This window comes from Patiria miniata, unplaced genomic scaffold, assembly GCF_015706575.1.
Source record: "Patiria miniata isolate m_02_andy unplaced genomic scaffold, ASM1570657v1 HiC_scaffold_6, whole genome shotgun sequence".
Lineage (NCBI taxonomy): Eukaryota > Metazoa > Echinodermata > Asteroidea > Valvatida > Asterinidae > Patiria > Patiria miniata.
In genome coordinates, this window is record NW_024037073.1 from 21037054 (window position 1) to 21181232 (window position 144179).

The window sequence follows — 144179 nt, forward strand, 5'->3', positions numbered from 1 at the left end:
AAAAAAAAGGGTCTCCCGCTTCCTTTTTTTTCAAAAAGCAGGACCCTAAGCATATTCTTTTTCGGAAATATTCCCACATCTGGCTATCACTTGTCATCCTGTGTACAAACTACAATGAGACTGGTCTGAAAATTTCTAAGTGTTTTCTCAGTAAATACCGCAATAAATTCCCTGCTAAATTTGACATACTTTCTGATGGCTGATAGTTCGCTGAAGGAAAACATTATTGATGGCCAGATATGGGAATCTTTCCGAAAAAGTCCTACTAGCACTAGCCATTCTGTTTTTTTTTTCAATATTGTGAAGTGTCCGGAAACTGGGCGATTTCACATTTTGCTTTTTGTTTAAAAAAGTCTTACGACGAGGTGTCCAACTTAAAAATATAAATAATTTTCCAGAATATCTTGGGTACCTACCACATGAATAGCCATATTCAACAACTCCTTTGCCTTGAATAATCACATAAATAAATTCTGGGGGAAAATATCAAGGGAGTGTTCAGCGTAAACAGCGCCCTCCAGAAAAAAAGAAGAAAAAATGTGGGTTTAAAGGGTTTTCCAAAATTCGATTCATTCCCAGTGCGGCTTGTTCTATTAAACCAATTTGAAGAAGAAGAATCATGTAATTTCCACACAGCTACTCAGAAAGCGTGGGGTGTCAAATAAGAAAAGACAAATAGGTATTATTGGGCTTCCGTTACGGGAGACGCAGGCATCTCGTTAAAAAAAGAAGGATGCCATTCAATGATGAAGCTGCGAACCTGCGACGAAGGCCGAGGTTTCGAAACAGCTTGCATGTGAGGGACACATGAGGGCAGCATTCAACAACATAAACACGCGACTCTTGACACATGCTTGAAAATCTGGCGCTACCCGTATTCTTCCGAGTGGCTGAAAACTTTCTTATTACGTCAGTATCAGTACTACAAGTTTGTTTTGATTAAAGGTAACATTAATTTGGTTGTTTTAATAGCTATTGGTGAAATCTGCATTATTTTATTTAGTGAAACGTCGTGCAGAAGTAGCCGTCATGGCCGCACTCCCGTAGACGCACTGGCACTGCGTTTACAACGCTATTGATAATAGCGTTGTATCATCATTGTATCTAATTCGTCATGTGTGTTCGTGAAGAGTTTGAGATGCTGGAAAAAAGTCCATACTGGGGTACCACTCATATTCCTTAATATGACCTGAAAAGTACCAAACATTGCCAAAAGTTGTAAATCTGATGAAGAAACACTGTTTTAAGGAGAGCAAAAATTCTTTGATAATACGTGTTCTGTCATGGCCCATCGTGCCCATAGACTTTGAGAACATATATATAGGGGTATTTCTGAAATCAGAAGGCTTCTCTCCGTCAGAGAAGCCTTCTGATTTCAGAAGTAATATAGGGGTAATCCTTATCTTTAGGACACTTCTATTTTTTACGAGTTCTGTTCAAAACTGACTTTTGCAGATGACTGTCCATTACCAAAGTGACTTTTGCAGGCTAAAGCAGCATTTTTCCCTCCAATAAACTCATGTTTGAAATTTTGAAACACTTTCAAAGAAAATGTGACTTTCCTACCGTTTTTTGCAGTCAGACGTGAGTACTCCTAGGCACTAATTAAGTACAAAAACGTCCATCAAAATGCAGACATTTCCCACAGAACCGCTGCACAGTTTGCCCCTATACTCCGTACTATACCTCATGACATACTCACGTAATATGCGCAGAACAAACATCTCTGGATTTTGTCGTTTTTTGGCTAAACCTGACACCTGAAACGTGCACGCATATGATCCAGCGATGATTTTCGGTTGCAAAAGAAATGATAGTATGCGCATGCGTACAAGTGCAAGTACCGTACCCCCTGCGGCACGCTCCGAGCGAACCGAAAAATCATCGCTGGATCATATGCGTGCACGTTTCAAGTGTCAGGTTGGCTCAGTGCGGAAAGGGCATATTTTTCATCATTTTAGCCAAAAAAACGACAAAATCCAGCGATGTTTGTTCTGCGTATATTACGTGAGTATTTCATGAGGTATAGTACAGAGTTTAGGGGCAAACTGTGCAGTGGTTCTGTGGGAAATGTCTGCATTTTGATGGACGTTTTTGTACTTAATTAGTGTTTTGTGCTGCAAACAATTTTGCGGGGTTCTTCATCTACGTGGAGCCTCATAGTTCTAGGAGTAAAACGTGAGATGTGCCCATTGTATTTCTCACAACACGAGTGAAAGCCCAACACAATGAAAGCCCAATGCTGATTGGCTGCTAAAAAGAAAATAAGTAAAATTTTTTTTTTATCAGCCAATCAGCAGTGAGCTTTTACCTTGCATCTAGCTTTCACATTTGCCATCTTGGTTTTTGAGTCTGTTTTCTGGTTGTCGTTGTCTTTTAGTTCTACCCCTTAATTTCCCTCATAAATCAAAGCCCTGCCCTCTTTCCACAAAATTAAAGTTTTGATAATAAAGAAGGTGTCATTACCACCTGTTTAGATGTGTCAAGAAATATCAGAATGTCACTTTTTAGTGTCATTTAGTCGGCTGTTTTGATGAGTCTTTCAAATATAGGAATGGGTCCTAAATGTAAGGATTACCCACATAGGTATGTCATAGATAAAGGGCAGTGTTTTTAATATGAAGAAAATTTTGGGGTAAAATGACGACGACAACGACAAAACGCAACACGAAAATAAAGATGGCGATCACCGCGCGATGGACCATGTGTATAATGAGCACACAAGTCGCGCTGCACGACACCAACTGGCCTGTAAACCGCTAGGACAATCGTAATTTCTACCCCAAGAAACTGTTCAAAAATTGCCCAAAATGTGTCAAAACATTGAGAGAAGTCTGTTTAAGTTGACAATGTCATTTTTTAGAAATAAAAAACATTCTTGATTCTAATTTGATAAAAACAAAACAGGGGCCCTACACTACACGATTGCCCTAATTTTTCCCTTCAGTGACCTATCAGCCATCAGAAAGTGTTAATAGGCCTGTGTCCTAAAAAGTCAGATTTAGCAGGGAAATGTTGAAGTAGGCCTGTATTTGAAATTGAGAAAACACAGACATTTTCAGACCAGTCTCATACGGTTTGTGCTCAGGGTGAAAAGCGATGGCCAGATACGGGAATCTTTCCAACCCCAGCTCCAATGCTCATCGGGAATTCAGCATGATATGAGCTGGTGGTAGTCCAAGTAACTTATCGCTTTTTCAACATTCAGACATGGTCTAACAAGTAGGTCACCAGACCATGTCCGAATGTTAAAAGGGCGATAAGTTGGGTTCAAGTTACTCGGACTAAAGCTGGAGGCACACATCTGATTTTTGTCCAGCAGCCAAAATATGGCAGAGGCTGTAAAAAATGGCCTCGGAAAAGCCATTGAAATCATTTTTTTCTTCTTTTTCTTTCTTCATAATTTTAGTTTAATAAAGCTAGTTTGAGTAACTCCAGCTCCAATGCTCATCAGGAATTCGATATATAGCGCTAAAACTGTGTTGTGCAGACACAGGAATATATGGGAACATGGGAATCTTATGCTTTCAAGGTTTTGCCACCTCAAGAGACCTTTATATTTTAATACTTATATTATTTTTCATTTCTGTCATGAAGAGGAAATTCATGTGTTTGAAATTGATACTAGATTCTAAGAGGCCCTAAAACGGGACTCTCTGTATAGGTCTGTATCACAAAAATGGTCCCTTTCCCCTCTATTAATCCCAACCCAGATTGTGATACAGATACAGAGAGCCCTGTTTTTCAGGGCATCTTAGAATCTACAACATACTTATAGCTCCATGCAGCTCTATATGTCGAATTCCTGATGAGCATTGGAGCTGGAGTTACTCAAGCTAGTACAAAGCATTGTTCTGTTTCAAGTCGACCATTTGCTTCGTAAATGATTGCTGCATGGCGTGAAGTAAGTTTGATCTCATCTGGGTTTGGATAATAGGGGAAAAGGTAAAGTTTAGTAAAGGCCAAATTTCATGGCCTCCGCCATTTTCCAACTGCTGGACAAAAACTAGATGTGCCTCCAGCTCTACATGTCAAATTCGTGATGAGCATTGGAGCTGGAGTTTCTCATCTCCATCTTGTATGGCAAGTTTTCAATACCTTAATTTTTGGGTCTCTCATAGACAGTATTGAGAGTCCCAAATTTTTGGACTAGAGTTTCTCAAGCTAGAGCTGGGGGAACAACTATTGGAAAGAGTTCCATACCTGGACATCACTTGACACCCGGTGCACAAACCCTATGAGACTGGTCTGATAAATTTGAAGTGTATTCTCAGTAAAAACTTCAATATTTGTCCTGCTAAATTCGACTTTTAAACTTGTTATCCCTTTCTGATGGCTGATAGGTCACTGTGGGGAAATATTAGTGATGTCCATGCAATATGTATGGAATTCTTCCCCAACTATTTTTTCCCCAGCAGTCAGAAAATGACGGAGGCCATGAAAAATTGCCTCAACTGAAATTGTATTTTTCCCCCATTATCCAAACCTAATTGAGATTAAACTCACCCAATACAATGCAGAACTCATCACAGAGCAAAGGATCGGCTTGAAACAGAACTACACCGATTAAAAGATGGGGGGGAAATGATGATTTTGGTGGTTTTTCAGATAGACCGTCGCGTCGCAGCCATGTTGTGGCGACATTTACAGCTCACATCTGAAACTGGTATGGTAACCACATATACATATGGTAACCACATATACACAATATGGTTACCATACTATTTTCAGGTGCGTGTTGTGATTTCAAATTTCGACCCCTCCCCCTAGATATCCCACTGGTCATGGCTTTCAAATAGTATACAACTGCTTTATGTGCAGTTTCTTTATATTTCCAGTGTTTTTGGTCCAAGGTAATAACACCAAAATGGATGAGAAGCAGGGAGCAACTTTTGATGATGTCCCAACTGGGGAGGTAACGTCAACCACAGTTACGGAGGGTGATGTTGTCAAGATGCCAACAGATGTGGCCATCACTATGGATGCTATTCCCAATGAAGATAAGGACGACAAATCCAAAGGTGACTTGTTATTCTTTTACTTGGTGAAGACGTTTGCCCCTTTGCCAGGTCAGCTAAGTGTAATCTCATTCATGTGATTTTGTCCATTCTTGCTGATTGGAGAACTTAATACTTTATTCCAGTGGAAGTCACTTTGCTGCAAAACAGTTTCATTGTTTCCAGGTTGTTTTTTTTAAATTGGGGGATCGAGGGTTCAATTTCATAAAAAATTGTCATTGTTGAACTGTCCAACTTGTTAATTTCTGATGAATGAATGCAAAGTTTACAAAGCCATTCATATCTTAAAACATTAATTCTTAGTTGATTAATATAAAGCCCATTGAGAAAAGGTGAAAAAAAATATTACGAGGCATCAACAAAGTATCAAGTATCAGAAAACCTTACCAGCTCAAGTACCAGACTGGTGATAGTACAAATCATTGTTTGTGTTTGGTAGTGTTTAATTACGCACAAAAAGAAAAGTTTACAAGTAATGAGTGATTCAGAGTGAAATGGGAGGAATATTATCGCAAGGTAAAATCTGGACTTTTCCATTTCACGAGGCAAAGCCAAGTGAAATGGGAAAGTCCAGATTTTACCAAGCGATAATATTTCTCCCATTTCGCAATTTAAAGCCATTCATTATTTGTTTTATAAACTGACTTATATATCCTTGTCATTTGATATATTTTAATTTTTATTTCAATACAAAATTGGTGAAAACTGTATTTCTCTCTTCCAAACCACTCCTTCATGAAAATGTTTGAACTCAACTCTGTAGCGCTGGCTCTTTGGAGCAATACGCGCCGCGCGCAATGCTCAACGCACAACGTACCAGCATACATTTGCACACAAATACAGCTTCATGGAACAAGAATGATCCTTCGCTCGTACCCCCCGCACTGCAAACAGGACGCTGGGATACTCTGATGAGCTTCACAGAATCTTGTGAAGGAAATGGCCTATGACCTATGTATGAAGCATCTGGCTGCAGCTGTTCAAGACCGCAGTTAGACAATGTGGCAAATGCTATCCGAAAATTCTCATAGAACTGCTCATATTCCATACCGGATGTGATTTCTGTTTCATTGCGGACCATGTGGACAAAATTTTGAGCGTCGCATAATGCAATCCGACCGTTCGTGATTCGAAACGGAGCCTGAGCGAGTGATGGGAATTGTAAATTTACAACACATAAGTTTTACAGAATTTCCTACATTATTACGCTTTTCAACGGGAAAAAAATATCTCTAAACTGGAATAAAAGAGTAATGAATCAGTCTTAACGGCCGTTTCAAACCTTGCAGAGTCATGACCTTGATGATGCGCAGGTCACTGGTCACGCAAAATCCAACCAATCAGAGCGTGAATTCATCAGAGTATCCCAGCGTCCTGTTTGCAGGGCGGGGGGTACGAGCGAAGAATGATCCTAACTGTGGAATAGTATTTCCCATTCCCCATTTTAAAGCCTGGAGCATCGTAACCCTTCATCAACTAAAAACCTCAAAATCTGTTTCAAACGCACTTAAGTATCTGCAGTGGAAAATGTAGGGTTATACATGTACAAATGTAGATGTTTGTGCCAATTCATGTAGATTTTCACACAGACAAAGTTTAAAAACAAACTTGCTCATTTAAACGCACACAAAAACCTCATTCAAGTAACAGATAACATGTACATAAGTGTGCAGTTTTGTAATCCATTTGCCTAGACGATCATTTTCAAGTATTTCTGAACCAAGAATGTTAGATTTTCTGTGATCTGGCAGATGCAAGATAGGCGCAGATACAAGTGGCGCTTTCAGCTAAATGCATGTTCCTGTGCCTCTTCCCATTTCACATGATTTGGTTTTCCTTGCTTTATAGTCAGATCTGTAATTGGCACTGCAATGGCTGAAAAGTTTGGAATGAATTTGTGATAGTAATTCCCATAAAGGCCCATAAGTGATCTAACTTCCTTTTTCATTCGTTGACGAGATGCATTCAGGATTTTTGTGATCTTTTCCGGCTGTGGCTTTACAACACCGTTTCCTACAATGTGCCCAGAAAATCAAGGGAATCATATCCGGCCATACATTTCATTGGTTTAGCAGTCAAATTTGCCTTGCGCTAGCAGTTCAACACATCTTGAATTGTTTCGATGTGTTGCTCCCAAGTATCCATGTATATCGGAATATCATCAATGAAATTCACGACATGCTGTATGTTTTCCAGCAATTTTCTCATCATGTGTGCATTCACTGTTCCGAAAGGTAACACAGTGAATCGGTACAAACCCTGGGAGGTAATGAATGTAGTCTTATCTTTGTCTGCGTCGGCAATCAGTATTTGCCAGCACCGTTTTGTGAGGTCTAATTTCGTGAAAAATTTTGCGGTGCATACTTGTGCCATGAGGTTTTCTGGATTTGGGATTGGTTTGGGATAAAAAATGGTGACTATTTAGTTTCCGAAAATCTACGCAAAACTGATTTGTGCCGTCTTTCTTTCGCACTAAACGATGGGTGAGACGTACTTCCACTCCAATTTTTTGACAACACCAAGTTTGATCATGGTATCGATTTCCTTCTTGATTACATCTTGAGTTGAAAACGGTACTGGATACGCTTTGGAGTAGATTGGGTCATCCGTGGTGAGTTTGACATTATACTCAATGAGATCTGTGCAACCTGGAAGATCGGTTAAGATGTCGGCGTTTTCTCTGAGCGTTTCTGTCAGTTGCTGTTTTTGTACTTCTGTGCGAGTCTCACAGAAGCACATCTTGCCAAGTTTCAGTTTGTGTTATCAGTAGTAGTTTTACCTCCATTCCTTCTTCCATCTCGTCATCGATTACGCTGTGGCTAACGTGGGTGAGACTTGCCGCGGCATGGATGATTTCTGGTCTGTTTTCGGTTTCTGATCGAACTATGTACCTTTTGAGGAGATTTGTGTGAAATGTACGCGGCTTACCGTTCATCTCGATACAGTAGTCATGTTGTGCAACTTTCTGTAATACAGCAAACGGCTCTTTCCATTGCATGAGTAATTTGTTCACGTCAGTTGGCAGGAGAACTAATACTCGGTCACCGGTATCAAACTTTCGATCTCGAGTACGTGCGTCGTAGTATTTCTTATAGCTAGTACTGGACTTGCAAGTTCTTCTCGAGCTAGTTTGCAAGTAGACTCTAGCCGTTCACGCAAGTCAATGACCATGGGCGTCGCCAGGATTTTTTCTAGAGGGGGGCAAAAAAATTTTTTGCCAAAAAGTGCTTGTATTTCTCAACACATTCTCGATTTATCAGTTTTAGAGGGGGGCAGGGACATTTTGCCCCCCACCCCAACTCATTAAATTTACACCACTTTGTCTTCGCGCCTCTTTTTTTTTTTTTTTTTTTTTTTTCTTCCTTTTTTTTTTTTTTTTTTTTTTTTTTTTTTTTTTTGCTTTTCCAGGGGGGGGGGGGGCAAGTGCCCCCCCTTGCCCCCCCCCTCGCGACGCCCATGTCAATGACATATCGGTAAGTTATCTTGACCTCTTCATCTCATTCTTCTCCAGTCCACAACTCTCTGAGGATAGTAAGAGGACCTCGTACTGAACAACCGTACATGAGCTAAAAGGGAGAGTACCCTGTGCTCTCTTGCGGAGATTCTCGATACGCGAACAACAGCGCAGGGATATATACCAATCCCAATCACACGATTTCTCACTGCACAAGCGCCTTAACGTTCGTTTCAGTGTACCGTTGAATTTCTCAAGTCCATTACAGATTGGATGGTAGGGTGTAGTTTGCAGTTGTTTCATTGACATAAGTCTGCCTATTTCTTTCATTAGATCCGAGGTGAATTGTGTACACCCATGTCTGATAGTATGTCATTCAGAACACCCATTCGAGTGAAGATTTTAAACAACGCTTCTGCTACGCGTTCTGTTTCAATCCTAGGTAGGGCTACGGCTTCTGGAAAGCGCGTTGCATAGTCGACCAGAGTCAGAATGTATCTATTGCCTCGTTCCGTGATGGCGTGAATTGGTCCTATCAAGTCTACGGCTACTCGTCTAAACGGCGTATCAATTAAAGGTATTCTACCTAGAGTAACCTTGCCGACACGACCTTTCGTGACCATTCTTTGGCATATGTCTCAGGAAACGCAGTATCTTCGGATGTCGCCTTGCACGCCTGGCCAAAAGAAATGTGCAAGTACGCGGTCTGTTGTTTTCTTGATACCGAGATGCCCTGCCATGGTGGAATTGTGTGCATGCTTCAATACCTTCAAGTGCATTTTCTTTGGGAGTACCAACTGTGTGATTACACGATAGTTTTCTGTCGACGGTGAAGCGAATTCATGGTAGAGTAATCCGTCCGAGACGAAATACCTAGTTTCGTTATCCTTAACCGTTCGTCGGCTTTGACCTGTTTTCGCGAGGGTCAATAGCTTTTCCAACAACGGATTTTCATGTTGCGCTTTAATTATTTCCGTACGAGATTCGGAGAGATTTTGCACTTCGGGAACTTTAAGATGACGCAAGTTCGTGACTTTCTTTAGCTTTTGCGCTCTTGTCTCAACTGCAGCTGTTTTCTCGTCGCAAGGGCTTTGGCATTTCTTTTCCGGTGTGTCATTTCGTTTACCTGACCAACTGGGATCTGGATCACGCGGGTCTCTAACACCTGTTATGTTTCCCTATAAGATCGTACAAGGGATTTGGCATACACAATGCATTCACGGTTCCTACAAAATACAGCGAATCTATTTCAATACGCGCAACTGAAACATTCCGTGTTCCGTCTAGAAGAACACACTTTTGTTTTGTTCTAACATTTGTTCCTTCTTAACTAAACTCTGTTTGAAGACAACCGTACTACATCCGCTATCATGCAGAACCTTAACCGTCTTGTTGCCTACATACCCGTCACTTACTGGAATTTGATCACCAATTGTACACGCGACACTAATCATGGGGACTTCATGCCCACAAGACAGTTTCAAATTTTCTGCTATTTGACCTGCATATTCGCATAGCGATGACTTTTTGGTTATGCACCCAGCAACTTCTTGTATCTTGCCCTGTTTCTTCGTCGGTTTGTTCTGTTACTTCCAGACTTGCAGATTGAGCTAGATAGCCCTATGAACAAGAACAATACAAGCACTATCAAACTAATCCAAGCGCAAGTGCGTTTGTGAGGGGAGATTCCAGAAATACCTAACTTATGCAAAAACAGCTTGGTTCCATGTGACTTAGTGCGCATTACATAATCGCCAACATGACATGACAATCTGTCTATAGGCATCGCAATTTGGGCTTCTCAATGCACGCTGCCTAGCAAGGGCTTCCATAAACCACCTTGAACATCTATCCTGTATAACCACACACCTGAGACTACCGGCTTTTCTCAATTTGTTTTTTCATTTCCCAGACGAGTCCCCATTTGTCACATTCCCTGGTTTGCTCCTCCCCAAGAAATATAACCCTCAGTAGTCTGGTACACCGTCACACAAAATAAATCGTCAATTCACTCAAATATATTGACAATTTATTTTGTGTGATGGTGTACTGGACTTCTGAGGGTCATATTTCTTGGGGAGGGGCAAACCAGGGAATGTGACACTGATAGTTGGTTGCAATCTGTTCTGGGCCTGCACATTACTGATGACACAGGAAGTATTGACAATTCCCTACTTTAAAGTAAAATACGTTTCTATTCTTGATAATATGCTGTGAACATTTCTCGTTACCAGTAAGGTGTTTCACGGTAATATACGCCAATATACACTGTTTACTCAGTGTGTTAAGGGCCTGTCACATTATATGCGATCTCATAGGAGACCTTACGGTGACCAAAAATATATTTCATAAATTTAACAATCGCAGCGAGGACGCAAGAAAATGACAACTTTCTGTATCAAAGAAGCTCAAGCTACGCTCATACTGTGCTCTTCCCACGCTTACGATGCGCTCAACTCGCTCTCTATGCGCCCCTGTCAAGCTCAATTACTCGATCTAGTCGCTGTCTCTGCGCTCACACTACGCTCTGCTCGCTGTTGATACGTCCTAGTAGCTCGCGTCGCTCCTTATTCGACCAAAATACGCTCATGTGACGTCACTTGCACTGTATAAATACCACGACAAAAGGGTCAATACACAGTCCAGTTTCAAAATTATTCTACAAGTTCATCGCAGTCGAGTTACTTTCTCATGGAGACTACATCGACTGTCTTGCGCCTAGGCTGCCTCAATGCCACTTCAGTGTCACACGATTCACGCTCGCACAGCGTCCGAATTGCGTTATTGCGGCGCCCTGGCCAGAGCGCAGAGGTGTTGCGATTGTTTTGGGCATGTTCAAAGACTTTGGCATTCATCGGAGACCATTAAGACCCTCTGGCGCCCATCTGGCGACCTATGTAGTTGTCCCTGCGATCGAGTAGTTGTTTTTGCGCCCCAGCTATTTTTCAAGGACGCAGTAAGAGCGCACATAAGATCGCAGACAGTGTGACAGGGGCTTTACCTCCCGAGAGAAAGTTACCTCATACACGAACATCAATGCGTTGTGTACCGTGTGTGCAAGCACTGAGAAAAAGGAACATTGTTCTTGACAGCTTTCCAGTGACTGCTGACTCGCTGTGTGTTGTGCATGCCCTTGGCTTGGTGGCTTGCTGCTGCTTGGCCTGGCAGCATGGTGCTCTTGGTCATTTTCTGCCTGCATGTGGAATCACATGAAGCTCAATCTGCTTCCCTGGCTGCAATGGTTGGCTGGGATTCCGTCTTGGGAAGCAACGACAGCACAGTTTGAGGAATGAGAAAGCCTTGACTACAGCTGCACGACAGTCAGCGTTAGTCAGCACTGTAGACGAGGGAATTAATTGAGCTATTGATATAAGTCTGAAGATTTTCTGCAAGTTCTAGATATTCAATAGCTTGGGCAGGCAAAGTATAAGTTGTTCCCAGAGTATAAATAATTGCAGCTGAAACGTTCAGTGAGTTCAGAATGAAAAAAAAATGGCAGTATTGATGATAACCATACAGAGGACCTTGCCTGCTCGCTTGGGACAATTTGGCAACTGTGCTGATTGCTTGCACACTTTAACTACTACAAAGATGTACAAAGCAAGAGTGGCTACTTAACAGGTAGTGTTGGTAACAAAATTAATCCAAAAAATGATGTCTTTAAAGACAGTCTCTGGCAACAATATCGGAATCACACCAACAGTAATTGTTGGCACCCAGAGTCCTGCTGATATCTTTGCTGCTCGAGATTTAGAGGCTTTTTCCTTGAATGTCAGAGGATTGCGCACTGCAGAGAATCTCTCAGCTGCTATGATCACTACAAAATAACTAGAAACAGCAACAAATATGTATTTGACACTCTGGAATGCTTTGTACACTTCGGATGAACACAATACAAATATACATTGAGTCATAAGGAAGAGCAAGTCAGCCACAGCCAGATTGGATAAGTAGATGTTGACGATTGTACGCATTGACTTCACTCGAATGACTGTGAAGAGAAAGACCAAGTTTAAGAGGCGGCTGATTGGTGCTTTGATTTCAGTACTTAACCATAGTATTTGTTAATTTCTTTTGTGAGTCTTGATAAAGTTCTCATGGTGCTTTTCAACTTCATCGATCTCCATATCCAACATTTTATTTAGATGTAGCAAAGAGTTTTCTGTCCTATTTCAAGATCACTCCAGTTTTATACTAACAGCGAATATAAGACCTGGAGCAATGTGTAGTTGAAACAAAAAGCTTCTGCATTTTTTCCCCTTAGTGTTTTTTTATCTCTAAGATTTGTAAGGATTCGTTCTTTGTTCCTTGTTTTGAATGCATACTAAACCAAAGTAGACAATAGAGTTTCACAGTTGACTTTGGCATGGATGTGCTTCAGAATAACTTTTTATTTTCTCTTCAAGACTTTTTTACATGTACATTGTGTAATCCGTCGTTAAGGTTTTGCTCATATCTAGGTTACTTAAAAAAAGTGAAATGGCACTCTGCACTTTTTACAGAGTTGTACAGCTCATAAAAGATCATCTGTAACTGAATAAAATTAGATGCAGATCAAAAAATGACACAAAATCTTTCAGGTTGTTCACTACGTTTTGCTTACAACATATTTATTTATAACTCGCATATAGAAACTTGACACAAGCTTTAGATTTGGACTTTGGATAATCAAGAAAGACATTTAAAATGCAGATACAAATAGTCACTGCATCAACAAAGATTTGAAACCATGGAATTCCTACACTCTCTTGCTTGAAATTGAAAGTGTACTTTGAATTCTGCTATCAAATGTTATACTCAGAAAGTACCCATGAACTTTTCTTTTTGTTGTTGGCCCAAACTGATGACCAGCTTTGCAAACAGATTGGCTCCCGTCCATACATTAGTGATACTGATTGTGGGGGGGGGGGACCAACCTACCCAGCAAGAACAGAAATAATGTTTGGCAGCCAATAATTTGGAATTGTAAAGTAATAATTCAATAACTAAACATGAGCTTGTTTTGTGTTTGGTGTTTCATTCAAAAGTGAATAACTTTTGTATTGCTTGAAAAATAGCAGATTGGTAAAGAAATCTGTTTTTCGGGATGAAACTCGAATATAGCACGGAACTTAAAGTAAATTCAGTACCTCATCTGGCATTTGTTGAGCAAAACTGTTATGTGGACAGTTTTCCTTGTTTTTTTTCCTAGAAGGTACAGCATTAAAGGTTGCATGTCTGTGTAGAGTGTGTGTGCGATTCACAGTTTCAGATGATTCTTATTTTATCTGATAAACTGTCTAAGTTGAACACATTACCCTCATTGTTTCAAGCTTAAACTTTAATTTGCACATGCACTACCAGAACTATGAACTGTAGTTATGAGATTGGTTGTATGTAGAAAGATGACAAGTTCCACACACAATCCATTACCCTTTGGAGATACGGCGGACACAATACGAGGGCACTATTTGGTCTGGGTCTACTCTTTTGCATAACCTACCCCAATATACCCAAATCAAATAACACCCTTGTATTGTGTCTGCCATATCGCAAAAGGCTTAGAAGTTGAGCTATTCACTTTTTCCAAAATTTGTTAAGACTCTGAAATACTGAATATGTGCTTTTCACATCTTTTCCCAATCTACAGGTTAAACAACACGGTGACTCCACTGTGGAACCAGCCGTATGAGAACCAGCTATCCACCAAACAGACCAACACCAGGGAGTTTCTGAGGAATTTATCCAAGATGCTGCAACGGAACATTGGGGAGATGTCTCCCTGGCTGAAGCAACAAAGGTGAGCTACTCACCAAAGACACGGGATGGTTGTGGGCTAGAATGGAAATGTGATCTTCGTTGACAAAAAACTGTTTCCAGACACAGTTTTCTGGCAAGTGGACTTACATGTACAGCTGCCCTGAAATTTTGTTAAAAGTCCAGAAAATGATGCCTCATTTTTCTTGAGAACATATGAATTTCTTAGCGCAACCTAAGCGACAGGCTTCCGCTGCATTTTGTGCAAAGCGGAAATCCTCCAAAAAACCTCAAAAAACGCACAATTTTGAACCCTCGATGCTTTTAAGTTCGTTCTTTCGGCAAATTGCAAGTTCATTATTCCTCTTTTTAATGATATGTTTAGATTATTTTTTAATTACTTTAAAGATCCGTCATTTTTCAAGTACAAACAGTCGGTATCTCCAATTTTACAATGCAAAAACGATGTTCACGAAAAATCGTGTCACACAACGCGGCTCATATGAACTCACAACTCTGGACGCCCTCTACCGATTTCTTTCGTTCGAGCTAAAAAATAAACAGCATGAGTTTGTCCAAAGCTGATGTAAAAATGAAGTTGATTGGCCAATGTTAAAGCCCGTCCATTTCAGCCTAAAGTTTTTGCGCTAATCAGAAGCGTTGTTTGAAACTGCATTGGAACGTGTACGATCAACAGATGATAATCGACCTACTCCCATCGTTGTGCTGCCAACTTGCTGTTTCTCTCCGGTAAGTTCTCCCCTTTACAATTCCTCAGGGACTCTAAAAGCTATATGATATTCAGGCTTACAGTATAAAGATTCTCTGCATCTAAAAAAATATGAAGATACTTTATCAGAAGACATTGTAACTGTGATGTAAAAGTTGGCTTCTTATGCGATGGAAGCAGCTTTCTTGGCACGCCATGCGTGGCTTGAGCAAGGCACGCTGTGATTTCTGGCCAAGTCTACTTTTGTTTAGGTGTGATTAGACAGTGTTTGTACGTGGGTGAACAATGGTGTGCACTAATTGCACACGTTTTATTGACTAAATATTATTAAATGTAGATATTTCTGTAATGTTTGGCAGCCTACTTGAACTTGGTTGGAGGTATCAACTCAAAAAGGAACGCAATTTACTGTTTAGAAAAGGAAAAAATAAAATATAAATGTTTTTTAATTCCTTTCTTTCCTTATTAGAATCCGATGGAATTAAGGACGAAGAAAAAGATAGACTATTGTGCCCTTGACAGAGGTGAGCCCATCAAAGCTGTGGCGGAGAAGACGTGGCCAACAGCAAAAGCTGTGGTGATTTGAGACAATAGACCGCCCAATCAGAGGAAGTCAGAGCTGCCATATCTTTAGCCACATTTATCTCATTGCCAGAGCTTACTTTTGCCACCAAATTCGAACTATTTTATGTTGAAAAATTATGTATGAATATATATGTACGTATGTTAGTTGTTCCTGATAGCCATTGTAATTGTATTGTGTATTTTGATGTTTTATATTGCATGTTATAATTGTCTTTTATCCATACGCCTTGTTTGATGTGTATGAAATAAAATAAAACAGGAATACATGCAGATAATTTTTTTTTAGTAATAAATGAAGTCACCATATCAGTACTTGTGTCGCCAATTGTTTATGTTCAACAACCACTTCCTCTTATGCAGCCTACTCCCCCACCCCTGCTTTGAAAGTGGGATATTCCATCAGCTCATTGCCCTTCTTCATGGATGAACGAACACCTCACAGACCTTGTATGAGATAAGGGCACACGTAACTCTATGACCCCGTTCCCACTTGATCCACCAATTGGGGGATCTGATCCACCTTTTGCCAAATTGCCGGATCAGATCCCCCAATTGGTGGATCAGATCCGGCAATTGTGTGTAGTGGGAACGCTAACCGTTATAAGGTGGATCAGGATCAGATCCACCTTTTCTGATCCACCTCTGGACCAGGATACAGATCCCCCAATTGGTGAATCAGATCCGGCAATTGCCGGATCACGATCAGATAGGAACGCAAAAGGTGGATCTGATCCGGCAATTTGACCTGTTAACATCCGCCCGGTGCACGAGTGGCGCGAAAATGTTGCGGTCTCATGAACGAAGAAACACGTTTTCAGGCGTGTAGCTCATGTGAACATTTCCAGCGTTTACAACATGCACAATAAACAACCGCTGAACTACGGGCTAGCACCGCGCATGCAGAAGCGCACGTGGTATCCTAAAACTACACTATAGGCCTTATTTTTGTTGCGTGTTCGTCCATTACTAAACCTTTTTCATTCCTGAAATTTTACTTATTTTTCCATCCATAAATGACTCTGAGTCCGCACTCACCAAAATACTTCACTTTGGCACAGAATCATTGAAAAGCTTACGAGTATGCGATGAGAATAGTGCCGATAACGCGGTACGTACGGAGGTGACTAATCTGAAGTATTGATTATAGAAAATTGGAAAATGATGTCGTAGTACATCATGTGACCGTTTCTAACCAATGAGAAGCTTCAGAACCAGGGAATCCCTTATCGATGCATTGGTTTCTGCCGTGATATCACACGTGAGCGGCTCTGTTGGATTTCACCTTTTAATTTATGCACGCACGGATCCTCTACGGATCCGTGATTTATGTTGGTGAATTCGTGTAATTTTTGTCCGTGAATTCTGATAGTGTTGTTTGAAAACTGACCCATCCTGGCCTAGCATGCAACCATGCAACAATGGCACTCCCACAGAGCGCGCGTAATTCCGAACTCAGTGACCTTTCGGACCCAACATTTCCGTACGAAAAGGTGGATCAAGCATAAGTGGGAACGCGACTTGCGGTTTCGTTGCGGTAAGATAACGATCACACCAAAATGCCGGATCTTGATCCACCTTTTTCCAAATCAAGTGGGAACGCGGTGTATGGGCAGATGCACAGCATTTGTTGAAGCTTCTTAAGTGTCGAAATTGGCTTTGAGGAATTCATATGCAATTAAAACTCAGCAAAGGTTTAACCAACTTCTGAAATAAACTTCCTTTCCACACACAAAAGTCCCAAAGATTAAGGGAAGGGGGGGGTTGGTAAAAAAATGTTTACAAACAAAGAGCAAAAAATGAACACAAAACCAAAACTTCACAATTCATAAGCTGCTCTAGTGAGACTCGCACCAACAATCTCCTGCTTCCTAGTGCAGATGTCTTAACTACTTGACCATCAGGCTTGCTGGGGTTGGCTGGCTGGTTCCAATCTGATATAGCAGGTGCCACAATCAATGAGTTTAATTAATTGTTTACTTAGGGGAGTTGTGAATGTGAATACCTGGTTTTGCCCTTCACCAATGTAAATTTGAATGCACTGTATATTCAGTGCTGTCCGAGAGCTTACGAGCAAAGGTTCTGCCAGCTTGCTTGGGTGGGATATGAACCCATGACCTCCTGCTTACTAGTGCAGACATCTTAACCACTCAATAACAGAGCTTGCAAAGGTTAGTGGGCCAGTTTGAATCTTGTGCATATATTGCTTTGGTTATCACAAGAAATTCACAAGCCTGTTGGAGTGGGATTCGAACCCACACCCTCATGTTTAATAGTGCACTCTTCATTTGATTGACAGGAACAGCCACAGTGGGATGGCATGTGAGTTGGAGCCAATTAAGCCATCGGTGAGTAAGCTAGGTGACAAATATTTGTTGATAAAAATATAGATTTTATTTCAATTTATTTGTAGTATTGTTAATGATTCTATGAATTTCAATCTGAATGATAGTTCACTTTGGCACATAGTGTTAGCTTAGCTTGACTGGTGTGATCTTTAAACTCGGGTAGATAGATAGAGACACCTTACTTGTACTAAATTAATATTTCAACCTGGATTTCTTGTTAGATAAACTATACAGCATGTGAATCTTTTGTGGGGTAAATATTCCTGACATTAGAGATGTCTGATTTGTACCTTTAATTTTCATTGTTTGTTTGCACACTCACAGCCAGTATTGGAGAGTTATCGCAACAAGTATGAGTTTACCATCGGCAAGAGTGTAGATGGCATCGGTGAGTGAAACTGGCATTTATTTTTATTTATCCAATCTCTTCATTTTTTGTGTGTATCCGCTCCGTTCACAAGTACGCCTTTGCCTGGATATAAAGTGTGCACACTGGTACATAGTGTGCCTGTTATGAACACCGCAACAGAAAGCTCAAGGATTTTTTTTCAGTTATCCCCCTAATTTCTTGTCAGATCTTCATGAAACTTGGCCCTGGATAAATTGTGCAAACGTTTCAGTTTCATGTCTTATTATTTTCATTGACAGATAACACTGTTGGTTTCCGGCTTGGCGCTTACAAAGGTAAGTATTTCCTCTGAAGTTTCCTTTTTGCAAAAGACGTAGATCAGCTTTTATGTTTGATTGGATCGGCTGTCGAGGGGCATGGCCTATTGGTAGCTAATGCTGATCAATTCCAACCAATCAGAATGCAGCACACAGAAAGATTGACAGGTGTACATATTGTGCATTGTCTAATATGTCTGTCAGGAATTAATTATTGAAAAGAAAGAAACAAGCCACAAAAGCTTAAACCCTTGTCATCCCCCTTGCTAACCAATATGTTGGCTTACTTTTGTGGCACTTTCAACATTGACCAGCAAGCTCTTTTACTCAATAGGGATTTTTCAACAATTACATTTGTACAAGCAAGAATTACATTTAAATAAAAAAATTCAGGAAAATCACTGTTTATTTAAATGTTGCTAGTGTACACCTTTATTTATTTTATCACTGATCTTGCTTTTACACGCAAATTTGTTTGTCCTGTAAAAAGTATGTGACTTTTAGAAACATGGTTTGCCCTGCAATTTTTTTTCTTCAAATATTACTGGGTATCAGAACTTAGACGTCAGAGATCAAACACCGATTTGGTGATAGTACATTTCTGTATTATTTGTGTTTAGAGTTTTAAATTACACAAGGAAATAGCAGCTTTAATGAACATATAAAAAGCAGCAATTCCTCGGATACTGTGCAAATTAAGATACATCTTGTACGATGCTAATTTTACAACGAGATTCATATTTTACAGCATTGATTTTTCATTTACCCAAATTTGAAGTACCCTTGAGTCCATCTAAGAGAAATATTAGAATATTGCTTTGCATTTAAACATCATACAGACATGGAGCTCATAATGTAATACAACAGACTAGTGGTGCTACACAGATTATGTACAATTATAGAGCATGCAAGTCTCGCCAGTTCACATTCACTTTTCATGTGAACATCTTGGTACCAAACACTGACTAGTCTAGCCACAGACTCCCGTGTTTGAATTCACCCAGTGAACGGAAGTGGAGGTCAACATTTTTTCAATTTACTATAGTAATCAACTTGCAATATTTTTTGAATGTGTTGTAAATTGGAATGATTTTTTCTTGTTCAGAACCCATTCTTTGCCCTTGACTGGATAAACCTAGTAAAATCACCTAGGTTTTTGAGGTCAACTTGCACGCTCAATTGACAGAAGTGGAGTACAAAATGCTGACTCTAACTATCAACTACATTTTGTCCAGCTCATAGCTGTGAAGACACCTTTGATCCACCAGACTTAAATCCCATACTGTACATCTAAAGCCTACAATGGTCTCATATATTATATATTGGTGCTCTGCAGCAAAAAGTCTATACAATGCATTTCTCCTTGCTAAAGGATTTTTGAAGAAACTTCGAACAAAAAACAGCACTTTATTTGGTCTTCAAATATAATTATCCACATTGTGCAACATGTATGCACAAAGATTGGTATACATTTGGAATCAGATGCTCCTAATGCATAACTTGCAACTTTGTTGATCTGTTACTTAGGCTGTGTCTGAAACGGGCTTCTAGAGCTATGGCTACGGCTATTGTCAGATTGTTCCCATGTAATTGTAATGGGTTAAGACCTAGACAATATAGCTCCAGCCATATCCATTTTTTTAATCTGTTCATTTGTACATCAGGTCTTGACCCACAAGATAACCATTCCACCAGCACCTCTGACGGACCGGTGACTGGCGCTTCCATAACGGATCCTTATCACTATCTGACGCAACAGCCCTTCACCTCAGAGATCTTCAAGATTGAGATCCAAAACCTCCCAAGACATTTTGGATTTGCGGTGAGTTTGCTCCCATACTTACAACCCTCGATAATGATAATCAGGTGCAAATCCAGGAACATTTGCTCCAAGAAATATGGGAGCGCGGGAAATTTGGATTATAGATGCTCTGTGGTGCAATCTGAGGTGATTCCTGGCCTTTTATAGTCTTTATAAATATAGTCTTTACAAAAATTATATGATGACGTTGAAGAACTCATTTTAAAGCAAGGAAATGTTTTGGACTCCTTGAAAAGTATAATTTGTACTTAAAAGTGCACTTAAAAAATGATGACCAATGGTGAGTTCCAATGGCTCTCCAGCTTGCTGTGTCATACAGCCAGTACACAATGTTTGCAGGCTGATGTTTAATATCAGCGCCGGTATATTTGTAAGGAGGTTGCCCTCCTCCTTCCCTCCTTCTCGCTCTTCTCCCCCTCTTCTTGTCCTTTTTTTTCTTTTTTTTGTTGACTCAATTTGATGGCAGCACGTGCCCCCGCAGACCACCCCTGGATCCGCGCCTAAATTATCATACAGTTTGCGCTATATCGAGAGTTCCTATTGCCAACAATGGTCGGAATTTCTCAAGGTCTTTTAATGGCATTAAGAAATTAAAGGGCCCGTGAAATGAAATATTGAAATATATAAGCCTCCTGTATTTATCAATGTAACAACTACATGTACTTATTTTTTTTCTTTTTTTCAAGTGCACTTTTTACAATGTCCAAACAATTTCACTTTATAGCTTTGGGATTTTCTGTGTAATTGATGAACCTAAATTTCTCTGCATTGTACAAGTACACATAGCAGTTTCTACATTAAAGTATCACATTGAATTCAAGTTCAAGAGCAACTGCACAGTGCTCCACTTACATGGACGGCTTGCACTCATCAGTTACCAGAAAACATTGTTCTTGACAACTTTCCAAAGATTGACTCCCTTCTGGTTCTGGATGTGCATACTGCTGCCCTTGTGCTGATGGCTCAGTGCCAGTCAGCCGGCCAGGACATTGTTCCTGAGTACTTGCAAGTGACTGCTGGCTCTCTGCTGGTTCTGGATGCACACACTGTTCCCCTTACATGGATGGCTTGCAGTCAGTCAGACTAGAGCATTGTTCCTGATGAAAACTTGCAAGCGCTGGGGTCCCTGCTGGTTCTGCATGTACCTCAACATGCACTTGAACATGCTGCTGACTGTGCATGGATGCCTTGCTGCTGCTTTGCCTGGAACATTGTTCTTGACAACCGTCCAGTGACTGCTGACTCGCTGTGTGTTGTGCGTGCCCTTGGTTTGGTGGCTTGCTGCTGCTTGGCCTGGCAGCACGGTGCTCTTGGTCATTTTCCGCCTGTGGAAGCACACGAAGCTCAATCTGCTTCCCTGGCTGCGATGGTCGGCTGGGATTCCGTCTTGGGCAGCAACGACAGCACAGTTTCAGGAATGAGAAAGCCTTGACTACGGCTTCACGAAAGTCAGTGTTTGTGGCACTGTAGACTAAGGAATTAATTGAGCTATTGATCAGTTGCAAAATTATAATGCATGTAGCCAGAATATATACTTTCTCTGCAAGTTCCAGATAGGCAACAATCTGAGAAGTTGAAGTATACTTTGATGCCATTACAAGTACATGTATTGTCATTATTGCAGCTGCAGTGTACAGTGAGTTCAGAATGAAGAAAACAGCAGTGTTGATGATAACCATGCAGAGGACCTTGCCTGCTCGCTTGGGACGGTTCGGAAACAGGGCTGATTGCTTGCGCACTTTCAGTACTACATAGATGTACAAAGCAAGAGTTGCTATCAAAGAGGCAAGGTTGATAATGGAAAGAATCCCAAGGTTGACGTTAGTGGAGACAGCGTCTGTTAATGGTAAGAAAATCAGAATCACACCAACAATAATTGTTGGCACCCAGAGTCCTGCTGATATCTTTGCTGCTCGAGATTTAGAGGCTTTTTCTTTGAACGTTATAGGATTGTACACTGCAGAGAATCTCTCAGCTGCTATGGTAACCACAAAGAAATTAGAAGTAGCAAGGAAAGTGTATCGGACACTTGCTATTGCTGTGACCAATAATTTGTACTCTATAGGTGAAAACAGTGCGAATAAGAAGTCAGTCGTAAGGTAGAGCGAGTCAGCCACAGCCAGATTGGATAAGTAGATGTTGATGATTGAACGCATGGACTTCACTCGAATGACTGTGAAGAGAAAGACAAAGTTCAAGAAGAGGCCGATTGGTGCAATGATTTCAGCACTTAACCATGTTATTTGATTAGCTCTTTCACTGCTCATGTAAAAGTTCTCACGATGCTTTTCAACTTCAGTGTTCCACCCAGTTGATGGAGTGGAGCTGTTTTGGTAGCCATCACCCATAGTTCATGCACAATGTAGCATTGAGTTCCGTGAGCTACATTTTATTCAATGCAGCAAAGAATGTTCTTCTCTATTTCAAGATCACTCCAGATTTATACTCACAGGGATTGTAAGACCTTGAGCAAAGTGTAATTGAAACAGAAAGTTTCTTGTTCTTTTCTCTCTTTTTCCCCCCAACATTTCTGTCGGATTTTAATGCATGTGACTATCTTGTGGTATCAGTTCCTGTAACCAAAGCAGATGCATGTAAGTCAGTTTCACTACTTGCACTGACATGAAATCTGAGAATTAAATTTGTTTCAGTTTTAACGATTGGCTCCAGATTAAACATGCATATTGTGTGCATGTAATTGGTTTTTTTATGCAAGTCGTTCCTTCACAAGGCATAAATGCCACTCAATGTGAGGGCTACGGCACAAGAAGAAAAGACAGGAGAAAAAAAGAGGATGATAGAAAATGAAGACAATTAAGTTTAGTGTGTACGAGAGATGCATGTTCACATTGTGTTTATACAGGGTGATTAAAAAAAAAGTGACCCGCACTCAAGATTTTTTTTTTTACTTAAGCAATCAAATTAGATACACCGAAGAAATATGTCTGAAAAGAGCATGTTCTTCCACTCATCTGAAAAAAACCCAATCACTAAATTTGATCATGCCATCCAAAGTTATGCATGTTTTACTAAAAAGAACCCATTAGTGTAGCTGTCCAAGGAATGCGATAATCTTGAAAGCTAAATGAGCTAAGTGAGAATTACAGATTACACACAAGTATTCAAATACAAATGAGATTTTAATAATTGAAATCAAGAGAAATTGTTACTATGTTGTGTGTTTTGAATATGAGAAACAAGTCAACTCTCTTTTTTCTTCAAAATATCGATGGTGATTTTTGTATATTTTCCTTTGCAAGTTCTCGTTCATTCATGGAGGTGGGAAAACGATGGATGTTTCATTGTCCTCAATGGGTACATGTTTTATCAGTTCGCAGCACGGTAATTGCTAAGTGGTGGACAGCCAAGTTTTGTGATCATTTAGAAATGGACATGAATTGGGAATAGAGTATGCAATTTAAGTGAAATTTTCACAGTTAATAGTCAATAAGATGTACTTTAGGCCAAAAAAAAAATAAGTCGGTCTCTGGTCAGCGCGCGCGTCGATTTTTTTTTTTCCAAAATGTTCCGCGGTAGCTCCAACAGCGCCCTCTATTTCCGCACCTCAATTTTTTTTTACCACAGAGCACCAAGGAATGGGAAATTGCACCAAGGCAAATGATCGAAAGCACCAAGGCAAATTATGGAGGACACGAATGTACATGAGGACACCAAAAAAGCAAAATAGTACCTACCTTGTCTGTACAATCCAAGCTTGAAGAAAAAAAAAAAAAAGCCAAAAAAAAAAAAAAATCCGCGTGGCCGCGTCAATTCCGGAACTTTGGTCTGACCAGAGACCGAATTTTTTTTTTTGGCCTTATCCGTGTTAATTTTTAACATAGAACAAGCTAAATATTTTTAATATTTTTTTTTCAAATTCGGTCACTTTCTTTTGGACTCATCCTGTAGTTGGTTCAACCAGTCACATGGGAATAAACTTGATGAATACATCCTGAAAATGGCTTCGGGGATAATGACAGTATATGGATGTGATTGGACGGAGGAGTTGGTAGTTGGTAGTTGGTTTCAATTTGGTCATGTTACTGATGACGGAAAGTAACATTCATTCAAAACATCTTTAAAGCACTAATTTTACTATGTACAAAGGTAGATGTAGACAACAGCAAAAAAGAGGAGATTTTCTTTTCTATCAATCCTTGCTGTCTTTTTTCCCAAAATGAATTGTGTTCTTCCCTTGGATGTTGATTTATTTACCCATACAACAATTCTGTACTTCCCTTCTGTTTGATATTCAATCTGATAAGGAATGAAGTCAAATGGAAGTTTTTATTCACAAATCACGATTTGATTTCTGTTCATCAGTTGCCTTTTTTTTCCTTTCCTGGGCGAATGTTGGTTGTCATTTGATAAGAGGTTTTTTTTTCACTTGCTGGGGTTGTTGTCATCTGAAATCAGTCTCTGCCTTGCCTGACAATCACATTGATGTTGTCATATTCTCAGTTTGTTGATGGAACAATTTCTTTGCAAGACAATTTGCAAGAGCTAACTACCAGGTCTAACTACGTGGTGGCATGATTTAGTAAAGGTTTGCGGTACCACTATGTAGAAGGAAGATATGTGGCTCTGAATACTATGTAAATGTTTCAATGCTAATCATAATTGTATTGGTTATATTTCAGTGATAGATATGAAGTGTTTGAGGACCTACGTGGATCTGTTTGGGCCTACAATGACGCCCATTCAGGATTCGGGATTACCCATCGAGCACTGAAAAAGATAGGAGAGACCAAGGCCAGTTTCTTTGGTGAAATTATCCAGTCAGGTAAGACAAACATCTGTGAAGACTCATTTGCATTGGTCCGCATCTCCATTCTGTGTGAATGATTGTGAAATTTGAAAATATGAAACAGAAAGAAGGAATCGACTTCAGTACAATTGGTTTTCATCCATTTAATTATTGCTATTCTTTTTTATTTATGTACTTTTTGTTGCCCTGGCCGAAGTATTTTACAAACACTGTACACTCGAGTGTAGTCCGAGGGCTTGCTTGGAACAAAAACACAAGCTTTCTACGGGTTGGACACAAACCCACAATCTTCTGCTTCCTAGTGCAGATGCATTAACCACTCGACCACTGAGCCTGCTGTGGCAAGCTGGCGGTTTGGAGTCTGATGTAGCAGCGCTTAACCCAACTTTGTTTGTGTAGGAGGTCATTAGTTTGAGTCCCACCTAAGCCTTCGGACAACACTAAGTGCACAGTGTTAACAAAATATGTCGGCGAAGGGCAAACAAAAATCCAATATAAAAAAGATAATTTACATCTCGTAATTTTTTTTTTCCTGCCCAGGTTCCCATCCAGATGATCCTTGATAAGACAGCAGACGGTACAGGCATCGACTCCAACACCCTAGCCTTACAGATGAAGGCCCATCCTGAGCTGAGGGACAAGCTTCATGTCGTCACCTCATGGGGGCCTTTGCCTGTCTACCCTGGGGTGGTCAACTCAGAATGACCTGGTAGGTACAGTGGACTCTGTGACCAAGTACCAGTGTTGTAGTCAGGTCACCAACATCGAGTCCGAGTCCGAGTCTCCAATCATAGTTCATGCCATATACTGTTTAAGAGAAAACCCACGGAGAAGTATTGCCCAGAAAAAACAAAAAAGAAAGATTAATCGCAACAAATCCAAAGAGTGGTCGGGTTGTGCCCGACCACTCAAAAATCTGATTTAAATCAAATAAATCTGATTTTTTTTATTTTATTTTTTTGAAATCACAAAAATCACCAACCTGTTGGTTTAAATTTGTTTATGTTACTGATTATGGAAAGTAGAATTCACATTGTTCATGTATGCGGATCTTTGTATGGTAAATAACAACAAAAAGACAATTTTCATTTTAAAAAGTCAGTGCTGCCTGTCCTCAACAACGTTTTCTTCAGCTGATGAATTTTTCAAATGCTATGTTTTATTTTAAGGGAAAAGTACTTGTACTTGTTTTGCCAGTTTAGTCATCTGTATGCAACCCTCTGAAAAAAAGTTCTTTTTGGTTGTATTTGCACACTATGAGACCCGCCTGCTGAGTAGACTGGTTCCTGGTCATTGTATATTCTGATAGGGGTGCCTTGGAAACAGTCAACCACATGAGAACTGAATAAAAGTCAGGCTGCATTTGTTCCTTCATTTTCATTTTTGTGTCCCCACTCACAGCCAGTATTATACGCAACAAGTGTGAGTTTACCATGGGCAAGAGTGTAGATGGCATCGATAAGTTAAACTGACATTCATTTTTATTTATATCCAATCTGTTCATGTTTGTTCTGCATCCTTTGGATTGGATGGTTTCTGGGCAACTCTGAAGTGTCGTTGGTGGGATGTGAACCCCAACCCCCTGCTTATAGAAACTCTCTCATTCAGGGTCAGATTGAGACCAACTGTCCCTTGACCTACTGGCAAACTGGGTCTCACGGCATAAACACCAGGGTCCCCTCCCATGTTTTGACCAGGGCGGTGGGGGATGGGCAATGGCATCATCATGTGTTAGGGGACAAGGCTGCTCATTGAATCCTGCCAATATGACTTTACAAAGAAGTTGAATTAGTTCTGAGAGAAGCAAAGAGTAACCCTAGGCACTCTTAAATGAAAGTCAAATTTGACATCAAAGCGTTTCTTTTCTTGTTTTTTTTTTTTAAAGATAGAGCACACCTATCCACCATTTGTGTTCAAGGCACTGCATCATTAAGTAAAAAGTGCACATTGCCTGGAATGGACAAAACATTTTCACACAATGTGCCTGTTATGAACACCGCAACAGAAAGTTTCAGGAATTTTTTTCTCAGTAATTCCCCTAATTTCTTGTCGGGTCTTCATGAAACTTGGCCCTGGATAAATTGTGCAAACGTTTCAGTTTCATGTCGTATTATTTTCATTGACAGATAACACTGTTTGTTTCTGGCTTGGCTCTTACAAAGGTAAGTATTCCCTCTGAAGTTTCCTTTTTGCAAAAGACGTAGATCAGCTTTCATGTTTGATTGGATCAGCTGTCGAGGGGCGTGGCCTATTAGTAGCTAATGCTGATCAATTCCAACCAATCAGAATGCAACACACAGAAAGATTGACAGGTGTACATATTGTGCATTGTCTAATATGTCTGTCAGGAATTAATTATTGAAAAGAAAGAAACAAGCCACAAAAGACTTAAACCCTTGTCATCCCCTTTGCTGACCAAAAAGAGCTCAAACACCGATTTCTGTATTATTTGTGTTTAGAGTTTTAAATTACACAAGGAAATCGCAGCTTTGATGAACATATAAAAAGCAGCAATTCCTCGGATACTGTGCAAATTAAGATACATCTTGTATGATGCTAACTTTACAACGACATTCATATTTTACAGCATTGATTTTTTCAATTTCCCAAATTCGAAGTACCCTTGAGTCCATCTAAAAGAAATATTAAAATATTGCTTTGCATTTAAACATCATACAGACATGGAGCTCATAATGTAATACAACAGACTAGTGGTGCTACACAGATTATGTACAATTATAGAGCATGCAAGTCTCGCCAGTTCACATTCACTTTTCATGTGAACATCTTGGTACCAAACACTGACTAGTCTAGCCACAGACTCCCGTGTTTGAATTCACCCACTTCACCCAATGAACGGAAGTGGAGGTCAACATTTTTCAATTTACTATAGTAATCAACTTGCATCCTAAGACTTAAAATGCAGAGGTGGATTTCATAAAATCAAAAACTGAAATATGTTTCAAAGGCACCTAAAAAATTACATATTTACAGTGGAAAAACGTCGGGTGTATCATATATGTAAGTGCCAATATGTGTATATTTTCACACTGAAAAAGTAATAAAAAAAATTGTTCTTTTAAACATACACGAAAAGCTCATTAAAGTAACAATTAAAGCTATAGTCCATCATTGGCAGCCGTCCGAAAAGTAACTGGCGTAATTACTGTTGAAAAACAAACTTGGTTGAAAGATAGTAAGGGAACTAAACTCCCTGTGAAATTATTCTTTCTGGGAAGCTGTCATTTTGAAGTAATCAACGAAAGAAGGCATTTCCAAGGGTGATTCTTAAGAAGCACCGTTGGAAAATTTAAATTAGTAGTTCGTTTTGTTATTCAGCGCAGCGCGCACAAGTATTGGAACGACGCACACGCGCGCGGTTGTTATAATTCGTCGGATCAGTGCGCGACGCCGCGTATAGCTGCAATTCAAAACATGATTCAGTAACTTTTGATTTGAAATTGAGATCTTTGAATGCTGGTTTTCTCGGAATGTACAGCTGAAGCTTAGCTGAAACTTCATCAGGTTAGTTGCTCAGTATCCTTCATTAGATTTTGAACACTTTTGTTGCTTCAAACGAACAAAATGCACTAATTACAAATGATGGACTATAGCTTTAACATAGGCCCTAGTGGGATTTGTAATTTTTGAACCACTTGCATACATACATTGAATGAGTTCCAGCTGTTCGCTTCACTGATAGTTGGTTGCAATCTGCTATGGGCCTGCACATTACTGATGTCATGGCAGGTTCAGGTATTGGCAATCTGCTTTTACTAAAATACATTTGAACTCCAGCATCTTATGCTGTCAATATTTCTTGACATCAAATCTCCTTGGCATTTCAGTGAAGTAAATGTATGAACAAGCCTTAAATCTGCTCTACAGTTTAAACACTACACAGCTCCCCCTACGTGGATGGCTTGCACTCATCAGTTACCAGAAAACATTGTTCTTGACAACTTTCCAACGATTGACTCCCTTCTGGTTCAGGATGTGCATACTGCTGCCCTTGTGCTGATGGCTCGGTGCCAGTCAGCCCGGGACATTGTTCCCGAGTACTTGCAAGTGACTGCTGGCTCTCTGCTGGTTCTGGATGTACACACTGTTCCCCTTGCATGGATGGCTTGCAGTCCGTCAGACTAGAGCATTGTTCCTGATGAGAACTTGCAAGTGCTGGGGTCCCTGTTGGTTCTACATGTACCTCAACATGCACTTGAACATGCTGCTGACTGTGCATGGATGCCTTGCTGCTGCTTTGCCTGGAACATTGTTCTTGACAGCTGTCCAGTGACTGCTGACTCTCTGTGTGTTGTGCATGCCCTTGGCTTGGTGGCTTGCTGCTGCTTGGCCTGGCAGCACGGTGCTCTTGGTCATTTTCTGCCTGTGGTATCACACGAAGCTCAATATGCTTCCCTGGCTGTGACGGTTGGCTGGGATTCCGTCTTGGGCAACAACGGCAGCACAGTTTCAGGAATGAGAAAGCCTTGACTACAGCATCACGATAGTCAGTGTTTGTGGCATTGTAGACAAGGGAATTGATCGAGCTATTGATAAGTTGCAGAATGTCTTCAGATATAATCAGAGCTTGTAGTTTTTCTGCAAGTTCTAGATATTCAACCTCTTGGGCCGGTCTAGTATAACTGTTACGTACGATTCTAATAATTGCACTTGCAATTTCTAGTGAGTTCAAAACGAAGAACACAGCAGTATTTATGATTATCAAACGGAGGACCTTGCCTGCTCGCTTGGGACGCTTTGGCAGCAGGGCTGATTGCTTGTGGACTTTCACTACTATGTAGATGTACAAAGCAAGAGTTGCTATTAAACAGACAATGTTGATAAGGTGAGCAATCCAAAAGATTATTTCATAGAAGACGGTGTCTGTTATTGGTAAGAATATGAGAATCACAGCAACGATAATTGTTGGAACCCAGAGTCCTGCTGATATCTTTGCTGCTCGAGATTTAGAGGCTTTTTCTTTGTGTATCAGAGGATTGCGCACTGCACAGAATCTCTCAGCTGCTATGGTAACCACAAAGAAATAAGAAACCGTTATTAACATATAACGAACGCCCCGGGCTGCGACTTGCAAGGAGTCTATTGGCTGAATAAACAGTGCATATAGTAAGTCACTTGAAAGGAAGAGTGAGTCAGCCACAGCCAGATTGGATAAGTAGATGTTGATGTTTGTACGCATGGACTTCACTCGAATGACTGTGAAGAGAAAGACTATGTTGAGTAGGATGCCGATTGGTGCAATGATTTCAATACTCAACCATTTTATTTGAAGAAGTCCATGTTTAGTCTCGTGAAAGTTGACACGAAGCTTGTCAATGTCACTTTCCCTCCCAGTTGATGGAGTGGAGCTGTTTTGATAGTCATCACCCATAGTTCATTTACAGTGTTGTATTGATCGTCATGCCGAACATTTTGTGCACTATTGGAAGATCACTCCTGTTTTGCCTTTTAACTGAAAATTTACACTGTACATTTCTTATGAAAAATTTTCATAATTGTTTGCATTTGTAATCTTTTTTTGGTTTTGTTTTTACAGCAGTGTTACAAAAATAATCAACACAGTTTCATAATTGACATTGGCATGATAGTTGCCATTTTTGTATAAGTTGTGTATACATTCTTTTAGTTTAGTGTCTTTCCCTCCCATACATTGCATACACATGTGCGCCTTGTTCTCCAACCCAAACTATCCCGAAACCACAAAATCCCAGCCCCTGAATAAAATTGTACTTTGATGGATTCAGAATTTTAGAACACATGTGTTTCTGTAGCTTTAGATGAACAGATAATGTGATATTAGTTTAGTCTTGTTGGGATTTTGGAGAATTGATAAAGCTTCCTTAGAGTTAAAGAGTTAAATCTTTGATTAACCCTAACCTTTCCCAAATCCTTCAAAATGTTGTTTGCAAAATAAAGGATTTTGCAGGATTGTGGCTGTGCGGCAAAAAAATGTGTGGCTGTTTTTTACGGATGCACTGTGTCAATGACTTATGGGCCAGACCTTGTGTTGTTTATATGCTCAGCCATTCATAAATTTAGGCCTACCGGTAGATTATACTTGAAATCCTCCACACTGCTCCAGGATGTCCCTTGCCCTGTCTCAACATATTGGCAGTGATTGCTGGAGGATTTTGCAGGATTGTGGCAGTGGTTACCCCATTCTAGAAATAATTGATAATTTTGCAGGATTACGTTTCCCGTTTTCTAAAATCAAAATTCTGTTTTCTTAACATTGAAATGTCCATGTTTCTTGGGTTTCTTGAAAAACAGAAACCACGATCACAAACAACACTTGAAGTTTCGCTCTAGATGTCAACGCACGCACGCGGCTGAGGGGGAATACAGAAAATCATGTATAATACATGTACATACACGTCCATGGAATACAATGGAATGTCATTCTGTGATGCATAATTCGTGACGGACGGCTTGTCTGTGCACCGATTCGGAACCACTGTGCACGCAGTGAGAGCCGAAAAGGTCGTTTAGTAGTTTTGATGCGATGATGTGGTATTCTTGGTTTCAAGATGTTCTTTGCGGTATCCAGCATTTGAATCGCATGATACTGTGTGTGCGCATGTTGCACGGACCGCACTGCGAAAAGCGTCGTGGAAATAAGTTATGTACATCCAGTCGAGTGTGAAAAGATGGTAAACTGAAACTGTGTTGTAAATCAATCTGTTCAGCAAAATGTTGCAAATATTGCAACAGTATTTGCTCTGAATCGAACACGATACAGTTTAGGGCAATTTCAGCATTATGTAATGTTCATGGCAGGGATTTACAAAGCTCAGTGATTTAACCTAAAAGCTTATTTTTTGAAACTCACACATCCATGATCTACATGTTGTTATGGTGCAGGCAAGGGCGGATCCAGAACAGACATTTTTTTTGGAGGGGGGGGGGGGCCCAAAAAGAATTCCTCAAAAAAGTTGGTCCCAAAAATTTTTGAATTTGATCTGTGTTAATCTTTTTGAGGAAAAGATGATGGTGTACACAGTACCTGCCTTTATTGCGACGTCACATTAAAAAAAAAAATGGGTTCGTTTTTTGGGGGAGGGGCCATCCGCCCTTGGGTCCGGTGATTACAAAGTTTCAAGAAAGGAATCATCAATTAGATATCATGGTTAATAACTGGCTCTGTCTTGGAGGTTACACTTCCTTTCATAATGCTAGAATTGCAGATGTGTGTATTTCTTTTCATTCCGACAAGACTCACAAGGGAGCTGTAATCTATTTGGAGCTGTACTAAATCTTCACAAATGTCCAATGTACCGTAGCTTGCTTACATGTAATTCATCTGTTCTTGATAAAATGGAGGGGAAAGGTTATATTTTCGAACTTCCCAGCAAAAAGGGAATCTATTACTTTTTTCTTTCATTTGATGATGATTGTTGCAAAGACTGTACCATGGGTTTACTACATAGAGTTGGAATTTGGAGTGTTCAGGAAACTTGCCATCACATATAACCAGCAAGATAGGGATGAATGAGACATGAAAGAAAAACTGGCGCCAGAAAATTCTAGTCAGGAGTGAGTGACATGGGAGCTTGTTAAAGAGTGAAAGTTGAGTGGGCTGATGTAATGAAACACAAATAAGAGCACAGGGAAACTTGATACAAGTGTTAGTTTTGGTGTTTAGATAATCAAGAAAGAAATATAAAATACAGATATAAATAGTCACTGCATCAACATAGCATTGAAACCACACTCTCCTCCTTGAAATGGAAAGTGTACTTAGACTTCTGTTTTCAATTGTTATATTTAGAAAGCATCCGTGAACTTTTCTTCTTGGTTTGGGGACAAACTGATCCACTTTGCTAGCAGGCTGGTTCCTGGTCCATGCATTACCGATACTGATTGTGGGGCAGGAACCAGGCAGCCTCGCGAGAACAGAAATAACTTCTGGCAGCCAATAATTTGAAATTGTAATCTAAAGTAATAATTCAATAACTAAACATTGGCTGTTTGTTTTTTGTTTGAAAGCGAATAATTGTTATATTGCTAGAAAAACAGCAATTCAGAAAAGAGTATACAGTGTTTATACATCGGCGAAGGACAAAACCTAATATTGATTTACATCACCCCAACATAAAATTCCATCTTATATGAATAGTTAGATGCGGTACTCACTGCTACTCATAAGAGTCGAACCAGCCAACCGATCCCGCAAGCTCGGTGTTTGAGTGCTGACACGTCTGCACTAGAAAGCAGGAGTCCCACCCGAGTGATTTTTTTCCAACTTTCACTTGGGAGGTAACACACCGAGTATACAGTGTTTACATGTGAGTGAAGGGCAAAACCAAATACTATATTAGAAAAGAAATCTCATTTTTGGGCTGAAACTCGGAAAAAGCACAGGGAACACAACTTTAAATCCTCCCCCCCCCCCCCAACACAAACATTCCATCTTACAAATATTTACCGGTATCTCCTTTCCTGTTACATTCAGTGCTTGCAATGGATTAATTGATGGAAATCCAATTGTTTGTTTCATCTCTCAGCTGCCAAGAAGATAAGGAGGAGGCATTGAAAGTACTCAACGGACACAAATGGAAGGGACAAGTGCTCAAAGCCAAGGTATTCAATATTTTGTGGTTTAACTATTGTCACAAGCTTCTGTTGGCACTTGTCACTGGATTTAAATGAATGAGAACTGCCTCAGCATTGGCTACCTGTGCAAGGGGTCTCGTGGCTGCTATTGCTGTGGTTACAGGTTCATTTTCCCGCACTGACTCTTTTCCGCAGCTCGCCAAGCCAGTTGAGGACCTGTACACTAAGAGCCTCGCTCTGAAGAGAAGCCAAGAGGAATCTGATGGAAACACCCAAGAAGCTAAGAGGAGGAAGGAGGAGGACAGCTTACCAGTAGAAGAGAGGTGAAGACATTGAGATAGAATGCAGGGTTGGGCTGGATTCGAACCACCATCCATTAGAAAAGTACTAATGTGATTTCCTTCACTGTAGTAGATTTTTTGAGTAGTTCAAGTAGTTCATGATCATCACAAGAAAACCATTCTTACATCCAGAGATTACTATTTTAAGAGCCCAACCGGTCAGTTCCATAGCTCATTTGACATTGTGAACATGAAATATGTTGAGTGGAATAGTTACGTGGTCAGTTTTCTCATCCTTGTCATTTATTCTCCTTGAATGGAGAGCATCAAAGCTTCCATGTCTGTGTAGAGTTTGTGATTCACACTGTAAATGACTCTTATTTTATCTGATAAACTTTTCAAGTTGAACACATTTCCCTCAGTGTTTCAAGCCTAACATTTACTTTACACATGCACCACCAGAACTACCAACTGAAGTTATGAGAATGGTTGTATGTAGAAAGATCACAAGTTCCACTCACTATCCATTACCCATAATGAGATATGGCGGACACAATACGAGGGTGATATTTGGTTTGGGTGAGTCTTTTGTATTGACCCCAAATTTACCCAAATCAAATGGCGCCCTTCGATTGTGTCTGCCATCTCTCAAAAAAGGGTAATAGCAGTTGAAGCGTTCACAATTGTGAAATTCTTAAGACTCTGAAATACTGAGTGTGCTTTTTGCTCTTCTCCCAATCTGCAGGTTAAACAACATGGTGACTCCACTGTGGAACCAGCCGTATGAGGACCAGCTATCCACCAAACAGACCGAGACCAGGGAGTTTCTGAGGAATTTATCCAAGATGCTGCAACGGAACATTGGGGAGATGCCTCCCTGGCTGAAGCAACAAAGGTGAGCTACTCACCAAGAACACAGGATGGTTGTGGGCCAGAATGGAAATGTGGTCTTCCTTGACAAGTAACTGTTTCGAAACACAGTTTTATGGCGAGCTGCCCTGAAAACTTGTTAAAACCCCAGAAAATGTAGCCCATTTATTTTGAGAATCAGTTAAGGTTTTATCAAATTTTATGAAATAAGCTCCCTTCTCCACACACACAAGTCTTGTAGAATAAAAAAAACACACACAAAACAAAGGAAAAAGCTCACCAAAAAAAGTTTACAAAAGCTGCTTGAGTGAGACTTGCACCAACAACCTCCTGCTTACTAGTGCAGATGTCTTAATTACTTGACCACCAAGCTTGCTGGGGCTGACTGGCTGGTTCCAATCTGATATAGCAGGTACCACAACCAGTGAGTTTAATGGATTGTTTACGTAGGGGAGTTGTGAATGTTAATATCTGGTTTGCCCTTCACCAATGTCCTTTTGAAAGCTTGCTTGGGTGGGATGTGAACCCATGACCTCCTGCTTTACTAGTGCAGATATTGCAACGACTCGACAACAGAGCTTGCCAAGGTTGGTCAGCCAGTTTGAATCTCGTAGGTATATAGCTGTGGGTACCATAAGAAAACAGTCACAAGCTTGCTTGGCAGGGACTCGAACCCACGCCCTCATGTTTAATAGTGCACTCTTCATTTGATTGACAGGAAGAACCACAGTGGGATGGCATGTGAGTTGGAGCCAATTAAGCCATCGGTGAGTGGACATAAAGTGTGCACACATGTACATAATGTGCCTGTTATGAGCACCGCAACAGAAAGTTTCAGGATTTTTTTCCAGTTATTCCCCTAATTTCTTGTCAGGTCTTCATGAAACTTGGCCCTGGATGAACTGTGCAAAAGTTTCAGTTTCATGTCTTATTATTTTTATTGACAGATAACACTGTTGGTTTCCGGCTTGGCGCTTACAAAAGTAAGTACATGTATTTCCTCTTTTGAGAGCAAACCCTGTTGGAGCCATGTACATAGCTATTAAATACTGACACTAAATGTCAACAAACGTGTGCACTAATCATAGCATGCAGGCGCGGCACTACGCGTATATCCCCATCCCTGTGAAATGAATACACGCGGGGCACGGGCCAATCAAGCGTCGGCGTGGTTGTTTGAATTGCAAACCCTGAGTTCTGTGTTATATTGTGCAGTTGAGTGGGAAAACTGCACTCCAGGTTCAGTAAACCCACCAGGGAATCCCCCCATTTTCAGGCGAGTTTAGGGGTTTGCTCTTTTGAAATCACTGTTAATACAAAATTTAAAGTCTAATTGATGTTTTCATGGCAGTCTTAATGCTAGCTGAACTTACATGATTGCAGAAAAAAAGGCTTTCGTTTGGACCCCTTTTTTTCTCCACTTGTTGCTGGCTTTCGTTCAGTGAAAGAGGCCTTCGTTTTTGTTTATTTCGCGAAAATAACTATGTCGCATTTAAAATATTAGACGTAGATGCTAAGGATATATAGATTTTAACCTAGGTAAAGGTAAAGGTAAAGGTGTTATAGCTGTTACTGGCCGTAGGGGCAGTGGGATGTTAGAGGTCCACAGAAGCGGAACCCAAACCACCAAAAATATATTTCATATTTAAAAATATATGTAGCACAAAACGTAATACAGGCTGGAAAGCCAATTAGACAAAAAAAATTAATGAAATTGCTCAATATCACCATTTAAACACAATGACTCTAAAACCTGTTTCGTCAAAAAAAAAATCCACTGTTTTTTAAAAGACTTTTTTTTTAAGACGGACTTTGTTGAATGTTTTTAACTTTTAAGCTGAGGTTTTATTGCTGGTGATGTTTGAAGACAATTGTGACGATTCCTGAAATCGCATTTTTTGGACGAAAGAGGTTTTGTGGTCATGTGTTTAAATGTTGATAGTCTTTGAATGGATTGAGCTATTTTAGTAATTTGTTTCATCTAAAAGTACCTTATGAAATTGGCTTTCCAGTCATTATTATGTTTGGTGCTACATATTTTTTTTAATTTGAAATTTAATTTTGGGGGTTTGGGTTCTGCTTTTTTTTACTCAGCCTGTAGTTCATGATCAGCACAAGAAAACCGTTCTTACATCCAAGATTACTATTTTATGAACCAAACTTGTCAGTTTCAAAGGCCAGTTGACATTGTGAACATGAAATTTGTTGAGTGAAACTGTTACGTGGTCAGTTTACTCTTCCTTGGTATTTGTTTTCCTTGACGGGACAGCATCAAAGCTTGCATGTCTGTGTAGAGTAAGTTGACCACATTTCTCTTGGTGTTTCAAGTCTAAAATTTACATTGTGCATGCACCACTAAAACTACGAACTGAAGTTAAGAGAATGGTTTAATGTATGAAGACAGATCACAAGTTACTCACACAATCCATTACCCTTTATGAGATATGGCGGACATGATACAAGGCGCTATTTGGTTTAGTTCAAGATATTTGAATTTACCCCAAATTTACCCCAATCAAATGTCGCCTTCCGATTGTGTCCGCCATATCTCAAAAAGGGTAATAGCAGTTGAAGCATTCATGATTATGAAAATTCTTAAGACTCTGAAATACTGAGTGTGCTTTTCGCTCTTCTCCCAATCTGCAGGTTAAACAACACGGTCCCTCCACTGTGGAACCAGCCATATGAGGACCAGCTATCCACCAAACAGACTGACACCAGGGAATTTCTGAGGAATTTATCCAAGATGCTGCAACGGAACATTGGGGAGATGTCTCCCTGGCTGAAGCAACAAAGGTGAGCTACTCACCAAAAACATGGGATGGTTGTGGGCCAGAATGGAAATGTAATCTCCCGTGACAAAATTTTTCCAGCCCTAGTTCTCTGGCCAGTGGACTTACATGTACAGCTGCCCTGAATATTGATAAAGCCCCAGAAGATGTTTCCTCTTTTTCTTGAGAATCAGTTAAAACTCACCAAAGTTTTACCCAATTTTCTGAAATGAGCTGTCTTCCCTACACACAAAAGTCACAAAATTAAAAAAAGAGGAAAACCCAAACACAGAGCCAATCAATTCACAGCTGCTTGAGTGGGACTTGCACCGGCTACCGATGAGAGTTGAGGTGAACCCCAACCCCCTGCTTAGAGAGACTCTCTCATTCAGGGGCAGATTGAGACCAACTGTCCCTGGACTTAATGGCAAACTGGAGAAATACTGCTCGTTGAAACCTGTCAACATGACTTTGCAAAGAAAATACAGAGATGAAACTTTTCTGATTTTAATCGGAAAACCAACTTTTTGATTTTTCCAACGAAATTTCTGATTTTTTTTTTACAGTGTTTCCCACAAAATTTGATTTTGTAAGGATTTTTCTCACAAAATGTCATTTTATTTCAATCATAATTTCGAAGAAAAGTCGATGAAAAGTCGATGGAAATGTCACGTTAAAGTCATCGCGAACGTAGTTTTAATCTCTTTCATCAGTCGTTATTGGAGTGTTTCAACGGTAGAAACACAGGGCATAACACTGATCGGAGCCTTCTCCGGCTGGACAAAAGGTTAAACATTGACAGCTAGGCGACATGGACAAATCACTGTGTCGCACGTGCGTGCGAATATGCAATGGTACTAGCATACGTACGTACCGCACCGTACCGTCCGCTAGCACATGGCCGGTCGGGAACGGGTTGCCTTGTGAACGATCCAGTGGATAAAATCATCATGTGCGATTTTCGGAGGTTTCAAATTTAGTTATACTCTGTTCCTTGCTCTATGGTTATACAAAGTGCAATGCTTTAAAAGTCGTGATGATTATCTCGAGAATAGCGAAGAGAGCATTAGCGAAACACTTCACTGGCATTTGTTAGAAGAGAAAGACGATAATGCCTGATTTTTCCCCATGTATGAATGCAAGTGGAGCAGTGGAGTTAAGTGGTTGAATGGACATGATTGAAGCACCATGAACGGTGCCCTTGTCTTTCGGACTTTCCCTAGACTTTCTCAAGTAAGAAGTGAACTTCTTTATTGATGACTCCATTACTCTAACTGTAATTCGGGCATTTTATGCAATGAAAACACTGACCATTTTTTTCATCGTAAAATTTTGTTTGAATCAAAAATAAAGCAGGAGTAGGTGTCCAGAAATTGGGCATGAAGTGTATTGCACATGCATGTACATGTGTGTAATGCAACGTGGCCCAGATTTCGGACACGTATTTTTCTTCGGCATATTTTCTGATTTTTTGGCCAAATGCCAGTTTCATCTCTGAAAATAAAGTAGTTCTGAGAGAAGCAAAGAGCAACCCTAGGCACTCTTAAATGAAAGTAAAATTTGACATCAAAGCGTTTCTTTTCTTGTTTTTTTTTTAAGGATAGAGCACACCTATCCACCAGTATTGGTGTTCAAGGCACTGCATCATTAAGTTAAAAGTGCACATTGCCTGGAATGGACAAATAGTGTGAACACATGTAGATGTGAATGTGATGTGCTTTGAATGAACACCGCAACAGAAAGTTGCAGGATTTTTCTCAGTTATTCCCCTAATTTCTTGTCGGGTCTTCATGAAACTTGGCTCTGGATAAATTGTGCAAACGTTTCAGTTTCATGTCTTATTATTTTCATTGACAGATAACACTGCTGGTTTCCGGCTTCGTGCTTACAAAGGTAAGTATTTCCTCTGAAGTTTCCTTTTTGCAAAAGACGTAGATCAGCTTTTATGTTTGATTGGATTGGCTGTCGAAGGGCGTGGCCTATTAGTAGCTAATACCGATCAATTCCAACCAATCAGAATGCAACACACAGAATTGACAGGTGTACATATTGTGCATTGTCTAATTTGTCTGTCAGGAATTAATTATTGAAAAGAAGGAAACAAGCCACAAAAGACTTAAACCCTTGTCATCCCCTTTGCTGACCAATATGTTGGCTTACTTTTGTGGCATGAATATTGAGGGTATATGTTTGTACTTTCAACATTGACCAGCAAGCTCTTTTACTCAGTAGGGATTTTTCAACAATTACATTTGTACAAGCAAGAATTAGGTTTTAAATAAAAAAATTCAGGAATATCACTGTTTGTTTAAATGTTGCTAGTGTACACTTTTATTTATTTTATCACTGATCATGCTTTTACACGCACATTTGTTTGTCGTATAAAAAGTATGTGACTTTTAGAAACTTGGTTTGCCCTGCAATTTTTTTTTCAAGTATTACTAGGTATCAGAAAGACGTAAGAGCTCAAACACCGATTTGGTGATAGTACATTTCTGTATTATTTGTGTTTAGAGTTTTAAATTACACAAGGAAATAGCAGCTTTAATGAACATATAAAAAGCAGCAATTCCTCGGATACTGTGCAAATTAAGATACATCTTGTATGATGCGAACTTTACAACGACATTCATATTTTACAGCATTGATTTTTCAATTTCCAAAATTCGAAGTACCCTTGAGTCCATCTAAAAGAAATATTAGAATATTGCTTTGCATTTAAACATCATACAGACATGGAGCTCATAATGTAATACAACAGACTAGTGGTGCTACACAGATTATGTACAATTATAGAGCATGCAAGTCTCGCCAGTTCGCATTCACTTTTCATGTGAACATCTTGGTACCAAACACTGACTAGTCTAGCCACAGACTCCTGTCTTTGAATTCACCCAATGAACGGAAGTGGAGGTCAACATTTTTTCAATTTACTATAGTAATCAACTTGCAATTTTTTTTTGAATGTGTTGTAAATTGAAATGATTTTTTTCTTGTTCAGAACCCATTCTTTGCCCTTGACTGGATAAACCTAGTAAAATCACCTAGGTTTTTGAGGTCAACTTGCACGCTCTATTGACAGAAGTGGAGTCCAAATTGCTGACTTTAACTATCAACTACATTTTTTCCAGCTAGTAGCTGTGAAGACACCTTTGATCCACCAGACTTAAATCCCATACTGTACATCTAAAGCCTACAATGGTCTCGTATATTATATATTTGTGCTCTGCAGACAAACATCTATTCAATTGGACTTCTCCTTGCTAAAAATAGCATTCAAGAAAGTTTGAACAAACATTCTGCACTTTATTTGGTCTTCAAAAAGTATTTTCAGCGTATATGCACAAAGATTTGTGTAATGTATTTGGAATCAGATGCTCCTAATGCATAACTTGGAACTTTGTTGATCTGTTACTTAGGCTGTGTCTGAAACGGGCTTCTAGAGCTATGGCTACGGCTATTGTCAGATTGTTCCCATGTAATTGTTTTGGGTGAAGACCTAGACAATATAGCTCTAGCCATATCAATTTTTTTTAATCTGTTCATTTGTGCATCAGGTCTTGACCCACAAGAGAACCATTCCACCAGCACCTCTGACGTACCAGTGACTGGCGCTGCCATAACAGATCCTTATCACTATCTGACGCAACAGCACTTCACCTCAGAGATCTTCAAGATTGAGATCCAAAACCTCCCAAGACATTTTGGATTTGCGGTGAGTTTGCTCCCTAAATATTGAACCCTCAATAACAATAACCATACAGTTTGTGCCTTTTTAGGAGTATGTATGTTTTGTGCTCCATGCTTGGGATTTGTCAAGGTCTGTTAATAACAGAATCAAAAGGCTGTAAAATGAATTTCACTAAAACATGAAATATCCTAGCCCTGTGTTTGTTTGACCACATTTAATGCACACTTTTTTGCAATGCACCTAAATGAACCTAAAATTAATTGCTTTGTTCATGTGTAAAAGTTTGTACATTTTAGTATTTCATTGGCTGCATGCTATGTGCTAATGAATGCAACAGTCACATCAAACTTGATCAAAACACTTTTGTTAACATTATTTTCCCCTCAAACAGCATTGACACTGAAGTTCCAGCTCATGACATCACTGTATTTCTCATGAACATGCATCTTGGCACCATCATAAAAATATGTAAAAGCCTGAAACATCCAAAGACTTGGAATACAGAGGTGCATTTCCTAAAATAAAAACCTCCAAATCTGTTTCAAAAGCACTTAAGAAAAAAAAAATCTTTATTTACAGTGAACTTTCAGGGTTATCCATATGTTAGTACCAATACATGTACATTTTCACACTGAAAAAAGTAACAGACTTGCTCATTTAAAGGAAGGGTAGATCATTTGTCATTTGTGCATTTTTTTTTCATTTGAATCAACAAAAGTGCTCAAAATCTAAAAACGGGTGCTTAACAACTAACACAATGAAGTTTACGCTCTGTGAATGCAGTATATTCCAAAACTATATTCAATGATCGCAGGTTCAATTCAAAACTTGCTGAGTCATGTTTTATATTGCGTCCGAATTCAGCTTCAGGGACACATTCTCATTCAGTCAATTGCAGCTACGTGATGTCATGCACTGAACTGACATATAATAGCAACCTAGTGTGCGTGTGCGTCATGTCAACGCTTGTGCGCACATATTCATGGATTCACCGAATTTACAAACCAACTACGTGAACTAACATGATGCATCGTTGGAAATAACTTTCTTTCATTGTTTTCTTCAAAATGACAAGCATGCCAGAAAGAATGATTTCACAGGGAGTTTAGTGCCATCAAAATTAAAAGCCTTTTAACAATAATTTTGTCAGTTACTTTTTGGATAGCTGCAAATGATCTACTCTACCTTTAAACACGAACACAAATTTGATTCAGATAACAGTTAAACTATTTGGGATTTGTTAATTTCTGAACCATTTACATAGATACATTGCATGAATACCAGCTGTTCCCTTCACTGATAGTTGGTTGCAATCTGCTCTGGGCAGGCCTGCACATTTCTGATGTCATGGTGCGTACATGAATTGGCAATTCGCTGAAGTAAAACACGTTTCAACTCCAGCATAATATGCTGTTAGTGTTTCTCGATGTCAAATCTACTTGGCATTCCAATGAAGAAGATGTATGAAACAGCCTTAAATCTGCTCTACAGTTTAAACACGACAGCAAGTTCAAAAGCACATTGACTCTGCACATTGCTGCCCTTAAATGGATAGCTTGCACTCATCAGGTACCAGGGAACATCGTTCTTGACAACTTTCCAACGATTGACTCCCTTCTGGTTCTGGATGTACACACTGTTCCCCTTGCATGGATGGCTTGCAGTCAGTCAGACTAGAGCATTGTTCCTGATGAGAACTTGCAAGCGCTGGGGTCCCTGCTGGTTCTGCATGTACCTGAACATGCACTTGAACATGCTGCTGACTGTGCATGGATGCCTTGCTGCTGCTTTGCCTGGAACATTGTTCTTGACAGCTGTCCAGTGACTGCTGACTCACTGTGTGTTGTGCATGCCCTTGTCTTGATGGCTTGCTGCTGCTTGGCCTGGCAGCACGGTGCTCTTGGTCATTTTCCGCCTGTGGAAGCACATGAAGCTCAATCTGCTTCCCTGGCTGCGATGGTCGGCTGGGATTCCGTCTTGGGCAGCAACGACAGCACAGTTTCAAAAACGAGAAAGCCTTGACTACAGCTTCACGAAAGTCAGTGTTTGTGGCACTGTAGACTAGGGAATTGATTGAGCTATTGATCAGTTGCAAAATATCAATGCATGTAGTCAGAATATATACTATCTCTCCAAGTTCCAGATTGGCAACAATCTGAGAAGTTGAAGTATACTTTGATGCCACTACACCTCCATGTATTATCATAATTGCAGCTGCAGTGTACAGTGAGTTCAGAATGAAGAAAACAGCAGTGTTGATGATAACCATGCAGAGGACCTTACCTGCTCTCTTGGGACGGTTCGGCAACAGGGCTGATTGCTTGCGTACTTTCAGTACTACATAGATGTACAAAGCAAGAGTTGCTATCAAAGAGGCAATGCTGATAATGGAATGAATCCCAAAGTAGACTTTAATGGAGACAGTGTATGTTAATGGTAAGAAAATCAGAATCACACCAACAATAATTGTTGGCACCCAGAGTCCTGCTGATATCTTTGCTGCTCGAGATTTAGAGGCTTTTTCCTTGAATGTCAGAGGATTTCGTACTGCAGAGAATCTCTCAGCTGCTATGGTAACCACAAAGAAATAAGAAGTAGCGGTAAACGTGCATTGGACACTTGATATTGCTTTGTAGACCAATAAGTTTAACTCCATAGGTGAAAACAATGCAACTATGAAGTAAGTCATAAGGTAGAGGGAGTCAGCCACAGCCAGATTGGATAAGTAAATGTTGATGATTGTACGCATGGACTTCACTCGAACGACTGTGAAGAGAAAGACAAAGTTTAAGCAGAGGCCGATTGGTGCAATGATTTCAGCACTTAACCATAATATTCGAAAAGTTCTTTGTTCACTTATGTAAAAGTTCTCAATATCCTTTTCAACTTCAGTTTTCCACCCAGTTGATGGAGTGGAGCTGTTTTGGTAGCCATCACCCATAGTTCATGCACAATAGCATTGAGCTCCGTGAGCTACATTATATTCAGATGCAGCAAAGAATGTTCTTTTCAAGATCACTCCAGATTTATACTTACAAGGATTGTAAGACCTTGAGCAAAGTGCAATTGAAACAGAAAGTTTCTTGTTCTTTTCTCTTTTTTCCCCCAACATTTCTGTCCGATTTTAATGCATGTGACTATCTTGTGGTATCAGTTCCTGTAACCAAAGCAGATGCATGTAAGTCAGTTTCACTACTTGAACTGACATGAAATCTGAGAATTGAATTTGTTTTTGTTTTGATAATTTGCCCCAGATTTAACATGCATATTGTGTACATGTAATTGTTTTTTTTTATGCAAGTCGTCCCTTCACAAGGCATAAATGCCACTCAATGTAAGGGCTACCGTACAAGAAAAGAAAAGACAGAAAAAAAAGAGGATGATAGAAAATAAGACAATTAAGTTTAGTGCGTGAGAGATGCATGTTCACATTGTGTTTATACAGGGTGAGTTAAAAAGAAAGTGACCTGCACTCAAGATTTTTAAAAGCAATCAAATTAGATACACCAAAGAAGTATGTCTTAAAAGAGCATGTTCTTCCACTCATCTGAAAAAAACCCAATCACTAACATTGATCCATGTCATCCAAAGTTATGCATGTTTTACTAAAAAGAACCCATTTGTGTAGCTGTCCAAGGAATGGGATAATATTGCAAGCTAAATGAGCTAAGTGAGAATTACAGATTACACACAAGCATTCAAATACAAATGAAACTTTAATAATTGAAATCAAGACAGTTTTTACTATCAGGTTGTGTGTTTTGAATATGAGAAACAAGACAACTCTTTTTTTCTTCGAAATACTGATAATGATTTTTGTATATTTTCCTTTGTAAGTTCTCGTTCATTCATGGAGGTGGGAAAACGATGGATGTTTCATTGTCCTCAATGGGTACATGTATTATCAGTTCACAGCACGGTAATTGATAAGTGGTGGACAGCCAAGTTTTTTATAGAAATAGACATGAATTGGGAATAGAGTATGCAATTTAAGTGAAATTTTCACAGTTAATAGTCAATAAGATGTACTTTATTCGTGTTTTTTTTTATTAACATAGAATGAGCCAAATATTTTAAACATTTCTTTCAAATTCGGTCACTTTCTTTTTTACTCATCCTGTAGTTGGTTCAACCGGTAATGTGGGAATAAACTTGATGAATACATCCTGAAAATGGCTTTGGGGATAATGACAGTATATTGATGTGATTGGATGGAGGAGCAGGTAGTTGGTAGTTGGTTTAAATTTGGTCTTGCTACTGATGACGGAAAGTAACATTCACTCAAAAGTCAAAACAACTTTAAGCACTAATTTTACTTTGTACAAAAGGTATATAGATGTAGACAACAGCAAAAAAGAGGAGATTTTCTTTTCTATCAATTCTTGCTGTCGTTTTTCCCAAAATGAATTGTGTTCTTCCCTTGGATGTTGATTTATTTACCCATACAACAATTCTGTACTTCCCTTCTGTTTGATATTCAATTTGATCTGATTAGGAATGAAGTCAAATGGATGTTTTTATTCACAAATCATAATTTGATTTCTGTTCATCTGTTGCTTTTTTTTCTTTCCTGGGCGAATGTTGGTTGTCATCAGATCGGAGTTTTTTTTCACTTTCTGGGGTTGTTGTCATTTGAAATCAGTCTCTGCCTTGCCTGACAATCAACCAACTGTTGGCTTGTGACAGATTTCACAGGGTAAAGTCTCAAGAAAGCATAAAATTAAAGAGTAATGTTATAAACAACCGGCAGTATTTTACAGCTCTACATTTAGGAGCAATTTTGTATTTTTAGGGGGTGTGCAAATACGAGTAGTAAAGGAACCAGGTACCCTATTGAAAAAAATAAACAGGTTCCTGGGTAGCCATTAAAGAAACCCAATGCCAAACATGCCAAAATTCAAATCTCGGAAGTTGCTGTTGAGATTGTTTACTACAACTGCATCGGCACATCAGTACAGCAACACCGCGTTCCCACTTGAATTGGAAAAAGGTGGATCAAGATCCGGCATTTTGGTGTGATCGTTATCTTACCGCAACGAAACCGCAAGTCACGTTCCCACGTATGCTTGATCCACCTTTTCGAACGGAAATGTAGAGTTCAAAATGTCACTGAGTTCGGAATTATGTGCCATCAGTGGGAGTGCCAGTGTTACATGCTAGGATGGGTCAGTTTTCAAACAGCGCTATCAGAATTCACCTACAAAAATTGCGCGAATTCCCCGACACAAATCACGGATCGGTAGGATCCTTGCGTTCATAGATTAATTGGTGAAATTGAACAGCGCCGCTCATTGTGTGACATCACGGCAAAAACCAATGCATTGATAAGGGATTCCCTGGTTCTGAAGCTTCTCATTGTTAAAAATGGTCACATGATGTAGTACGACATCATTTTCCAATTTTCTGTAATTAGTACTACAGATTTGTCACCTCCGAAAGTACCGTGTTATCATCGCATACTCGTAAGCTTTTCTTTGATTCTGTGCCAAAGTGACGTGGTTTGGTGAGTGCGGACTAAGAGGTATTTATGGATGAAAAAATAAGTAAAATTTCATGAATAAAAAAGGTTTATAAATGGATGGATATGCAACGAAAATTGGCTGCATGCATCACACAGTGCTAGCTGGTAGTTCGGCGGTTGTTTATTGTGCATGTTGTGTACGTTGGAAATATTTTCACATGAGCTTCACGCCTGAAAATGTGTTTCTTCGTTCATGACATAAGACCACAACATTTTCATGCCACGCGTGCACCGGGCGGATGTTAACAGGTCAAGTTGCCGGATCAGATCCACCTTTTGCATTCCCATCTGATTGTGATCCTCCAATTGCCGGATCTGATCCACCAATTGGGGGATTTGTATCCTGGTCCAGAGGTGGATCAAAAAGGTGGATCTTATCCTGATCCACTTTATGAGCTCCGTGCGCTACCAAAATAGGGCACCCTTTTACCTAGCAACGACGTCCCAAGGGCGGGACATATCGCTGGTTGACGCGCACCGTTCCTTGTGTGTTACGCGCGTACACCAGGGGATTTGTTCTATGTACACGCAGTGGTCCCGCTTTGCAGCAAATGAATTGCAGTCAGGCAAGATGGCATCGGTCGGTCACCCCCAACTGAACTTCCTTCGCCGGTGAGGGGGTACTTGTGAACGGAGCGGATAACGGTCAGCGTTCCCACTACACACAATTGCCGGATCTGATCCACCAATTGGGGATCTGATCCGGCAATTTGGCAAAAGGTGGATCAGATCCCCCAATTGGTTGGTGGATCAAGTGGGACCGGGGTCCAAGATACATGTACAGCGAGCTTTATAGCTTTACGGTTTTGTAAACTGCAGTTTAGTAACTAAGTAATTCTTGTAACTAAGTAATTTGTAAAGTTGGTTGTGGCCGGGTACTACTCCTAGAACTATGAGGCTTCACGTAGTGGAGCCTCATAGGTTCAGAACCCCGCAAAATTGTTGTCAGCACAAAACACTAATTAAGTACAAAAACGTCCATCCCAACGAAGCCGTTTCCCACAGAACCGCTGCGCAGTTTGCCCCTAAACTCCGTACAATACCTCATGACATACTCACGCTATGTGCACCCAACAAACATCGGTGGATTCTGTCGGTTTTTTGCAAAAATGATGGAAAATATGCCCTTTCCGCACTGAGCCAACCTAACACTTGAAATTTGCACGCGCGCAGAATGATCGCAGTCATTTTCGTACTATTTTCGTACGTACTCGCACTTGTACGCATGCGCATACTATCGTTCCGCTCCTACACCATACCCCCCGCGGCGCTCTCCGAGCGATCGAACCCGAAAATGACTGCGATCATTCTGCGCGCGTGCAAATTTCAAGTGTCAGGTTTCATAGTTCTAGGAGTAGCCGGGTACCTGATCCCATAATAATCTAGAACCGGTTCCTGACATCGACGGTCGGGTACTCAGGTACCCGGTTCCAATGCACAGCCCTAGTATATTTTGCATTTTTTTGGTTTCCTGATTGAGCTTATCCTGTCAGGGGTAATAAATGGGTTTTGTATTAATAAGGAAAAAATACAAATTTGAAAATTCTGAAATACATGAATATAGGCCTACAGGGTAAGGCAAAAAAACAGTGACCAAATTTGAAAATATTCACTATCAATATTTCTGGAAAAAAAAGAGTGGACTTGTTCTTCTTTTTCATAACACAAAATCTAATAGTATCAATAATGCTTCAATCTTTATTTCAATTATTAAAATGTCATTTGTTTTTGAATGCTTGTGTGTAATCTGTAATTCTCACTAAGCTCAATAGCCACATGTACCGCTACCAATGGCATTCCATGGACAGCTATAAATATGGCTTCTTTTTAGTAAAACATGCATTTAACTTCAGATGGCATGGATCAATTTCAGTAATTCTTTTTTTTCAAATGAGTGTATGAATGCATGTGCTCGTTTAAGACGTACATTGGTGTATCAAATTTGTTGCTTTTTAAGAAAATGTTTTGAATCCAGGTCACTTTCTTTTTGACTCGCCCTGTACAACACTATTAAATTAATATCATCCCAACCCAAAATATCATCTTATAAATAGTTGGGTTACAGTACCTGCTGCTAGGTCAGATTCAAAGCAGCCAGCTAAACCCCGGCAAGCTGTGTGGTCGAGTGGCAAGCTGTGTGCACTAGTAAGCAGGTGGTCGTGGACTCGAGTCTCAACCGAGTATAGAATATGAATTTTTCTCTCACAAGCACTGGCAAAAACCCAACACTGAAAATATTGCAAATTGGTGACTAAATAATAGTAAACATTTCATCCTCAACTTCAATGCAGTCGATCTTGACATTGAAAACTTGGAAGATAAAAACAATGGTAGTCCGTGACTAGACTTAGCCAGTGCTTGTAACCAAAATGTTCCATAAAAAAGTGACTGTGAACTGGCAAGTCTTGCATGCTCAATTGTATGGTTTTTTTTGTTTTAAAGCAACTGAAGAAGATGTTGACTGGTCTGCAACTGAAACCCAAGAAAGTCGAGGCAGTCAACAAGGCAACCTATGCTTTTGTGACATTCAGGTAAAGAATGCAAACTTTCTATTAATTTTTGTTTATCAAGGTCAGTTATTGCTTGTAAAATAAAGTAGACATCTACATCCTGTTGAGTATCCATATTTGGAAAGATGCTAAACTGAAACTGAGTTGTAAATTAATTGGTTAAAGCCAGAGTCCTTCATTTGCAGCTATCAAAAAAGTAACTGGAGTAATTATTGTTGAAAAACTTACTTGGTTGAAAGATAGTAAGGGAACTAAACTCCCTGTGAAATTATTCTTTTTGGCAAGCTGTCATTTTGAAGAAATCAACAAAAGAAGGCCTTTCCAACGGTGTTTCTGTAGGAAATTCAAAATCGGATCAGTGCGCGACATCGCGTAGCTGCAATCGGCTCAGTGAGAACGTGTCTCGGACGCTGAATTTAGGCCCAATTCAAAACATGATTCAGCAACATTTGATTTGAAATCGAGATCCTACAATGTTGTTTTTCTCGAAATATACAGCTAAAGCTGTGCTAAAAATTCATCAGGTTAGTTGTCCAGCACCCTTCTTCAGATCTTGAGTACTTTTGTTGCTTTAAACGAACAAAATGCACAAATTACAAATGATGGATTATACCTTTAAGTAAAATGCAGCAAATTTTGCAACAAATTTGCTCTGAGTCAAATTTGATACAGTTTAGGGCAATTTCAGCATTATGTAATGTTCATGGCAGGGATTTGAAAAGCTCAGTACCTAAAACCTTTTCTTTTTCTTTTTTTTTAATCTAATACACATCCATGATCTAGTTATAGTCCAGGAGATTACAAACTAGGAGTTTTGGATCAAGAAAAAATCATTAATTAGATATCACGGTTAACTGGCTCTGTCTTGGATGTTACACTTCCTTTCATAATGCTAGAATTGAACTTGTGTGTATTTCTTTTTGTTCTGACAAGAGTCACAAGGGAGCTGTAATCTATTTTGAGCTGTACTAAATCTTCACAAATGTACAATGTAGCTTAATTCTTCTGTTCTTGACAAAATGGAGGGGAAAAGGTTTTGTTTTTGAACTCCCCAGCAAAAAGTGAATCTCTTACTTTTTCTTTCATTTAATGATGATTATTGCAAAGACTGTACCATGGGTTTACTACACAGAGTTGGAAATTGGAGTGTTCAGGAGATTTGTCAGCTCACATAACCAGCAAGATAGGGATGAATATTTGAGACATGAAAGAAAAACTGGCGCCAGAAAATTCTAGTCGGGAGTGGTGACATAGGAGCTTGTTAAAGAGTGAAAGTTGAGTGTGCTGACGTAATGAAACACAAATAAGAGCACAGGGAAACTTGATACAAGTTTTAGTTTTGGTGTTTGGATAATCAAGAAAGAAATTTAAAATATAGATATAAATAGTCACTACATAAACATAGCATTGAAACCACACTCTCCTCCTTGAAATGGAAAGTGTACTTAGACTTCTGTTTTCAATTGTTATACTTAGAAAGCATCCATGAACTTTTCTTCTTGGTTTGGGGACAAACTGATCCACTTTGCTAGCAGACTGGTTCCTCGTCCAAGCACTATCGATACTGATTGTGGGGCAGGAACCAGGCAACCCCTTGAGAACAGAAATATCTTCTGGCAGCCAATAATTTGAAATTGTTAAGTAAATAATTCAATAACTAAGCATTGGCTGATTGGTTTTTGGTTCAAAAATGAATAACTGTTGTATTGCTAGAAAAAAAAGCAATTCAGAAATGAATATACAGTGTTTATACATCGGCAAAGGGCAAAGCCTAATATTGATTTACATCACCCCAACACAAAATTCCATCTTATGAATAGTTAGATGCGGTACTCGCTGCTATGTACAATGTACATCAGATTCAAACCAGCCAACCAATCCCGCAAGCTCGGTGCTTTGGGTGGTGAGACGTCTGCACTAGAAAGCAGGAGGCCTCCGGTTAAAGTCCAACCCAAGTGATTTTTTCCGACTCTCACTTGGGAGGTAACACACTGAGTATAAAGTGTTTATATGTCAGTGAAGGGCAAAACCAAATATTAATTTAGAAAAGAAATCTAATTTTGGGATGAATCTCGAAACTAGCGAAGGGAACAGAACTTTAAATCCCCCCCCCCCCCAACACAAACATTCCATCTTACAAATATTCATCTCCTTTCCTGTTACATTCAGTGCTTGCGATGGATTAACTGATGGAAATCCAATTGTTTGTTTCATCCCTCAGCTGCCAAGAAGATAAGGAGGAGGCATTGAAAGTACTCAACGGACACAAATGGAAAGGACAAGTGCTCAAAGCCAAGGTATACACTATGAGTCATTATTGTGGTTTTATTCAGTGTTGTAGTCGAGGCCACCACCTCCGAGGCCAAGGCCACCACCTCCAAGGCTGAGGCCAGCTATTAAAACACGTAATAAAATATAAATCACTAAAACAAGGCTAAGATTTTGTTGGATTTTTAACATCTGTTTAGTTGAATTCACTGGGTTTTGGAGTGCCTGGCTTACAAAATTTACAGCTTGCAATGTGTTTCTTCTTGCCATGATCTTCACATTCTTCATAACCATTGCGTCCAAATCGGATGATCCGAGTATACATGGTCATTTTCATAAACTGAGTGATATCATGCACGCATGTGGAAAGCTGAAGTGCAGGATAGGCAATGCTTTGCATACGTTGCGCGAGCACGCATGAATGTGAAGAACGGGTGGGTTCCCTGTCCCATTATCGCTTTGGCTACTGCACTTGTGACGTTCACTCATTCAGGGACGTACGTCGGACGAGTGTAGCTTGAAATTTCCAGCGTTACTGCATAATGACGTCATTCGTATGACATGGAGAGATTCGCCTGTAGCACTGGAACGAAGCCCCTGATTTAGACAGCGGTTTTTGTTATTTTTGCAGATGTTTTCAATTTCCGTTCAAATTACAAATAAAAAGTCCCCTATGTGACTGTAGATTTATCCTTTCATGTATTGCAGCAGAGGATCCATGCAAAATGCGAAAAGAATCAAGTCGAACAAGATAGAAAGGGATATTTTCGGTGCAACTTCCAGTCGTGTACAAAACAATCCTCAGTTCATTAATGTACACACGTACGTTAGGGACAAAATTCGCATCTGAGGATCACTCCCAACAGCCAATCACAGGGCCGTATCATATTATTAATGCGGAGTAGAACAGCCAACAGCCCTTGGTCTACAGACGTACTGTGTATGCCGAATGAAATACTGATCCGGCGGCAGTTACATGTACTACTCAGCATAAATAATCGAGGTGCCTTGTGAATGGCTGTTCTGATCTTAGGATGCAATTTTGTGCCCATGTAGCATGAATTTATGTTTTTTTGAAATACGGACTCATTGGTGGTATTGCGCATGCTCATGCATAGATAATTGGGAACGGGACCGGTCACGTGAGAGGGTTTAACCAATAAAAGGGGAAAAGAGTCCGATTTTCATACAAGTCCGATTTTCATATGACACCCGCATATACGGCCATAGCGCAGCCTAGGCGAAAATGCTATGTACATGAGTACGTTCAATGCAACCATTACCAGTGTTCATTCATGCGTACATTGTATGCTTTCGTTTCACAGAAACCACTTCGGCAAAATCTCTAAGGTTTGATATGGTAAAAAATTAAAATTAGTTGAAATAGAAAACCCATCAAAATGGGCGGCCTCGAGCCGACCTCGACCGATTCGCCAAGGCCAGAAGGCTCCAAGGCCAAGGCCATGCACTCCAAGGCCAAGGCCGAGGCCATGCATTCCGAGGCCAAGGCCATGAAAATCGACCTCGAGGCTGGCCTCGAGGCCGAATCTGGCCTTGAGACCTCCAACACTGGTTTTATTATTGACACCAGGTTTTGTTGGCACTTGTCATTGACTTTAAATGAATAAGAACTGCCGTAGCATTGGTTATCAGTGCAAGGGGTCTTGTGGCTGCTATTGCTTGGTTGGGCTGGATTCGAACCACCATCCATTAACAATAGAACTCTGGTTCTCAACCAACTGAAATCATCACAACACACTTCTTTTATGCAAGGGTAGAAACAAATGGCTCATTTTATGGAATTCATGAATTCTGTTCAGTCCATTTTTTTGACGATTTTGTCGGCTATAGACCGCTTGCAGATGCGTTCGATAATTGACACGCGAAAGGCGGGCGATGCCATGTTGTGGGACAAGCGTATATCTATCCATGCACATTTTGTCCCACAACATGGCGGCGCGCACCTTCGCGTGTCAATTATCGAAAGTGTCTGCAAGCGGTCTATAGGAAGGTAGACCCCAGCCTACTACCATTTATCAAAGAATGTGATTGCCTTCACTGTGGTAGATTTTTTGAGGAAGGGAAAGGAAATGTGTTACCTCAAGTACAGGGCAAGTCAAAAAAAAGTGGAACCCAAACCCCAAAAAATATATTTCATATTTAAAAATATATGTAGCACCAAACATAATTATGACTGGAAAGCCAATTTCATAAACTACTTTTAGACGAATTTTTTTTATAAAATTGCTCAATTCGTGTAAAGAATATCACCATTTAAACACAATGACCCTAAAACCTGTTTTGTCAAAAACAAACCAGTTTATTGTGTATTCTGATTGATAAAATCCACTGTTTTTTAAAAGACTGGCCTGAAAAGGACTTTGTTGAATACTTTTAACTTTTAAGCTGAAGTATTATCGCTGTTGATATTTAAAGACAATTGTGACGATTCCTGAAATTGCATTTTTAGACGAAAGAGGTTTTATGGCCATTGTGTTTAAATGGTGATAGTCTTTGAACGGATTGTGCAATTTCAGTCATTTTTCATCTAAAAGTACGCTATGAAATTGGCTTTCCAGTCATTATAATGTTTGATGCTACATATATTTTTTTTTAATGTGAAATCTAATTATGGGGGTTTGGGTTCTGCTTTGTTTTACTCATCCTGTAGTTCATGATCATCACAAGAAACCATTCTGACATCCAGAGATTACTATTTTAAGAGCCCAACCGGTCAGTTCCATAGCCCATTTGAAATTGTGAACATGAAATTTGTTGAGTGAAACAGTTACATGGTCAGTTTTTTCTTCCTTGTCATTTATTCTCCTTGATGGGACAGCATCCAAGCTTCCATGTCTGTGTAGAGTTTGTGATTCACGTTTTAAATGACACTTATTTTATCTGATAAACTATTCAAGTTGAACACATTTCCCTCAGTGTTTGAAGCCTAAAATTTACTTTACACACGCACCACCAGAACTACCAACTGAAGTTATGAGAATGGTTGTATGTAGAAAGATCACAAGTTCCACTGACTATCCATTACCCATTATGAGATATGGCGGACACAATACGAGGGTGATATTTGGTTTGGATGAGTCTTTTGTATTGACCTCAAATATACCCCAATCAAATGGCGCCCTCCGATTGTGTCCGCCATATCTCAAAAAAGGGTAATAGCAGTTGAAGCGTTCACAATTATGAAATTCTTCAGACTCTGAAATACTGAGTGTGCTTTTCCCTCTTCTCCCAATCTGCAGGTTAAACAACACGGTAACTCCACTGTGGAACCAGCCATATGAGGACCAGCTATCCACCAAACAGACCAACACCAGGGAGTTTCTGAGGAATTTATCCAAGATGCTGCAACGAAACATTGGGGAGATGTCTCCCTGGCTGAAGCAACAAAGGTGAGCTACTCACCAAAGACACGGGATGGTTGTGGGCCAGAATGGAAATGTGACCTTCGTTGACAAAAAACTGTTTCCAGACACAGTTTTCTGGCAAGTGGACTTACATGTACAACTGCCCTGAACATTTGTTAAAGCCCCAGAACATGTTTCCTCTTTTTCTTGAGAATCAGTTAAAACTCACCAAAGTTTTACCCAATTTTCTGAAATGAGCTGTCTTCCCTACACACAAAAGTCACAAAATTAAAAAAAGAGGAAAACCCAAACACAGAGCCATTCAATTCACAGCTGCTTGAGTGGGACTCGCACCGGCTACCAATGAGAGTTGAGGTGAACCCCAACCCCCTGCTTAGAGAGACTCTCTCATTCAGGGGCAGATTGAGACCAACTGTCCCTGGACTTAATGGCAAACTGGAAAAATACTGCTCGTTGAAACCTGTCAACATGACTTTGCAAAGAAAATACAGAGATGAAACTTTTCCGATTTTAATCGGAAAACCAACTTTTTGAGTTTTCCAACGAAATTTTTCGATTTTTTTTTTACAGTGTTTCCCACAAAATTTGATTTTGTAAGGATTTTTCTCACAAAATGTCATTTTATTTCAATCATAATTTCGAAGAAAAGTCGATGGAAATGTCACGTTAAAATCATCGCGAACGTAGTTTTAATCTCTTTCACCAGTCGTTATTGGAGTGTTTCAACGGTAGAAACACAGGGCATAACACTGATCGGAGCCTTCTCCGGCTGGACAAAAGGTTAAACATTGACAGCTAGGCGACATGGACAAATCACTGTGTCGCACGTGCGTGCGAATATGCAATGGTACTAGCATACGTATGTACCGCACCATACCGTCCGCTAGCACATGGCCGGTCGGGAACGGGTTGCCTTGTGAACGATCCAGTGGATAAAATCATCATGTGCGATTTTCGGAGGTTTCAAATTTAGTTATACTCTGTTCCTTGCTCTATGGTTATACAAAGTGCAATGTTTTAAAAGTCGTGATGATTATCTCGAGAATAGCGAAGAGAGCATTAGCGAAACACTTCACTGGCATTTGTTAGAAGAGAAAGACGATAATGCCTGATTTTTCCCCATGTATGAATGCAAGTGGAGCAGTGGAGTTAAGTGGTTGAACGGACATGATTGAAGCACCTTGAACGGTGCCCTTGTCTTTCGGACTTTCCCTAGACCTTCTGAAGTAAGAAGTGAACTTCTTTATTGATGACTCCATTACCCTAACTGTAATTCGGGCATTTTATGCAATGAAAACACTGACCATTTTTTTCATCGTAAAATTTTGTTTGAATCAAAAATAAAGCAGGAGTAGGTGTCCGGAAATTGGGCATGAAGTGTATTGTACATGCATGTACATGTGTGTAATGCAACGTGGCCCAGATTTCGGACACGTATTTTTCTTTGGCATATTTTCTGATTTTTTGGCCAAATGCCAGTTTCATCTCTGAAAATAAAGTAGTTCTGAGAGAAGCAAAGAGCAACCCTAGGCACTCTTAAATGAAAGTAAAATTTGACATCAAAGCGTTTCTTTTCTTGTTTTTTTTTTAAGGATAGAGCACACCTATCCACCAGTATTGGTGTTCAAGGCACTGCATCATTAAATTAAAAGTGCACATTGCCTGGAATGGACAAATAGTGTGAACACATGTAGATGTGAATGTGATGTGCTTTGAATGAACACCGCAACAGAAAGTTGCAGGATTTTTCTCAGTTATTCCCCTAATTTCTTGTCGGGTATTCATGAAACTTGGCTCTGGATAAATTGTGCAAACGTTTCAGTTTCATGTCTTATTATTTTCATTGACAGATAACACTGCTGGTTTCCGGCTTCGTGCTTACAAAGGTAAGTATTTCCTCTGAAGTTTCCTTTTTGCAAAAGACGTAGATCAGCTTTCATGTTTGATTGGATCGGCTGTCGAGGGGTGTGGCCTATTAGTAGCTACTGCTGATCAATTCCAACCAATCAGAATGCAACACACAGAAAGATTGACAGGTGTACATATTGTGCATTGTCCAATTTGTCTGTCAGGAATTAATTATTGAAAAGAAAGAAACAAGCCACAAAAGACTTAAACCCTTGTCATCCCATTTGCTGACCAATATGTTGGCTTACTTTTGTGGCATGAATATTGAGGGTATATGTTTGTACTTTCAACATTGACCAGCAAGCTCTTTTACTCAATAGTGATTTTTCAACAATTACATTTGTACAAGCAAGAATTAGGTTTTAAATAAAAAAATTCAGGAATATCACTGTTTGTTTAAATGTTGCTAGTGTACACTTTTATTTATTTTATCACTGATCATGCTTTTACACGCACATTTGTTTGTCGTATAAAAAGTATGTGACTTTTAGAAACTTGGTTTGCCCTGCAATTTTTTTTTCAAGTATTACTAGGTATCAGAAAGACGTAAGAGCTCAAACACCGATTTGGTGATAGTACATTTCTGTATTATTTGTGTTTAGAGTTTTAAATTACACAAGGAAATAGCAGCTTTAATGAACATATAAAAAGCAGCAATTCCTCGGATACTGTGCAAATTAAGATACATCTTGTATGATGCGAACTTTACAACGACATTCATATTTTACAGCATTGATTTTTCAATTTCCAAAATTCGAAGTACCCTTGAGTCCATCTAAAAGAAATATTAGAATATTGCTTTGCATTTAAACATCATACAGACATGGAGCTCATAATGTAATACAACAGACTAGTGGTGCTACACAGATTATGTACAATTATAGAGCATGCAAGTCTCGCCAGTTCACATTCACTTTTCATGTGAACATCTTGGTACCAAACACTGACTAGTCTAGCCACAGACTCCTGTCTTTGAATTCACCCAATGAACGGAAGTGGAGGTCAACATTTTTTCAATTTACTATAGTAATCAACTTGCAATATTTTTTGAACGTGTTGTAAATTGGAATGATTTTTTTCTTGTTCAGAACCCATTCTTTGCCCTTGACTGGATAAACCTAGTAAAATCACCTAGGTTTTTGAGGTCAACTTGCACGCTCTATTGACAGAAGTGGAGTCCAAATTGCTGACTTTAACTATCAACTACATTTTTTCCAGCTAGTAGCTGTGAAGACACCTTTGATCCACCAGACTTAAATCCCATACTGTACATCTAGAGCCTACAATGGTCTCGTATATTATATATTTGTGCTCTGCAGACAAACATCTATTCAATTGGACTTCTCCTTGCTAAAAAAAGCATTCAAGAAAGTTTGAACAAACATTCTGCACTTTATTTGGTCTTCAAAAAGTATTTTCCACGTATATGCACAAAGATTTGTGTAATGTATTTGGAATCAGATGCTCCTAATGCATAACTTGGACATTTGTTGATCTGTTACTTAGGCTGTGTCTGAAACGGGCTTCTAGAGCTATGGCTACGGCTATTGTCAGATTGTTCCCATGTAATTGTTTTGGGTGAAGACCTAGACAATATAGCTCTAGCCATAGCAATTTTTTTTAATCTGTTCATTTGTGCATCAGGTCTTGACCCACAAGATAACCATTCCACCAGCACCTCTGACGTAACGGTGACTGGCACTGCCATAACAGATCCTTATCACTATCTGACGCAACAGCACTTCACGTCAGAGATCTTCAAGATTGAGATCCAAAACCTCCCAAGACACTTTGGATTTGCGGTGAGTTTGCTCCCTAAATATTGAACCCTCAATAACAATAACCATACAGTTTGTGCCTTTTTAGGAGTATGTATGTATTGTGCTCCATGCTTGGGATTTGTCAAGGTCTGTTAATAACAGAATCAAAAGGCTGTAAAATGAATTTCACTAAAACATGAAATATCCTAGCCCTGTGTTTGTTTGACCACATTTAATGCACACTTTTTTGCAATGCACCTAAATGAACCTAAAATTAATTGCTTTGTTCATGTGTAAAAGTTTGTACATTTAAGTATTTCATTGGCTGCATGCTATGTGCTAATGAATGCAACAGTCACATCAAACTTGATCAAAACACTTTTGTTAACATTATTTTCCCCTCAAACAGCAGTGAGACTGAAGTTCCAGCTCATGACATCACTGTATTTCTCATGAACATGCATCTTGGCACCATCATAAAAAGATGTAAAAGCCTGAAACATCCAAAGACTTGGAATACAGAGGTGCATTTCCTAAAATAAAAACCTCCAAATCTGTTTCAAAAGCACTTAAGAAAAAAAAATCTTTATTTACAGTGAACTTTCAGGGTTATCCATATGTTAGTACCAATACAAGTACATTTTCACACTGCAAAAAGTAACAGACTTGCTCATTTAAAGGAAGGGTAGATCATTTGTCATTTGTGCATTTTTTTTCTTCATTTGAAGCAACAAAAGTGCTCAAAATCTAAAAACGGGTGCTTAACAACTAAACACAATGAAGTTTAAGCTCTGTGAATGCAGTATATTCCAAAACTATACTCTAGGATCTCAGGTTCAATTCAAAAGTTGCTGAGTCATGTTTTATATTGCGTCCCAATTCAGCTTCAGGGACACATTCTCATTCTGTCAATTGCAGCCACGCGATGTCATGCACTGAACTGACGTATAATAGAAACCTAGTGTGCGTGTGCGTCGTGTCAACGCTTGTGCGCACATATTCATGGATTCACCAAATTTACAAACCAACTACGTGAACTAACTTGATGCATCGTTGGAAATAGCTTTCTTTCATTGTTTCCTTCAATATGACAGCATGCCAGAAAGAATGATTTTACAGGAAGTTTAGTACCATTAAAACCAAAAGCCTTTCAACAATAATTTTGTCAGTTACTTTTTGGATAGCTGCAAATGATCTACTCTACCTTTAAACACAAACAAAAATTTGAATCAGATAACAATTAAATTATTTGGGATTTGTTAATTTCTGAACCATTTACATACATACATTGCATGAATACCAGCTGTTCTCTTTACTGATAGTTGGTTGCAATCTGCTCTGGGCGGGTCTGCACATTTCTGATGTCATGGTGCGTACATGTATTGGCAATTCGCTGAAGTAAAACACATTTCAACTCCAGCATAATGTGCTGTGAATGTTTCTCGATGTCAAATGTACTTGGCATTCCAATGAAGAAGATGTATGAAACGGCCTTAAATCTGCTCTACAGTTAAAACACGGCAGCAAGTTCAAAAGCACATTGACTCTGCACATTGCTGCCCTTACATGGATAGCTTGCACTCATCAGGTACCAGGGAACATTTTTCCTGACAGCTTTCCAAAGATTGACTCCCTTCTGGTTCTGGATGTACATGCTTCTCCCCTTGTGCTGATGGCTCGGTGCCAGTCAGCCCAGGACATTGTTCCTGAGTACTTGCAAGTGACTGCTGGTTCTCTGCTGGTTTTGGATGTACACACTGTTCCCCTTGCATGGATGGGTTGCAGTCAGTCAGACTAGAGCATCGTTCCTGATGAGAACTTGCAAGCGCTGGGGTCCCTGCTGGTTCTGCATGTACCTCAACATGCACTTGAACATGCTGCTGACTGTGCATGGATGCCTTGCTGCTGCTTTGCCTGGAACATTGTTCTTGACAGCTGTCCAGTGACTGCTGACTTGCTGTGTGTTGTGCATGCCTTTGGCTTGGTGGCTTGCTGCTGCTTGGCCTGGCAGCACAGTGCTCTTGGTCATTTTTTGCCTGTGGAATCACACAAAGCTCAATCTGCTTCCCTGGCTGCGATGGTCGGCTGGGATTCCGTCTTGGGCAACAACGACAGCACAGTTTCAGGAATAAGAAAGCCTTGACTACAGCTTCACGATAGTCAACGTTTGTGGCACTGTAGACCAGGGAATTAATTGAGCTATTGATCAGTTGCAAAATTGCAATGCATGTAGCCAGAATATGTATTGTCTCTCCAAGTTCCAGATTGGCAACAATCTGAGCAGGTGAAGTGTACTTTGATACAAGTGCATGTATTGTCATAATTGCAGCTGCAATGTTCAGTGAGTTCAGAATGAAGAAAACAGCAGTGTTGATGATAACCATACAGAGGACCTTGCCTGCTCGCTTGGGACGGTTCGGCAACAGGGCTGATTGCTTGCGTACTTTCAATACTACATAGATGTACAAAGCAAGAGTTGCTATCAAAGAGGCAATGCAGATAATGGAAAGAATCCCAAGGTAGACTTTAATGGAGACAGCCTCTGTTAATGGTAAGAAAATCAGAATCACACCAACAATAATTGTTGGCACCCAGAGTCCTGCTGATATCTTTGCTGCTCGAGATTTAGAGGCTTTTTCCTTGAATGTCAGAGGATTTCGTACTGCAGAGAATCTCTCAGCTGCTATGGTAACCACAAAGAAATTAGAAGTAGCGAGGAACGTGTGTCGGACACTTAACATTGCATTGTTGACCAATAATTTGTACTCTATAGGTGAAAACAATGCAAATATGAAGTGAGTCATAAGGTAGAGGGAGTCAGCCACAGCCAGATTGGATAAGTAGATGTTGATGATTGTACGCATGGACTTCACTCGAATGACTGTGAAGAGAAAGACAAAGTTTAAGCAGAGGCCAATTGGTGCAATGATTTCAGTACTTAACCATGTTATTTGATTAGCTCTTTCACTAATCATGTAAAAGTTCTCAAGTTGCTTTTCAACTTCAGTGTTCCACCCAGTTGATGGAGTGGGGCTGTTTTGGTAGCCATCACCCATAGTTCATGCACAATGTAGGATTGAGCTCCGTGAGCTACATTCTATTCAGATGCAGCAAAGAATGTTCTTTTCTATTTCAAGATCACTCCAGATTTATACTTACAGGGATTGTAAGACCTTGAGCAAAGTGTAATTGAAACAGAAAGTTTCTTGGTTTTTTTTCTCTCTTTTTCCCCCAACACTTGTGTCCGATTTTAATGCATGTGACTATCTTGTGGTATCAGTTCCTGTAACCAAAGCAGATGCATGTAAGTCAGTTTCACTACTTGCACTGACATGAAATCTGAGAATTGAATTTGTTTCACTTTTAATAATTTGCTCCAGATTAAACATGCATATTGTGTACATGTAATTGTTTTTTTTATGCAAGTCGTCCCTTCACAAGGCATAAATGCCACTCAATGTGAGGGCTACAAGAAGAAAAGACAGAAAAAAAGAGGATGATAGAAAATGAAGACAATTAAGTTTAGTGTGTGAGAGATGCATGTTCACATTGTGTTTACACAGGGTGAGTTAAAAAGAAAGTGACCTGCACTCAAGATTGATTTTTCTTAACAAGCAATCAAATTAGATTCACCGAAAAAAGTATGTCTTAAAGGAGCATGTTCTTCCACTCATCTGAAAAAACACAATCACTAACATTGATCCATGCCATCCAAAGTTATGCATGTTTTACTAAAAAGAACCCATTTGTGTTGCTTTCCAAGGAATGCGATAATATTGCAAGCTAAATGAGCTAAGTGAGAATTTCAGATTACACACAAGCATTCAAATAGAAATGAAATTGTAATGATTGAAATCAAGACAATTTTTACTATCAGGTTGTGTGTTTTCAATATGAGAAACAAGTCAACTCTCTTTTTCTTTGAAATATTGATGGTGATTTTTGTATTTTTATATATCACGGAGGTGGGAAAACGATGGATGTTTTATTGTCCTCAGTGGGTACATGTATTATCAGTTCACAGCACGGTAATCGATAAGTGGTGGACAGCCAAGTTTTGTGATCATTTTATAGAAATGGACATGAATTGGGAATAGAGTATGCAATTTAAGTGAAATTTTCACAGTTAATAGTCAATAAGATGTACTTTATCCGTGTTTTTTTTTAACATAGAACAAGCCAAATATTTTTAATTTGTTTTTCTTCAAATTTGGTCACTTTCTTTTGGACTCATCCTGTAGTTGGTTCAACCGGTCACATGGGATTAAACTTGATGAATACATCCTGAAAATGTCTTTGGGGATAATGACAGTATATGGATGTGATTGGACGGAGGAGCAGGTAGTTGGTAGTTGGTTTCAATTTGGTCTTGCTACTGATGACGGAAAGTAACATTCACTCAAAACATCTTTAAAGCACTAGTTTTACTATGTACAAAGGTAGATGTAGACAACAGCAAAAAAGAGGAGATTTTCTTTTCTATCAATCCTTGCTGTCTTTTTTCCCAAAATGAATTGTGTTCTTCCCTTGGATGTTGATTTATTTACCCATACAACAATTCTGTACTTCCGTTCTGTTTGATATTCAATCTGATAAGGAATGAAGTCAATTGGAAGTTTTTATTCACAAATCACAATTGGATTTCTGTTTATCTGTTGCTTTTATTTTCTTTCCTGGACGAATGTTGGTTGTCATCTGACAAGAGTATTTTTTTTCCACTTTCTGGAGTTGTTGTCATCTGAAATCAGTCTCTGCCTTGCCTGACAATCACGTTGATGTTGTCATATTCTCAGTTTTGTTGATGGAACATCTTTGCAAGACAATTTGCAAGGGCTAACTACTTGGTCTAACTACGTGGTGGCATGATTTAGTAAAGGTTTGTGGTACCACAATGTAGAAGTCTCTTTTGGAAAGATGTGTGGCTCTGAAAAGAACCGGTTGGTTCTTTTCAGAAACACACATCTTCCCAAAAGAGACTCTACATACCTACATGGTGTTACTGCAAACTGCAAACCTTCACAAGAACACTGTCTTCCACAAATGTGACAATTGGGAAGGGAAAAGTGTGCTTGTTTATTTTTTATTGGGGGAGGGGAATGTAATCCCCAACCCCTTTTCTTCGCCTGACATTCCCCCCCCCCCCTCCCCGCATCTGATACTATGTAAATGTTTCAATAATTGCATTGTTTATGTTTCAGTGATAGATATAAAGTGTTTGAGGACCTACATGGATCTGTTTGGGCCTACAACGACATCCATTCACTAGGAATCAAATTTAGTACAATTGGTTTTCGATTTCATCCATATAACTATTCATCTTCTTTTTCATATATGTAATTTTTTTGTTGCCCTTTGCTGAAGTATTTTACAAACACTGTACACTCGAGTGTTGTCTGAGGGCTTGCAAGAAAAAAACACAAGCTTACGCGGGTTGGACACGAACCCACAATCTTCTGCTTCCTAGTGCAGATGCATCGACCACTGAGCTTGCTGTGGCAAGCTGGCGGTTTGGAGTCTGATGTAGCAGCGCTTAACCCAACTTTGTTTGTGTAGGAGGTCTTTAGTTTGAGTCCCACCTAAGCCTTTGAACAACACTAAGTGTGCAGTGTTTACAAAATATGTCGGCGAAGGGCAAACAAAAATCCAATATAAAAAAAATATAATTTACATCTCGTAATTTTTTTTTAATCCTGCCCAGGTTCCCATCTGAAGTCCATCCAGATGATCCTTAATAAGACAGCAGACGATACAGGCATCGACTCCAACACCCTGGCCTTACAGATGAAGGCCCATCCTGAGCTGAGGGACAAGCTTCATGTCATCACCTCATTTGGGCCTTTGCCTGTCTACCCTGGGGTGGTCAACTCAGAATTACCTGGTAGGTACAGTGGACTCAGTGACCAAGTTCCAGTGTTGTAGTCGAGTCACTAGCCGACTGCATCTGGCCGTACAGTACTATCGCAAGCTCTGTAGTACGGACAGACGCCCAGTGCTTCCCTCAACGCTGAACTCTGATGTAGCGATTTTGCTACCGATTTTGATCGAGATTATCTTCTCATCCAGGACAGAAATTTCCAAAGTTAAGGTTCCTAGTTGTAAAGGAACTCATACCTTTTCAAAAAACGTTCTTTTATCTAAAAATCTTCATCCATCTGACCAAAAAATTGACTTTCAATCATCATCTCCCACGAATATCGTCCCGAAAATGTTCCCCCATGCTATTTAAAAATGGCGACTGCGTTGTAATGTATGCATTATGCAGGCGCACTTGGGCAAGATTATGAATATGCATTCTTCAGTTCATGACCTCGTGTTTGTATGGCCAGCCGCCCCGCGCGCCTGGCAAACGTCATGAACTTAATGCATGGGGGGGGGGGGGGACAACACTGAGTATACAGTGTTTATACATCGGTGAAGGGCAAAGCCTAATACTGAAACATTGATCGCATAGTTTAGGACACTTTACATAATCACCATTATTATTGTACATTGGTGACAATAGTGACAGAAACCTTAACTAGCAAAGAAAAACTATGCCATGAAAGTGGAATTTAGTACTCAATTTTTTTTTTCTGACGTTTTGTTCGATATCGTAGTTGATCCCCTCTGCCCAATGTTATGACAAATTGCTATTGATAACCAGCTATAAATCGTGGTGCGACCAGCTGCAGTAGGCTGGTCCTGAATAGGCGACTAGACTAGTCCAACCATCTTCCACTAGCGTGCGTTCCATCAGACTTAGTCAAACTATAATGAATTATAACGCCTCACCCACAGATTCTGTGTCTTGATTGGCCGAGAGCGAGTCACATGGTACTTTCTAATTTTGCTATCTTCCAAAGCACAGTCAAAAGTACTATACCCATAGCAACCAAAGTAGTATACCACTAGCAACCAAAGTACTATACCCATGATACGGTTTTTGTGTGCAAATGCATGCTGGCGTGCGCGTAGCGCGTATTGTATCAAAGAGAGTGCGCCACAGAGTTGGATTCAAACGTTTTGTATTGAAATAGAAGTTCATTTTAACTGTGTTCAGATTTATGTAATTAAAGGTATTAAAAACCTAGCAGAATCTGTGGGTGAAGTGTTATGAAACAAATATTGAATGCTTTATCTCATGGTGAATTAAAACAAGCATCCGTCAATGATCCATGGAGCATTCAATTTTCCCTTTGCTTCCCCTCAGGAAAATAAAATGTCCAAGGATAACCTGAGGCGGCTAGGTTTACTACACCATTCGAAGCATTCCATATTTGTATACTATGGTCCTTGATTGAACCTGGTTCCATCTAATGGCCTCCAGTTTAGCCAAATTTGTGCGTACTGAATAGTTCTTGTATTTATTCCCTCCACAGAGGAAGTACGGTAGCTGTCCTCACGGAGGCTACGGTCTCGGACTGGAACGATTCTTGACCTGGATCCTAAACCACATGCATATCAGGGACGTCTGCTTCTACCCACGCTTCATAAAACGATGCACGCCATAGATGCGTCAACATGTCGCCTTCAATTCCTGATTCTAAGCATTGCTTATTTGGTGTGGGAAATCAAGATTAATTAGGGGTGGGGCTAGGTTGATCAAGTGGGGGGGGGGGGTTTGATTGTATGCCCTAAGATGGAATTCCTGGAGATAATTTTGCCATTGTATTGTAAGGTATTTCTTCAAGGTGCAGTTTTACACTTTCTTCACAGTTTGCTCTTTTAGTTTCAAGTAATTTGGGTTTTTTTACTAAAACTCAACAATTTGCAAGGGTTAACCTTACATTTTTTACGAAATTTGGCCAAAACAGGACTTGCCTCCAAATGACTGAAGACTTATTTTTTTTGTCCTCAGGCAAGTTTCTGCAAGTTTCCTGCAAGTTTCAAGCAATCTCAATTTTTTGCAATAATTAAAATAGAATATATGTTTACTAAAGTTTTCTCAGAAGACAATTTCTCTAAAACAACAGTCCTTTCTTTGAACTTTATCATGTTTTCTTAAGAAATTCCTTCTAAAATATTCTCAATAACCAAGTGCTGAATAGTTACTTTAATTTCTCATTAAGTTGCATGTATTTTACAAATATTATCATGTATCACTTCAAGTATCTTTCTTTCCTTTCAACTGGGTATGTAACTGTCTACAACAAATATATTTGAATGCAAAACATGTTTTTCTCTTCAAAATGAAAAGAAAATTGAAAAATTATGTCAAATTTTTGTTCAAATTATCCGTTATTTCCCCACTGATAAAAATCCATGTTCAAAGCTTTGGAGACATATTCATTTCTTTTCAGTACTCAAAGTTTATATTGTTGACTTGCTTTTTCAAAAATGTCTACCATATCTATCACAAGCCCGCAGTTTATTGATCCAACATGCACTCTTTAACTCGACTTCAAAAATACAAGTCGACGAGAAATCTATTTAAACAAACTTGCCGTGCGTCTGATTTATCAATTGCAAAACCGTTTGCCCTCTTTAATATAAATAGGTCTGCTCAGAGTATGTACAAGTATGTTCAATCAAAGTAACAAAAGGAAATTTGAACTGCATGTGACAGTACAAGTTTTTTTAACATTGTTTCATTTTGTCTTACAAATATTGCTGTCCAAATTCACGCTCTGGTTTTTGGAAATGATTGCATTTTTCAGTGATTATTACAAGGTTAACACTGGATTTGTTTGTCTTGTTGTTTTATTTCTTGCTTTGATTCAAATGATTTTCTAGTTTAAGGTTTCTGAAATGAATGGATTGAATAAAATTGCAGAGTGCAACTACTAAGCTCTATGTATAAGGTGTGACTTTTAAAATATTTCTGAGTTTTATTAACTTTCATTATTTTGTTTCTCTCAAATGCTTGGCCAAATAAAAAAAATACTTTTATCCAAACGACTCCGAAACCTCTTTCGATGTCAGATAAGTATCTATCAACATTCAAGCACATTATTTTGAAGATTTGGGCAAAAAAAATCACCGACTAATTGATTAAAAGAATATCATTTTTAGCCAATCTTTCAATAGAGGGCGCGCCACATGCACAGTGGTCGCTACTCGTACAGCGTCAACACGGATGTCTGACTTTTGAGTAAAAAGAAGACATTCATGTTTCGGGCAATATATCGGGGAATACTGAATGAATTAACTCATTATTTCGTTGGGTAATTGTTCATAATGTGTCACGGTCGCCAATTTAATTTCAAGAGTGTTTTAACCGTCAAAAATATACTCAAGGTTCGGGTAGCGATTAATTTACAGCTTGTATTGAATCGAATTCCGTCCAATAACTCTTCATAATGTATCACATTCAGGAGTATATTTTCAATCATGGGGATTCGTCCAACAGGAAAGCACTTGAGATCGAAACAATTAAGTGTTTTAAACGTGCAATATCGTCTTTTGAAAAAAATTCAAGGGGTTAGCCTTACATTTGATAACAACTATTGATAACAGAACATTTGCCTCACTTTTGCACAGGAACGATAGTCCACGTCGACACGCTATCTCAAAAATTAATTGGAGCATTGAATTGAATTTTGGCAAGATAATTGATCATGAAAAGAAGACAAACTAGACGGAAGATTTAAACGAAATATTGTTTTTCTCTCCCTAAACAGTGTCTTGTGTCGCAACACGTAGCAAAACTTGGCGACGGGCTGCAGTGGCAGTCCAAACAGAACATTAGCCTCACTTTTGCACAGGAACGATAGTCCACGTCGACACGCTATCTCAAAAACTAATTGGAGCATTGAATTGAATTTTGACCAGATGATTGGTGACGAAAAGAAGACAAAATAGACAGAAGATTTAAACGAAATATTGTTTTTCTCTCCCTAAACAGTGTCTTGTGTTGCCTCACTTTTTCACAGGAACGATAGTGCACGACGACACGGTCATGAAAAGAAGACAATATTGTTTTTCTCTTCCTAAACAGTGTCTTGTGTCTGAACACGTAGCAAAACTTGCTACGGCAGTGGCATTCAAAGGGTTAGCCTTACATTTTTCGTCAAAATCGTCAAAAGCGGTACGTACCTCTAGGGGCGACTATTGATGGTCGCCTCTAGCGGAACGTACCTCTAGGGGCGACTATTGATGGTCGCCTCTAGCGGTACATAGTTTTTTATCTTAATTTTTCGACAGGATTTCCCCTTTCCCCAAATCGATTGCTGTACAGATGTGCAAAAATCGTCAATTTTTGGAGGGAAAAAAAGAAATTTTTTGGGGCGATTTAACCTTAATTTTTCAACAGAATTTCCCCTTTAATAGCACAACTGTCCAGTAATCGTTTTGGAATGCGTTCTAGGACCCTTAAGGCGTCTTTTTAGCAACTTTCAGGAAATTTCATTTTTTGGCCAAAATTTAAAAAATGCAAGGGGTTAGCTAGCCTTACATTTTTAGTCAAAATCGGCCAAAAATTTACTTTTCTCAAAACTAGGCAGAAATTCATCTGGATGCTAGAGGAACATCAATCAATACTCTAACACACATAATTTTGAAGATTTTTGCAAAAATCATCATTTTTTTGGAAAACAAAGTAATTTTCGACACAATTTCCCTTTTAATAGCACATCTGTCCATCAATCGATTTGGAATGCGTTCTGGGGCCCTTAAGACATCTTTCTAGCAACTTTCAGGTAATTTATTGAATTGAAATTTGGTATTTTGTTTAAACTAGATAGATAACACAAATCTCTTGAATTTGGAGGGGAATCAATAATTAATCAAGTTATTATAGGCCTAACCAAAACAATGTACATGTAGCGTGTTAAGCGCGATCAATATAAGCTGAATTCAAGTCAACTTTCATGGAACAAAAATGACACACTCGTTGTGGAGACGATATCTCAAGAAATTTGTTATGTATTGAAATCAAATTTTATTGAGTGTTTTGTCGTCATAGGTTACACAAACTGTTTGAAATTGAAGAAGAATCGTCAAAAAATAAAAAATAATTTAACCCGAACATGTTACCATGTTAAGCGTGAAAAATACAATGCGAAGTTTACTCAACTTTCATGACACGAGCAACACACTCGGTTTCCAAAAAATAACTCTAGAAACATCTCTTACATTGAATTGAAATTTCATACATTGATTAAAGTGGATAGATAACGCAAATCTGTTGAAATTGGAGGGGAATCAATTAATAATTAATACAATTATTATAACCGAAACAATGTAGCGTGTTCAGCGAAAAAAATGGCAATTTAGTGTCAACTTTCACGACACGAAAACAACACACTCGTTTCCAGAATATAACTCAAGAAGTATCTGCTGCACTGAATTTAAATTTTGACTACTATTTAAACTAGACAGATAATACAAATTTGTTGAATTTGGAGAGGAATCGTTTATCAATACAATTATTATAATCGAAACAATGTAGCGTGTTAAACGCGAAAAATAAATTGCATGGCAAAATTGAGTCAACTTACATTGAACAAAACCAACAAACTCATTGTGGAGACGATATCGTAAGTAACATTTAATGTAATAAAGTAATAGTGTGATTAAGTAATAAAGTCATTGGTTGTCAAACAATAAAATAATTTAACCAAAACAATGTAGCGTATTAAGCTTGAAATATACACAACAAATTTGAAGATTTGGACAAATTGACTGATCTATTGAGAAAAAAAATGTCATTTTGAACCGCTCTCCCCCAAATTTTCAATGCAATGTTCGGTTGAGAAGCACACGGGTCCAGAAATCCAATTAGAATGCGTTTAAATGTCCTCTAAGCATTTTTTTCCCTGCAAGTTTAAACAATTTCGTTTTTGTTTTTGCCAAAATCGAAAAAAAAATCAAGGACCCAGCTTTAGGCCTACAGTAATATTTAAATGTTAAAAAAAACCCCAAAACTGCTGACTTTTCTCTAAACGACAAGTATGTACACCTGATAAATACAGGAATCACAACAGTGTTCATATTCGTTTGCCTCAGCACTCTGGATATTTATTCCAGCTGATACATATATTCTGATACATGTGTATTGAAACGTTTTACACAACATACACAGATGTAAAACAGTATACATGTACACTCGTGTTCAATCTAAGATCAAATCTGATTCTTTTCGTTTGAATATAAAAGGTAGAACAATCACATAAATTCACATCAGCTGTTTTGTACATACAATGTACATAACATACAGGGATTTCAGGAATACACTGTAATTTTGAAGCTTACCTTGGGCAAAATAAACGAAACTATCTGGCAATTTAGAACAACGAAATTATGTTTGAAAAATAGAACTCTTGCACTTATTTCTATAACTACAAATACTCATTTACTGCAAGTTGGGTTACAAACTGAATATTATTTTAAAATAGGGACTTCTGTTGCTCGCTGTGCACAAGCCTTGCAAAGAATGACCACGGTTGCATTGGCGAGCTCATGCTGGCATTTGATTGGCCAGCAGCAGGAGATGCCGAGCTCTGATTGGGCAGCATATCCACCTCATCAGACTGCGAGGACTGGTACCATGCCTCATCGTCACAGCAACTGTACAACAGATAGGTGGACTCTGGGGACCTTACCTCTGGGATCTGACTAAATTCAAATCCTTGACGTTGGGATTGGTTTATCATGTTGACATGTTCATAGCCTGGTTTCCGTTGCCACAACCCAGTCGTCGATTCGAAAGCGGCATTAGAGGCAATCATGTTCCCCGTGTTGTAGGTGGGCATAAGAGTGCAGGACAAGTCAAGGGGTACAGACTCTTTGCCGACTTCAAAAGCAATGGCCGATGTTGTCCACTACTGGCTCGGAATCACTGACTGTTATTCCACGCAACGCATCAATTCCACTGCTGCGTTTTCTCTGTTGTTTGGAAGATTTTCAATTCCGTAACGGGTTTAGAGCATGGGGCTGGGTCAAACAATCTTGAGAGTCACCGTCACATTTGTTATTACTGTTGTTGTTGTTGTTTACAATTGCCAGGTTGGATATTGTAGCACATGATTCATAGCCCCGTCGACTTTGAATGTTGGGCTGTGTTTGTCTCGACTGGCGGTTGAGTTGTTCTTGTGCTTTTTACTTTTCTCAGCATCCTGCATGTGACATAGCTTCTTCACGTTAATCATCGCTCCTCTAGATCCATGCCCTGCCCTCCCCTTTCTGTGTTTCTGCCTCGTCTTACATTTAGGCGGCGGCACGCTTGTTGTAGTCGCTGAGCCTGTAGCAACTCCAGCTGCAGGCGTAGATGCTGAAGCAAGATGCGTTTCTGGATGTCCGTAGGAGGCTTCATAGCTCCTGAAGAATTGACGCCACCTGCAGTCAGTGAAGACTGAAGGAGGGATGGTGGAACCTAGACAGAAATAAAAAACAAATTTATAAAAGTTAAATAAAACAGATTTTTAATTGGCTTGAGAAAAATTTTGAGGCGCGCCGGGAAGTTTGGGTAGAACAGGCAGGGCTGTTTCAAGGAAGTAACAGGCAGGGTGGTCCACGGTGGTATCGGTACAGGGATTAACAGGCAGGGTGGTTTGGGGCAGTACAGGGATTAACAGGCAGGGTGGTTTGGGGCAGTACAGGGAGTAACAGGCAGGGTGGTTTGGGGCAGTACAGGGATTAACAGGCAGGGTGGTTTGGGGCAGTACAGGGATTAACAGGCAGGGTGGTTTGGGGCAGTACAGGGGGTAACAGGCAGGGTGGTTTGGGGCAGTACAGGGAGTAACAGGCAGGGTGGTTTGGGGCAGTACAGGGAGTAACAGGCAGGGTGGTTTGGGGTAGAACAGGGAGCAACATGCAAGGTGGTTTGGGGAAGTACAGGGAGTAACAGGCAGGGTGGTTTGGGGCAGTACAGGGATTAACAGGCAGGGTGGTTTGGGGCAGTACAGCAATTAACAGGCAGGCTGGTTCGAGGCCGTACAGGGAGTAACAGACAGGGTGGTTTGGGGCAGTACAGGGAGTAACAGGCAGGGTGGTTTGGGGCAGTACAGGGAGTAACAGGCAGGGTGGTTTGGGGCAGTATAGGGAGCAACATGCAAGGTGGTTTGGGGAAGTACAGGGGGTAACAGGCAGGGTGGTTTGGGGTAGTACAGGGAGCAACAGGCAGGGTAGTTTTGGGCAGTACAGGGAGTAACAGGCAGGGTAGTTTGGGGCAGTACAGGGAGTAAAGTCCGGTTCATACTTCATGCGAATGCGAATGCAAGCGAATTTGACATCATGAAACATTCGCTGCGAAATTTGCCCCAGTTGAAATGTGTTAAACTTTTGCGAATTTGCAGCGCGAATACTTGCCATGACGTCAAAGATTTGCATTCGCTTTCGCATGAAGTATGAACCGGGCTTAAAAGGCAGGGCAGTTTGGAGCAGTACAGAGAGTAACAGGCAGAAGGTTTGGGGCAATACATGGGAGTAACAGGCAGGATGGTTTGGGGTAGTACAGGGAGTAACAGGCAGGGCAGTTTGGGGTAGTACAGGGAGTAACAGGCAAGGCGGTTTAGGGCGGTACAGCTTTGGGTTATTAACCAAATGCTTACATGGTCATACATCCTGCGGCTCGTATCAAACTCAGTCAATTGATTTCCACCGACCAATGGCTGAACGGCAGGCGACGTCACAGTCATGACACAAACCGACGGCGCGTGGGCGGTGGGTTGAGTAACAACTGACAATCTATGGGGTGATAGGACACCAGCTTGCCGGATACCAGTTACAGGCGCTGCTGTCGTCGGGTTGTTCTGGTGAGCAGACAATCTGAGGCAGGTGCTATGTTGTAGTAACTGTGCCGTGCCTGGCATCACGGTGTTGTTGCAAGTGATGAGGAATTTGTTGTTGCGAGCTTGTCTAGAATAAAAACAATTTGAAATGTGCTATTAAACCTGTTTTTAGTTGTGATGCAAGGTCCCTAAAGAAAAGGCCTGCCAAATCTTTTGAGCGACATTCTGCTTGTAGATTTCACCAAACAAACAAAAAGGAATCCCATTGAAGCTCCTGTAAGCCATCGATACAATGAGTTTGTAGAAATTAAGCATTCATTTGCCTTCAAATTTGTATTTTATAATATCTTGTGCTTTCTGAAATTTGTTCTCGCATGGCTCTCGCAAGTAAAACACAAAATACACAGTTCTTAAAGGATGTTTGTGTGGATGTTTATAATCGACTTTAAATGCTCTTTCCATTTGATATTGTTTTGTAGCCCAATTTGGCGTATTCCAGGCCGTAATGTCCCTTTAATATGCTGTACATACAACTGTAGGGTGTGGATGGGCATAAGTTGACGCGGGATGATTTGGCTGTGACAAATGTCCGCTGTGTTATGTAAAATCAAAAGTAGAAACCCAAATATGAAAATTTATCTTCAATCAAACTTAAATCATTGATCCTGATTGGTCGATCCATGGCAACTATTATTAGTTATGGTATTATTAGTTATCCCGCGAGTGCGAGTGGAACACGGAATAATGCAGTGTGTCTGTGTCCCACATTCGGCTGAGTGGTATGTGGGACACAGACGCACTGCATTTTTTGTGTTCCACGCGCGTGAGCGCGATAACAAATTTATCTTTAAGCAAACTTGAGGCACAGTAAAAGATGAAACACACATGCCGCTGTACATGTTCGTATGGAATGGCGCGCGCATCTTAAAATAGTGCAATATGCGGAGTGGACCGTGGCCGTGCTACATGGTTATATGTAGCACGGCTTGTTGCCATGGATTCACCAATCAGGATCGAGGATTCAAGTTTATTTGAAGATAATATCTCATATACCATTGTCCATATCACACTCTGCCTATCATATGGGCCTAACCATCGCTGAGAACAGACAGTTATCTAAAATACTACATCCGTTTAACAGCTGTGAGTTGGCTGTTGACTTCATGCATATGCTCGGGTACACTACATATGTCTGTGCATTACTTTCCCCTGACAGAGCTGGCACTCAGGCACTCCCTGTGACCTATGGGTTCTATGCACGACAGATTCCACAAACTGCACTTTGAGGGTTGAAAAAGAACAGCGTTTTTTTCGTGGTTTTTCAGCACCAATGGAGACACAATACATTGAACAGCTCAGTGGAACGATGTCAGCTATAAATTATTAGCCCAGGGTTCTCCCCACGTACAAACGTGCGTATCGGCCCGATACGCTGGAATTGTGGCCCGATACGCCGACAAAAATGCCGATCACATTTTTCAGCCCCCGATACGCACAATATAATTTATTACACAAGCCATTAAAATGCACAACATTATCGTTTCATACGCCATTATTTCATCTTGACATTCAAAATCTTGACAAAAATCCCGTATTTCTGATGCTGCATGTGTGATCAAAATGCACACGATGACGGGTCTTTCGCGACGACCGCCAGCACCCAGCTATATATTAGCGCATTCAGCATGGTACATACTCCTAGAACTATGTAGTGGAGCCTCATAGGTTCAGAACCCCGCAAAATTGTTGTCGGCACAAAACACTAATTCAGTACAAAAACGTCCATCCCAACCAAGCCGTTTCCCACAGAACCGCTGCACAGTTTGCCCCTAAACTCCGTACAATACCTCATGACATTCTCACGTTATGTGCACCCAACAAACATCGGTGGATTCTGTCGGTTTTTCGGCAAAATGATGGAAAATATGCCTTTTCCGCACTGAGCCAACCTGACACTTGAAATTTGCACGCGCGCAAAATGATCGCAGTCATATTCGGGTTCGATAGCTAGCTAGCTCGGAGCGCGCCGCGGGGGGTACGTACTCGCACTTGTACGCATGCGCATACTATCGTTCCGCTCCTACACCATAACCCCCGCGGCGCGCTCCGAGCGATCGGACCGAAAATGAATGTGATCATTCTGCGCGCGTGCAAATTTCAAGTGTCAGGTTGGCTCAGTGCGGAAAGGGCATATTTTCCATCATTTTTGCAAAAAAAAAACGACAGAATCCACCGATGTTTGTTGGGTGCACATAGCGTGAGTATGTCATGAGGTATTGTACGGAGTTTAGGGGCAAACTGTGCAGCGGTTCTGTGGGAAACGGCTTGGTTGGGATGGACGTTTTTGTACTGAATTAGTGTTTTGTGCTGACAACAATTTTGCGGGGTTCTGAACCTATGAGGCTCCACTACGTGGAGCCTCATAGTTCTAGGAGTACATGGTACACTGGTTCCCTTCGCGTGCTAACAGTATCAATGCTATGATGAAGGACCAGTGACTACTGCCTTGTACGTGCATACATGATGATTTCGGCCGAAGTTGGATCGTAAAAACACCAAACAAACATCGATGGAGAAAGAGAATTTCTGCAAATTAATTCACAGAACGTGATCTCTATTTTCTGTGTATGTATTTTCCATTAAAATGACGAGATTGCAAAGCTCGAACGTATGGCGAAACATCGTACGCGTAGCATGCTTCTTAGAAGCAGTGGTGCAAAATTTTCAGCCACATGGGATGGGCCGTACTCAGTTCAGTAATGCACACTGATGCTGCGCCGTGTCGGTGAGCACAGCGCGATGTACAGCCGGCCAGACTGAATGTTGACGGCGCCAGGGGCCATGATGTACGTTAAACATATTGTGGAATCAACTACCTCAAATATATTTTTAATTAGGTGAGACAAGTTTTAATCACTTTTGATGGTCAGTCTTGATAATTTTCGTGGTGCAAAGGAAAATAATCCAGGCACAAAACTACATGATTCCTTGTTCAATATGCTCCATTCAATCAAGTGTTTTTATTCCTCCATGATTCAATCAGCAGCCCAAAAAATTGGCGAAATAATTTTTCCGACTTACCGACGCTATTTTGAAAGGCATGTAATCGGAAGCAAAAGTGATATTTTTCTTCACCTTAATTTCTTAATTTGAACTTGCTTGTTAATATAATTCATACTTTCTAGATCAGGAAGGATTCTTATTCCTCCATGAACACAGGTTTTGAAATGTTGATTTTTTTTTTTAAGTTAAAAATTTTGATATAATTTTTTCTTTAATTACAAAAAATATCACATGATCTCCTCTAAATTTTAAGGGAAATCTTCCTCAAAGACTCCCCAGATTTGCTCTAAAATGCACCAGAGAGCCTCTAAAGTTCAAAATTTTTAGGGGCCCTTAAGCGGGCCCCGAACCCCATGCCATGGCTTCGCAGGTTGGTGAATCACAACAAAACTTCCCCCACAGGTTTGAAAAAATCCTGGGGAGAACCCTGTAGCCCTTAAATTTGGTCCAGTTCATGAAATGGTGGCAAATGATCCTATATGCCTTGAACTCAGCTTACTTTCCCGGCTGGTCCTATCTGATTTTGGCGAGCGCTGTGGCTCGTCTGTCGGTGTTCTGGAAGATTGCCCGGATCAGGCTCTTCACGTCACTGGCGCTGAACACCATGGCGAGTGGTCCCTGGAATGATGGAGAGAAACACAGTCTCAAATGTTTAAAGAACAACTAGACAAGAACAGGAGTTCCCGACCTAAATAATGTTTTAAATTTTAAAGTTGAACAAAGAAATTGACTGGAGCAGGGTTTGAACCTGCGACCTCGGGATTGCCGTCTCAGTGCTCTACCAACTGAGCTATCCAGCCCACTGTTGGTGGTTTGTCAACGTCTTTGTTCAAGGGGTGCTAGTCAGAAGCCGTAAACCCACATATGCCATGTTGCCAGGGATCACGCCCAAAGTCACGATGCCAGCAACGTTAGCAATGCTGCAAACCTACAAATACCAATGGGGACCTGCCAGCATAGGGCTGGATAGCTCAGTTGATCAAGCACCGGAATGGCAATCTTGAAGTAATAGGTCCAAACCCCACTCCAGTCAATTTCTTTGTTCAACCTGACAGAATTTTACTGCTTAATATTTGAATCCTATTGATGTCGTATCTCACCTTGCCCTCCGCCCACCTGTCAACAATATCTTGCATGCTGGCGTCTAACATAAACAGCAACTCGCTGAATGACGTCCACTGATCAACGGTACTCTGTACCAAAACTGGTTCCTACGCATCAATCAAAATACCAAAAGTCAAACATCTTTACAGTAAAGAATACATTTTTAATTGTCTGGAAAAAATAACGAAGCATTCAAGTAATGTACAATGGTGTTTGTATCAATCATGCACAACGCAGATGGCACTGACACACACATCTTTCTTAATGCTATGGAGAGTATATTACCAGGCATGTAGTCGAGTCTATCACAAGTCCCTGCAAGTCCATCACATGTCCATCACATGTCCATCACAAGTCCTCCGGTCCAAATTCAACTCACAAGTTATTCAAATGAGCTTTGACAGAGGCATTCCCTTGTTATTGTTCATCTATTGTTTCTTGTGATTTGACTTGTGACTGGACTTGTGTTTTCCTCACTACTGCACTTGTGATGGACTGGACTTCATCCCTCGTATTCCTCCTTATGAGAATATGTAACAACCCTCTGGAGAATGCTTCTGTAGTTTTCATTTAACAGTATTCAGTTAAAAAACTAATGTATCATTTTATCAGTTGCTACACAAATTGTGTGCCATGAAATGATCTGACACTTCTTTGGATGATTATACAAAATGTACATGAAATATTTGTGAGGCATTCTGGCAAAAATGAGACGGAACTGGGCACAGGCCAAAGTGGAGAAAAATGAAAAAAAAGGGGGGGGGTTGATTTTTGCCCTATGTTTAGCTTTATTGATATTGATTATTTTTGATATGCCTACTACATATATTTTAAAGAAATAGTACAAATATCACAGACTAAAAATGGAAAAAATAATTGGCATTTTTCATTTTCACGAATGCAAAACTCAAAACTTTAAAGGCCTTTTTCTCAGTTTTTTACTTTTTTGACATGTCAATAAATGCAAACTTTAAACAGCCATAACTTGTCCACGGAATGTCCGATTGAAGTGCAACAAAGAGCATTGTTAGGAGAATATTATTCTCATTCCTAATACCAGCAAACCCTCATTCCGACCTCTGCCCAGTTCTGTCTCGTTTGGCCAGAACGCCTCACATATGAGGTGCATCCGATATACCAGATACGTCAGTTTTTGGTGGGATCAACAAATTTGGCAAAAGCATATGAGTCAGAGAGAAAATACCTCAACTTCTCCTGGTTTGATCAAGTGTGGAATTCTGTCTTGTAGTCCCGAGAGTAATGAATGTAACTGCTGCGCATCATCAGCTGAGATGTCCTGAGAAGTTGAGCAAAAAATTCTCTAACCAATTTTCTCTAAAATTTCTCTACCCAATTAGTGGCAGTATTCCACAAGGATATCACAGACGAAACAAGTGCGAGTGCACAATAAGCTCTGGTCACCTTGCATGGAAGTCTTGCATGAAATGATTGTGCATACAAACTAGTAGGGCCGCCATCCTATGCGAAAATAACGAGCTGAAAATTGACCAAAATAAGCCCCCAAAGTTTCCCATAAAAATAGCGCGCTATACTCCACCTGCCTTTAACATTACTGCACATTATCTTGCCTCCATTTACAAAATTTTCATAAACAACTTTACAAATTGTTTTGTTGAGTATTTCATTGTTTTTGTTTGCTAAAATTTGGTAGTTACATTTTATGGGAAACTTAGGGGGCTTGTTTTTGGTCAATTTTCCAGGGACAGACATATATGCAAAACAGACGCGCATGCGCATCGATAGAGACAAACCCCGTTTTCCAGTAATGTTCGTCAAGAGTGCATTTACTGACGACGGCATGGCATTTGGTCAATTTTCGGTCATATATATTTTGTAAATTTTCGGGGACAGACCATAGACATATAATAAAACCTAGACACAACATTACCTGCTTTTATGTTGTAAATTCTGTGAGCAAAACGGGCTGCGCCACGCAGCTTAATTACGCGATGCGCGAGTGTCATGCATGGCTTCGATTTACACGCATACTTTATACCTAAAAGATCCTATAGCGCCGCGTAGCGCCGTGCCTACGGCGCTTTTGGATTTTTGCTTCACGCGTTATTCTATACGCGCAGCATTTTGCTCACAGACGCAATAGCAAATGTCGTGTCTAGGTTTTCTTACATGTATATGTCTATGGGACAGACAGACAGACAGACAGACAGACAGACCAACCGACCGACCACCAAGTGACATGTAGACGCTCCTGCCACAGCTTAAAAATAGTCACTAAAACATGTTGAGTTAGGAATTTTGGCAGCCCATAGACTCCTTGCACAAGTACCAGCTCCACAGTTACAAAAGGAGGATTCGGGGAGACCACTGGAAGGGGCAATCTAATGCATTGCCAACGGCGCCTGACGCCCATGCCAAGACGCCAGAGGTTTGTACAGAATTCAATCAGTTGTGTGTTCTTGCACCATACATGCATGAAACAGTCAAATAAATGTTAAGGATCTTCGCACCTCTAGTGACGAGACTTTCTCCACAATGTGCATGAGTACCGTGTTGATGAGTGTAGACATGGCCTTGGTGTAGATGTTACTGGGGAGGATGTCGGTCCAGACTCGCTGGAGGTGACCCAACTGGTGGACAACCTGCAGTGGGATAAAGACAGGGATGAGATTGCCAATTCAAAAAGAAAAGGTCTGAAAAAAATGGATATTAGGTCTAAAAGATGCATTCGTTTTGAGACCGTTACCGTAATTTTCGGAATATAAGCCGCGCGGCGTATAAGCCGCAGTGCGCAAAAATCTGCAAATTAAGATTTGAAGTCAGCGTATAAGCCGCACCGGCGTATAAGCCGCACCGACCGCAGTGGTTTCAATTTTGTAGGGCCTCCAAATTCTAGTCAAAATGCTCTGAACCAGTTCCATTTACACTACGAAAGCTATAAAAAGGACCACAAAAGTTATATCAAATCATTCACAGTTGATACTCTTACAATAATACAAACAAATATGGAAATTGATGATGAGAAATAAACACCGGGAATTACTGCCGGCTGCCCCGTCCGGTCCCCGGCCTTAAACGTTAGCGCATGGCCCAGCAGCTAGCGCCGGCAAATGATAACATTTTCCCCCAGCACTTGAGATATATGTAACCCACCGTGTGTTGTCTGACTGGAGCGTTACAAATCTTGCTTTGGGGCAACAGGTGCTGATTTGTTTTGTCCTAAGAATAAACAGGTCCGTTTTTACAACAAAACGTATCAAATTGTTGTGATTACTAACGTCAAAATTCAAGTTGCGATCGTAACTTTCTTCGAAAATAGTCAACACGATGCTGAAAATTTTATGGACGAATCCATTCATTTCGTAAGGGGTGATTTGAAGCCCCTGCTTTGAGTTTTACATCGTTTCTTGAATACATTTCAAGAAAAAAATTATATTGTGACATTGAACAACTGATTATTGAATAGAGAAATATTTGGAACTCCATAAAAAGTATTAGTTATCTTTTGTTCTGTTTTTAAACAGCAGAAATATTGGTAATTATTGTTCCCAAGAAAGTACACCCCTTTATTACAACAAATGGTGTGGTCTATGGGAAAGGCATGCAGCATGCATGCAACACTGCACTAATAATCATGTACAGCCGGTTGTCGATGTCGATGTCAAAGAGACAGCTTTCGCAAGCCATACTTTTTACCGCTCGGTACCTTTTCGTTGGACGTGCTTTCGGTTTGTTTATGACTTTCTTAATTGGTGATTCATTTCAGCAACAGATCTTTCCTTATACCATTACATTAAATATACATTTGAATATCATTTTTATTCTTAACGGCTCGGCGTATAAGCCGCGGCTTATATTCCGAAAATTACGGTAATGTCTTTCTCTCAGATATATATAAGGTCTGATTTCAAAAACTTCATTTTTATCAATAAAATGTAAAATTTGAAAATTCTTATGTGGAAATTGAAGTTCTTGATATAGTGGGGCAGATAGGGCAAATATTTGGGGCAATTGTGCCTTTGATGATACAAGCATGGCATTTGGCAAATAGTCAGAATATGTCTTAAGAAAGATATTTGGTTACAGGGTCATTGCAGATTTGTCCTTTGAAAAAATATAGGTAGAAATTTTCAGAATGGCTGCCATTGCTTGTTATTCTACCTATATTCTACCTATAAGGACAAATCTGAGTGCCTTGCACAAGGGCACACACACCATAGCCACAGACTGGACTCGAACCCACAACCCGCAGAATTACCCGCAGACCACGAATTCAATGCTCCAGACCACGAGGCCACAGCACTCTACATGGCTACAATTTTGTTGGAAACAAATAAAAAGACAACATATCGAACATATACATGTATTTGCAAATTATATTGCAATGTCCAAATTAAACAAGTCAGGTGTGTTTACAAACACAAATGCCCCGCAACCGTGACTGTTCCCATGACATAACACCACTCTTTTAACATCAACTTACATGTACCTTAGTCACATGGAACATTCATGGACAGCATTAGTGTCTTCTGTAGGTTTTATATGAATTAATCCCTAATCCCTATAATCTCAGAATAAATACAAGATTTCTATTGTTTTAGCCACTGTGAACTTGACCCTTGACCTTTTGGCCCCAAATTCAATAGGCTTCTTAGATTACCAAGAACAATCCACAAACCAACTTTGAAGTTCATATGTTAAGTATTTCTCAAGTTATCGCGCTGACAAGATTTCTATTGTTTTAGCCACTGTGAACTTGACACTTGACCTTTTGACCCCAAATGCAATAGGCTTCTTAGGATTGCCAAGAACAATCCACAAACCAAATTTGAAGTTCACATGTAAAGTATTTCTCAAGTTATTGCGCTGACAAGATTTCTATTGTTTTAGCCACTGTGAACTTGACCTTTGGCCTTTTGGCCCCAAATACGAAAGGCTTCTTAGGATTGCCAAAAACAATCCACAAACCAAATTTGAAGTTCACATGTAAAGTATTTCTCAAGTTATCGCGCTGACAAGATTTCTATTGTTTTAGCCACTGTGAACTTGACCTTTGGCCTTTTGGCCCCAAATGCGAAAGGCTTCTTAGGATTGCCAAAAACAATCCACAAACCAAATTTGAAGTTCACATGTAAAGTATTTCTCAAGTTATCGCGCTGACAAGATTTCTATTGTTTTAGCCACTGTGAACTTGACCTTTGGCCTTTTGGCCCCAAATGCGAAAGGCTTCTTAGGATTACCAAGAACAATCCACAAACCAAATTTGAAGTTCATATGTTAAGTATTTCTCAAGCTTGCTGTGAGTGGGCCGCTGACAGATATTTCTGGCCTCTCTCCCTGCGTGTGTATCTGTCATCGGATCGGAGTACCCAAAACTTTGACGTGTATACACGGCCTCTGGCGCAAACTGGTTAAAGCAGGCATGCAATTTTTCCTTGGATCCACTGATTTCCTCGTTTTTTTACTTCTCATGAATACCATTACAAATTGAAAAACAATGTACAAAGTCATGTGTGGTTCAGAATTTCCTCGTTTTTTCAAAATTCCACGTTGCATGCCAGTCAAAGGTACATGGGAACATTTGCTTTCTGTGCATTTTTATCTTTTTTTGGCTCAACAAGCAGACAACAGTGAAATTCAGAAGTACCAAATGACTGTTTGAAAAAGTCTAGAAGTTGACTCACCAGACTATCTCTGTGGTATGTGGGTACGACATCACAAAATATCTCAAACATGTTTCGCACTGTGTAGAACAGCTGGATGGCACTGCAAACATAAAAATAAGACATTAGCAAAAATGCTTTACACTACGTGGGTTAAAGTTGAATATATTGCGTACACTGACCAACAAAATGTTCAACACATTTTAATTTGCTTAAACAAAAGGCACGTTTGCTTTTTCACATGATTTGGGACAAGTGCGGCCAAGTGGTTTGGGTTCGTGACTCATGATCAGAAGGTCATGGGTTCGAATCCACCTGCTGGCCCCATGTTTTGACCTTGGGTAAGCCACTTCATCCCCAATTACCTCTCTCCACCCAGGAGTACAAATGAGGTACGGGCATTAGCTGGGGAGTAACCTGTGATCTGGCATCCCATCCAGTGGGTAACAAAAATTTTCTCAGCCGTTTCATACCACTAAAACCAGCAGCTTGAGGCGCTTGTACATAACATGCCTTTGGCTCGACCACGTTGTAGCTGCTTCTTACCAATTCAGCTTCTTCTGCGAGTAAGGATGATTAGCTCCCCACATTTATTTATTATTTAAGCCTTCTAGAACACGTAAAGCCAGATGGACACATTTTCCAACTCACCATTGCGGTGTATTACTAGCAGCTTCTTGTAATGTCTGGTAGGCTAGATTAACAAGACACTCTATGCTTTCACTGACTGCACACTCAGGCAGTGCAAAGATACCCTCGCTCACGTGGCACTTGTCCTGAAAGAAGACAAGGAGAAAGAATTTCAAATTTTTCCTTTTTTCCAAAACATCATCTTGAAAGCATGCTCCATTTCATGCAGTGTCAACTTTAATCAAAGGGTTTTCTCAGAGTGCACTGTCGAATACCTAAAGTTTTTCTCAATTTTTTGTTGTTACTTTGCACTTAAGTTATTCAGTTTACCATTGCAAGTGTCCTAATGAAAATACATATTTAATGGTTTCATATTATATATATTTTCAGTACGATAACACACATTTCAATTAACCCTAACCCCCTAGGCCCTTTTGGCTAGGAACCATCCTTAATCCTGCAAAATCCTCCCATTGCCACCATGTAAAAATTACATTCGGCCTTGATCCTCCAAAATCATTGGTTATGTCTTGAATTGCTGCAGTGGAGGGGTGACCATTGCCTCAATCCTTCGAAATCCTCCAACAATCACTGTTAATGGGTTGAGGCAGTGCTGATGACGTTCAGAAGCAGTGCGGATGAAGTCAAGCATATGAACATAACAATGCCGGGTACAGCCTATGAACTTGACCAAATGCTTTCTGCAAAATCAACCCACACTTTTTTTGCCATTCAGCCTCAGTCCTCCAAAATCCTCCAAACCGCCTCAAGGATTTTGGATGATTGAGGGGGGGGGGGGGGGGGTAGGGTGAACGGTTTCAAACTGCAAGAACTTCTCGAAGAAAGATTAGAACGACAAAATTGAATCCACTTTAGTCTCAAAGCGCACAATTTCAAACAAATTCGAACCTTGGTATCTTGTTTTGGATCTTTGACGTCCTTGTTGTCAACCTTCATTGTACCGACTCTCTTTGTATTGTGCAGCTCTCTCTTCATCAGCTTGCGGGCTTCAACTATCAGCTCTTGACACTTCCCAAAAACGAAATAAGATTAGATTTAGATTTAGATTTATTGATTTTCACACCAATCGTGGCCCTGAGGCCAAATTAAAAGTGTGGTACATGAAATGAACAAAAAATACAATAAACCAAAATAAACCGAACATAAAAAAATGTCAGGGGTGTAGTCGAGTACATCACAAGCTAATCACAAGTCCAGTCACAAGTCCAGTCACAAGTAAATCACAAGTCCAGTCACAAGTCCATCACAAGTCCAGTCGCAAGTCAATCACAAGTCCAGTCACAAGTAAATCACAAGTCCAGTCACAAGTAAATCACAACTCCAGTCACAAGTCCAGTCACAAGTCCATCACAAGTCCAGTCACAAGTCCAGTCACAAGTCCAGTCACAAGTCCAGTCACAAGTCCAGTCACAAGTCCAGTCACAAGTCCAGTCACAAGTCCATCACAAGTCCAGTCACAAGTCCATCATTAGTCCAGTCACAAGTCCAGTCACAAGTCCAGTCACAAGTCCATCACAAGTAAGTCACAAGTAAATCACAAGTCCAGTCGCAAGTAAATCACAAGTCCAGTCACAAGTAAATCACAAGTCCAGTCACAAGTCCAGTCACAAGTCCATCACATGTCCAGTCACAAGTCCAGTCACAAGTCCAATCACAAGTCCAGTCACAAGTCCAGTCACAAGTAAATCACATGTCCAGTCACAAGCCCAATCACAGGTCAATCACAAACCCAGTCACAAAAAGTCTCCAGCACAAGTCCAGTCACAAGTCCAGTCACAAGTAAATCACAAGTCCAGTCACAAGTAAATCACAACTCCAGTCACAAGTCCAGTCACAAGTCCATCACAAGTCCAGTCACAAGTCCAGTCACAAGTCCAGTCACAAGTCCAGTCACAAGTCCATCACAAGTCCAGTCACAAGTCCATCATTAGTCCAGTCACAAGTCCAGTCACAAGTCCAGTCACAAGTCCATCACAAGTAAGTCACAAGTAAATCACAAGTCCAGTCGCAAGTCAATCACAAGTCCAGTCACAAGTAAATCACAAGTCCAGTCACAAGTCCAGTCACAAGTCCATCACAAGTCCAGTCACAAGTCCAGTCACAAGTCCATCACAAGTCCAGTCACAAGTCCATCACAAGTCCAGTCACAAGTCCATCATTAGTCCAGTCACAAGTCCAGTCACAAGTCCAGTCACAAGTCCATCACAAGTAAGTCACAAGTAAATCACAAGTCCAGTCGCAAGTAAATCACAAGTCCAGTCACAAGTAAATCACAAGTCCAGTCACAAGTCCAGTCACAAGTCCATCACAAGTCCAGTCACAAGTCCAGTCACAAGTCCAATCACAAGCTCAGTCACAAGTCCAGTCACAAGTAAATCACATGTCCAGTCACAAGCCCAATCACAGGTCAATCACAAACCCAGTCACAAAAAGTCTCCAGCACAAAACCAGAGTCAGTAGAGCCAATTTTTGAAAACCAGGATGTTGTGTTCATTGGAAAGGCCATTGAATGAGCTTTTCAATGATGTGTAGAATACAGGAATCCAACAAAATCTGATGGAGTTATCAATTATTTTTAGTTCCCATATTTTTAACAATATTCTATGTATTATATAGGCTGTAGCTCAAAATACAGCCGAGTGACTTCCAACTGTTTTCGTGCTGGAGGGTCTGAAACAAAGTTTCAGGAGGGAACACACAAACCAAATGTTGCCATTTAAGAAATGTTCAAACATCATATTGAGAAGTAACTAATATATAAAAAAAAAAATTCACCTTTTTGTTAGCAAAGTGGACATTGACATCTCTGGCGTAGGTCAGCAACGGAGAAGCAGTTTCTGCAATAAACCCTGAATAAGAGAAATTCTCTGCTGTTTAAAATATTTAGCTTCAAGGCAGTATTTTTATTTCATTATTTATATGAGGCTTGAAACGAACCAGGATGACAGCAATAATTTGGAAATTCTCCGGCGCGCCCTCATCCAGGCATTTTCGCTGGAAACTCACAGTTGTCAACCACTCAACAGAGCGTAGTGCGCGGTACCGTTGAACAAAGACGCCCACGCAGCAAGCATGCAGCGCACAGCAGCGCACAGCAGGCCAGGTATACGCGCACTGTTTTCAACAATTACAATGGCAGCTTCAAATAGTTTGACGAAAAAGGAGAAATGAAGACAGTGTCTTGAATTGTATTTCTTGCGAATCAAGTCAGCCTGATATAAATAATATAAATAATATTGGATGGCTTTTTTAGGGGGGGATACAAGAATATATTGCACTCACTATGACAATATTGCACTCGTCTTTGACTCGTGCAATATTGTCATAGCTTGTGCAATATATTCTTGTATCCACCTCAAAGCCATCCAATATTATATAAATATTTCTTCCATATGATTATTTGTTTTGGTTGTTGTTTAAACTGCTGACTGACCTGTTTTCCGGAGAGAAGCTTCAAATCCCTTGGTAGCCGTGATGACAGCTTTGTATTCATTGAGCTAAAATGGTGAATATGATAAAATAAACAAACAAACAAATTTTATCACACACTATTTCTGTAAATACATTTTCAAACATGAATATTCACTACACAGCATTAAATGTGCAGACTTCTTTCTTTTTTTATTCATATACACCACAAAATCACAAGTGAATTTGATTGTTTCTACCAAATTGGCACAATTCCATCACTGAAAACCTCCCGGTTTGATTTTCAAGTGTTTAAGTTTCTAGAACACTTTTTCCAGAAATTTTCCACGTAAGATTTTCAAATAATACTCTGCACACAATAAACGTTAATTCGGATATTACGATACACACGACAAAACATTACAGAAATGATGCTGGATTGTTTTTACACATAAACCCCGACAAAAGTAATCCTGTGTGGCTACCTTTGAGCTGCTTGTGGGTATCGAGTGCACCAGACAATGTGTGATGATACACTTGGACAGCTCTGGCCAGACGTATTCTCCTGTAAAGATCAAAGAAACATTTGGTTACAAACCTAATTTACGTGTCAGACGAACAAAATGAAACAGCACAATCAATTCACTGCCTATGTTGCTGGGATGCAACCTCTATCCTGCAAAATCCTCCAACTGCCTCCATGCACAAATTGCACACAGCCTCAATCCTGCAAAATCCTTCATTATTCTTGAATGTGGTCCTTGGAGGGGTGACTGCTGCCCCAATCCTGCAAAATCCTCCAACTGCCTCCATGTAAAAAATGCATACAGCCTCAACCCTCCAAAATCCTCTGGTTTTTTTTGAATGTGTATGCATTGTTGATAGAAAACGTTGGCACTTCCAAGTCATCATGCGGTCATTCCAAAATGCGCCCGCGTCTAGCAACGTGTGCTCTTTTTGCCCCGTGAACAAGATGGCGTATATTGCTATGAAACAAGATGGTGTATATTACCATGAAACAAGATGGCGTATATTACCATGAACAAGATGGCGTATATTACCATGAAAGACCTTATTAGAAAGCTTATTATTTAACTACATTTATTTAACTACATATATTTATATTACACTATGTAAACTGTTGCTTATGTATGTACATGTATGAATGGAAAACAAACAAACAAACAAACAAACAAACAAACAAACACCCCAACAGACAAACAATAAAGTTGATTAAAGTTCCCAAAGTGGCTTGAAGAATGAAAATGTATACAAAACATATGGACAAAATGTGGAAAGGAAAGACAAAAAGGAGGAAAAAATCTTAGCAACAACAATGAGATGGTCCCTACCTAGCATAGCCTTCAGCGTTGTGTTCTCATCTCCGTTTTTACCCTCTGTCTTGAGGCTAAGTAACGGCCCACTCAGTGCTTTCAGTATTGCCAGTGTGCTCTTGTACACAGCTACGGGATCGGACGGCTCCTCAGAGCTCTTGGGTAGCACCTTGAATCCAACGGTGGTGGACTGCGACTGCAAAGAAGATGTTAACACATTCATTCACTAAATGCACAAAGAAACCTTTGAATCTAAAAATTAATGTGGCCTGACGTTGCGAACTTAGCAAGTTCTTCTTCAGAGGCTAAAACAGTTTAGCCTCTGAAGAAGAACTTGCTAAGTTCGCAACGTCAGGCCACATTAATTTTTAGATTTATATATTTCAGGTCCATCCAGTCAGTAAGCAGTTTGCAGCAGTCTTACTTTTTTTCACAAAGAAACCTTTGCTTAGGAGTGCCCTGGCCTTGTGGTCTGGAGCATTGAATTCGTGGTCTGCGGGTAATTCTGCAGGTTGTGAGTTCGAGTCCAGCCTGCAGCTATGGTGTGAGTGCCCTTCGGCAAGGCACTTTGTCACTAATTGCTTCTCCCCACCCAGGAGTAAATTAGGTACCTGTGAGGGCAGAGATGGCTATTGTGATTGATTTTAGCTGCTTTGCGCCAAAACGGCAGCACCGAGCTATTTACTCCCCAGGGAGCTGAGATGGTATTTGGAATGTTTCATTGGCCCAATGAGCGGGGTATTAATGATGTAGCGCTTTATATATTCAACTTGTTATTAGGAACAACAGGTTATCAGTCGAAATGTCATTGCTTGGGCTGTTTCCCAGCTAATTTTTCACTTACCAAATCAATTTTCTGAGCAATATTTTCTGCTTAATAGCAGCTCTGCGAAATTTGTGTTTAACACGTTATTCTCTGCTAGCAGAGGATGTGTCCACTAAAGGGAGATCATAAGCAGTCAGTGTAGCAGGGAGCTTACAATTTATGTTTACAATTTATGCTTACAATTTATGAGACAGGATTTGCTTAAATTGTGACGCAACAATAGGCAGCATCAGCAAATCTATGCCTTGAAGCAGCGTTGTAATAAAGTAAGCACAATTTTCTCAACTGTAGCTGCTGGCAAAACCCGACTGAGAAACTCACACCCACGTGACCCAATAGTGTACTGGGGATGATTTCACAAAGACGCGTCTTAGGAAAGGTAACTCATCTTAACTCGTACTTGTCCTAACTTTCTTAATAGCAACGCGACTGAACTCGTCTTTAATTTGTATGTCGTCTGGAAATCATTGGCATTAAATACTAGTGTTGGCCTAGAGTTATAGTTTCGTGGAAGAAAATTGCTGTAAAACAGATTTGAGAGATTTCTGACCCGTGGGTAATTTTAATATAAAGACCTAGTTGATTTTGGGGGGCAAGAACGACATTTATTGCGTCATTGTTCTGGGGAAAGTTTGTGTTCTGTGCAAGCATGGAAAATTAGTTTCAACGACTGTTTCGTCAAGCGGTAAAAACAAACATGAAACAGCAATCAAATTGGTAGTTTTGATTTGTTTTGATTAGTTTTGATTAGTGAAATCTGTCTTCGGACGTGTCTAAGCTAGGATTGATCATACAGCACGGACACGCCTTAAGTCCTAAGATGAGTCGCAAGAGAAAACTAGTCACGTGAAATCAGCCTCTAGGCTGATGAACTGTAAGTCACCCAGCTTAACTTTTCCATGCCCAAACAAACGCTGTATATTTATGAACTTATAAACTTGTATAATTTGTATAATATTCATTTCTTCTTGTTCTTGCAAAAGAAACCAAAATGCACCTGTAAATTAAGACTTAATGGAGAATGACAGTACCTTTTTAGCTGCGTTAATTGCTGGTGCAATATTTGACAACGTCACAACTGGCTTCAGAATATACTCCATCAGTTTCTTTCCTGAAAATGGAAAATTTAGGAATGAAAGGATACAATGAGCGAATGTGATGTGATACATTCCTTTTGTCAATGCATTTTTGGTTTGTCAAAGCTCAGTTTTGAAAAACAGTCACTAAGAGAAGACAAACATTTAAGAAACTCACCGAAAACTTGCATTTTGCTCTTCAGAATTCCAACCTGGCTCATGGCATTGACAGTAACTGCAGCATTTTCACTGTGAACTGGTGAAAAAAAGTGTAAAACAAAATTTATTCTTGGGTGGAAAGAAACAACGAGTGACAAAATATCATGCGCACGGACACACGCACCACGACCCCAGGTTGGACTCCAACCCATAACCTACAGAATTACCCACAGATCCTGAAAATGATACTCCAGCCCACATGCAATAGCGTCCCACGACTTGCTGACCTACCGACTTTGAGTTGGACTTGGCTGACGTTGGTCAGGGTGACGGGTTCTTTGGCATGGGGTATGGTCCAGACAGTCATGGCAGACCAGGCCTCTCCTAGATGATGCAACAGCGTCTCTTGGTTCACTCGCAGCTCAGACTAAAACGGTGAAAAAACTCAAATCAGCAATGTCTCTTTCTGGCTGGCAAAATTTAACAACGTCACCCCAACTGACCTATCGCCGTTTGCGAGTTAGCCACGCCCCTTTAGACAACTCTATGGAATTTTTTGTACGCTACGGTTTGTTTGTCTCAGATTATGCGAGTTCCGCGTCAATTCATGAAGCTGAATGGACACAACTCTAATGCCATTCTAACAAGATAGGTCAATTCACTTTCTGCATCCTCACTGGCCTGCTGCAAGTAAACAGACAACGGATAAGCTCCTTACCCTTAGAGCCTTGACAATTTTCAGCTCACAGTATCCGTCTTCAATGAGAACGTCCAAATCAGATTTCTGCAGGAAAAAGAGAATCAAAATACATATGCCAAGTACAATTTGATTACAATGGATTCAAAGTTTACAAATCATAACCTGAAATTTGTCATTTTAAAAGCAAACTTCTTACAGATTAAAACTTTGCATTCCTTTTCAAACAAACTGAATTTGGAAAATGTACACCAAGTCTCATTTTAAATTGATTGGAAAGTTACTTTCACTTGTCTTTTACCAATTCATTGATGGCATCGGCTGCTTGCAGGAACTCACTGTTCTGGACGAAGCTCTGAAAGTCTGTCAGTAAACTGTTAACCTGTCAAACAAAACGGACGGACAAATCATTAATTGTCAGGAAAGCGTGGTTTCTTGAAATGAGGAGGGTGAATGAAATTAAGATGAACAAACTGACTTGTTAATAATGATTTTTTACGTCCGACCGTAATTTCATCCTCTAAATTGAGTCTACACCATGGAATCGCAAGATAAAAAGGTGGTGCTTATAACGGCGATTGTGTTGTGTTTAGGTCAAGTAAGGCCCGTTCTAGACACAGTGCTATTGCCGTGCTGAACTCAAGTAATTTGACTTCTTTAAATTCGGCCCGGCTATAACACGGCGTTTAGCACCATTTGGTTCGGCAAATTGACTTCGGCACGTCACTATCCTTTTGGCTCAATAGGGCTGCTGCGATGTTGTCGTTCTGTGTGGCAGCTACACAGTACTGTTCTAAACGCCGAGCCATTGCCATGCAGACCTCAATTCAATTGTAAGTTGGGGAAAGCATTTTAGGAATGCGCATGCGCACGATACCCTCTCTCGTGTCCGCATCACATTGGGTGAAATTGGCGCAAACAGTTTGAATGTTTATTAAACTGCTTAAACTGCTTTAACCTGGCCAGTTACTCCAGGTTCATTCAGGTTCAACTATTAGGTTTGGCATTTAGAGTTACTGCCGTGCTGTAGACGAGCTAGTGCTGCAATCCTTTTAATAAAGTTCGATGCCGAAGTAGAAAGGCGTCCAGAACGGGCCTTAGAGTCAAGAGTATGTTGGTCATTTCCAAATGACTTCTGCAACCTAAGGCCAAAAGAAAGGCTCCGGGTTCTGATATGGAGCTTGCCCCAAAAGTGGTGCGGCGACACATTTTTTTTCCCTCCCAACATTTTTTTTCTTAAAATGTCGGCTGATGTTGCAGATGATGCTGTGTTCACCCTTAAACTCTCAAATATGTCTTTCAGAGTGGAGCTTGAGGTGACCTATGTAAGGCCACAAGGCTTCAAAATTCTGCAACCACTTACGATCTCACCGACACGAACATTCTTTGGGAAATTTGGACAGTCAAGACAAAAATCAGAGAAAACGGTAACGTCAGACCTTACAGCGACATTGACATCATGAGCTGCCAGGCTGGTCATTAGTCTGGTCCCTTACACATTGCGCTAATTAAAAAGCGTTTACAGTCTGGCTTCCAGATGCACAATTACAAAATTACAACACCGTCTGCAAATGGTGCCTCACTAAATATAGAGCAAAATAAATGATTTTTTTTTACAGATTTGAAAAGAGCACAATCTCAGCATTACTGCTGTGAAAACCGCATGCTGGTACCACATTTAGTTCAAAACTTATGGAAGTCGGAACACCAAGAGAGGTGATGAAGTGATGTGATGAAGTGACCCTATTTTGGCCTGAATCTCCAATTGAAAGTTCCCGACAAACGACTCATTTAGCTTGATCGCATCACATATGGTCTCAACCCTCACAGGTAACTATTTGTACACCTGGAGAGAGACAACTGCGGTAAAGTGTCTTGCCCAAGAACACAATCACCTGTCTTGTCATACAGGGTTGATCATTACCTTGCATAGTGACTGTAGCACATCAATGATAGCGTTAGTTTTCTCCAACTGTCTGGTGAGGTCATGAAGATCACTGGTGGAGCTGTTGAGCTGGGAACTGATGTCTCCCTGAATGCAAAAAAAAAAAAAAGATACCAAATCGACTTCTTTTGACAATAAAAAGTAACATCTTAACCAGCTCGTGTCGGATGACGTGATAACACCCACTGGCTGTTTTATACACAGGCAGGGCTGATAGATTAAGATGTCAAAATTGCCACAACTTGCTTTCGGGTGACGTCTAAACACGTTAATCCCTTTTGCTTTTTGTACACACATACATAGTCTGTGAAGCGTCCTGCTTTTTTTTTTTACCAAAGTGAGGACTTTCCAATGGTTTCTTTTGGTAAAAATGTTTTCTTAATTTAGCACTCTTAATTTGTATTTGTCAAATTTTGTGCATTCCTTCAACTTCTGTCAGCAAATTAAGAGACAAATTTCACATGAAGGAACCATTAAAAAGTCCTAGTTTTAGTGAAAAAAGGGATTCTTGGGTAAAAGAACCCCCACGCCAAGTATCAGGTAGAAATATTTCCGTGAAAAAAAAATACCATCATTTTACCAATTTTTGTGCTCACATTTGTATGGCCCTTAGCAAGGAGTTTACTCCAGTGCGTGGCCATAGAATAGGCTAGGTTTTTACCAATGGTGCATTAAGTCAAAAACCATTGCCACAGACAACAATGCCTGTCTCATCAGACACAGCCTCACATACCTAGTCTAGGAGCTAGACGATGTTATGGTCGGACTCAATTACCTGCTGCAATGATAACCCGCCATCGCAAGAGGTCGCAAGAGGTCGCTATCAAAACCAACCAATATCCCCCACCATTGGAACGTCTAGGCCAACTCCTAAAATCTCTCCCTCTCCCCCCCCCCCCAAAAAAAATGGGGGAAGTGCGCATGCGCTACTTCCGCAGGCAATTACTGTTCATTTTCAGTCCCACACAAACTACACACAACAAAAGTGCTGACCAGTGAAGTTGCACAAACATCTTGCTGCATCTTTTACGTTACTTGAAGACATTTGAAAGTTTTCTTGGGAACTACTATGAATTTTTTTTAATGCGCGCTGCATATATTAGGCCAAAGGTACGTGCACATTACACAACCAGTAGGAATTGGCCTATACGTTGTTCCGACGGGTTCGTGGGTGATATTGGTTGGTCAGTGGGTGTGGGTTTATCACTGCAGCAGGTTATTGCATATCAAACCATAACAATGTCTAGCCCTAAGCCTCAGTCATACATTCACTGTTTGCAGCTACAGCTATCCACAGTTTAGAATTGTGATAACCGTGGGAGTACTGTATTCATCCTAAATATCTGCGTGGTTATCCCTCATCTTCCTTTGGTATTCATGGAGGGGCTACGGAACTTTTAAACTGTTCCAAACGTCCGTGGAGAATCGTCATGAAAATCAATGCGCAGTGAAACCCGGGGACATCCATAGAACAACTGTACTAATTCGTAGTGTTATTTGTAGCTATTCGTGCATACTCTTGGAGATTTGTAGCTCATTCGTGGTGGAATCTCTACGAATTCACTACAAATGTCCTACGGTTATGCCCAGATATGCTAGAATTCTGCTAAGGTTGTACTACGAATATGACTATGCTTTATTTGTAGGAGAACCTTGGTCATCCGTGGCCCAATCGCAGACAACTGTGGCATTAACATCATTATTCTTGGTAATACTGTCAATATTCATAAACAATCCGTTCAAGAAACTGTGGTGTATTCGTTGAGAAACCTCCGACAGTTGTGGCTATCCGTCCTGAAACCCTAGTGCATTCTTAGAAAGTCAATTTCTCCACCAGTCTTGACGGTTAATTGTGATCAATTGATTCTTGGTAAACCGTGGATATTCGTAGGTCCAAACGTGAATGTGTTACTGGAGCCTTAAGACTATGACATACCTTGATCTTATTGCTGAGAGTCTGCATCTCAGTGGACAGTGTCTGCACCTTGTTGTGTAGCTCCTGGGTGGAGTCCCTGGTGGGTCTGTAGTTGGCATACTTCTCGTGTACGGCATGGTAGATTTCACCCTTGATCTCATCAATGTGAGTTGATAATTTGCCGATGCGCGTCCCCAGGTCTTCCTTTTCCAACAGATCTGGGCAAAGAATTACAAAATATTGGTGAGTAAAAAACACCAAAACCCAATTTTCGAATGAAGTTTTGTCTGTAGCACTTTTAAACTCTGGGATATAAAAACCCAATCAATAAGCTTGTGGACTTGTGACGGTTAATACGGCACGTATGTTTCAGCCGCTCATTTAGTTTGCGCGTATGCGCACTCAAAATATGAAATACTGATAATCAGCAAACATGGATGCCTGCAGTCACAGTTTGAACCACTGAAGTATCGGTCAACATCACACTCGAAGTACTTTGATAAATTTTTCTTTCCACGTGGACAGGAATTTAAGGCAATCAAAGTCACTTTTGCAAACCTTAGCGCTAAAAAACAGAGAGTTTTTGTTGCAATTTTTTTGTTTTTCCGTGTCGTGTAGTAGGAAAGTATTGGGTCACAAATTCAAAACAGGCGACAGTTTAGGGGATAATTTTTCAGTTTTGCCGAGTAATTGTAAACTTGTCTTCACTGAAAAATGGTAAAGGATGCCACGGAAAGTGCGATGTATAAATATCATTTAAGTCGGAAACTGTTTTAATGAGAGAAGTATTAAAGGTCTTACGTTATACGTTTTTTTTTCATTGAATGTAACGTAAGTGTGCACGTACCTGTACACAGACCCTGGAATTTGGCCAGTTAACATGGCTAGCCACGCGCCACGTCGCTCCGTTTGTAATCTTTCGACGCGTTGGAAATGTATGCATTTAATTGAAACGATTTACAACTGACTGGTTCCCGGCCCAGAAATGCAGTTAAGTACGATCATAGAGGGCACTGGGACCAGTGTATTTGTGCACGAAGCTTTCAAAATGGGTTTACTCAAAAAATGACGATTTTTATAAGCTACAGGTTTCCTTCTTACATCAAATCACCTGTAAAATGAAAATAATCTATCATCCTTTTCGATGGTACTATGGCTGATCTAGGTAAACCCGGCAAATTGTCCAAATGTGTAAACCAAACTCAAAAGCAAACGATGATTTTCCTCTTCATTTTGTACGTTTTTTGTCCATAATTAGTGTTTTTTTAAATATATTTGAAAAGGTATTTAGCGCCGTTACCACACTGTAGAGACAATTTATATCTTTGTTCACTTGGTCTACTGACAATTTTTGGTTTGAATCATCTTTTAAGTACGTTTGAGAAGGATACATTTTAAGACATGAAAAACAGACAATCGCTCAGTGCGTCGTCTGCTACCGCTGTTTGCAAGCCGACGTTGCGGAGAAAACCATTGCGCATGCGTGAGAAGATGAACTAAATGCACGCACGGTCTATGGGGCTGAAACATACGTGACGGAGGTAGGCCTTCATGGCCTTGTCCAGTATTTACTGTAGTGTCACATTTATGGGGCTAATGACGTCATTGGTCATTGCCAATTGTTCCAATGGGTCAAGAAATATCAGAATGTCAATTTTGAGTGTCATGATTTAGTCAACTGTTTTGGTGAGTCTTTCCCTTCTTATGTAGGAACAGGGTCCTAATACTAAGGATTACCGGGCGAAGTGACCGACACCCGTTCTCATACTTTTTATCACGTAACCGATGCAACAATAATGATCGAATATTTACCAACCAAAAAGCGTTTCAAATACTCGGCCTACATAGGAATTAAATGCACTAAGTTTTTATTTTTCCTACAATAATCCCTGGAACTGTATTGAGAGAACCTTTGTCTGAAAGGTTAGTTTTATTGGAAAACAGCTGAGTTTTACCCGTGTTTGCGAGCAGAACATCGGTGACAAGGGACGCCATCTTGATACTCGGATCTGCCGCCGGTACAGCGCCCTCTAAAAAAATCTTTTGAGAGTGGCGTTTCTGAAATTTCGGATTAGCTTCGGCTCAGAGTCATGACTGTCTACGTAATCATTTCAACAACTAATTAAACAGTCTAATGCAAGCATAACAACTGTAACATTAGAACTGTTGACAATCGATGTTTTCAATGCAGAACAAAGACCGTTACCAGTTTATACAAAAATTGACAAAATAACATCGCAGGGGAAGTGAAAGCTGCGTTTCAAACGAAACCAATGTTTATAAAAAATCCCAAGGTATGCCCTTGGTATGACGTACGCCACGTGATGGCGCGCACAGGTGGTGGTGTTTTGTGACACTGACAGGTGCAATGAATGGATAATATTCACACGTGGTGGTTTGTTGTCTGCGTGCGCTGCACGAAAATGTAACAATGCCCGTCTCGCAAAAGTTGGTGTGTCCCTTGCCCTATGATGTCGTTGCCATGTTGGGTCATGCAACTTTCTCCAGATTCGTTGTCGTGGTATGTGTTGCATCTCTACTTGTGAGGTGGTTTCAGTGTGTCCGTCGTCAACTCGATTTTCTTAAAACCTGAAAAACTGCAAGAAGTTCTTGGTCCGGTCGTGAGTATTTAGCAGGGAAAGAATCGTATACCATTACCAAGGTTGCGATCATGGCGATGTCCATTTACAAAGCGCGGGGTTTGCAATCGCCCCAATCTTTTGCATAAACCGCAGATCTAAAATTTTCACATAATCGTAATAAACATGTTGGATGTTGAGCATGTTAAGGAAGTGACAAGCTGGTAGTGGTTACTCACGTATGTCATAATATGTGCATTCCCCCCCCCCCCCCCATGTTGAAGCACTTGAAAGTGTTCAACATATTTAATTGACCTGATCGAAGATCAATCTGATAATTGACAATTATCATGTACCATACAAAAACAGGGCTGATGGCTTTCAGGGACTTCATTCATCCTTGCAACATATCTCTCTCTGTTATTTTAGTCTCTATGGTATTGGAGTGGTGATGTGAAGTTGGGTTTACAGGAAATAATGCTGGGTTCCTTTATTTTCAATAGGGCCCAAAGAAATATTGATTGTGAAAAAAATGCAAAAGTCATATCCGTCACACCTTTTGTGACGGAAATGACGATTATTATATTACTTGGCTTTTGGAGGTATAATTACCTTTGCAAGTTGTTTACTTTACAAATTATGGCAGTAGGTACATATTGAGAAATACACTGGGACATGCACTTTGAGTGGGTTTTGAGGGAGTATTGTCAAGAATGATCATTTTGTCCATTATTTTAAGGAGTTCTTAACACTGCACATAATAGGAGTCGTGTTTAAGTAATTTTACTGCTTAAAAATCTAATTTTCATTCTATATTTTTTTTGATTTATAGTGCCTTAAAGTGTCGGGACATGAAAGTAGACACTTGATATTAAAGAATGACCCATAGGCCCCTTTTTAATAAGAACTTGCTGGGAGTGTACATGCCGGAAGAAATTCATGATAAACATCTCCAGCATTTAGGATGGAGATAAACCCACGAATGATTCTAGCGTAAGGTTGATGCATTGGCAGTTGTTCTGTTTAATTATGTTCACTATAGGGTGTCAGTGGGTACATTGAATGTTTTGAAAAGAAGCTGAAACAATTAGAAGCAGTAAGTGAAAATTAACAAAAATCCACTTTGACAAAAGATGTATTATAAATTTAATATACATGTAGCCAGTTAAACTGTGCACATTAGTTTAATTGTGCTTTTAACAAATTCAATAAATATATAAAATCTGATATCAACAAGTAATTTTATCCTCTGCAGGCTGAGTGTCAACATTAAACTGAAATCCACAGGCAAAAGGGGAACTATGTATTGGTGGAGTGAGGAAATTATGGATGTGACATTTACACATTTAAACATTTAAAACAATAAACAAAATTCAAAATCTTATTTTTCCAAAACTTTCAACAAAATTCAAATTTTAAAAACAGGAACCTATTTTCCACTATCTTCCTTTGAGTTGAGCATGCATAGCAAAAAATAATTAGCAATGTTTTCAAACCTATTCAATTTGCTGAAAGCTAAGGAGAACTGCAGTACTAGATTACTTTCAGTCTACGTGCTCATCTTTTTATTGATTTCAATGACAGCCCTCTTTTTATTATGTTACTCATTTATTATTTATTGTGTCGATCATGTTGGTCTGCACAATGGGCAGTCGTCAGTCTTTGTGAAAGGGCTCAACATTGAGATGGTTCTTTAAATGTTTGCTAAACATTTACAAAATGAAACGTCACATCCTTAGAAGACATTGGAGGAGGAGGTCTAAGAAATTGGAGGAGGAAGGCAATTGGAGGTCTGTGGATGTTTGAGCTACTACGTACATGTAGAGGGTAACAGATGTCTCTGATGGTGATGCTGAAGTTTTGCAGAGCTATCGTCTGTTTGCTGACCTTCATTGCTAGACGGACAGAGCATGGATGTAGCTGCTTGATACTCATGATGATGGTGTCCCTTTTGGTGAGTGCTGGGTGTTCACTGATTTCCTGTAATTCTCCCCATCTGCCATGTGCTCTGTGTTTGTGCTGTCTGGCGTTGAGTTCTCTTGCTGGTGTACCCAGTGTACACCTTCTGCATTCGCAGGGGATGCATCAGGTTCGGTCTTGGAGGCTTGCTTGTCCTGTGGGCTATTGTGGATCTTGTGGGTGTGGAAAGCCCGGATACCTTTGTCATTTAGGAAGTACTGGATGTGATGAGAACTGCCTGTGTTGGGCTGTGTAATAGGCGGGGTGAGCCTTGTGGGTTCGACCTTGGGTGTAGGGGACCCTTTGGTAGGTGAAAGACTTTGGATCTTGCGTCTTGACTGGATGAGCCTTGAATCTGTTGTGTTGTAGTGCTGTCTTGATATGGTAAAGTTGTTGCCGGCCAGGATTGTGGTTGCCGATGCAGGCTTCCTGGACAAGGTTGCTCTTTGACTGGTGTTTGGATTTCCGGGTGCAGGAAGGATTGGTTGTCGATGTTGCCAGTCAGTGTCTGTCGGTCATCTCTAATAGACTCAGGGGTCGAGGGTGTTGTCAGACTGTTTTCAGACCTTAGCATCCGGGGATGAGATTCAAGGCGCCTGATCCTCACTGCGCCAGATGCTGCTGTAAATCCAGTTGAAGTCTTTCAGGACCTGCTGGAGGTCCCATGCTGTATGATGAAGTGATGAGAGTCTCATCCATGTACTGAAGACAAACTCTTGGTCTCAGATCTACGAAGGCAGTACTCCTATATGAAGGCATTGACTAAAACTGGGGATAGAGTTGATCCTGTGGAAGTTCCAGAAGGCTGCTTGGACAACTGGCTGTTCATTGGAAGAAAGACAGCAGGATGTAGGTGGGTCGCAGATCATGAACCTGGTTTGGAGTGTGGGGCTTCATATTTCTGCAGGGCGTAGTCAAGTCGGAGTCCCCCTTGGCACCGAGGCATGAGTAGCCTGTGGGGATGGCAGTGAATATCTGGTAGCCTTCATCGGGGTTGACCATGGTGTCGTTGGGAACACTGTGAGGTTGCGCTCATGGTGTCATTGGGATCATCACCCTCACCATCCCCATCACCCCCACTGGCGGCCGCCACCACCCCCCTCACCCTCACCACCACCATCACCATCATCATCATGCTGCTGCTGCTGCACTGCGCTGCGCTGCGCTGCTGCTGCTGCTGCTGCTGCTGCTGCTGCTGCTGCTGCGAAAACCTTTACTTGTGATCCCAACAAAGCCATGTGCAGCTTCAGTGGAGACTCCAGGTATTCATCACCAATCCCATGGGTGAGGCATGTCTCAAGGTCTCGGTCAGGAAACCTTCATGAAGACAAGCTGTGTGAGTGTGAAACCCTCTCTCTGGATTAGGTTTGTGATCTCCTACCCATCTACATCCTGCCGTCCTTCATCCAGTGGACAGGTCAATTCTTCAAGCAGTCAGCTGGAACTTCCACAGGATTAACCCCATCTCCAGTTCTGGCCAATATCATCATATAGTTCTGTACAGCTTTCGTGGATTTGAGAGCAACAGTTATCTTCAGTTTGTGGATGACACTTTCATCATTTTATCACACAGCACAGTACCTCCAGCAGTTCCTGAGACACTTCAGCTGGTTCACACACAGCAGCATCTGGCTCACCTTGGATCGAATCTTCTTCCTGGATATTGAGGCCTCCAGGCAGTCTGGCAGTATTCTCAGCCCTTTTGTCTATCAGAGAGCCACACATTGATAGGCATCTCCACAATCAATCTGTCCAGTGCCCTGGGATCTATTCATCAGTCATTGGCACCCTTGTCTGGCAATCCTTCATCATTGACCACGATCCTTTGCTGCGACAACTTTGCTATGTCAAGGCAACAATCCAACACAACCGATTTGGGGTACATCAAGTTGAGACACTTGATCTGAAGTCTTTCACTGACTGAAGTGTTTCGTATACTCAAGGTCTACCCATCAGGTTCATCTGGTCCATTACACTTCCCTTCATAGGCAGCTCTTATTGCATTTAGTCCTTCCTGAATGACACTGGCATCTAGGTTTTCCATGCCTAACATGATCTGCAATAGCCTACAAGGATGAGTAAGACTCTGAGACCTAACCTGATGTAACACCTGTGAATACAGAAAGGTCTGCATTGGGTACATCGGTGAGGATCTTAGTGCTGGACTCCATGAACACAAGGCGCATGGTTCTTTGGGGAGATTGCAGGAAATTTTTGATAATTCAGCATTTTACCGATCGGTAGCACCTCATCATAAGTATTGAGTACCACAATCCTTGCCGAGTCTGAAAGGCCTTGGATGTCTGGCACAGGATTTTTCTGCAGGACATCAGTTCCATCATCAGTGATATCTGGAGTCCTTTGCTGTGCTAGCATCTCAATATTCCACAGGCCTCCAATACTCACTCCACCAATAGTTCCCCTTTTAGCTTGTCTGTGGGTGTCTGTCCTCAAAACTCAGCTCTGTAAGTAACATTCATGTACATGTACTCACTTGACATTCTATAGTGAACAAAAATTGCCCTTTCTTGCCTTATGTTAATTGTCCTGTCTTGCCTGCCACTTTCTTGCCTAAAGTGCCAATATTTGCCTAAAGTGCCAATTAATTCTTACCTTAAGTGCCAACTATTTCTTGCCAAAAGTGCCAACTATTTCTTGCCAAAAGTGCCAATTAATTTTTGCCTAAAGTGCCAATTAATTCTTGCCTAATGTGCCAATTAATTCTTACCAAAAGTGCCAATCCTTGTCTAAAGTGCCATCTCTTGCCTAAAGTGCCATCTCTAGCCTCAAGTGCCATCTCTTGCCTAAAGTGCCATCTCTCGCCTAAAGTGCCATCTCTTGCCTAAAGTGCTAACTCTTGCCTCAAGTGCCAATTCTCGCCTAAAGTGCCAATTAATTCTTGCCTAAAGTGATAATTCTTGCCATGTTGTCTAATGTCTCTAGGCCTATTGCCATCACTTGCCATAATTACATCCCTTCTTTACCGAATATGTCCTACGTGCAAAATGTTGTTCCAAACAAAGCTGCCATGCATCAACCCTCCTTGCCAGGCATGTACACTCCCATTCTAGACACACAATTCTAGTTCTTACCTCAGTTAGTTGCCTTCAACTTCAAGTCAATGGCTGGATTGAAGGTCTAGTTCATTAGGTTTTTTTAGGTCAAGATTAATTCAAAGTAATCCCTTGCTAATTTGTTTAGTCATAAAGAAAATTGGGTAAAAGTTCACACTGAAAGCCACAGCCCTTTACGTTGTTTTATTTCAATTAATTGTACTGGATGCTAGTATTGCTGTTGCAAGCAGGTCATCACCCACATTAGGTAAATAATGCAAAGCCAAACCATTAGCACCAGTTGTCTTTTATATGAACGGCTACACAAGTAATGCACATGCATGCATATGGTGAGTAACCACTTAATTTTGTCACTTCCTTTGAAAAACATGTTCACCAGAGCTCTTGAAATAGAAATTGTTTGGAACAAAAAGAAAAAACAAGTCTTTGAACCCCCCCCCCCTTATCCTAAACCTTGACTTTGTGACTCGGCATGGCAACACTTGTTAAATCTTTGATACTTGATAAAAAAATTAATTCTACTATTAAATACATTCAACATTCAACATTTTCAATTTTCTTTTAACTTCAAATTTGTGTTACTTTTTATTGTTAATTACTTTTGATATGCATTTTGTTGGTGTCATTTGACTTTTCTTTATTTTCTAAAGAATTTGGGGTCAGAGAAGGCAAACCCAACTACATGTAAGAAGGTTGATGCTGTTTTCACTAGCTTATTAATTGAGTGTAAGTGTTGCCTCAAGTAGGCGTACACAAGTCGAAACTTCGTGCTTGTCCACGTAGTAAGTGCGAGGGCATAAATGTCAAAAACAAATCATAATTTCTGATTTCAAAAACAAATACATTTTAAAATGACATGATATTTTATAAACAAATGCTCAGTGAACCCTCCCTCTATGGGGGGGGGGGCAATTTCAGCAAGTCCAGCCCAGCAGTCAAATGAGATTAAGTGACTGTTTTTAACAGTTTAGTGCTCCCTGTCTTCATAAAGCAGGATTGACTGGCTGTGACTGTTTATGTAACTTGATACAGCTATGTTTTGACTGTCATATATTGATAAGCCAACTGTGACTTGAACACCTTTCAATCTCCTGCTTTTGTCTGTTGATGGAATGGACTGTCACAGTGCCTATAAACAAGATCTGACTGTTGGTGACAAGCCCGAGTAAAAAGGCATGGCAGGGGAAAAGAAGTGAAATTTTGACTGTCTGTGACTGATCAAACAAAAGATAAATGTTGAAGTATACTTAACAGTAATGGCCGAATTTAAATAATTGTCAGCAGTTTATTACTTAACTTTGTCTTCCATTTTATTTTGGTACTAAAAATCAAGAAAAAAAAATTGAACAGAAGTCAACACCCAGGCATACAAGTTTTCCTCGGATCTGCTGATTTCCTTGTTTTTAAGTTTTTGTGAATGCTATTACAAATTGAAAATACCATACAAAGTCTTGTGTGGTTACTTTTGGAGTTTCCTTGTTTTTTTTTTCCCCTAAAGTCCCAGTTGCATGCCTGAAACAGTAAACGTACATGAGCATTTGAATAATCATTATTTAGAAAAAAGTTTCCAAATATCTTTTGATAAAACACTGAGGCACACAGTATTTCAAAAGGGCTTGTTTGACTTTTTAGAAATGATTCAGTACAATATTAGGCTGTAACATGATTTATTTCAATTGATTATTTTGCTTGACAAATATTCCTGAACTAGCAATTTGCTCCCTATGTTCCTCCAGTTACACGAATTAGGAAACTAGTATTTGTAAGTTGGTGACCAGTAATCCTCACCATTTAGAGAAAACATATCCCCATCTATAGGCAAGAAAACTGAATGAGTCAGTGAACAATACAATAAAAAGATAGTGACAGCAGTTACTAGATTCAACACATTTATTAGTAACGTAATGCTAATAACACGATGGATGCAATCCTTAGCAGCCTGGGTAGGAAATTGATTCGTGCTTCGATTGCATGCCTCCACAGTATGTGCTTCTACCCCAGTTTGAGTCAATACAGTGCTCACTATGTAGCGCATCCAAGCCACACATTAAATAATGGATGTATGCGTACTCACAGGCCCAACCAATAAGCATGTCGGCTCGTCACACTGATATGGCGGTGCAGTCTGGACCTCCAGCTGTACACAGTGCAGCGTATGACTCGTAGGTTAGTGTAGTGTAGACTTACCATCGGGTAAACTGGTCGTGTGCTCCATGCCTTGGCTAGCAACAGACTGATGTGCTGCGCCTCTTCATGCAAGTACGCCCTCAATGAAAGCTCACTATGCTACTGATCACGTGACGTGCTTCATAGCAACACTCCAAACGATGTATTTTACATTACAATGGCCCGACCTGAAAACTTAAACAAAATAACTCACAAATTACATTAATAAAAAATTATAATTTTTCCAACATGAAAAGTTACCTATTGTTAACTGTGGTACTGGAGATGTCTTACAGTTTAATGTTTTAATTAAGAGAATACTCTAAAGAACATTTTCATAACAATTTAAGAACCATTTAAGAACCTTTTCCAAACAAGTTAAGAATGATTTTAGAATATTTTGAGAGCACTTTAATAACACTTTTAAATTATTGGACGTCTCTAATGGGAGCAGTACTCGGAAAGAATAATTTCATGCTCCTTCGCTACGCTCATCAGCATGAAAAGCAGTTTTATTCTAACGTGACAACCTCAATAAATCACACAACAAACATTTCTGATACTGTTCTTATTGATATTTATTTAAAGCATGGGATTGTGGCTATGATTCAGGCCACTCTGAAACAAGACAAAGCATAAGAAGTGAAACTCTACCTTGAAAAAGACTGCGATCCACGCCAATCTTGTTATTGATAAAAGTACCATCTTGATAGTGTCGCTCGCTGGTTGACCTCTTTTGCCGCTTTCTACCTTCCAGCTCCTTAAGCATGTTAAGGGCAGCCTCTTCTGCAATTTGTACTTTCTTGTGCTCGTCAGCTGTCAGATGTTTTTTGTCTCCTTTTTCTAATTGGCTGATCGTCAACCAACCTGCTTTGCTACTATCTGCGATCTTTATTTGTCGTTTTCTTGCAGCTATTAGCTCCTCTCCTTTTTGAATTGCGTCAATTGCTTTTTGTACGTCTGCTTTTTTTTTTTTTAGTAAAGCGAGCTTGATGTTGTCGAGGACAATCTCGATGTCCCCACAAAAAACAAACTGCGCTGTGTTGCCCGGCCTGGATAACTCTTGCGCGTCCAATTTATTTCTCAGTTCTTTCAGCGAGGATTCATCTCTTTTGGAACTTGAACTAGATATATTGTCAAACTTCTCATCGAAGTAGGTTTGAAGTTTTTGAAACAAAACTTCAGCATTCACGTTTAACGCTTGTGGTATGTTTTCTTGGGTAGACATGGCCTCAGAATCTTTCCACATGTAACTTCACGTGAACATTAAGTGGTAATGCACATTGGTCTAGCAAAGATACTCAGCGTTGAAGCTTAAGCCTGAATGAAAAGGCTTGGCTTTCGTGACGCTTTTATATCAGAATACGCATCAATGCACACTGGGAGAGAAATCTCAATGGAAACAATATAAAGAACGGAATGTGATTCAGCCACACCTTAACATTCCAAGCATTGATGGTTACACCTTGAATCATTCTGGTCGCTCAAAGGAACAAAACTAAATTTTGGGACCTAATGGTTCATTTCTTCTTAAGCTTGGCATTGAAGATGATGTCAAACATCCACATCCACATCCTTTTCTGATCTTGGTTGCTATGCCGGACTGAAACTTGGTGACGATGAACGTTTCTGTCATCTTGGTAGCAGTCCAGCTCAATGTCTCCTCAAGATCGATGTCTGGCACCAGCTCACCCGAACTGGTCCCAGTTGGACCAGTAAGTTTTTGATGCTGGACCATTTATTGATACAGCACTCTGATATGGTCGACTGCTGCGTTTTTCTCCTTCAGAACCCAGGTTATGGTGTCGTTCTTTAGTTGGGCCTCGCTTGTTTTGATTGGCTCTTCATGTTTTGATTGGCTCTGCATGTAGAGATCCCGCCTGCATGGCTTCTTCTACTGGTGACTCGGCCCTAGAGGTGTTGCGTTCGATGCTTGAGGAAGCTGGACAACAGCTAGCAATTTACGCCTTGTTACACAGTAATTAGGTTTGGGTTTGGACGGGGTCTACCCGATGTTCCCCAATACCTGTTCCCCAATACCTATATATGTCCCCCAAAATACTCAGGGTTAGGCTTAGGGTTAGGGTTAGGTTTAGATGGTTAGGGTTAGATGGTTAGGGTTTAGGTTAGGGTTAGATGCTTAGGGTTAGATGCTTAGGTTTAGGTTAGGGTTAGATGCTTAGGGTTAGATGCTTAGGGTTAGATGCTCAGGGTTAGATGCTTAGGGTTAGATGCTTAGGTTTAGATGCTTAGGGTTACATGCAGATGCTTCCAGGGTCAGGGTTGTGGAACATGTAGGTATTGGGCAACATAGGTAGGCACCTGGTTCGGACAATGCCAGACTTGCATAGGTGATAACTCTTTCTTTCCCTTCCTAAATTTGCGAGAGAACTGACTGATCCCATCCCTGCTGGCATCAGATCGAGTATGTATTGGCCCTCCAGTTGAGAGTAACCCAGGATAGTGACCTCCTGCAATCCTGTCTTGAGGGTGTTGAAAGAGCTGTCACACTACTCGTCCCATATGAAATCACGATTCTTCTTGGTTAAACAGTGAACGTAGTGGCCGTGCTTGTAGTGAGTGTATCTCGTTCTTCCAGTAGGAAGAAGACTTTGAAAAGTTCCTCACAAAGGTTTGAATGGTCTTTGTATGTTTGAAGGGTTTGTTTTGCATGAGGTATGCAATTCTCATTCGTCTTTGGTAGTGGTTTGGCCGGAGTGGGAACAAAGTTTAAATCTTTACTCAGGGCTGTTTTCTCTGATGTGGAGATGGATAGCTTATGATAGGTTGAATATAACGTGTTCATTGTTTTTGTTTTTGGCCAAATAAGCTCGGGATTGGGTTTTATTTACTTGGTGGAGTTCCATGTGAACTTTACAAGGAAGCTTGAAATATTTGAAATGATATGTATTGTAGGTTGTGTTTCCAGATGTCGAAGGAGTTGACAGTTTCATTCTTGTCCAAACACCATTGTTTTGTTGCTCGATGTGAACAGGCCATGGTGATTGGAAGGGTAAGGACACTCTTGTTGGTAAAAACTGAAAGTTAGTGTTATTACGCAGCTGTAGTATCAGCTGGCTAGCTGTTCACCTGTTTGTGAATGATGCACCGGGTCGGAAGTCCAAATGTAGCACTCAAAGTCGGCGGTTTGTTGTGACCAGTCCTTTTATGAGCTGAAAAGTGCATGGAAATGTTTCCAACGTTGCCACCATGCCACTATAGTAGTTGAATGGGGGATACCACATGAATGAATCACCATTGCAGGCCTGCACCAGAGACGGGTACTAATACATGTACTGTTGAAAAGTGTTATTTAGCTAAATCATTTTTTTTTTGTGATTTATATCTTGCAGACACTTTGCTTCCACAATTTAAGTCTTTACAATTTGCAATAATTAGGTTTTGCCCTTCACCGACATATAACCACTGTCTACTCGGTGTGTTACACCCGAGTAAAAGTTAAACAACCTCACGTGCTTGGTGGTCGAGTGGTAAGACGTCTGCTCAACAAAGCAGAAGGTTGTGGGTTCGATTCCCACCCGAGTGCTTTTGCTGACTTTCACTCAGGTTGAACACACTGAGTATACAGTGTTTGTACGTCGATGAAGGACAAAACCTAATATTGATGCAAATTCTATCTTATGAATAGTCTTTGCTACTTGATATGAACACTCCCCGATAGAAACGATACATGACACTCATTTGAAAATCCTCTGTACAGGCCTGGCATATCTTTTAAAAGTAAAGGTCTCAGATGCAGATGCTTCCAGGGTTAGGGTTGTGGAACATGTAGGTATTGGGCAACATAGGTAGGCACCTGGTTCGGACAATGCCAGACTTGCATAGGTGATAACTCTTTCTTTCCCTTCCTAAATTTGCGAGAGAACTGACTGATCCCATCCCTGCTGGCATCAGATCGAGTATGTATTGGCCCTCCAGTTGAGAGTAACCCAGGATAGTGACCTCCTGCAATCCTGTCTTGAGGGTGTTGAAAGAGCTGTCACACTACTCGTCCCATATGAAATCACGATTCTTCTTGGTTAAACAGTGAACGTAGTGGCCGAAGGGGGGATACCACATGTTGAATGGGGGATACCACATGAATGAATCACGGTCAAGTACCTCCCTCTCTCTTCAGTCCGATGGCGTAATTTGCGCTCAGTGGCCATTACTAGTCTACGCCAACAATCTTGATCCACTGCTGATCTTGATGCTGCTGCAAGTCCCTGTCTGGTCCACTGCTTTATGTCGTTGGTTCCATGATGTTGTTGGAGGACGTCTCTTCCCATAGACCAATCCCTGGATTATTTCTTTGTCGATTCCTTCGCGGCGCATGACGTGGCCAAAGAAATGCATCTTCCGCACAGCCATCTGTTGTCTCAGCATCAACTCACTCCCTGTGCTATCCAATACCCAGCGGTTGGTCCTCCTCTCCATCCACGACACTCGGAGAACGCGTCTGTATGCCCAGATCTCAAAGGTATCCACTCTACGCTAGTCTGCCCTTGGACTCCCAACCGTAGGAAGCTATAGCTATAAATAGTGACACACAGGTAACAATAACAATATAATAATATAAAGGACATCAATACAGTGAAATAGTAAATTATAAGAATTATGCACAGAAGTTACATGTGCCACAATATTGCACTATGAGACAAAACAAAACAAGAAAAAAAAAAACATGTTCACATCACAAAATCACCACATTCTTAAAAAAGTAAAATATACTGAAAGAACAGAACAAGGATTAAAAATGACGGGCCTGGTGTGCTATTACCCCGATTTGAGTCTATGCAGCACTCTGTTCCCTGGCTAGCAACAGACTAATGCGCAACGCCTCTTTTTCCCACAAGTACGCCCTCAATGATCGTACGCTACCAAACTGAAAAGGTGACGCGCTTCATAGCAGCACTTCACATGCTTTATAGTTGTCAACTCTAATATGTCGGAATCTACATGTATACTGTATACTCACCAGCTTAACTTTGCAAATAAAAAAAAAAGGATGTGACTATTTCGTTGGAATAATTCCTTTGGCAATGAAGGGGGGGGGGTAATGTTACTGCAAAAATAGATTTAACATTAATGCCACCATACTCTGTGTGCCTCAGTGTTTCATCGAAATATAATTTGGAAACTGTTCTCTGATTATTTCATTTAAACACGATATAGACCTACCTTGACAAATAAAAATGTTAATCTAATTCTTCTCACATATGGATCATGTGCCAACTTTCTAACCATAAATATTTTACTTTCTTCAATTACCGACTATCAAAAACCATTGAAAATACCAGTAAAATGTGAAATTATTCTTTTAAATTAGAAAACTCGGGAAATGTTTGAACAATATAGTACTCAAGTTATTACTCGTACGCATATATGTTATTGATAATTCATAGCATAATATGGTAATATTTATTGTCCTTTCATAGTCAACTTGAATATGTCTGAGTCAATACGTTATACTCATCAGCTTAACTTTGTAAGTTTAGTTGCATGTGAATATTGCATGGGAATAATACTGAAGGCAATGATGAAGGATTAACGCTACTGCGAACATTGATTAAATGAGATCAATATGCCACCATACTCTTTGAAAATATATTAAAAATGGCATTTTACTATATTAGAGTATTGGTATACAGAACAGGTCTTAATATATACATGTAGGACACTTAAGTTGGGATTTGCTTTCTCTGACGATCAAATTGCTTGAGAGTCAACAAATTCAAATCAATGTTGACTCCAATGAAACTTCTGCATAGTGCCACATTGAATGTCAGTTGAAAGACCACTTTACCACTGGCCAGTTGTTTGGTGGTTTGCTATGCTATTTTATAAGGGCACACTAATCAGTATTCACAGTGTTTTACAATCCCACAAGGACAAGCAGGACCTGAAGTGCAGACCTTGAGAGAATCTGCTGCGAATGTGGTGAGGTGCAATGCGAGACTCGATGAATAAAGATCCCTGTTTTGGCCCATCCTCACTGGACAGTCCGATGGGTCACCTATACTCAAGGACTCGGCACCCATAGCAATGTGTCCCCACTTTAGCAAGCCTACGGGTCTTCTATACCCATGGCATCTTACTCCTGTGCTGGGCCCAGGGACAATAGACCTGCTTCGTTTACCTTCACTGGAGGAGCAGTAATGATTGGCTGTACTCTGTGAGGAGCATCTCCATAGCCAAGGAGTCAGGAGTCATCCAGCCCTCAAGGATAGCACCAGCTTCTCTCGTCTCATTAGCATCTCCTGTCACTGATGATGCACAGAATGGAGACCAGGAGTCATGGAAACACGAGCTTGTCCCAATTGCAGTTGCTAGGTAAGACTGTGCCATACTTTTTAATCATTCTTAAAAGAAAATATCTCGAAAGAAAATGTGTAATTCCCATGGTGAAAACTTATCTGAATAACACAGTGCTTGTTGGCCTCTACTTTTGAATGCCCTCATGTAAAGTTGTTTTTTTCCTGTGGATTAATTGTCTTGGTCCTGTGGATTACTTGTCGTGACTTTGAAACATTGCAAATCACAATATGCATCTAGTCAATATCTATGTTCGTTCATTTTCCTGCCAACTAAGTTGGCATGTAAACAGTAAAAACATGATATTTTTTCCATCGTAAACTATGTACCTTTCCACCCAGCACTTTGTCCAGTCTGGAAGCTGGCTGCCCTTATATGCTTGTACCTCTTTCCTGTTTGAATCAATTTTTTACCGAGAGCTTGGTCCTCTTTGATTCACTCAGGCCACTTTTTTTCCCCTGTGTCCCTTTCTGTTGCCTTGATGAATTTGCCCTGCTAGTGTGTCATTATGTAGGTTGTGTTGCCTGACAAAATGACCAAATGTGGCCATATTCAAGGGAAGGTGTCACTGTTGCTGTTAGGCATACAGAGTGCATACTCCCATAAATATCACTTTCAAACAAACGTTTGATCTGAAGTGTAAAATCTCTTTAAAATGCTAATTAAACCAAACTATGTCATCCGTCACTGACCAAATCTTGGTCAGCAACAACGTTTTCTGTAAAGTTACTGGACAAGCATTATCAGATAGTGATTTTTCTGTGGCTTATATCTCTTCTCTTTTATACAACTGCAACTCCTCAGAGAGTTCTATGTACATGTCAACCATTGCAAGAATGTAAAAAGAAAACAGTTTTTGATCGGGTTTTTAACAATTGTGTAACATGGTGCACAACTTAAAAACAAAAAGAAAGAAAAGTTAGTACCACTTGATAAAAAAAGTCATTTGTGGAAGTCCCCCTCCCTATTTTTCACGTAAAACACCTCATAGTTAGGATTGAATGATGAAGATCTAATTTCCTATTAGTGAGAATATTTTTCTAGCTAAAGCTGTAATAGGAAATGTTTGTTGTGTGGTGTATGAACATATGAAGAGTGTATTTCCAAAATGCGATGTACGCCATTTTCTTCCCTTTGAGAATCCTACTCTCCCCTGGCTGCCCAAAAGCACTTTAAATAGCTGTTACACAGGGTGTGCATAAAAAAATGCATCAGTTACAAAAACTGTGCTTAAATAAACAATCAAGGAACTATGATGATATAAGCTTTGGTAGTGTGTAACGCACTTGACCATAAGCTTTAATTTGAGACCAATTGCAATTTATGTTCTTCTGATTGGCTGAGCAATCTTTTTTTAACTGATGAATTTTATATCTGTCGTTCAATATAATTAACCCATTAGCATCTTGGTCTGTATTTTATTACAGTGTATTTATTCACTGAAAAAATTAATCATAGGGTGCCTTTAAGTAGCTCACTGGGATCGACTCTGTAAAGGGAGACATTAGCTATGACAGCCGGACTAATCAAATATTCAACCGTGGGCCATCACGATCCTCACGTGATGTCCGTACAAAATGCCCATTTCAGACTGCGTGTTAAGTTTGAGATTTACTGCTTTTTAGAGAGTTGCAAAAGTAAAATGTTGGGCTGGAATTACAGCCTCTAAAGTTGAAATTAACTAAATAAATAATTACCCTTTTGCTTGAAATAAGTTGATTTTTGGATCCGCTCGACATTTTCGCTGTCTAGCCGCCAAATTTGTTCGTTTCTTGAAATGAACAACACTTGTATGCATGGGACCTGTTTCCACCACTGAGTTTGGTCCTTGAGCAGTTTCTGTGGTGGCTGACTCGAGACGTTGGAGCGAATTGAACGGCAAGGGGCTAACCCGAGACATCGATCCGGGTGAGCTACATGTACATTGTACTCGAATGTACCCTAAGAGTGCTAGGGCAGTTTTGGTGCTACAGTGAGTAACAGGCAGGGCAGTTTTGGGCGCTACAGTGACTAAAAGTTAAAATAAAATATGCAGGCCTGCACCAGGGATGGGTGTTAATACAAGTACCTTTGAAAAGTGTCATTTGAACAGCTAAATTATATTTTTGTTGTGTGATTTATGGCTTGCATACATTTTGCTTGCACAATGTAAGTCTTTACAATTTTCAATAATTAGGTTTTGCCCTTCACCGACATATAACCACTGTCTACTCGGTGTGTTACCCCCGAGTGAAAGTTAAACAACCTCACGTGCTTGGTGGTCGAGTGGTAAGACGTCTGCTCAACAAAGCAGAAGGTTGTGGGTTCGATTCCCACCCGAGTGCTTTTGCTGACTTTCACTCAGGTTGAACACACTGAGTATACAGTGTTTGTACGTCGATGAAGGGCAAAACCTAATATTGATGCAAATTCCATCTTATGAATAGTCTTTACTACTTGATATGAACACTCCTCGATAGAAACGATACATGACACTCATTTGAAAATCCTCTGTACAGGCCTGGCATATCTTTTAAAAGTAAAGGCCTCATTGGCCTACATGTAGGTTGGAAGTAACATGGCTTGATAGGATCATTTGCAAGTGCTCAAAAATTTGCCTTCTGAAATAACCTGTTAAATAAAGGCACACTTTTTGTTCATGATCTTTAAAAGATGTGACACTTGAGCTGAATAGTCAGCTATTTTATTTACATTTCTGTAATTGCAAATGATACTATTGGCCTTTCAAGATAGCTTTTGCTATTGATTTTAATTTCTGTTGAAAAGCACTGATTATACAGTGCTGTAATTATAGTTTACAATTAATGAATGTTTGTGAGTGCAATGGTAAGAATAATTTCATGAAATTGAAATTATTCTTTCCATTGCACAATCGTGAAACATTCATTATTTGTATACATGTAATATAAATTATCCTGATGCAAATTCCATCAAAAGTCAAAACTGACAAAGTGTAATTTTTCTAATGATGAATGGAAAGAGAGCCCACATCATAGTAGCTTGGTGTAAGAGTATGGTCTTGTACTTGTAACTGCCCTTGGGTATGTTGCAGTTGGAAGTGGATTGCACCAGATTCCTGGTGTCAGTTTTACAGGACAAAAAAGCAATGACAAAACTGTTCAATGAAAAGTATGCGAACATACAGTAGTCTGCTTTTACAAATAGGCCTATGTCTAAAAATAGGGAAATTGTTCAAACTATATGTTGACCAGTTATATAGCTCAGCATGTCAATGCCATACTGTGTATTTACTCATGTGGGGCATTTATTACTCAAGATGCATGGCACTCCGAAGCTGAAGGTACCATGGAGCACTTGGTCTTGGTAAAACACCATGCCCCACACCACAGGAGTCTTACAATATTGATCCAATTTCAAAATAGAGGCCATCTGCCCATTCACTGCTTGTACACGTTATACCGTGATCAAAGCAGGGTACATGTACACTGAAAATAAAAGTGAGATAGCATTGGCACGCAAGTCTTATTAAAGAGGGTGACCTCCTTGGTGTGTGCAAGATACAATTATTACACATTATTGATGTGCAATGCCATATCTGTATTTATTGGCAAGATGGCTTTTGTGCCAAATGTAAGCCACTTCTTCCTGCATCTTGGTGCCAAACATGATATGACTGTGCGTTTATTTTGGTGTAAAGTAAAAACTTTACCTTGGTTAAAGCCACATTTATCAGATTTATAAATAAATGCAAATGTGAACATTTATGATCTGGCAAGGATTCTAAAGAGTAATTTAATAAGCAGTGAATGCAGCTGTGTCATTGCAATTGCTTCTTCAAGGAGTTTGGACCCTTCCCGTGTCGATTCCCAGGTCCAACTGACTCAGTCGCTAGTACCTGATAATAAAAAGGGTCTCGATCTCAGGGTGACAAGTTTACAGTGCAGTGGAAACAATCATAGGTGAACTTTGCGCCCTCACAGATCAACACGAGGCATTGATGCACGGTGGAATATTTGTCTCTAAAGAAACACAGCAGAGCTCTTCACGTACAGTTTAAGTTAGCAGGGAAATGACAGTGACAGCTCATCAGATCCTGGTCGACTTTTACCTGTATTATGCAGCAGAACACCTGCAGTATTAGAAATCCAGGATAAGCCTTACTGGACATGCTGGATGATATGCAAGAATTTGGCATAAACACCTGGAGACTCAACTAGGCCTGAAATGATTGCAAGTAGTACAAGCTGCCCCTTGCTTACAGCTAATTGGGTAGGCCTAACTGTACATACGCCTAGTGAGATGGTTGTTTCTCCCCGAGTTGTCACATTGGTAATCCTGCCGAACCTCCACTAACGGTGTAACAGATAAGCATCTAGTTGGCCATTTAAAGATGTCTGTATCCTAGGATACATGTACTTCAAAGCCAGAGATGATGTAAAATGGAGCTGTGCCATTGATTCTGCCATTGAAGTAGCTCAATAAGAACTGTACGTGGACATGTTTTCTTGAGCTGTACAGATGTTGCAGAGACTCTGCTTAAAACTGGAAACTTTGCAGCAGAACATGGAATACCTGCATGTCGATGATTTTGTTCTGATCATGTTTTCTGAGCTCGTTTGCACGGCAGTAACTCCACTCAATAATCTCCAACATTGCAGCGGGACATCTGATACAGCAGCTTTGTGTATGTCCTGGGTTAGTTTGAGCTGTGGGTCACTCTGCATAAATCCACCGAACCCGAAACTTTGCAGCAGGACTTGGCATAGATGATCAAGGATTCAGCTCTGATAGTGATATTTTCTGATGAACTCTTCAGCATTACAGAGACTCAGCTAGATCGAGACCCTTAAACAATGCAGTGGCACTTGGCATAAAGGCGAGATGCTTGTAATCAGCATAGAGTTAAACAGAGGAGGTGCCTGATCCTTGGAATAACCCAACATCAGGGTGACAGTGGGGTATCAGTATCTGGCTGTCGGTGAAGGCGTAATCCATACTGTCGTTTGAGACTGAAGTATCACATGATATGCATAATTCATCCGTTGTTTTATTAACATGAAAAATTTAGATTCTTGAAAGTGACAGTTTAATATTTGATCCAGCAACATTTAAATGTATTGCTGTTTATACTTTATGAAACAAAAGCTGTTATAATTTTACTAATTGTATATTTTTGTGGTCACTTTTCATTGTGATGAATTCTTTGTAATTGATACTTTATTACGCAGTACAGACTTTTGATGGAAATTGCGTCAGGTTGGTGTAATTTTAATGTAAGGTTTTCACAATGACATGATTTCTCAATTTTAACCCTCCTGCTGTTTCAACAGTCACAGACAGTAAAAAAAATAATCCTCTTCCTCTGCCATGCTTTTTACACAAGCTAGTCACCAACAGTCAGATCATATTTCAAGCAAGCTAGCATGTGATTAGTCAAATTCAGTCATCAGGCAACAGCAGGCAGGAAGTAGGCAGAGCTGTCTTATCAATCATCTACAGTCAAAGCATAGCTGTATCAAGTTACATAAACAGTCCTAGCCAGTCAATCCTGCTTTATGTGGGCTGGGAGCTCTAAACTGTTGAAACAGTCACTTGTGAGAATTAGATTGAAAGGACAACTTTAAACAGAATGTATGTTTGCATAGGAGGGTTAAATGTTGGGTTTTACCAGAATTTGCCCTTCACTGACTACGGCAGTGGAGGGCAAAATCCAGTGAAATATATTATATGAAGGCGTTCAACCAAATGCCTTTGTAAAAACTAGTTTGATGCATGAAAAGTACAGTGGCGTATAGATGGCTGGATGGTGGTGGGGGGGGGGGAGGGAAAGCCCCTGGCAGTATTTGATGGTGTCATAAAACAACAGTCTTTTTAAGAGCTTTTAAGATGGTTCAGACATCCCCCCCCCGCCACAAAAAGCTATGCTACTGATTGCATTCATACATGTACATTGTACACTAATTTGTGTTCGCTGATTAATTAATTAGTTTAATTCACTTATGCCTGCCAACCTACATGTACCTGAGATTCATGTTTAACAACCGATCTCTTTTTTTTATCAAAATATTTTGGGCCAAATATTCCTTTCAGTTTTAGTGGCAAACGCAAGCAGAGGTGCTGGTTTGTCGTATAGCCCAGCCATAAAACCAAGGCCACTAAAATGTGTGGGCTACAAACCATCTAAGAAGCACACAGAAAGACATTAAGTCATTGTGATTTTTTTGTATTTAAACTATAAACACTTTTGTTGGCTCATGAAATTGAAGATGAACGTTCATCATGCCAATCTGGTTTGTGTTGCCTGTGAATGTGCTTTCCATGAATATGATGCCATTTCCTACAACATTTTTGTGTGGTATGTGGAAATAAGGAATAGGTGCCCAATCCTCGGAATAACTCAACATCAGGGTGACACTGGGGGTATCTCCAGCTGTCGATAACCCTACACTTCAGTTTAGGAGCCTTTTGTTACATGATATGACTGTTTTTACTCTTCATTAAACTCATGCTTTTCATCTGTTGCTTATTAAAGCTATACATGTACCGGTACCTTATTTGAAGGCAAAGTAAAGCCATATTTTTTCTTACCGTGTACCTCACTCGTTACAGTAATGAGTTCAAGGGCCTTTAAAGTTAATGTCAGTTTTCTACAGTCTAGCATTTTATTGATAAAGTGTGAATGGGGTTTACAATAAAAATTCTTTAAGTAATGAAGGCTAATCCTTCTTATGGATGTACATATAAACTTGACATGTACATCCATAAGAGGGATTAGCCTTCATTACTTAAAGAATTTATTACCCAACCCTTAAATAGGCACTGTAGTGTCGGAAACTGCCATGCCTAAGTCACTGTAGTGTCCAAAACTGCCATGCCTAATCAATGTAGTGTCCAAAACTGCAATGCCTAATCACTGTAGTGTCCAAAACTGCCATGCCTAATATTAGGCATGGCAGTTTTAGACACTACAGTGATTAGGCATGGCAGTTTTGGACACTATAATCACTGTAGTATCAAAAACTTCCATGCCTAATAACTGACCAGGAAGGAATGCATAAAATTCTGTCATTTTCTTTGATACAAAATTAGTCAGCTGATGCTGTTTTCCTGGATGAACTTTTGTGTCAAGTGACTGTAAATATTAACATTAGGTATTTGCAATTTTGTCTTTTTGGGCAAACCAAATTTCCTAATTATTTGAGCTAATTATATTTGAATGACAGGAGGTCATGGGTTCACTCCCAGCTGAGCAAGCTTGTGATTTTTTTCCTACCAAGCTCTTAGAAAAAACACTGGTGTATATACATGTACATATACCCACAATGAAAAACTATCCAAATCATAAAACAGGACTTCATCATTCAATCCTTTACCTTTCCTTTCGTATCCGTTGAATATTGTCCCTTGCAATAGTTAAGGTCATTCGTGTAGAAGGTACTAACAGGTACTGAAATAGTCTTAAATATATGAACAATTCCATGGTAAACTGTAAGTCTACTCTTGGCCAAAGAAATCTTGTCCACTTGACCATCGTGAAAGCTAATTACATTGAGCTATTAGCAGACACCCTTCTAGATATTCTTGGCTGGTTCATATTCTGATTCCGAGGAAGTGCAGTTGAACCCTTTATGATATCTTTCACGTTGCCTCATGTATTTTCTTTGCTGTCCTTAACTTCAACAAAGCCTCTGATACAAAATCTGGACAGGGTAAAACTTGCTTTAATGCTGGCAATAATCATATATCTCCTGTTCTTTGAGCAGATAAGACTGCTCTTGCCAGTCTACTCTAATGATACATCCTTTCCTATGAACACAACACCAAATTATTATACGACATATATCACCATTTAGGGTATGGCTTGCCAAGGGGCAGTCAACCAGTTGGAGCTGGTTCTTTAATTGTTTAAGTACAAACAATGATTATACAGATATTCAATGTAATTTAATTGTTTACATACCGCAACAAACTCCTGAAGAAACCCACTGGATTAAAAACCAGAGATAAAACTCCATGAGCAAAAACTCTGGGAAAACCTTGTGGTTGCCAGCAAAACAAAACGTTTGGCACTTTTACACAAGCTATTTTTAAAGCTGATCCATTCTCAGTTTGTCCTTAACTGAACTGAAGTCGCAAGCTAGAATGATCCCACCACGCCTCGTGCGTTCTATGTACGTTCTATGCACGTTCTTGCGTATGCAAATTTGACACCCTTTCTACCCTTACGTAACACTGCCTCCCAGAATTCATTCCTCAACCGATTAGACACATTTTGCCTAGCTGTTATACAACTGTAATGCAGGCAAAGATAATTCTTATCCTTGAATTAATCGTGACAGGGCCATCACATGTATCCCCACAGGAAACAAAAGGGGACACTGCACCATTATGCCAACAATGCTGTGTTATTTTGATAAGTTTTCACCAATTTTGTATTGTGTGCAGAATGCTTATTTTTGCTCTGCACTGCCAGTATTTTTTTGCAGAACCTAAAAATATAGGCCTAATCCTTTGAAATAATTACTTTCTTGTATAGCAACATGAGAACTACGTGTGTAGCCCTCTTAAGCAGGGACACTATATTGTAGTTGCAGCCCATGAGGTCTTGGTGAAGTTTACAATGTATTTTGCTGACAAACACTAATGAGGAACAGGGTGATGATACCATGTCACGTAGATACCCTGGATTACATGCAGATGGGTTGCAGTGAGCTTGTCATAATTGCCTGTCAATACAGCGGCATGATATGATGATTTTAGGTTGATCTGTTTGGACTCTGCATGAATGCCACTAAAAGAGTAGCACATCAGTGGAGTTTGGAAAGATCAAGACGATCAGAATACAAACACCAAATATTGGACAAGTACAGTTCTATGTACACGTTATTATGTACCATTTAATTTGCAAACCTACTTCTTACACTTGCATTATTTACAATTATTATTAAGTCGTAGAAAGATTATCAGTTGGTCAAACTTTAAACATATACGTCAACTTATGCAGTACTCCGAATCACTAGGAAGGTGGAAAACAATTGCAAACTAAACTTAGTATATTTCTAAGTTATGAACTCTTAATTCAAACAATTCAAAAAGAAGAATTGATATGAAATAAATCTCTGGTTTTAATTTCTGATTAAACGCAACTTAAAGTAGAATGCAATAGGCGTGGGTACTTTTCATTTGCTTTTCCCACTAGCATATAAAGACATTACTGTTCTATACATTTAAAAATATCAGCAACAACTTTAAATTTCGATTCTCAATAAAAGTGGACACCCCTGCTTAACACCTTTGAAAATTGAATGGGGCCGGACATAAAACCATTCATTAAAGCCCTGCTTGAAATATCGGTATAAAATACTTTCATATAATAAATAAAAACAGGGCCGAAACAGGTTCCAAAGCTTGAAAAAGAAAATTCCAATTAACTGTATCAAGCTTTTCTATTGATCTAAGGAAATGATCAAGGAATTAAGACTCTTGGAATCTACAGTCGACTCTCGTTACTACGAGGTCAGCTGTTGTTGCCTAATCATATTACTCTTTAAGCCATCTAGTTCAAATTGTTGATTCAGACATGGAAGCCTGCATTTTGAAAGCCTTTTGAAAAAAATGTCAGCACTATATTTGAAAGTCTGCTAATTTACACTCAGCACGTGAACTGTTAATGGGCTGTTGAAACTACTAGACTGTTAAAGGGACTCAATGTTCTACATGTTATTTTTTAAAACAAAAAATTGTGCGCATTTTCCCACAAACTCAAAAAGGGGAAGTTGTTACAATATGTACAGTACACCCTTTAGCCAAAAGAGGGCGCTGTGTATATGTCATTCTCAGAAACATGGCTGCTTCCAGAAAGTTATAATTTGTGTCAAACATTACCAACAGTTTGTACACAGCGAGTCGCAACAGAACAGCAGTATTAAACTTTACTAAGTCAGTTATTGGTAACGTGAAGTGCGTGTGGAACGGTTTTTGTCGCAGCATTTGGGTTATCAATTGCATGTCTGTATACACCGTGTGTGATGTACAAGTCTACCATCGCCTTTTGTAACAACACGGTGGTGGAGCGTAGTAAAAAATGATGTTTGCTGTGTTTTATGGCAGCCAAAGGACTGATGAGTAGTCAAATTTGTTTGTCCTTGGTACGGGGTCTTAGTTTTACCAACTGCATTGAATGACCGATCAAAATGAAGCCTACAAAATCCTCTGTACAGTGCAAAGTGTGCATTTATTACTTGAAGTAATGGCGCGTCATGAATCCGGGAACTTTCAGTGCAGTGCGCACGGGGCAAGCGGAAGCAACGGGGCAAGCGGAAGCATCGCCACCCACGTACCGGTACCGTACCAAATGATGCGATGTCACCAACCTCGCGAAGGCACGCACATAAGTACATTAATATTTTTAGTTCGTGACCAACAGAAGTGTTGCATTCAGTGTGCAAATAAAGATGAGGATACTGGTGATTTATTTTCAATGTGGACAGTAGAGGGCGTAGGTCTGAGTTGAATTGTTAATGCACTGGTTGTGTGATATGATTTCGGTGGGGAATGTGGGTGGCTTTAAAATTGGGATATTTAGAGCATGGGTGGGAGAATAATGAATTTTAAAAAAATAATTTTACGTCTATCTCAAGTCAAATGAGTGTGACTTTGTGTATGTTAATTGTTTTCAAATCTCTCAGAAGTCTGGCGTTATCTTGAATACTTCTGCCTTGGATCCTGCAGGTCTGGAAAGGATTAATAACAAAAGGAATAACTATTCCCAGGCAAAGGCAAATAGCTATAGAGACAATCTTGTAATCTACATTGAGTAACGAAATAAGTCTTTCTTTCTGAGGATTAAGCTGATCTCCAGCTTTTTCAAGCAAAGTTATCACAGTTCTGTATTGGGAAGTTGGCAAGATGTTATCGTCAAAAGATCTATGATACACTTTAAGAAGTTAATTTTCACCCTCTGCTTCTTGTTTCAGCTTCCTTTCATTAATTCAATGTACCCACTGACACCCCATATTGAACAGAGCTAAACAGTGCAACTGCCCGTTGCATCATCCTTAGGCTAAAATCATTCGTGGGTTTATCTCTATCCTAATCCCTGGAGATGTTTATCGTGAATTTATTCCTGCATGTACACTCCCAGCAAGTTCTTATTAAAAAGGGGCCTCTGGGTCATTCTTTAGTATCAAGTGTCTACTTTCATGTCCTGACACTTTAAGGCACTATAAATTGAAACATATAGAATGAAAATTATATTTTTAAGCTTCTTCTTTCGTATGCTACCATCGTCTCTTCATCACACCTGCAACTTGGTGGAGAAAAGCCATGTCTTTGTGTCAGCGTCCAGGGTGATAATGCCATGTTCGCCGTGGGGTGGCCGGTGCTGTGGACAGGACTCGATTATATGGTCAACTGACTGCTCTGGGTGGCCACAGTCGCATGCGGCGGAGTCCCTGAGCCCCCAGCCTTTCATAGTCGCGGCGAAGCGGCCTACGCCAGTTCTGAGGCGGTTCAGCATCGTCCACTGTTTGCACGGCAGGTCTTCGCCGAGCAGCTCACCTGGCTCGGCCACGAAACGGAGCAGCCTGGAATGGTCTGCTGCTTGCCACTCTTCTGTCCAGCGCCGTTTGAGCCACAGCCTTTTGGAAATGTCAGGTGGTACGGAGCACAGAAGCTGGTGGGCGTGCTCCTTGAAAGGACATCGTGACTTTAGGCGGGCGCGGTGTGGGATCTCTGTGGCAGTTTTGTGGAGAAGATGGTTGTCGTCATTGGTGGCCTTATGCGACAGTGCCAGGACGGCGGCTTCTCGACGTAGAGATGGTGGGGCAATGCCTGAAAGGATCGGTAGTTGGTTGACCAGTGTGGCGCGCAGGCAGCCGGAGACCGTGCGCAGGGCATTGTTGAGCGAATGTCCAGCTTCTTGGTGTGGGTGCTCCTACACCAGACTGGGGCGCAATACTCAGCAGCGGAGAAGACCAGCGCTTGGGTGGAGATGCGCAGTGTCTTAGTCGATGCACCCCAAGTTGTGCCAGCTAGCCGTCATATGAGGGCAACGTGGGCTGATGTCTTTGCTGACACATTTCCCAGGTGTTGGCGGTACGTCAGGGTGCGATCGAGCTTGACCCCTAGGTATGTCGGAGTGGCCTGGAACTGGAGTCTGTTGTTGTTGACGATGATGTTGAGCTCGCGGCTTGCCTCTCTGTTGTTGAGATGGAATGCGGAGGACATGGTTTTGGCCACAGAGAGCTTCAAGCGCCAGTTCGACAGATACGTGGACAAGGTGTCCATGTCGGCCGTGAGCCCCGATATTTTTAAGCTATAAAATTAACTTAAATATGACTCTGATTATGTACAGTGTTAAAAACTTCTTAAAAATAATGGACAAGATGCTCATTCTTTACAATACTCCCTCAAAACCCCCTCAAAATGCATGTCCCAGTGTATTTCTCAAAATGTACCTACTGCCATAATTTGTAAAGTAAACAACTTGAAGAGGTAATTATACCCCCAAACACCAAGTAATACTGGTCTCTTCAAAACGTAAAATTAACGTTGCACCAATTAAACCATATTTTCATGAAATCTGAGCTTTTTTCGGGTAAAAAAAAACGTGTCCCTGCATTTTTTGTCATCTCTGTCACAATATTTTGGAGCACCATATCTGGTAGAGAAAGGACGTTAGTAAGACTTTGATCAGTCCATTCGATACCTGGGAGCATTTACAGTAAGAAACAATCCATTTCAGTGCATTGCAACTCATAGTTGCCGAGGAATTGTGGATTGTCAAAAACAGTCACGAGAGTACCTTTATTTGGCTTCATCTCCAAAAAAAACCCACAAGTTCTAAGCTGGCTTGTAACTCTTATTTGTCAATGTAAAAATTACTATGAAGTGAATCAAATAATCCAGAGTTATAGCTTTGTTTTCATCAATGTTGATTCCCTGACTTACTCTTCAAATTTTGGAATTAAAAAATAATATACATGTATGCTGCCTCTGAACTATGCAATAATAAATCAGACAATGGTTCTATTTTGGATTATATATGGGACTGTCATAAAATAAAATTAATGTCTTTAAACAAAATCAGGTTTTCCCTCAATTGACAAAGTGATTTTTTTCTCCTCAATAAATTTAACTTGTCATAATCTTTCCATGTGTGTGAGGAAAAATTCAAACCAAGGAATTGTGTTCTTAGTCAACTAGCTGGTTTCCCAACAGTGGAGAATGTATATGAAAACACAATCAATTAATATTTCTTTGGGCCCTATTAAAAATAAAGCATTATTTCCTCACATAGAAAACTACTTCACATCACCACTCCAATACAATAGAGACTAAAATTACAGAGAGATCATGTTGCAAGGATTGAATGAAGTTTCTGAAAGCTATCAGCCCTATTTTTGGCACATAATTGTCAATTATCAGATTGATCTTCGATCAGGCCAATTAAATTTGTTGAACACTTTCAAGTGCTTCAACATGGGGGAAAATGCACATAATGTGATGTACGTGAGGAACCACTAGCTTAATTGTCACTTCCTTGACATGCTCACCTTCCAAAATGTTTCACTTCCTTGACATGCTCAAAATCCAAAATGTTTAAATAGTATTATGTGAAATCTTAGATCTGTGGTTTATGCAACAGGATGGGATTGGTGCAATTGCAAATCCCACGCTTTGTGAGGGTACATCGCCATGATTGCAACCTTGGTATACGATTCTTTCCCTGCTAAATACTCACGACGGGCCATGAACTTCTTGCAGTTTTTCAGGTTTTAAGAAAATCAAGTTGACGGTGGACACACTGAAACCACCTCACATGCAGAGATACAACCACGACAACAGAAAGTTCCATGACCCAACATGGCAACTTTTGCAAGGCAGGCATTGTTACATTTTTTTGCAGCTACACATGCTGTTTCAATTTACCCCAGGTAAAATGAAACTTTATTATTAATTTGTAACCACTAAAAAGTGTGAAATTATGCTTAGAACAATGGTACGGACTGCTGACTCTAAATCTGGAGGTTGCGGGTTCAAATCCAGGGTGGGAATTTTACGTTTTAAATTTTTTGGGGGGGGGGTTGGGTGGGTATATTAAAACTTTATAGTTAATTTCGTAACCACAAAAAGTGTGAAATTATGCTTAGTCCAATGGTACGGACTGCTGACTCTAAATCTGAAGGTTGCGGGTTCAAATCCAGGGTGGTAATTTTAGATTTTTAAATTCTATTTCTTTTTTGGGTAAATTGAAACTTTATAGTTAATTTCGTAACCACAAAAAGCATGAAATTATGCTTAGTGCAGTGGTTCAGACTGCTCACTCTAAATCTGAAGGTTGGGGGTTCAAATCTAGGGTGGGAATTTCAGATTTTAAAATTTTATTTCTTTTTGGGTAAATTGAAACTTTATGTTTAATTTTGTAACTACATAAAAGCATGAAATTATGCTTAGTGCAGTGGTTCAGACTGCTGACTCTAAATCTGAAGGTTGGGGTTCAAATCCATGGTGGGAAATTCAGATTTTAAAATTTTATTTCTTTTTGGTTAAATTGAAACGTTATAGTTAATTTTGTAATCGCTAAAAAGTGTGAAATTATGCATAGTCCAATGGTACGGACTGCTGACTCTAAATCTGGAGGTTGCGGGTTCAAATCCAGGGTTGGAATTTTAGATGTTAAAATTTTATTTATTTTTAGGCAAATTGAAACTTTATAGTGAAACTCGTAACCACAAAAATTGTGAAATTATGCTTAGTGCAGTGGTTTAGACTGCTGACTCTAAATCTGAAGGTTGCGGGTTCAAATCCATGGTGGGAATTTTACATTTTAAAATTTTATTTCTTTTTGGGTAAATTGAAACTTTATAGTTAATTTTGTAACCGCTAAAAAGCATGAAATTATGCTTAGTGCAGTGGTTCAGACTGCTGACGTTAAATCTGAAGGTTGGGGGTTCAAATCCATGGTGGGAATTTTATATTTGAAAATTTTATTTCTTTTGGGGTAAATTGAAACTTTATAGTTAATTTCGTAACCACAAAAAGTATGAAAGCATGCTTAGTGCTGTGTTTCAGACTGCTGACTCTAAATCTGGAGGTTGCGGGTTCAGATCCCGGGTGGGAATTGAACATTTTAAAAATATTATTTCTTTTGGGGTAAATTGAAACTTTATAGTCAATTTCGTAACCACTAAAAAGTGTGAAATTATGCTTAGTCCAATGGTACGGACTGCTGACTCTAAATCTGGAGGTTGCGGGTTCAAATCCAAGGTGTAAATTTTACATTTTAAAATTTTATTTCTTTTGGGGTAAATTGAAACTTTATAGTTAATTTCCTCACCAAAATAAAAGTGTGAAATTATGCATAGTCCAATGGTACGGACTGCTGACTCTAAATCTGGAGGTTGCGGGTTCAAATCCAGGGTGGTAATTTTAGATTTTCAAATTTTATTTCTTTTTGGGTAAATTGAAACTCTATAGTTAATTTCGTAACCACAAAAAGTGTGAAATTATGCTTAGTGCAGTGGTTTAGACTGCTGACTCTAAATCTGAAGGTTGCGGGTTCAAATCCAGGCTGGGAATTTTAGATGTTAAAATTTTATTTCTTTTTGGGTAAATTGAAACTTTATGTTTAATTTTGTAACTACATAAAAGCATAAAATTATGCTTAGTGCAGTGGTTCAGACTGCTGACTCTAAATCTGAAGGTTGGGGGTTCAAATCCATGGTGGGAATTTCAGATTTTAAAATTTTATTTCTTTTTGGTTAAATTGAAACGTTATAGTTAATTTTGTAATCACTAAAAAGTGTGAAATTATGCATAGTCCAATGGTATGGACTGCTGACTCTAAATCTGGAGGTTGCGGGTTCAAATCCAGGGTTGGAATTTTAGATGTTAAAATTTTATTTCTTTTGAGGCAAATTGAAACTTTATAGTGAAACTCGTAACCACAAAAAATGTGAAATTATGCTTAGTGCAGTGGTTTAGACTGCTGACTCTAAATCTGAAGGTTGCGGGTTCAAATCCATTGTGGGAATTTTACATTTTAAAATTGTATTTCTTTTTGGGCAAATTGAAACTTTATAGTTAAACTCGTAACCACAAAAAGTGTGAAATTATGCTTAGTGCAGTGGTTTAGACTGCTGACTCTAAATCTGAAGGTTGCAGGTTCAAATCCAGGGTGGGAATTTTAGATTTTCAAATTTTATTTCTTTTTGGGTAAATTGAAACTTTATAGTTAAAGGGAATATACAACATTTGCAAACATCGAAAAATAAAACTACCAAGTTTTTGCGAAATACCTTAATAGGATGTTGGTAAATGACAGTCTAAAGCATCCTGTAAAATTATGGCACCTGGTATACTGTCATTTTCAAGAAAAGTGGTATTTTTGTATCAATTTCCAACGCTGATCGGCCGATCAGCGTTGGAAACAACTGGCTTTTTTTTCAAATACTGGCCCCAATTGACCATCGCACTTGTTTACAATCGATTACAAACCTATGAACGGGTACGAGCCAGCTAGACTGGTTCCCTAACCTTACAATTCCCCAATGTATGTAAACTGCTCTGTTTCTTCTTATATGGAGTCAGGGAACCAGACTACAGGAAAATGATCGTTTTTCTTGGTTTTTATAGCATTTTCGAACCCAAAACCTCCAAAAAGTCAGTGTAACTATATTTGCTTTATATTTCCAACCCCCCAATTCCAACCATTTCTGAAAATTACAGCAAAAGCAAATGATGTATATTCCCTTTAATTTTGTAACCACTAAAAAGCATGAAATTATGCTTAGTGCAGTGGTTCAGACTGCTGACTCTAAATCTGGAGGTTGCGGGTTCAAATCCAGGGTGGTTATTTTAGATTTTCAAATTTTATTTCTTTTTGGGTAAATTGAAACTCTATAGTTAATTTCGTAGCCACAAAAAGTGTGAAATTATGCTTAGTGCAGTGGTTTAGACTGCTGACTCTAAATCTGAAGGTTGCGAGTTCAAATCCAGAGTGGGAATTTTAGATTTTAACATTTAATTTCTTTTTGGGTAAATTGAAACTTTATAATTAATTTCGTAACCACAAAAGAAACGTGAAATTATGCCTAGTCCAATGGTACGGACTGCTGACTCTAAATCTGGAGGTTGTGGGTTCAAATCCAGGGTGGTAATTTTAGATTTTCAAATTTTATTTCTTTTTGGGTAAATTGAAACTCTATAGTTATTTTCGTAACCACAAAAAGTGTGAAATTATGCTTAGTGCAGTGGTTTAGACTGCTGACTCTAAATCTGAAGGTTGCGAGTTCAAATCCAGGGTGGGAATTTTAGATTTTCAAATTTTATTTCTTTTTGGGTAAATTGAAACTTTATAGTTAATTTTGTAACTACTAAAAAGCATCAAATTATGCTTAGTGCATTGGTTCAGACTGCTGACTCTCATTCTGAAGGTTGGGGGTTCAAATCCAGGGTGGGAATTTTACATTTTAACATTTTATTCCTTTTTCGGTAAATTGAAACTTTATAGTTAATTTCGTAACCACAAAAGAAACGTGAAGTTATGCTTAGTCCAATGGTATGGACTGCTGACTCTAAATCTGGAGGTTGCGGGTTCAAATCCAGGGTGGTAATTTTAGATTTTCAAAATTTATTTCTTTTTGGGTAAATTGAAACTCTATAGTTAATTTCGTAACCACAAAAAGTGTGAAATTATGCTTAGTGCAGTGGTTTAGACTGCTGACTCTAAATCTGAAGGTTGTGGATTCAAATCCAGGGTGGGAATTTTAGATGTTAAAATTTTATTTCTCTTTGGGTAAATTGAATTTTGATAGTTAATTTTGTAACCACTAAAAAGCATGAAATTATGCTTAGTGCAGTGGTTCAGACTGCTGACTCTAAATCTGAAGGTTGCGGGTTCAAATCCAGGGTGGGAATTTTAGATGTTAAAATTTTATTTCATTTACGGTAAATTGAAACTTTATAGTTAATTTTGTAACTACTAAAAAGCATGAAATTATGCTTAGTGCAGTGGTTCAGACTGCTGACTCTAAATCTGAAGGTTGGGGGTTCAAGTCCAGGGTGGGAATTTTACATTTTAACATTTTATTCCTTTTTGGGTAAATTGAAACTTTATAGTTAATTTTGTAATCACTAAAAAGTGTGAAATTATGCTTAGTGCAGTGGTTTAGATTGCTGACTCTAAATCTGGAGGTTGCGGGTTCAAATCCAGGGTTGGAATTTTAGATGTTAAAATTTTATTTCTTTTTAGGCAAATTGAAACTTTATAGTGAAACTCGTAACCACAAAAAATGTGAAATTATGCTTAGTGCAGTGGTTTAGACTGCTGACTCTAAATCTGAAGGTTGTGGGTTCAAATCCATGGTGGGAATTTTACATTTTAAAATTTTATTTCTTTTTGGGTAAATTGAAACTTTATAGTTAATTTTGTAACCGCTAAAAAGCATGAAATTATGCTTAGTGCAGTGGTTCAGACTGCTGACTTTAAATCTGAAGGTTGGGGGTTCAAATCCATGGTGGGAATTTTATATTTGAAAATTTTATTTGTTTTGGGGTAAATTGAAACTTTATAGTTAATTTCGTAACCACAAAAAGTATGAAAGCATGCTTAGTGCTGTGTTTCAGACTGCTGACTCTAAATCTGGAGGTTGCGGGTTCAGATCCCTGGTGGGAATTGAACATTTTAAAAATATTATTTCTTTTGGGGTAAATTGAAACTTTATAGTCAATTTCGTAACCACTAAAAAGTGTGAAATTATGCTTAGTCCAATGGTACGGACTGCTGACTCTAAATCTGGAGGTTGCTTGTTCAAATCCAAGGTGTGAATTTTACATTTTAAAATTTTATGTCTTTTTAGGTAAATTGAAACTTTATAGTTAATTTCCTCACCAAAAAAAAAGTGTGAAATTATGCTTAGCCCAATGGTACGGACTGCTGACTCTAAATCTGGAGGTTGCTGGTTCAAATCCAGGGTGGGAATGTTAGATGTTAAAATTTTATTTCTTTTTGGGTAAATTGAAACGTTATAGTTAATTTTGTAACCACTAAAAAGCATGAAATTATGCTTAGTCCAGTGGTTCAGACTGCTTACTCTAAATCTAACGGTTGGGGGTTCAAATCTAGGGTGGGAATTTTAGTTTTTAAAATAATATTTCTTTTTGGATAAATTGAAACTTTATAGTTAATTTTGTAATCACTAAATAGTGTGAAATTATGCATAGTCCAATGGTACGGACTGCTGACTCTAAATCTGGAGGTTGCGGGTTCAAATCCAGGGTTGGAATGTTAGATGTTAAAATTTTATTTCTTTTTGGGTAAATTGAAACTTTATAGTTAATTTTGTAACTACTAAAAAGCATGAAATTATGCTTAGTGCAGTGGTTCAGACTGCTGACTCTAAATCTGAAGGTTGGGGGTTCAAATCCATGGTGGGAATTTCAGATTTTAAAATTTTATTTCTTTTTGGTTAAATTGAAACGTTATAGTTAATTTTGTAATCACTAAAAAGTGTGAAATTATGCATAGTCCAATGGTATGGACTGCTGACTCTAAATCTGGAGGTTGCGGGTTCAAATCCAGGGTTGGAATTTTAGATGTTAAAATTTTATTTCTTTTGAGGCAAATTGAAACTTTATAGTGAAACTCGTAACCACAAAAAATGTGAAATTATGCTTAGTGCAGTGGTTTAGACTGCTGACTCTAAATCTGAAGGTTGCGGGTTCAAATCCATTGTGGGAATTTTACATTTTAAAATTGTATTTCTTTTTGGGCAAATTGAAACTTTATAGTTAAACTCGTAACCACAAAAAGTGTGAAATTATGCTTAGTGCAGTGGTTTAGACTGCTGACTCTAAATCTGAAGGTTGCAGGTTCAAATCCAGGGTGGGAATTTTAGATTTTCAAATTTTATTTCTTTTTGGGTAAATTGAAACTTTATAGTTAAAGGGAATATACAACATTTGCAAACATCGAAAAATAAAACTACCAAGTTTTTGCGAAATACCTTAATAGGATGTTGGTAAATGACAGTCTAAAGCATCCTGTAAAATTATGGCACCTGGTATACTGTCATTTTCAAGAAAAGTGGTATTTTTGTATCAATTTCCAACGCTGATCGGCCGATCAGCGTTGGAAACAACTGGCTTTTTTTTCAAATACTGGCCCCAATTGACCATCGCACTTGTTTACAATCGATTACAAACCTATGAACGGGTACGAGCCAGCTAGACTGGTTCCCTAACCTTACAATTCCCCAATGTATGTAAACTGCTCTGTTTCTTCTTATATGGAGTCAGGGAACCAGACTACAGGAAAATGATCGTTTTTCTTGGTTTTTATAGCATTTTCGAACCCAAAACCTCCAAAAAGTCAGTGTAACTATATTTGCTTTATATTTCCAACCCCCCAATTCCAACCATTTCTGAAAATTACAGCAAAAGCAAATGATGTATATTCCCTTTAATTTTGTAACCACTAAAAAGCATGAAATTATGCTTAGTGCAGTGGTTCAGACTGCTGACTCTAAATCTGGAGGTTGCGGGTTCAAATCCAGGGTGGTTATTTTAGATTTTCAAATTTTATTTCTTTTTGGGTAAATTGAAACTCTATAGTTAATTTCGTAGCCACAAAAAGTGTGAAATTATGCTTAGTGCAGTGGTTTAGACTGCTGACTCTAAATCTGAAGGTTGCGAGTTCAAATCCAGAGTGGGAATTTTAGATTTTAACATTTAATTTCTTTTTGGGTAAATTGAAACTTTATAATTAATTTCGTAACCACAAAAGAAACGTGAAATTATGCCTAGTCCAATGGTACGGACTGCTGACTCTAAATCTGGAGGTTGTGGGTTCAAATCCAGGGTGGTAATTTTAGATTTTCAAATTTTATTTCTTTTTGGGTAAATTGAAACTCTATAGTTATTTTCGTAACCACAAAAAGTGTCAAATTATGCTTAGTGCAGTGGTTTAGACTGCTGACTCTAAATCTGAAGGTTGCGAGTTCAAATCCAGGGTGGGAATTTTAGATTTTCAAATTTTATTTCTTTTTGGGTAAATTGAAACTTTATAGTTAATTTTGTAACTACTAAAAAGCATCAAATTATGCTTAGTGCAGTGGTTCAGACTGCTGACTCTCATTCTGAAGGTTGGGGGTTCAAATCCAGGGTGGGAATTTTACATTTTAACATTTTATTCCTTTTTCGGTAAATTGAAACTTTATAGTTAATTTCGTAACCACAAAAGAAACGTGAAGTTATGCTTAGTCCAATGGTATGGACTGCTGACTCTAAATCTGGAGGTTGCGGGTTCAAATCCAGGGTGGTAATTTTAGATTTTCAAAATTTATTTCTTTTTGGGTAAATTGAAACTCTATAGTTAATTTCGTAACCACAAAAAGTGTGAAATTATGCTTAGTGCAGTGGTTTAGACTGCTGACTCTAAATCTGAAGGTTGTGGATTCAAATCCAGGGTGGGAATTTTAGATGTTAAAATTTTATTTCTCTTTGGGTAAATTGAATTTTGATAGTTAATTTTGTAACCACTAAAAAGCATGAAATTATGCTTAGTGCAGTGGTTCAGACTGCTGACTCTAAATCTGAAGGTTGCGGGTTCAAATCCAGGGTGGGAATTTTAGATGTTAAAATTTTATTTCATTTTGGGTAAATTGAAACTTTATAGTTAATTTTGTAACTACTAAAAAGCATGAAATTATGCTTAGTGCAGTGGTTCAGACTGCTGACTCTAAATCTGAAGGTTGGGGGTTCAAGTCCAGGGTGGGAATTTTACATTTTAACATTTTATTCCTTTTTGGGTAAATTGAAACTTTATAGTTAATTTTGTAATCACTAAAAAGTGTGAAATTATGCTTAGTGCAGTGGTTTAGATTGCTGACTCTAAATCTGGAGGTTGCGGGTTCAAATCCAGGGTTGGAATTTTAGATGTTAAAATTTTATTTCTTTTTAGGCAAATTGAAACTTTATAGTGAAACTCGTAACCACAAAAAATGTGAAATTATGCTTAGTGCAGTGGTTTAGACTGCTGACTCTAAATCTGAAGGTTGTGGGTTCAAATCCATGGTGGGAATTTTACATTTTAAAATTTTATTTCTTTTTGGGTAAATTGAAACTTTATAGTTAATTTTGTAACCGCTAAAAAGCATGAAATTATGCTTAGTGCAGTGGTTCAGACTGCTGACTTTAAATCTGAAGGTTGGGGGTTCAAATCCATGGTGGGAATTTTATATTTGAAAATTTTATTTGTTTTGGGGTAAATTGAAACTTTATAGTTAATTTCGTAACCACAAAAAGTATGAAAGCATGCTTAGTGCTGTGTTTCAGACTGCTGACTCTAAATCTGGAGGTTGCGGGTTCAGATCCCTGGTGGGAATTGAACATTTTAAAAATATTATTTCTTTTGGGGTAAATTGAAACTTTATAGTCAATTTCGTAACCACTAAAAAGTGTGAAATTATGCTTAGTCCAATGGTACGGACTGCTGACTCTAAATCTGGAGGTTGCTTGTTCAAATCCAAGGTGTGAATTTTACATTTTAAAATTTTATGTCTTTTTAGGTAAATTGAAACTTTATAGTTAATTTCCTCACCAAAAAAAAAGTGTGAAATTATGCTTAGCCCAATGGTACGGACTGCTGACTCTAAATCTGGAGGTTGCTGGTTCAAATCCAGGGTGGGAATGTTAGATGTTAAAATTTTATTTCTTTTTGGGTAAATTGAAACGTTATAGTTAATTTTGTAACCACTAAAAAGCATGAAATTATGCTTAGTCCAGTGGTTCAGACTGCTTACTCTAAATCTAACGGTTGGGGGTTCAAATCTAGGGTGGGAATTTTAGTTTTTAAAATAATATTTCTTTTTGGATAAATTGAAACTTTATAGTTAATTTTGTAATCACTAAATAGTGTGAAATTATGCATAGTCCAATGGTACGGACTGCTGACTCTAAATCTGGAGGTTGCGGGTTCAAATCCAGGGTTGGAATGTTAGATGTTAAAATTTTATTTCTTTTTGGGTAAATTGAAACTTTATAGTTAATTTTGTAACTACTAAAAAGCATGAAATTATGCTTAGTGCAGTGGTTCAGACTGCTGACTCTCAATCTGAAGGTTGGGGGTTCAAGTCCAGGGTGGGAATTTTACATTTTAACATTTTATTCCTTTTTCGGTAAATTGAAACTTTATAGTTAATTTCATAACCACAAAAGAAACGTGAAGTTATGCTTAGTCCAATGGTATGGACTGCTGACTCTAAATCTGGAGGTTGCGGGTTCAAATCCAGGGTGGTAATTTTAGATTTTCAAATTTTATTTCTTTTTGGGAAATTGAAACTCTATAGTTAATTTCGTAACCACAAAAAGTGTGAAATTATGCTTAGTGCAGTGGTTTAGACTGCTGACTCTAAATCTGAAGGTTGTGGGTTCAAATCCAGGGTGGGAATTTTAGATGTTAAAATTTTATTTCTTTTTGGGTAAATTGAAAGTTTATAGTTAATTTTGTAACTACTAAAAAGCATGAAATTATGCTTAGTGCAGTGGTTCAGACTGCTGACTCTAAATCTGAAGGTTGGGGGTTCAAGTCCAGGGTGGGAATTTTACATTTTAACATTTTATTCCTTTTTGGGGTAAATTGAAAGTTTATAGTCAATTTCATAACCACTAAAAAGTGTGAAATTATGCTTAGTCCAATTGTACGGACTACTGACTCTAAATCTGGAGGTTGTGGGTTCAAATCCAGGGTGGGAATTTACATTTTAAAATTTAATTTCTTTTTGGTAAATTGAAACTTTATAGTTAATTTCGTAACCACAAAAGAAACGTGAAGTTATGCTTAGTCCAATGGTACGGACTGCTGACTCTAAATCTGGAGGTTGTGGGTTCAAATCCAGGGTGGTAATTTTAGATTTTCAAATTGTATTTCTTTTTGGGTAAATTGAAACTCTATAGTTAATTTTGTAACCACAAAAAGTGTGAAATTATGCTTAGTGCAGTGGTTTAGACTGCTGACTCTAAATCTGGAGGTTGCGGGTTCAAATCCAGGGTGGGAATTTTAGATGTTAAAATTTTATTTCTCTTTGGGTAAATTGAATTTTTATAGTTAATTTTGTAACTACTAAAAAGCATGAAATCATGCTTAGTGCAGTGGTTCAGACTGCTGACTCTAAATCTGAAGGTTGGGGGTTCAAATCCAGGGTGGGAATTTCAGATTTTAAAATTTTATTTCTTTTTGGTTAAATTGAAACGTTATAGTTAATTTTGTAATCACTAAAAAGTGTGAAATTATGCATAGTCCAATGGTACGGACTACTGACTCTAAATCTGGAGGTTGCGGGTTCAAATCCAGGGTTGGAATTTTAGATTTTCAAATTTTATTTCTTTTGGGGTAAATTGAAACTTTATAGTTAATTTTTGTAATCGCTAAAAAGCATGAAATTATGCCTAGTGCAGTGGTTCAGACTGCTGACTTTAAATCTGAAGGTTGGGGGTTCAAATCCAGGGTGGGAATTTTATATTTAAACATTTTATTTCTTTTGGGGTAAATTGAAACTTTATAGTTAATTTCGTAACCACAAAAAGTATGAAATCATGCTTAGTGCAGTGGTTCAGACTGCTGACTCTAAATCTGGAGGTTGCGGGTTCAGATCCAAGGTGGGAATTTTTAATTTTAAAATTTTATTTCTTTTGGGGTAAATTGAAACTTTATAGTTAATTTCGTAACCACTAAAAAGTGTGAAATTATGCTTAGTCCAATGGTACAGACTGCTGACTCTAAATCTGAAGGTTGTGGGTTCAAATCCAGATTGGGAATTGAACATTTTAAAAATATTATTTCCTTTTGGGTAAATTGAAACTTTATAGTCAATTTCGTAACCACTAAAAAGTGTGAAATTATGCTTAGTCCAATGGTACGGACTGCTGACTCTAAATCTGGAGGTTGCAGGTTCAAATCCAGGGTTGGAATTTTAGATGTTAAAATTTTATTTCTTTTTGGGCAAATTGAAACTTTATAGTTAAACTCGTAACCACAAAAAGTGTGCAATTATGCTTAGTGCCGTGGTTTAGACTGCTACTCTAAATCTGAAGGTTGCGAGTTCAAATCCAGGGTGGGAATTTTACATTTTAAAATTTAATTTCTTTTTGGTAAATTGAAACTTTATAGTTAATTTCGTAACCACAAAAGAAACGTGAAGTTATGCTTAGTCCAATGGTACGGACTGCTGACTCTAAATCTGGAGGTTGCAGGTTCAAATCCAGGGTGGTAATTTTAGATTTTCAAATTTTATTTCTTTTTGGGTAAATTGAAACTCTATAGTTAATTTTGTAACCACAAAAAGTGTGAAATTATGCTTAGTGCAGTGGTTTAGACTGCTGACTCTAAATCTGGAGGTTGCGGGTTCAAATCCAGGGTGGGAATTTTAGATGTTAAAATTTTATTTCTCTTTGGGTCAATTGAATTTTTATAGTTCATTTTGTAACCACAAAAAGTGTGAAATTATGCTTAGTGCAGTGGTTTAGACTGCTGACTCTAAATCTGAAGGTTGCGAGTTCAAATCCAGGGTGGGAATTTTACATTTTAAAATTTAATTTCTTTTGGTAAATTGAAACTTTATAATTAAATTTGTAACCACAAAAAAGTGTGAAATTATGCTTAGTCCAATGTTACGGACTGCTGATTCTAAATCTGGAGGTTGTGGGTTCAAATCCAGGGTGGGAATTTCACATTTTAAAATTTTATTTCTTTTTGGGTAAATTGAAACATTATAGTTAATTTTGTAACCACTAAAAAGCATGAAATTATGCTTAGTGCAGTGGTTCAGACTGCTGACTCTCAATCTGAAGGTTGGGGGTTCAAGTCCAGGGTGGGAATTTTACATTTTAACATTTTATTCCTTTTTGGGTAAATTGAAACTTTATAGTTAATTTTGTAACCACTAAAAAGCATGAAATTATGCTTAGTGCAGTGGTTCGGACTGCTGACTCTAAATCTGAAGGTTGGGGGTTCAAATCCATGGTGGGAATTTTATATTTGAAAATTTTATTTCTTTTGGGGTAAATTGAAACTTTATAGTTAATTTCGTAACCACAAAAAGTATGAAAGCATGCTTAGTGCTGTGTTTCAGACTGCTGACTCTAAATCTGGAGGTTGCGGGTTCAGATCCCGGGTGGGAATTGAACATTTTAAAAATATTATTTCTTTTGGGGTAAATTGAAACTTTATAGTCAATTTCGTAACCACTAAAAAGTGTGAAATTATGCTTAGTCCAATGGTACGGACTGCTGACTCTAAATCTGGAGATTGCGGGTTCAAATCCAAGGTGTGAATTTTACATTTTAAAATTTTATGTCTTTTTAGGTAAATTGAAACTTTATAGTTAATTTCCTCACCAAAAAAAAAAGTGTGAAATTATGCTTAGCCCAATGGTACGGACTGCTGACTCTAAATCTGGAGGTTGCTGGTTCAAATCCAGGGTGGGAATGTTAGATGTTAAAATTTTATTTCTTTTTGGGTAAATTGAAACTTTATAATTAATTTTGTAACCACTAAAAAGCATGAAATTATGCTTAGTCCAGTGGTTCAGACTGCTTACTCTAAATCTAACGGTTGGGGGTTCAAATCTAGGGTGGGAATTTTAGATTTTAAAATTATATTTCTTTTTGGATAAATTGAAACTTTATAGTTAATTTTGTAATCACTAAATAGTGTGAAATTATGCATAGTCCAATGGTACGGACTGCTGACTCTAAATCTGGAGGTTGCGGGTTCACATCCAGGGTGGGAATGTTAGATGTTAAAATTTTATTTCTTTTTGGGTAAATTGAAACTTTATAGTTAATTTTGTAACTACTAAAAAGCATGAAATTATGCTTAGTGCAGTGGTTCAGACTGCTGACTCTCAATCTGAAGGTTGGGGGTTCAAGTCCAGGGTGGGAATTTTACATTTTAACATTTTATTCCTTTTTGGGGTAAATTGAAACTTTATAGTCAATTTTGTAACCACTAAAAAGTGTGAAATTATGCTTAGTCCAATTGTACGGACTCCTGACTCTAAATCTGGAGGTTGTGGGTTCAAATCCAGGGTGGGAATTTACATTTTAAAATTTAATTTCTTTTTGTTAAATTGAAACTTTATAGTTAATTTCGTAACCACAAAAGAAACGTGAAGTTATGCTTAGTCCAATGGTACGGACTGCTGACTCTAAATCTGGAGGTTGTGGGTTCAAATCCAGGGTGGTAATTTTAGATTTTCAAATTTTATTTCTTTTTGGATAAATTGAAACTTTATAGTTAATTTTGTAATCACTAAATAGTGTGAAATTATGCATAGTCCAATGGTATGGACTGCTGACTCTAAATCTGGTGGTTGCAGGTTCAAATCCAGGGTTGGAATTTTAGATGTTAAAATTTTATTTCTTTTTGGGCAAATTGAAACTTTATAGTTAAACTCGTAACCACAAAAAGTGTGCAATTATGCTTAGTGCAGTGGTTTAGACTGCTGACTCTAAATCTGAAGGTTGCGAGTTCAAATCCAGGGTGGGAATTTTACATTTTAAAATTTAATTTCTTTTGGTAAATTGAAACTTTATAATTAAATTTGTAACCACAAAAAAGTGTGAAATTATGCTTAGTCCAATGTTACGGACTGCTGATTCTAAATCTGGAGGTTGTGGGTTCAAATCCAGGGTGGGAATTTCACATTTTAAAATTTTATTTCTTTTTGGGTAAATTGAAACTTTATAGTTAATTTTGTAACCACTAAAAAGCATGAAATTATGCTTAGTGCAGTGGTTCAGACTGCTGACTCTCAATCTGAAGGTTGGGGGTTCAAGTCCAGGGTGGGAATTTTACATTTTAACATTTTATTCCTTTTTGGGTAAATTGAAACTTTATAGTTAATTTTGTAACCACTAAAAAGCATGAAATTATGCTTAGTGCAGTGGTTCAGACTGCTGACTCTAAATCTGAAGGTTGGGGGTTCAAATCCATGGTGGGAATTTTATATTTGAAAATTTTATTTCTTTTGGGGTAAATTGAAACTTTATAGTTAATTTCGTAACCACAAAAAGTATGAAAGCATGCTTAGTGCTGTGTTTCAGACTGCTGACTCTAAATCTGGAGGTTGCGGGTTCAGATCCCGGGTGGGAATTGAACATTTTAAAAATATTATTTCTTTTGGGGTAAATTGAAACTTTATAGTCAATTTCGTAACCACTAAAAAGTGTGAAATTATGCTTAGTCCAATGGTACGGACTGCTGACTCTAAATCTGGAGGTTGCGGGTTCAAATCCAAGGTGTGAATTTTACATTTTAAAATTTTATGTCTTTTTAGGTAAATTGAAACTTTATAGTTAATTTCCTCACCAAAAAAAAAGTGTGAAATTATGCTTAGCCCAATGGTATGGACTGCTGACTCTAAATCTGGAGGTTGCTGGTTCAAATCCAGGGTGGGAATGTTAGATGTTAAAATTTTATTTCTTTTTGGGTAAATTGAAACTTTATAGTTAATTTTGTAACCATTAAAAAGCATGAAATTATGCTTAGTCCAGTGGTTCAGACTGCTTACTCTAAATCTAACGGTTGGGGGTTCAAATCTAGGGTGGGAATTTTAGATTTTAAAATTATATTTCTTTTTGGATAAATTGAAACTTTATAGTTAATTTTGTAATCACTAAATAGTGTGAAATTATGCATAGTCCAATGGTACGGACTGCTGACTCTAAATCTGGAGGTTGCGGGTTCAAATCCAGGGTGGGAATGTTAGATGTTAAAAATTTATTTCTTTTTGGGTAAATTGAAACTTTATAGTTAATTTTGTAACTACTAAAAAGCATGAAATTATGCTTAGTGCAGTGGTTCAGACTGCTGACTCTCAATCTGAAGGTTGGGGGTTCAAGTCCAGGGTGGGAATTTTACATTTTAACATTTTATTCCTTTTTGGGGTAAATTGAAACTTTATAGTCAATTTCGTAACCACTAAAAAGTGTGAAATTATGCTTAGTCCAATTGTACGGACTCCTGACTCTAAATCTGGAGGTTGTGGGTTCAAATCCAGGGTGGGAATTTACATTTTAAAATTTAATTTCTTTTTGTTAAATTGAAACTTTATAGTTAATTTCGTAACCACAAAAGAAACGTGAAGTTATGCTTAGTCCAATGGTACGGACTGCTGACTCTAAATCTGGAGGTTGTGGGTTCAAATCCAGGGTGGTAATTTTAGATTTTCAAATTTTATTTCTTTTTGGATAAATTGAAACTTTATAGTTAATTTTGTAATCACTAAATAGTGTGAAATTATGCATAGTCCAATGGTATGGACTGCTGACTCTAAATCTGGTGGTTGCAGGTTCAAATCCAGGGTTGGAATTTTAGATGTTAAAATTTTATTTCTTTTTGGGCAAATTGAAACTTTATAGTTAAACTCGTAACCACAAAAAGTGTGCAATTATGCTTAGTGCAGTGGTTTAGACTGCTGACTCTAAATCTGAAGGTTGCGAGTTCAAATCCAGGGTGGGAATTTTACATTTTAAAATTTAATTTCTTTTGGTAAATTGAAACTTTATAATTAAATTTGTAACCACAAAAAAGTGTGAAATTATGCTTAGTCCAATGTTACGGACTGCTGATTCTAAATCTGGAGGTTGTGGGTTCAAATCCAGGGTGGGAATTTCACATTTTAAAATTTTATTTCTTTTTGGGTAAATTGAAACTTTATAGTTAATTTTGTAACCACTAAAAAGCATGAAATTATGCTTAGTGCAGTGGTTCAGACTGCTGACTCTCAATCTGAAGGTTGGGGGTTCAAGTCCAGGGTGGGAATTTTACATTTTAACATTTTATTCCTTTTTGGGTAAATTGAAACTTTATAGTTAATTTTGTAACCACTAAAAAGCATGAAATTATGCTTAGTGCAGTGGTTCAGACTGCTGACTCTAAATCTGAAGGTTGGGGGTTCAAATCCATGGTGGGAATTTTATATTTGAAAATTTTATTTCTTTTGGGGTAAATTGAAACTTTATAGTTAATTTCGTAACCACAAAAAGTATGAAAGCATGCTTAGTGCTGTGTTTCAGACTGCTGACTCTAAATCTGGAGGTTGCGGGTTCAGATCCCGGGTGGGAATTGAACATTTTAAAAATATTATTTCTTTTGGGGTAAATTGAAACTTTATAGTCAATTTCGTAACCACTAAAAAGTGTGAAATTATGCTTAGTCCAATGGTACGGACTGCTGACTCTAAATCTGGAGGTTGCGGGTTCAAATCCAAGGTGTGAATTTTACATTTTAAAATTTTATGTCTTTTTAGGTAAATTGAAACTTTATAGTTAATTTCCTCACCAAAAAAAAAGTGTGAAATTATGCTTAGCCCAATGGTATGGACTGCTGACTCTAAATCTGGAGGTTGCTGGTTCAAATCCAGGGTGGGAATGTTAGATGTTAAAATTTTATTTCTTTTTGGGTAAATTGAAACTTTATAGTTAATTTTGTAACCATTAAAAAGCATGAAATTATGCTTAGTCCAGTGGTTCAGACTGCTTACTCTAAATCTAACGGTTGGGGGTTCAAATCTAGGGTGGGAATTTTAGATTTTAAAATTATATTTCTTTTTGGATAAATTGAAACTTTATAGTTAATTTTGTAATCACTAAATAGTGTGAAATTATGCATAGTCCAATGGTACGGACTGCTGACTCTAAATCTGGAGGTTGCGGGTTCAAATCCAGGGTGGGAATGTTAGATGTTAAAAATTTATTTCTTTTTGGGTAAATTGAAACTTTATAGTTAATTTTGTAACTACTAAAAAGCATGAAATTATGCTTAGTGCAGTGGTTCAGACTGCTGACTCTCAATCTGAAGGTTGGGGGTTCAAGTCCAGGGTGGGAATTTTACATTTTAACATTTTATTCCTTTTTGGGGTAAATTGAAACTTTATAGTCAATTTCGTAACCACTAAAAAGTGTGAAATTATGCTTAGTCCAATTGTACGGACTCCTGACTCTAAATCTGGAGGTTGTGGGTTCAAATCCAGGGTGGGAATTTACATTTTAAAATTTAATTTCTTTTTGGTAAATTGAAACTTTATAGTTAATTTCGTAACCACAAAAGAAACGTGAAGTTATGCTTAGTCCAATGGTACGGACTGCTGACTCTAAATCTGGAGGTTGTGGGTTCAAATCCAGGGTGGTAATTTTAGATTTTCAAATTTTATTTCTTTTTGGATAAATTGAAACTTTATAGTTAATTTTGTAATCACTAAATAGTGTGAAATTATGCATAGTCCAATGGTATGGACTGCTGACTCTAAATCTGGTGGTTGCAGGTTCAAATCCAGGGTTGGAATTTTAGATGTTAAAATTTTATTTCTTTTTGGGCAAATTGAAACTTTATATTTAAACTCGTAACCACAAAAAGTGTGAAATTATGCTTAGTGCAGTGGTTTAGACTGCTGACTCTAAATCTGAAGGTTGCGAGTTCAAATCCAGGGTGGGAATTTTAGATTTTCAAATTTTATTTCTTTTTGGGTAAATTGAAACTTTATAGTTAATTTTGTAACCACTAAAAAGCATGAAATTATGCTTAGTGCAGTGGTTCAGACTGCTGACTCTAAATCTGGAGGTTGCGGGTTCAAATCCAGGGTGGTAATTTTAGATTTTCAAATTTTATTTCTTTTTGGGTAAATTGAAACTCTATAGTTAATTTCGTAGCCACAAAAAGTGTGAAATTATGCTTAGTGCAGTGGTTTAGACTGCTGACTCTAACTCTGAAGGTTGCGAGTTCAAATCCAGAGTGGGAATGTTAGATTTTAAATTTAATTTCTTTTTGGGTAAATTGAAACTTTATAATTAATTTCGTAACCACAAAAGAAACGTGAAATTATGCTTAGTCCAATGGTACGGACTGCTGACTCTAAATCTGGAGGTTGTGGGTTCAAATCCAGGGTGGTAATTTTAGATTTTCAAATTTTATTTCTTTTTGGGTAAATTGAAACTCTATAGTTATTTTCGTAACCACAAAAAGTGTGAAATTATGCTTAGTGCAGTGGTTTAGACTGCTGACTCTAAATCTGAAGGTTGCAGGTTCAAATCCAGGGTGGGAATTTTAGATGTTAAAATTGTATTTCTTTTTGGGTAAATTGAAACTTTATAGTTAATTTTGTAACCACTAAAAAGCATGAAATTATGCTTAGTCCAGTGGTTCAGACTGCTTACTCTAAATCTAACGGTTGGGGGTTCAAATCTAGGGTGGGAATTTTAGATGTTAAAATTTTATTTCTTTTTGGGTAAATTGAAACTTTATAGTTAATTTTGTAACTACTAAAAAGCATGAAATTATGCTTAGTGCAGTGGTTCAGACTGCTGACTCTCAATCTGAAGTTTGGGGGTTCAAATCCAGGGTGGGAATTTTACATTTTAACATTTTATTCCTTTTTCGGTAAATTGAAACTTTATAGTTAATTTCGTAACCACAAAAGAAACGTGAAGTTATGCTTAGTCCAATGGTACGGACTGCTGACTCTAAATCTGGAGGTTGCGGGTTCAAATCCAGGGTGGTAATTTGAGATTTTCAAATTTTATTTCTTTTTGGGTAAATTGAAACTCTATAGTTAATTTCGTAACCACAAAAAGTGTGAAATTATGCTTAGTGCAGTGGTTTAGACTGCTGACTCTAAATCTGAAGGTTGTGGGCTCAAATCCAGTGTGGGAATTTTAGATGTTAAAATTTTATTTCTCTTTGGGTAAATTGAATTTTTATAGTTAATTTTGTAACTACTAAAAAGCATGAAATTATGCTTAGTGCAGTGGTTCAGACTGCTGACTCTAAATCTGAAGGTTGCAGGTTCAAATCCAGGGTGGGAATTTTAGATGTTACAATTTTATTTCTTTTTGGGTTAATTGAAAGTTTATAGTTAATTTTGTAACTACTAAAAAGCATGAAATTATGCTTAGTGCAGTGGTTCAGACTGCTGACTCTAAATCTGAAGGTT

At 39.2% G+C, this 144179-nt stretch overlaps 3 protein-coding genes and 1 long non-coding RNA gene across 14 annotated transcripts in view; 2 read left to right on the forward strand and 2 right to left on the reverse strand.

Annotated features, from left to right (window-relative positions):
• Positions 1-493, reverse strand: part of LOC119743232 — a 6697-nt gene extending 6204 nt beyond the window's left edge. For all 4 annotated transcript variants that reach the window (XM_038219631.1, XM_038219630.1, XM_038219628.1 and 1 more), the window contains exon 1: positions 417-493. The gene's annotated coding sequence lies outside the window, so the exon portion shown is untranslated. The remainder of the gene's footprint in view (positions 1-416) is intronic.
• A 13565-nt stretch (positions 494-14058) lies between these two features.
• On the forward strand, positions 14059-37640 carry LOC119743056 (tRNA (uracil-5-)-methyltransferase homolog A-like). 6 transcript variants are annotated; one of them, XM_038219395.1, is made up of 8 exons: positions 14059-14251; positions 17820-17868; positions 18193-18256; positions 18517-18552; positions 20199-20356; positions 33650-33725; positions 33894-34021; positions 37496-37640. In XM_038219395.1, the coding sequence occupies exons 1-6, from the start codon at positions 14070-14072 to the stop codon at positions 33662-33664; spliced, it is 504 nt and encodes a 167-aa protein (XP_038075323.1). In that variant the 5' UTR covers positions 14059-14069; the 3' UTR covers positions 33665-33725; positions 33894-34021; positions 37496-37640. The 6 variants fall into 6 exon arrangements, with proteins under 6 accessions (XP_038075323.1, XP_038075322.1, XP_038075320.1 ...); XM_038219394.1 differs by lacking the exon at positions 37496-37640 and adding an exon at positions 35797-35834; XM_038219392.1 differs by lacking the exons at positions 33650-33725; positions 33894-34021; positions 37496-37640 and adding exons at positions 34725-34874; positions 35568-35616; positions 35797-35826.
• A 3650-nt stretch (positions 37641-41290) lies between these two features.
• Positions 41291-67438, forward strand: LOC119743058. The gene is made up of 8 exons (XR_005272956.1): positions 41291-41335; positions 49275-49363; positions 51564-51639; positions 54871-55020; positions 56847-56882; positions 58549-58706; positions 64363-64542; positions 66023-67438. It is a non-coding gene; the product is annotated as an uncharacterized LOC119743058 (long non-coding RNA).
• A 2050-nt stretch (positions 67439-69488) lies between these two features.
• Positions 69489-97192, reverse strand: LOC119742916 (centromere/kinetochore protein zw10 homolog). Of its 3 annotated transcripts, XM_038219175.1 has the most exons (22): positions 97088-97192; positions 95154-95350; positions 93197-93304; positions 91574-91654; positions 91294-91359; positions 90867-91002; positions 90595-90672; positions 90372-90451; positions 88533-88710; positions 87666-87745; positions 87206-87269; positions 86548-86621; positions 84661-84780; positions 83773-83897; positions 83143-83224; positions 79969-80100; positions 78684-78776; positions 77476-77586; positions 76875-76993; positions 73757-73904; positions 73133-73439; positions 69489-71955 (listed from the first exon to the last, which is right to left on the reverse strand). In XM_038219175.1, exons 1-19 carry the CDS (start codon positions 97125-97127, stop codon positions 76889-76891), a joined length of 1950 nt encoding a protein of 649 aa, XP_038075103.1. In that variant the 5' UTR covers positions 97128-97192; the 3' UTR covers positions 69489-71955; positions 73133-73439; positions 73757-73904; positions 76875-76888. The 3 variants fall into 3 exon arrangements, with proteins under 3 accessions (XP_038075103.1, XP_038075102.1, XP_038075104.1); XM_038219174.1 differs by lacking the exon at positions 73757-73904; XM_038219176.1 differs by lacking the exons at positions 73757-73904; positions 97088-97192 and adding an exon at positions 96945-97010.
• Between the last annotated feature and the right edge of the window lie 46987 nt (positions 97193-144179).

Excerpts from the sequence above, each read along its gene's own strand:
- LOC119743056 (XM_038219391.1), top strand. The coding sequence starts at position 14,070 with ATGTGCTTTTCACATCTTTTCCCAATCTACAGGTTAAACAACACGGTG. Across the intron at positions 17,869-18,192 it reads TGGAGCCAATTAAGCCATCG|CCAGTATTGGAGAGTTATCG; the intron begins GTGAGTAAGCTA and ends GCACACTCACAG. Across the intron at positions 18,257-18,516 it reads CAAGAGTGTAGATGGCATCG|ATAACACTGTTGGTTTCCGG; the intron begins GTGAGTGAAACT and ends TTTCATTGACAG.
- LOC119742916 (XM_038219174.1), bottom strand. The coding sequence starts at position 97,127 with ATGGCGTCCCTTGTCACCGATGTTCTGCTCGCAAACACGG. Across the intron at positions 91,655-93,196 it reads TGCTACAGTCACTATGCAAG|GTTAACAGTTTACTGACAGA; the intron begins GTAATGATCAAC and ends TTTGTTTGACAG. Across the intron at positions 84,781-86,547 it reads TCCACTTTGCTAACAAAAAG|TGTCAAGAGCTGATAGTTGA; the intron begins GTGAATTTTTTT and ends GTTTTTGGGAAG.